A 110,819-nucleotide genomic window follows, 5' to 3' on the forward strand; every position below is an offset into this window, starting at 1 on the left:
TCCCTTCAATAAACGAGACTTGATCAGAACCTCTGTCTTGTCTCCATTCTTCGCATCTCTTCCCCTTTATCCCCACTCTCTCTCTTGCTAGACCCTGACCCGCAGACCGGAGCAGCAGCTTGGGCTGGGACAGTTAGTAATGGGCAACTGATGCCCATTAGGTGGGGCTGGCAGGAAGTCAAGCAGAAGCTCAAGAGTGTTGTGCAGACATTTTGTTGTTTGGGGCAGTGTCACTTTGTAGATCAGGCTAGCCTAGAGCTTACTATATAGCCTAGGATGACTTCAAACTCAGGTCAGTATTCTTGCTTTGACCTGAGACCACCAAAGTGTTGGAATTGCACCCATCTTTATTTTGGTTCTTATGGTAAAAAGACTAGTGAACCATCATCTGACCCTCTACTTGGTCAAAGCTTCGCCTTACCTACTAAAGGCAAAAATTAATATCGTTTATCCCCATTCAAAATTCCCAAGAACTTAAGTCAGAAGCAAATGCTTAATTTCTTAAAACCAACAGCTATTTAATAAAGTTAATAATCTCACTTGGCATGGGGCTGGTGAGGTTATAGCTCAGTGGTAGAATGCACACACAGCATGCTTGAGGCCCTTGGTTCCATCCCCAGTACCATATACAAGTCAGTACTTGAATAAATAAATGCAGCTTCATACTTGAATGAAGTGGAAATTTATTGACAGCATTACAAAACAAGCTAAGACTGAAAGCTGCCACAACAGGAACAGATATTGGTGTATTTTCCTTCCTGGAGAGGATATGCACTCAAATCATCAGACCTAAGATAAAACAAAGACTAGATTGTAAGTAACTAACCAAGAACTACATTTTATCTAGTAATAGGAGAAATGCTAAAGGCAAAAACGAGATGTTTACAAGTATTTTTTGATGCTACATTCACAGAAGTAAAACAAGCTGTAATTACAAAAACTTCAGACACAGGATATAGATGTAACGTGACTATTTAAATCTTTTCCACCAGCCAGAATTTGCTCTATCCTCCACTCTACTTGTGCTACAATTACATGCTCATTGCGCCTACACTACAGAGTCAACAGTCAATACCAACAAGGCAAAATAGATCCCAACAAGACTTAGTGGACATCTGCTCCACTCAAACTAAGATGCTCCAAGCCAGAATTAAGAACACCCGTTGATTTTCAAACCTATTCTTTTTAGCTGTCATACAAAGTTAAGCCCTTATTTGACATTTTTCACTTGCAATGTCCTTGCTACCATCTTTTTCTGAGACATTAAAATTAACTTGTGGAAACTGCAGAAAACAATGAAATTGTCCTTCAATTCTGAGCCTGTAGTCTTATTCTGCTTAGACGCGCTCCTCTGTAGTACATCCCACCAGCACAGCGACCCCTTTTCTTGTTCTCTGTTCCTTTGCCCTGAAGGCACTTCTGGATAGCATAATACGTGCTCTTTGGATGCCTGGACAGTCAGGACACCTATGGCCATTTGGACTTCTCACTCCTCTCCTCCTTCTTTTCTATGGCTAATACCACTTTCCTGCTTTTTGTCCACTAGGGAATCTCCAGTCTTGATGTTGTCATCGGCGGGACAGAGCCGGCTTCGGCTTCGGGCTCCTGGTTGGTAAAGCTGCATTGCTGGACGATCCTGAAACGAGACAAAACATTCATGTTATAACACTGTTATTTCGATTTAACATGGGAGGGGGTCCGCAGCCTTGTGCATGGTAGGCTTGTGCTCCACTGAGCCATATTCCCAGTCCCTTTTCTATTTATCCTGAGACAAGTTATCGCTAAATTGCTGGCCTTGACCTTTCTCCTTACCTCAGCCTTCCTGGGATTACAAGCTGTCACCACCAGCTCTAGATGCTGCCACTTTTGTATTTGAGACAGGATCTCTCAATGTAGTCTAGCAGTCCTGGAACTTCCTATGTAGACCAGGCTGGCCTCGAGCTCACAGAGATCCATCTGTCTCTGCCTCCTGAATGCTGGGATTAAAGGTGTTCAACACTATGCCCAACCTGTAGTCATTTAAGAATTACTTTACATGTCTAGGGTAATGTTTTGAGAAGTCTATTGCCTAATTTTTAAAATAAAATTTTATTAATTCTTTGAGAATTTTGTACATGCATATAATGTATTTGCCTAATTTTGAAACTATTTCAAGACTGCCTAATTATTTAGGTATTAGCTAAATAAAAATTAATTACCTCTAATTTTTTAAACTTAGAAAGTATAAGAACCACAGGCCAAGCTATAGCTCAGTAACAGAGTGTCTAATGCATTCAAAGCCAGGGTTTAGACTACTGGCCCTAAGAGGGGAAAATCACTGGAGAAACCACAATAACTACATGCCTGTGATTCTCTACTAGTAAATTGCCCTTTTTGGAGGGAGAGGGATAACAGGGCTTAAGGTAGCCCAGGCTGACCTTCAATTTGAAATCATCCTTCAGACATGAGCCACCATGTCCCATGCAATAAATCCACTGTAAAAATCCAAAACTACACAAAAATATGTTTAAGTTTGGCTGAGCACTTAGCTCAGTGGTAGAATTCTTGCCTAACTAGGTCTTGGGTTTGATTCCTAGCAAAGCAAAAAATAAAAGATCTGCCTGCCTTACAGAAACCCACCTGCTTCTGCCTCCTTGTATTCTGGGATTACAGGTGTGTACCATACCTAGCCTTAAAAAAAGATTTATTTATCCTTATTATTTTTAACTGTGTATGGGGATGTAAATGTGCATGTGTATATATAAGTACATGCAGTTGCCCACAGTGTCTGGAGTTATATATGTCTGTGAGCTGCCTGACATGGGTACTCGAAATTGAACTCCAGTATTCTGAAAAAATAATATTCACCCTTTAACTGCTAAGCCATCTCTCCAGCCCCAAGTGTTGTTATTGATACAGGGTCTCTCTACATAGCCCTGGCTGTCCTTGGATTCAACCTAATAGACCAGGTTGTCCTCGAACTCACAGATCCTCCTACATCTGCCTTCCAAGTGCTAGGATAAAAGCTGCGTACCACCATGCCCAGCTTATTTTTGTTTAAAAAAGTCTTTGAACCCAGAGCCTTGTGCAAGGTAGGCAAACACTTTTAACTACTGAGAAACACTTTCAACCCAAGGTCATTTTTATATACCACCCATGTCTATTTTCTTACAGAGTTAACTGTTGTGACAAAGACTATATGTCAAGGAAAAAAAGGAAATTGCTTAGATTAAAATAGAATTCAACTCCACACTATGAACATTGTTCATTGCCCTTATTTAAAAGACACTAATGATGCATCTGGAAAACTCTATGAATAATGAGGATATTAAGAAATTACCTTTGAAGCTGGGCATGGTGGGGCATGCCTTTAATCTCAGCACTGAGGAGGCAAAGAAAGGTAGATCTCTGTGAGTTCTAGGCCAGCCTGGTCTACAAAATGAGTTCCAGGACAGCCAGGGGTACAAAGAGAAACCCTGTCTTGAAAAAACAAAAAAACAAAAAAAAAAACAAAAAAAACTCCCAAAAAACAAAAAGAGAAAGAGAGAGAGAACCAAAAAGAAAAACAAAAAAGAAAAGAAGAAAACAAAGCAAGAAATTACCATTGGGCTGATGAGATGGTTCATTGGGTAAGAGGACTTGCTGCCAAGCTTGACAACTTGAGTTCAATCCCTAGAACCCACCTGGTAGGAGAGAATGGCTCCCACAAATTGTCCTCTGACCATCACTCATGCACTTGGACATGTGTGTACTTGTGCACACTCATGTGCACACACACACACAAAACAAATTAATTAGAAAAAAAATGAAAATTCCACAATAGGGACTGGGGATGAAGTTCACTGGAAGAATACCTAGTGGGGGTGGGGAGAGGACACATTCCTTTAAATTTATACTTGTAAGAACAGGGGGCAAAAATCCTCATAAAAACAACCAAGTTTAATAAAAAAAACCAGCAGCACCTTGTTCCTTATGCGGTCTCTCTTAACCACTTCCTCTTTTTTTTCAATTTTTTCTAACGAGCATATTGATTCTGTATTCTCACTCTTCTTTCCTTTATCTCGAAGTGTCTCTTTGTCTCTCTTCATTTCTTCTTCCTTCCGCTTAAAAGCCTTCTCTCTCTCATAGCGCTCCTTCTGCTGCAGCCTCCGGCGCTCCTCTTCTTGCCGCCTCAGCCTCTCTCTTTCTCGGATCATGCGCTCCTGATCTCTTTCATAATCGCGGTCCCTCTCTCTGTAATCTCTGACATACTCATCATCAGGTCTGTATGAAAAAAGCAAAACAAAAACGAGAGGACCACTGGAGACACAATTCAGTTGATAGAGTGCTTTGCCTAATGGTGCATGAAGTAACCAGGGCTCAAGTCCCAGCACTACAGGCTCGAGAGTGTCTGAAAAACAAAACAAGACAAGACAGAACAGAATACAACAAAAGGAGGTGACACGAAACCTTCAAGCATCCTATGACTGCAAATGAAGAAACACTGTGATTCTGAGTTGGCCATTTTATTGAGGATGCACTTTTACAGATGAGGAAAAAGTAGGAGTTATTTTAGAAAAGAAGAAAAACCAGAAGTCAGGGCTGGAGAGCTGGCTCATAAGTTAAGACCCTATTGCTTTTGTGGAAAACCCAAATTTGGTTTCCAGCACCCGCATCACATGGCTCACTGCTACCTATAACTCCAGCAACAGGAGGATCTGACACTGTTGGTCTCCATGAGCACAAGCACTCATGTACATATAGGCACACACCAGACAGACAGACAGACAGACAGACAGACAGACAGACACACACACACACACACACACACACACACACACACAAACCTGAAAATACTAGAAGTAAATCTTTAAAAAGTAAAAACCAAAGGTTGTTCACCTAGCTGGAGATACTAGAATATTTGAAACCTTTGCTCTTCCTCCTTCTACTACATATAAAGCAGTTCATTGGTTTTTTTTGACAAGGTCTTACTATGTAGTCTAGGCTGGTCATGAACCTAGCCATCCTCCTACCTCAGCCTCCTGAGTGTTATTACAGGTCGTGAACGCCACGACAATCAGCAAATAATTTAATTCCATCCAAGTCCAGGAAACGGTGTCTACATTAGTGGATACTGATGAAAGATGGCTAAGAGCCAGCTCTCACTGCTGACTGACCTCTTTGGCTTTTCATCCTTCAGTTCGACAGCACAACGCCTGGACAGAGTGTAACTGTGCCCACTGGTTCTTTCTTCATTCAGATTTTCTTTGTCCAGTCTCTTGGTTTTGTCTCTTCTATCAAGTTCTTTTTCATCTCCTTTTTCTGGTTTCCTGAGCAGCTTTTAAAGAGAAAATGTTTATTTTTTATTCTGGTACACGGGGCACTGCCTTCTGATTCTATCAAAAACTCCACAATATACTAAATATTTTAAATTTAGACTACAGAAGACCCCTTGCCTCTGCCATTAGTCTCAACTTCCAGTGAACACAATAGTGATTTATAAAAGGAAGCTACCAATGTGAAAGTGTCATTCCCCACACAGGAAATAGTTTCATCATCCTGTGGCAATGGCCTCAAGACTCCTTTGGTTTTAAGTCAACCTTTTTGAAGGGGCTTTGAGACAGGCTCTTAATATGTAGCCCAGGCTAGCCAGGAAATTACAGTCTGCCTACATCTGTGTCCCTAGTGCTGGTTAAAAGCATCACCATACCTGGCTACAGGTCAAACTTTTAAGTGACTCAGTGTATTTTTTGTTAGTTTGTTTTTCTTAGGTGTATATTCTTAGAATGTCAAATACCTTAATTACCAAAGGAGAGATCCATTGCAGGAGTGATTCTGCCTTAAGCCTGAGAATAACATATTTATGATGGTATAATCCCATTATCATTAAAGATAAATAGCAAGAATTACTTGGCACTGGATTTTTATAATCCAAAAGCCTTATACAGTAGAATGTTGAAGTTTCATCTCTATTCAGTGCCACATATGATGTTCTTTCTGACATCATTGCTATAAAGAGGAATCATGGATACCTCTGCTAGGTGTTGGATAGGCAGTTTCTTAGGCAAAACAAAATATCATAGTAAATGCATCATAAGAGGTTCATCTCAGGGAGAAGGCACCATGCAAGTCACAAAGCAAAAGGCAAAGGAACCACACTTAAGCATGAGCTACTTCAGCACACATAGCAACTACAAATGGGAATCCAAAAGTGACACAATGAAGGTCCAAAGCAAAATGAGGGCAGATGTGCAGGTTTCATTTGAAGTGTTCTTATTTCTCTAATGAACATCTACCTGTATTAGATGCCAGGATGTTCATTAATAAGAACATTAGAGAAGCTTTCTAGTATGGCTGGCTCTATCTTCTGTCTTGCTCATCATGAGGACTAGCAAGTCAAATCACTTGTGGCATGGCAGACAGAGACTCAGCAGGAGGGAACTGAGGTGGAAGGTTCCCCTGTATCGGCAATGATGAGCCCAAGAGAGACTCAGGAAACCCCAGCCCCTAAAACTGTTGTGTTTCCAGAAAGCAGAAGAAGGCAACCATGCCATTATATCTGTGAGATGCTCTCAGACTTTCTGAAGATCTAGCTGCAAGTACTTCTCTAAGATGTTCGTTGCCTAAGCCATGCCCTTGGGAAGGAAGCAGCAAGGCTGAGCTTTTTCTACAAGATTTTCTCTTCCTATATGCAATAGCAATAAGCATCTGCTGCTCATAGATTTCTAGATGCAAGAAGGTCACTCAGGAATCACGTGAGAGGGGGAAAGCACTTAAGGCAGGGTATCTGTCCATACTCTTCTCCCATAGCAGTCAATAATTAGGAGAGGCATAAAAAAAGATGAGAAAGGGCCATATATCTTGACTTTCCTCTGAACCTATATTGCTGGGATTTCTGGGTACCAGCACAGCATCAGGGGTCCCTCTATTTATTCTATCCTATTTTATTGAGATAGGTTCTGGAACTGCAGGTCTGGCTGGCTTCAAGCTAAACCCTCGTGCTGTGATGAGTCACCATGCCTGGTTTTGGGTTTCCCTTTAAAGAGAGATGTCAAAAAGCTCAGCTTTTACAAAACCCCAAGTCAATCTGTAGGGGCTTTACCATGTAACACTACCACCACCACCAAAAGTTATTAGCTAAGACCTGAGTGTATGACATGATACTAGGTGCTCTGTATCATGTACTTGATCCTTACATTTTTCTGATTCACAGCTTGTAACAGAAACCTGTGTACCTGAAGACAGTGGAAAACAAACAGATGAGGCAACTTCATGTATCATTTATGAAAGAAAAGCTGAATAAACCCCCCCATTCATGCAAGCCACACCTAAGTCCTCATTTACCAAGAACTGAGAGACTAGTGACCCACATACCAAACATTACTAGTGATCTAAGCAAAACAGGTCTGCAATGAAGGATGATAGCATTGGGTAAAGTATTGGATCCTTCTAAGTCATCTTAAGCTTAAAACTTAATGCTATTAGCATGGCAGGAAATCTATTTCCAACCCCCACCCCCCGCAAAGTGCAAAAAAAAAAAAAAAAACCCAAAATTTGCCACAACACAAGGCTCATGCATAAACAGATCCATGCACTTTTCAGAGACATGCAGTCGGCTTCTGTTACTTTCATACCTTAATCTTTGGTTCATCCCTTATTTTGTCCCTTTCTGGTATTCTCTCTATCTTCTTTAGTTTTTCTATATCCTTTCTTTTTCGTTTTTCCTCTTCTTTCCATTTTCTTCTCTCTTCTTCTCTTTGCCTTCTCCTCTCTATTTCCCGTCTCCTCCTTTCTTCTCTCTTTTCTTCTCTCATTCTCTAGAAATAACACAACCTTTCCCGATTATAAACATACCAAAACCCCAGCTAACCCCAAAGGCATTTTGGGTACCTGCTAACCTATCTGATTTCTCTCCTTCTTTCTACAATGTCCTTACTACACATTCCCTTGAGAATCAAGACCAGAATCTGTTCCTACCATTTCCTTTGTACATCCCCTGAGGCTATCAGGGTACTACAAATGTCTCTGGGATGGCAAAGTTCTCTCCAGGTCTGCAGGGTAAACCCCTAGGCCCACAACCTCCATGAATAAGATGGCCAAAGAAGTTTTAAGGGCTAACTTGGGAAGGTAGCTATTTTTCCTGTAGGATTCCAAGACTCTCAAATGTTTATTCAATTTGAACTAATAAAGAGCCAAGACAACTACCAAAATGAACACTTACCTGCTTGTTCTTCAGGAAGCTCAAAAGTGGGGTTGTCCTTTTAGCTATAAAGCATAAGCAGATTATTAATCAACCCTGGAAAGGAGTCCGCTTTTCATCATCCCCTACTCCCCTTACCCACTCAGGATGGGGAAATTACATCCATTACAAAATCTACAACTATTAACTCAAACAAGTTTTATAGTGTTCTACTTCAAAATGCAGGCTTAAAACATTTTTTTAAATGTGGATAAAACTGGGTATGTGGAGACAAGAAGATCAAGAGTTGAGGCCATCCTTGGCTATATGGCTATACAGTTTGTGTCCAGCCTGGGATATATGAGACCCTAAGAAAGAAAGAAAGAAAGAAAGAAAGAAAGAAAGAAAGAAAGAAAGAAAGAGAGAGAGAGAGAGAGAGAGAGAGAGAGAGAGAAAGAGAGAAAGAGAGAAAGAGAGAAAGAGAGAAAGAGAGAAAGAGAGAGAGAGAGAGAGAGAGAGAGAGAGAGAGAGAGAGAGAAAGGAAGGAAGGAAAGAAAGAAAAGGAAAAAAGAGAGAAAAATAGTGAATTACTTCTCATTGAAATAAAAGTTTATATGAGTCATTTCTAACTGGTAAGACATAAGTACATTATTATCATACAGAAGCATATGCTTCTTCAACTGGACAGAACCCAAGGGAATGTGTTACAAACATCTGATCATTCCGATGCCCTAATTCTAACTCTAGGAATTTATTGTAAGGAAGTGATCAGAAATGAGCTTATTCTGCATATTCATTAATAGAAATTAAGTTTTCGAAATGTATCTAAGGAGGTTAAGAGCTCAGTGGTTAAGAGCAAGTACTGCTATTGCAGAGGACCTGAGTTCAATTCTCAGTGTCCATATCAGGTAGCTCACAGCCTCAGAGTTCACAGTAACTCAAGCCCTAAACAATCTGAAGCCTCTGGCCTCCTCAGACATCAGTACTCATGAGCATGTTCCCTCATCCCGCACACGTAAACATCATTAAAACAGTAAAAATGGGTTAATATGGTGGCACACTAGGGAGACAGAGGCAGGCAGATCTCTCCGTGAGTTCGAGGCCAGACTGATCTACATACTGAGTTCCAGGACAGCCAAGGCTGCACAGAAAAACCCTATCTCAAAACAATAAACAAACAAACAGCAAAATAAAAATGGGTTTTTAAAAAAAATTTATTTAAGTTCATTTGATGGCATCTTTTTAAACATAAGTTTTGAAAAACATACTTTCTTTTTGTTTATTTATTTAGATTATTTATTTAGACATAGGGTCTAATATGGCTCAGGCTGGTCTAATCTATGTAACCAAAGATGGTCTTAACCTCTGATCTTTTTGCTTCTATCCCCCAAATGCTGGAATTATAAGGGCATGCCACCATTACAATCTTTTGGTTTGATTTGTTTTTTTACTCAATAATTTGCCCAACTGGCCATGGGCAAACTGTAGCCCAGGCAGGTCTTAATTTTCCATCCTCTTGTGTAGCTAGGATTATGGAACAAATTTATGGGATAAATTCCTAGGGGTGGCAATCCTGGGTCAAGTTCTATGTCAGTAGTTAGAATTGGTTGCTTAGAACAAACATCTGAGGTGAAATGTCTCAGATTTTCAATTTTATAATAATGAACTTCAGCCATTAGATTGCCAGGTCAAGTTTTAGGAATAAGAACCTACTGCTAGGAGACACCAACTGTTCTTCAGACTTACCGTTGGCTAGGAATTCTGTAACAAGTTTTAAACTTGGCATACTTATTACCATAGTGGTATAACACTAAGGAAGCCACTAGAATCTTGTCTCATCTCATGGATACAGTGTCCCATCCTGTGAGGCAGGTGTTTACTATATGCATTAAAGTAAAAGCAGTCTCAGGGAAGGGAATGACTTCAAGATCACATAGCTGCCAAATCATGCAGGAGACAAGACTTAGGTAGTCAGACTTAAAAAGCCATTGGCCAAACTCCTTTTCCTACTTACCTATTAATTCTCGATTTTTGGCTTCAATTTCCTCCAGCAATGTCTCTGGAGTAGATGTCATTTTCTCATTGTCTGTGGCATAACTCTCCAAAAATTTTCTGTACTCTGGATCTAAATAATCATTTAAGGAACCAGAAAATAGAGACTTTAAACAACAAAAAGGAAATGTTAGCTAGGATAGATATTTATCTTAGAAGTATGTCATTTCTTTAACTATATGGAAGATTAAAATACTGAACACATTGACAGGAGGTGGAACACTGCTCCAGCCTGGGTTTGCAGCTCAGGTGGAGAACACTTACTTGGCATGGGTGAGGTATTAGTTTTGAGCCCCCAGAGTCTCAGGAGATAAAAACTAAGGATTCTATGACTCAAGAGCCACACTTAGAGGAGAAATGGGAATTATAATGGAGTATTGATTAACAGCATGTAAGCAATATGTACATGGGCATAACCCACTCTAGGAAAAGTCAACATAGGAAACCGAGGTGTTCCAAAAAAAGAAATTGGAGGGCAAGTCCTAGACATGGCTTTGGAGAGTATGGTGATTCCAGGAGTTCATTCCTAGATACCTCTGTCCTAAGAAAGGGAAATAAATACACCTGTGTTATTATTTTGTTTGGTCTTCCACATTGAAAATCTTAATATCATCAAAAAATATCTGTGCTATTGAGTCCTCACTGTTTTATAAAGTACCTGTTATAGTAACAAATGACAAAAATTCAACAAGGTGATTCTAAAAGTTCAATCTGACATCAAAAATATTGGCTGGTGGCTGGACAGATGCTGGGCAGTTAAGAACAAAGCTGCACTCTCAGAGGCCCCAGGTTCAAGTCCCAGAACTTAATGGTGCCTCACAATATTCTGTCTCTCCAATTCTAAGGGATGAAGCACCCACTTCTAGCCTCTAAGGGCACCACCTATGCATGTGGTGCATAGATGCAGGCAAACATCCACACACATAAGAAATAAAATTAAAAAATACCAAAGCTAAATCCTTATCTAATACAGGAGTCATACAGCATACAGTTATCCAATATAATGTTACCAAAATCACAAAATCTGGAATTAGTTTTGCCTTAGATGGAAATTATTTCAGTTTTCCATTTCTATATTTCTGTTTAGCCTAAGAATTACATGTATCGTTAACTACACATTCAAAGCCTAGGAGATCAGACTGACAATTTTAGTTGTTTTACATGAAGCTACTTTTGGGGATAAGGTTTTTTGTTGGGGGAGGGTGTTTCAAGATGGCTTAGATGATACAGACATTTACTGCCAAACCTGATGACCTGAGTTCGGTCCCCAGGACCCAAACAGTAGAAGGGAAGACCAAGTCCTACATGCTGTCCTCTGAGCACTGCACTTATGCACTCCCTCCCGCCCCACCGTATACATCAACATTTTTAAAGTTTTACGGGGCTAGAGAAATGGCTCATTAGTTAAGAGTACTGACTGCTTTTGGACCTGGGTTTAATACTTAGCCCCTACATAGTAGCTCCTAATTGCCTATAATTCCAGTTCCAAGGGACCTAATGTCCTCTTCTGGTCTCTCCTTTCACCAGGCACACAAGTGGTATGCAGACGTCCATGCAGGCAGATTACTCATATACATAAAACAAAAACAAATCTCAAAAAAGTGTACAAAGTTTTCTACCATAAGTCAAACCTTGTTTTAGAAAGCTGGAAGTCCAATCACGGCAACAGTAGGAGGCTCCAAGGAGCACTTATTAGTCTTTAAAAACTCGGGGTTTTGTTGTTGTTGTTTTTACCATTTTCTTTTTCAAAACATTGTATTTATGTATTTTTTAAATGTAGAAGTGCTGTCTGCATGTACATCTACATGCCAGTAAGAGGGCATCAGATCCCTTTATAGATGGTTGTGAGCCACCACGTGGTTGCTGGGAATTGAACTCAGGACCTTTGCAAGAGCGGCCAGTGAACCACCTCCCCAGCCCTTTCTTACCATTTTCTACTCAGCAGACTCAGAGTGATTTACTGCTCAGTGGTTATGACTAGACTGCTCAGTGGTGGAGGAATGAAATGCCACTAGCCAAAGAGAACAGAAACACTGGAAACCCCACCCCCACTCTAACAATTCAGCACAGCTCCCATAAGCATAAGATTTCTCATTAACTTTATTTGTATGTTTTCTAATTTAACACACTAGAGTCTAACTCATAAGACCATCATGCATAAGAACTAAAACTAAAGTAAACAGCTAAAAGCCAACAACAGTAGCATATAACCAGAGCTATACTGTACCATCCTCGATAGTCCCAACTTTTGTATCTCTTTTCTTAATCTTCTTTTTTGCAGCTTTTTGAAAGGGTGCAAATTCTACTATAGCATGATATTCCTGACCTGTTTAGGAAAAAAAATGCCATTCTTGCTTTAACAATGAAGATGTCAAAAAAGATGTATAAGCAAAATCAACATACTGTTTTTTAGACCTACTTTGATGACAGCCATTTGAATAGTCTCCTAAAGGCCAACACCCTTAGTAATATACTAAGATATAACTATAGAATTAACACTGATAACATAACTAAACATAAGCCAGCAGACTTCAGGGGCAGTATATATACCTACAGTCTCAACTACCGGGAAGACTGAGGCAGGAATATTGCTTAAGCCCAAGAACTTCAGGCCAGCACACAATCAACAACAGCAACAGATAAATAAAAGATATAGCAGAGAAGTCAATTTTCTCTGAAATTCAACTTCTAAAATGTGGTGTTTTGATATGTGAAAAGACAGTCTACTATTTCGTTTTCATTCATTTATATATTAGAACTTAGAAGAGTGGTTTCTTGTTGCTAATACTAGCACTTGTAAGGGGAAAGCAAGAGCGGCATGAGTTCAAGGCTAGCCTAGGCTGCCTAGCAAGCTCCTGTCTCAAAAATCCTAAATGATCTAACAAACATTAGACATCTCTTAAATAAGTAGGACACTTCATGTCCTCAAACTTGCTATGTAGCTAAACTTGCTATGTAGCTAAACTGTCTTAAACCCCTGATCCTCCTGTCCTGATCCTCCTGTCCCTCCAAACCCTGGAATTACAAGTATGTAATTCCCAGCTAGAAGAAGTAAACCTAGAGACAGAAGCTCCATGTAGAGGCACATGTACTAATGAGGAAGACTACCATTAGTGTGAGGCCAACACTGGATAGAGTGAGACCCTGTCTGGGGATCCAGATGGTACTATCAATGCTTTAGAGTTAGGGATGACAACTAATGAGTATGGAATTTCTCACTGGGATGATAATGCAGTCTAAAATTAGATTGTGGTGATGCTTACGCAACTCTGTGAATATATGAAAAACCAATGAACAATATGCTTTAAAGGTGTAGATTTTGCTGGGTGGTGGCGGCGAATTCCTTTGGTCCGAGCACTCAGGAGGCAGAAGCAGGCAGATCTCTGAGTTCAAGGCCAGCCTGGTCCAGAGAGAATTCCAAGACTACCAGGATAACAGAAAGAAACCCTATCTTTTTTTTTTTTTTTTTTTAAAAAAGTGGGTTTTATGATGTGTAAATTATGTCTCCATAAAGCTATTACTGTGAATGAGGTACCAATGTGAGTTTGACAGATGTAATTAAGTTCATTATAGCAATCATTTCACAGTATATGCGTAATCAAGTTATCACATTGCACCACACTCAGAAAACAGAGACAGGAAGATTGACACAAGTTCAAGGCCAGTGTGGTCTACACAGAGAAACTGTCAAAACAAAGAAAAACAAAACCCCCAAAGGACTACATATCACACATATTATATGATTCTGTTGATACCAAATGCCGAGGGTAGGGACATCCATAGATACAAAGTAGATCAGCGTGGTTGCCAGGGCTGAAGCGGGAGGAGGAGAAGACTGCTAACTGAAAAGGGTTTCTCTGGGCATGATGAAACACTCCAGAATTAGTAGTGATGGTTATAGAAGTTTGTGAATATACTAACCCCATTATGTTTGCACTTATAGATGATGAATTCTATGATATACAAATTATATTTCAATGAAAAACTGCTAAAAAAAGATATCCTCTATCACTCCCATCAAACAATGTTATACAAGGTATGAAATCCTATCTTGTCTTCAGTGGCATATGGACATTAACTAGAATAAAGTAAGAACTGGAGTTGGGTTGGGCAGCATACACTTGTTAATCCTTGTACTCAGGAGATGAGGCAAGAGGATGGGAATTCAAAGCTGGCCTAGGCTACAGAGCACAATCCCAAAGAAAACATGGTTATGAAAATCCTGGTGAATGCAGAACCAGATGAGTAACTACTATAAATTTGAGGTAGAATAGATAAACCTAGATGAAAGACTGAAAATGTGGGAGACAGACTGGGGAAACAAAAAGAAAAGCAGAACTGAGGCAAGGCAATGGAGAGCTATGACTACCAGGGTGAGCTTGGAATTTTTGTTTCATAACTATCAATTTAAATCTTTTCAAAAGGGTTAATTTCAAGTTTGGAATATAGCTCACTGGTAGAGACATGGCCCAGTATATGAGAGTCCCCATGTCTAATCCTCAGCATAGTGGGCGTGTGTGAGTGTGTACACACACACACACACACACACACACACACACACACAGATTTCATGGCAATTAAGCTGAAGTATACAGAAATAGAAAAACAAAAACCTCTGCAAAAGACACTGGTTGTCTGAATATTGACTGATGAAGACACAATGTAAAGTATAGACAAGTCTCAAAAAACAACTACAAGTCTTAGGGAAAAAACTACATTTTAGGTACTGGAGTGATTAAGAGTACTTCTTGCTCTCCAATTTGGGTTTAATTCCCAGCACCCACATGGCAGCTCGAAACCATCTGTAACTGTCCGGTCCAAGTGATCTGATGGCCTTGTCCGGCCTCTGAAGGCACCAGGCATGAATGTGGTGCACAGTCATACTTTACAGGCAACATCCATACACATAAAATACTTAAAAAAAAAAAACAAGCACAATAAATGAAACTGTAAAAAAAAAAATCCATAGCAGGCTGGTGAGAGGGTTCACTTTGTAAGGGCACTTGCCACCAAAGTTGATGATCTGAGTTCAATTCCCAAGACCCTCATGGTAGAAGGGAGACCATGTGTTCCACAGCCTAAAGACACACAAAATAAACACATACACGTAAAAAAAATTGATTAAGAAAATAATAAGTCGATAGACTTATCACTTAGATGTAAGGGATAAAGAAGTGAAAATATTACACAACTTGGATCCCTGAGCCTAAATGAGAAATCACTGTTATCTACTAGAATAAAAATGGTGCTCAGGAAAAATAGCCAGTTTGGGAACTTTGTTAATTAGGCATGGGTGACAATGTAGCAAAGAGTGACTTTAGCAAGCAAGAGCCCCTTATTTGATCCTAAGTGTGCACAAGTTGGACAAACACAGTTGTCAAGCCTTCGACTTGTATGGGCATATTCCATAACAAGGATTTGATGTTTGCAAACTTGAAGTCATTGAGGAAATAAAAACAGACAGGAAACCCCACATCACTTGTCCATGACTATAAAACCAAATGAAAGATGGCAAATGGCAACTTGGATACATTCTAGCTAAACATTGCAAACACCAGACAGCAAATAAAAAGTGAGACAGGCGTTCGGTCAGAAATCTGTGCCTTCGGTCAGAAATCTGTAACTGTTACAAATTGTGTAATTTGGATCCCAAGAATTTGTGTGTTCCTGTTTTTTGCTGGTGCTAGGGATTGAACCCAAGGTCTCACACCTAATCAATCATTGCACTGCATTTCCAGCCTTCGAGATCGAATTTGATACTTTAGTTATATGCAACTTTGTGAGAAAGGTAAACAGTATTCTGAGGACTAGCAACATCTTTCTGTATCTTTGAAGCAGAAAGTCAACATTTAAAACAAATTTAAAGTATCACATCAGGAGAAATCATTGGCAATTGTAGTCACTGGATCAAAGTAAAGAAATAATAAGTAGTAAAAATATCTGGGGGGGGGTATAAAAATTCTTTCAATGTTGCACATTTTATCTTAAAGGAGTTTAGGAAAAGTACCTACATAGGCATGGAGAAAGCACTGTGTACTGCTCTCCCTGACCCCTTCTTCCCTCTCCTCAGACCCTCTTTTTTTCTTTTCTCTCTCCAGGGTTATTCTGTGTAGCCCAGACTGGTCTCAAACTTGCAGTCATCCTCCTGCTTTTGCCACCAGGGCTCTGATTACAGGCATGCATCACAAGTGGCTGCACACATTCTCTTAAATATAACCATGGCAAACTCTACTAAACCTTATAAAGACTCACCTTTATTGTCAAGGAATACATAGCCATCAAATCGGTCCCTGAATAAAAGAATGTCTTCTTGGTTTTTAAAGTTGATATACGCTCTGGCATACATATGAGGATAAAGGCTGGAGAGGGCAAAGCAATTATGTGACTATGGTTGCAGGTGTCCGGCTGAATTGCAAACATGTATACATTAAAGATACTAGCTCAAAAAACAAAGAGGATAAAAGGAAAGGAAGGTTGTCCTCCCCCCCCCCCCCGTTGTAATTTTTTTTACCTAGTATCATTAGAAAAAAACTCAAAATAATCATGTTCAGGCATAGGTTGAAGATGTTCCTGAAGCTGCTCCTTGGTCAAAGTGGGAGGTAATCTTCGAATTACCACCTTAGGAAATAAATGAGGAAAGGAAAATCAGTACATATCAACCAACTTTCTGGCATACCAGAATCATGGCTTCTGATAATCGGCTTTAAACTACAGAAGCACCTATAAAAACACGGAAAATATCCTTCTGCAGCCTAATGCTCTGAATTACGAAAAGGTATGGAAAACGCGGGTTTATACAAACTCCTGGAAATGACAACTGTCTGGAGCAAGGACAATCCCAGCTTCTGTTCTTAAATGGAGTTTAAAACCCATTTTGAACGGATCTATTGGTAAAAAGGTAGACGAATCCTGGTCGTTCCTGGGTGTCACAAAATTGTTATCTGTCACACGTCGACCATGCGCTAAATGAACTCCCTTCCCCATTTTGCTTAACACACGTAAAACATTTACTCATCGCCCTGCATCTGTCTGCTCCTCCAGGTCATCAATTCCCGTAACGTGCTCCCCTAACTCGCCTCCATTAACACACCACATTTACTCCCACCCCTAACCTCTGGTGTCGCAAGGTCTATTTGGCAATTCAGCCAATTAAAGTTCCCCTATCTTTACTGCCGCTCCCCTCTCCCATAGCCACCCCAGTCGCAGCTCTGACCTAAGCCCTTCTCATCTGGGAATCCTCCCTTTCCCTCACCCCGCACTTCGGGGGCTTTATCAGAACCTGCTAATCCCATTTCCACCAGTGCGTGAGACAGAGCAAAGCAATTTCCATTCAGTTAGATACAGACGAGCTACCCGGGAGAGGAAGAGAGCAGCCCCATTCCCAGCCATGCTCGCCAATCCGTGTACACGTCCCGCCCTCTGGTGCCACCACACGATAAGCACCTTGCTCAAAGCTTCTTTCTTGTCCCTGTTGCGATCTTGCCTATCGTCCCCTTTGGCGCCTTCGGCAGCAGCTCCAAAGCAGCCGCCTGTAGCGCCCTGAGGCGTTAACAGGGTCACTCGCTTCTCCTTAGGCCTATGATCTTTTTCTTCCTTCATGGCCACGGTTACGCTCTTTAGAGCAGTGGCACAGCTGCTAAGCCGTTACGCCGGGCACCTACGACTCCCGGGTAGAGCCCTCTGGAGCTCCGCCCCTAACAAATAGCCCTAGTGATAAGCAGAGCCCTGCGTTCCATTGGGCTCCCCGAGATCTCGCGAGAGTTCAAGGCACCCGGTTTCACTCAGGGTTAAGGTTTTAACACCTGACCTTTACTTCCCGCCTGCCTAAATCCCAATGCTGCCCAATCCCCTAGCGGCCCAGATTCCCTCGGGGCCCGCCCCTTAGCGCGTCATTAGCAACTTCGCCATCTTGTCTAAAAACGACTCTTTTCCGGACCACAACTCCCAGCATGCAAAGCAGCTACCCGTTTAGGATTAGAAATTTGGAAATCATCCAGATTTCCTAAAGATTTTAAGTATATGTAATCATTTAATCTTAAAAGTTTAGTGATTTTTTTTCAGGTAGAAAATATAAATATTTTAAGGGTATATGATCCCTTAATCTTAAAAGTTTAGTGCTTTTCTTTTTCAGATAAAAAAATACCCACAAGGTTTTGAGCTGCATGAGGTAGATCGAGCTTGTATTTGCAGCGCTGAGAAACCTGAGGAGGATCATGGCAAATTAAAAATCTGGTCTAAATAGCAAATTTCAGGCAAATTAGTACTAGATAGTGGAACCCTGTATCAACCAAACAATCAACAGGTAAATAAAATAGATAATAAAACCTTTTTAAAGTGAAGTACACTTTCAGAGGCATTAGAATTTACAGATACTCAAGAAACACACAAGATACTAATTTCAATGAATTATAACCAAAGTGTATGAGATTTGTTTTCACTACCTTTCTTTCTTTTTCTACTTAAAGAATTCTCTCCTGGCGTTGGTATACAAGAAGGGGAAAGAAAAATAACCAACTTGATTTTGTTCACTTTGAAAACGGTCAAATACCCATTAACAGTTGAGTGGACAAGCAAGATGTGATATATCCACAGAATGAGGTACTATGTCATAGTAGTGACCAATTGGTACATGCCATAAATTTGAGCAATAAAACGAACTATTAACCAGGTGTGGTGGTGTGTTCCTATAGTCCCTGCTTTGGGGAAGCTGAGTCAGGAGAGTCATGAATTCTAGGTTAAATTGAGATATCCAACAAGATGTTTTCTGTAGAAGGAAGGAGGGAGGGAATAAAGAAAGGAAGAGAAGAATAAAGCATTTTGTTGGTGTGTCCATCTGAAGGGGAGGGGAGTCTCTAGTGCAGTTTGCTGGTGCTCAAAGAAGACAAGACACTGACACATCTCAGTGAGGCAGGGTCCTGATACTGGCAGGTGGTTCTCAGCCCCATAATTAAAAAGAACCATGGTGTGTTGCAATTAAAGAAAGAATGAGATCTGAAGAGCAAGCTTCCCTCACCTATATTCTGCACTAACGGGAGAACTAAAATTTTGCTGCTACAAAGAATGATCTTTATCTGAAGTTGGCCAGATCCTGAAACTTTGGTCTTTCTTGTAGCCCTGTATTATTTTGTGGAGGAAAAAAAAAAAAGGCCTGAAACCAGCATCTTTGTGTCAAGTAGACAGAGTTAGCTGAGTGTGATGGCAGATACCTGTTTTTGTGCATGGAGACAAGGTTTCTCTGTGTAGCTTTGACTGTCCTGGAACTTACTCTGGAGAACAGGCTGGCCTCGAACTCCAAGAGATTACCCTGCATCTGCCTCCAGAGTCCTGGAACTAAAGGTGTGTCACTACCACCTGGCATGAGACGACGTTCATTAACATTTATTTTGTTTTATAAATACCTGGCTTGGACTCTGTGGGGGACTCCTAGCAGTGTGTGTGGCGGGGGAATGGATCCTGAAGTGACCACTTCTTGTAGCCAGGCAGGACTTCCAGTGGAGGGATAAGAACAGCAACCCATCCACAAAACCTTCAACCCAAACTGTGTCCCGCCTACAAGATGTGCAGGGATTGAGCAGAGACTCAATGCCTACAAGATGTGCAGGGATTGAGCAGAAACTGTGGGAATGGTCAACCAATGACAGCCCCAAATTGAGATCCATTCCACAGGCAAGAACCAATCCCTGACACTATTAATGCTACTTTATTATGCTTGCAGATGGAGCCTAGCACAAGTGTCCTCTGAGAGGCTCCATCCAGCAGCTGACTAAAATGGATGCAAGGACCCAAGGGCCAAAATTAGATGAATCTAGGTGAGTCTTGTGGAAGAGGTGGGGGGAAAGGATTGGGGGACCCAAAGATGACAGAGACTCCACAGGAGGACCAACAGAGTCAATTAACCTGAACCCTTTGAGGCTTCCAGAGACTGAACCACCAACCAAAGAGCGAACATGGACTGGACAACCCCCCACCATGCAAACACACCTGCACATATGTAGTGGATGTGTAGCTTGATCTTCTTCTTGCAGGTCCCCTAACAACTGGAGTGGGGCTGTCCCTGACTGTGTTGCCTGCCTGTGGATCCCATTCCCCTAACTGGGCTGCTATGTCTGCCTTCAGTTGGAGAGGAAGCTCCTAATCCTGCTGCTCCACTTGATATGCTAAGGGTGGGTGATTGGGGGGGGGCCGGGTCCCTTCTCCTCTGAGAAAGGGAAGGAAGAATGGGGGGAGGATCTGTGTGAGGGGGTACTGGGAGGAAAGGGGGCTGACACTGCAATGTAAAGAAGATACATAAATTAATTTTTAAGTATACCTGGCTTTAAAAACAATCTGGGCAGTGGTGGCACATACTTTTAGTCTCAGCACTTGGGAGGGAGAGGCAGATAGATCTCTGAGTTTGAAGCCAGCCTTATGTACAGTGTAAGTTCCAAGACAATCAGTCAGGGCTACATAGAGAAACCCTGTCTTGAAAAACTATAAAATAAATAAATAAATAAATACATAAATAAATACATAAATACATAAATACCTGATTTTATCATAAAGACCACAATAAGGTATTTTAAAACAAAAAGTTAATATGTTGAAAAAACAATTCAGAAGCAGAGTTCTGAAGCAGGCTAAAATGACAGGAAGTTGGGGGGATATGAAGGGAGAAGGGAGCCCCTTAATTCTGAAATCCAGCTTCTGTAATTCCAGCTCTCAGAGAACTGGAGAAAAGAGTCAGGGAGTCAGGAAATGTCAAGACTAATGACAGGGAAAATTGCATACAGAGACAATGTGTGCCTACCTAAACCCAAAATGACATGTAATCTCAAGTTTTGACACCTCTCTCATCCATTAATTTTGGCAACTCCTTTGTAACTTTAAACCTTTTAACCTTGTTCTAAAACACACTCTGAAAAATGTAAAAAAAAAAAAAAAAAAAAAAAAAAAAACTTGGGAGAGATTGTTCTAAAGGTTTGGAGATGTAACTTGAGAGATGTAATCTGCCTTCAATCCCTGGGACCCATGCTTACACACCACCACCACCACCATAGTCCTATTTGTGCCTATTGTAAAAACACCCAAAGATGACTCCTTTGAGAATCCTATATCCACACTTGGTTATGTCTGATTTTTTCAACTGCCTCTCTTCCCTAAACCTTTGTGGTTAACTTTTTTTCTGAGATTTAAAATCTTAGGTTTCATTTATTTTTATTTAAGTGTATGAGTGTTTATCTGAATGTATATCTGTGTATCACACATGTACAAGATGATGAAGATTATTTGTTTGCTTGCTTAGTGTGTGTGAGTGTGTGTGTGTGTGTGTGTGTGTGTGTGTGTGTGTGTGTGTGTATCCTGATGCCTAGGAGTAAGTTTAGGGGACAAACTGCTATCTACAGACAGCCTTCTTCTGTACTGTAAGTCCTGGGAATTGAACTCAGATTGCCAGACTTAGCAGCAGGTGCTTTTACCACCTGATCCATCTCTCCTGCCACACCCCATTTAAAATAATTTCTGTAAAATGTTATTTGGGGTTTGAGTAGGTTAGAAGACACACTACCAGGGTTGACATTCTCCTTCCATCACCTGGTCTCCAGAGACACGATTCAGATTGCCTGGCATGGCAGAGGGCAAAATTAAAATATTTTTAGAAACATTTAATTTTATGTGTATGAAGGTTTGCATGCATGTAAGTCTGTGTACCATGTCCATGTCTGGTGCCTGGGGAGGCCAGAGGTGAACATGAGAGCCCCAGAAACTAGAGGTAATAATAGTTGTGAGCCACCATGTGGGTTTTTGGAATAAAATTCATGTCTTCTGCAACAGAAGCAAGTACTCAAACTCCCAGAGCCATTTCTTCATCCCCAATGTGTTTTCAAACTTAATTTTTAAAGACTTGGCATGGTGGTGTACACCAATCAGAGGCAGAGGCAAAGGCAGGAGGAGGCAGGAGGAGGCAGGAGGAGGCAGGAGGAGGCAGGAGGCAAAGGGATCTCTGTGAGTTCAAGACCAGTCTGGTCAGCCTGGTCTACACAATGAGTTCTAGTGTAGCCAAGACTATGTAGAGAAATCTTATCTCAAAACAAAACCAAAAAACAGTGAAGTTATTTTTTATGTAGCATGTGGTGTGTGTGTGTATGCCATGTGTGCATGTGTACATGCATATGTATGTATGTATGTATGTATGTATGTATGTATGTTTGAGCCTGTGAGGATAGATGTTGTCTCATCAGACTATGCTTTCTCCTTCCATGATGTGTCCTCCTGGACTGAGCTCAGATCTTTACGCATGCTGGCGAGCATCCTCCACTCTGAGTCATTTCATAACCTCTACCTCATTTTTAATCTTTTTTGAGGGGGGGGCATGAAACATTTCTCTCTGTGTCTCTCAGTCTCTCTCTTTCTCCCTGCCACATCTCTGTATTCCTGGTCCTGAGGGGTACAGGGAGGAGGAGTAAGATGACATTCACCAGAGCTTTCCATCACAGGAATCCTAGGACTTGAACTCTGGTTTTCAGGCTTGTTAGCAAGTACATGGTGAGGCATCTTGCTGCCTCTTTTATTTTTCTTTCTTTCTCTTTTCTCTTTCCTGTTGTTGTTGTTGTTGTTTCTCCTTATTTTGGACAAGGTCTCACTCTCTAGCCCATGTTGGCTTCAGACTCATGGCAGTCCTCCTTCCTCAGATTGTCAAGTGCTGTGATTATAGGTGTGATCTACCAAAGTAAGTTCAATTTTTCCAATGAAAATGCTATTTTAAAATATTCTGGTTGTTGGGACTGGGTTGCATCTATATGAGTCGTTGACCAAAGGGGTCCCAAGTAAATCCTCAAATAAGCCAGGCTGTTGCCAAAACAATAGGTTTCTTTCTTCAAATTGACAAGGCACCATTGCTTAAGGATACTTATTCTGCTACATTGTATTCACAGTGGAGTTCCGTGGTTAGGCAATAGAAAAGGAAGTGGAACTGGGAAAAGAAAAGAAGGGGAAGGGAGAAAAAGAGGAAGGGGAGGGGATAAAGAGAGGAAGGGAGGAGAGAAGGAGGCTATCAGCCATGGAGAACCACGGATGGGTCAAAAGCTGTCCTGGGTAGCAACTTCTATCAAAAGGTTAGATACTGGGTAACAACTCTAATTGTGTGGGCATCTTGTTGATTGAGCATTTCTAAATATATAAATCCTTTACATAATCATAAAGCTTTAAGAGTCTTGTTTCTGGCCAGGCGGTGGTGGCTCACGCCTTTAATCCCAGCACTTGGGAGGCAGAGACAGGTGGATTTCTGAGTTCGAGGCCAGCCTGGTCTACAGAGTGAGTTCCAGGACAGCCAGACAGAGAAACCTTGTCTCGAAAAAAAAAAAAAAAAAAAAAAAAAAAAAGAGAGTCTTGTTTCTACTGGATACTTCGAGGGTGGCAGATATTGTCTGGGGTTCTGTTGAGCTTTGTGGATGCAGCATGGGGAATTGGCACAGCCATCCCCCACACTGGCATCTTTGTGGGTGCCAGGGCCTGCATGTCTAGCTAGCCGAGGGGCAGCAGAAACATGGTGGCTGCCCGGGAACAAGCAGGACCAGGTGTCATTTTCTAAATATCACCCCTACATGAGTTGTTGGCGAAAGGGGTCCCAAGTAAATCCCCAAATAAGCCAGGCTGTTGCCAAGACAATAGGTTTCTTCAAATTGACAACAAGGCCCCATTGCTGAAGACAACACACACACACACACATACACACACAACCCTTATAACATGGAGTGATTGACTTGGTGTCAACATAGAACATCCACCACTACATGGTACCAGAAACTACTCTGCAGGCTACCAAAAAAGGTAAACAGCAACCTTGCCATATTACCTTTGACCTACAATACTGTCATGCCTGAAAAAAATATGCTAGGACAATGGTAGCATAACCAACCAATGTTTGATTTGACTTAAAGACCACCTCACAAGATAGACATCATATCTGATACTACTTGAATGAGCAAGAACCAGAGACTAGATAACCTAGATACCTAGGGTAAAACCAAATACTACTGGTGTTAAAAAAAAAAAAGTAGTAATAACATGATCCCTAACTATATTCTGTAATACTTGTAGATTGGTGCCTTATTCAACCATCATCAGAGAGGTTTCCTCAGACAGAAACAGGTGCAAAGGCTTACAGCCAAATACTGTACAAAGAGGGGGCAGGGGCTGACTTTGTAATGCACCATTCTAAATCAGATGTCTCCATAAATCTCTCCCTTCAGAGCTCAGGGAACCTCCTAGAAGAGGATTCAGAAAGAATGTAAGAGCCATAGGGGTTGGAGGACACCAGGAGAACAAGGCCCTGTAAACCAACATGAGCAAAGCTCATATGAACTCACAGAGACTGAAGCAGCATGTACAGGGCCTGCACAGGTCTTTACTGTTGGCTCCTCTGCGTATATACTACAGCTCCCAGTTTAGTACTCTTATGGGACTCCTGAGTATATGAGTGAATGGGTCTCTAATATTTGTGTTTTCTCTTGAGTTCTTTTCCTTCTATTGGTTTGCCTTGTCCAACTTTAATGTGATTTTTTTTGCTTTTTTTGTGTTTTGTTATCTCTTAATATTTGGTTCTTTTTGGATGAAACCCAGAAAAGGAGTGGATCTGGATGGGTGTGTGTGTGTGTGTGTGTGTGTGTGTGTGTGTGTGTGTGTGTGTGTGTGTGAAGAGGAACTGGGAGGAGTGGAGGGGTTAAAAACTGTAATTAGAATATATTTTATGGAAAAATAAGCTATTTTCAATAAAAAGGTAAATTTCCAGTTGTGTGTAGTTGTTTCTGCCTTTAATTGTAGCACTAGGTAGGCAGAGGCAGTTGGGTATCTTTGAGTTTGAGGTCAGCCTGATCTATATAATCAATCCCAGGCCAATGCTGGCTACATAGTGTTTCCCATCTCAAAAACTAACAGAAAAACAAGAAAATATTTGAGTCCAGGAGTCACCCCACAAAACATACAAACATGGATCTCAGCCATACAGGGATAGTTTATTGAGAATTTGCCCCAGGACTGCAATCAATCAGGGCTGCAAAGCAAACTCAGGAGCTGATTGCAACCTCGAACCAGCATTTCAGACCTTTTTAAGCCTGAAATCTACAAATATCTGTGTTAAGTTATTCCACTGATCAGGATTTAGGGATAGGGGGCTTCCTTAGATCATGTCTTTCTTGTACATTTATCCTGTTCCCACTGGTCAACTGTGGTAGGACTTGCCTTGTCTAACATTCATGTCTTAACTTGCCAACCAGGATGTCAGTTACCCATGTACATGTTTTTATTTTTTGGCAGGTAGGATGTCAATTCCCAGAGAGGTCTTGGAAACTTAAAACCTTTACTTGACCTCTACTCAAAATGGAAGTCTTATTTCAAATGTTTTTATATTGGTGCATGTGTCTCTCTTGTGTTGGGATCCATCCCAGGGGCAGCTTATAAAGGCAAAAACCATAAAAGCTCATACATAGGTACAGAAAGTGCTGCCAGATGGTTGGTTTGGGTTCAAGCTTATTGTGGCTAACTATGCAAAGCAGCTCTAACTGACTTTTATTGTGATTTCCAAGAACACCAGAGGAAAGAACATAACGGGATATGCGATCAAATAGTGCATAAGAAAATTCCCTAGTAAGAGTAGTAACAGCACATGAGAAAGTTTCCTTGTAACATTAGTAACAGCATAGAACGGCTGGCTAGAGAGGCAGTAGTTACTCAGGCCTTAACACAAAAGAAAGAGGATAAAACCTCCCAAAATGTCTCATTCTAAGTACACAGTGTTTAAATGACAGGTTTCCTAGGGAGATGTGAACACCTACTTGCCTTAGATAAGGATCTGACAACAGACAAAAGTAAGGATAGCATCAAAGTCCAACTTGGTGAGCCAGTGAGTTTTATTGGGGTTACTCACAGGATTCTGGGTGAATGATTACTTACAGTACCAGAAATGATTCAAAGACAGCTATATCACCAATACATGTAGGGAGAGAGGAACTTAGTGTGCCTGGTCAGTTTCGGGGACTTTCTACAGCCTTTGCATTGTTTACTTCCTGAGCTTAACTGAGCTGCTCTGCCGGATGCAATGTTTCAATCCCCCTTAGAACAATGTTTCCCAAACTTTCTCAATCTGCAACCCTTTAATACAGTTCCTCATGTTGTGGTGATCCCCAACCACAAAATTATTTTCATTGCTACTTCATAGTTGTAATTTTGTTACTGTTACTATATATGATTTATATAATGTAACTATCTGATATGCAGGATATCTGATATGCAACCCCTGTGAAAAAGACTTTCAATCCCCAAAGGGGTTTTAACCCACAGGTTAAAAACCATTTCTTTAAAACATCCTGTGTCTTAATGAGCTTCCCTCCAATATAGAAAGTTTTAATTTCAGAGGAGTTTGCTACACAACGCATATGTGGCAGTTTGAATATATTTGGCCCATGGGAAGTCACACCTCTAGGAGACATGGTCTGATTGGAGTATGTGTGGCCTTGTTGGAGGAAGTGCTTCATCTGCGGAGGTGGGCTTAAGGTCCTAAGCTTAACCCAAGTCCATCCTGCCACAGGGCACAGCCGCTTGGGAAGGCAGAATGCAGGGAGTTTGACTGTACTTACCCCATAGTGGCCTGTTCAGAATCATGGAAGCACCGCTGTGGGGTTGAGAAAGCACAGTCTGAGATGCGGGAAAGCCAGAGCTGGTTTGGGAATCCCTAGACCTGCGTCAAAGCTGGGGCCTTGGGGTTCTCAGACTCTTAGACATCCAGGTGCTGCTGGGAGTCGTGGAAGAGCAGTGAATGGAATCGAGGGTCCCATGGGCTAGGGACAGTGATTAGCCCAGGGTTGGGGGAAAAGGGGAGCTCCGGCTTGTCTCACAGGTATTGTCCTTGGATTGATGGAGGCAGGCATTGTGGCAGTTGTGGCTCGGGGTGCAGAGAGGCCTTCTGCAGGAGAACTAAGTTGAGGCTCTGTAGGTGAATTCCTTCTTCATGGCTCCCCATGGTGAATCATGATGAAAAAAGATAGCCCATGTTTCTAAACAGTTTATTGTCATGGTGGAAAATGGATGGGTAAAACCATACCCAGGGTGGGCCTGAGATTAAATACCCCTTTCAGGACTGTCTGGGCTAGGAAGCTTATTGGCTAAGCCCTTCAGGCCTCTAGGTACCTCATTAGCATGGAAAACTTTGTTTTGAGCCTATGTGATGGTCGAACACATTTCTTTCTTTCTTTTTTTTTTTTTTTTCCAAGAAGCCTGACACATGTTTCAAGTCAGGAGTCTGGCAGGAAGCTGGGAGTTGCCTAAGCTTCAGGTGTGTGCCCACCAAGTCTCCAAGTCTCTACCTGCTTTACCTTTACTAAACTTCCTGACATGGTTTTACATCCTACACAAAATAAGTAGTCTCTCCTGGTTGGCTTCTGATAAAGATGTAGAACTCTCAGCTCCTTCTCCAGTACCATATTTTCCTGGATGCTGCCATACTTCTGGCCATGATAATGGACTGAACCTCTGGAAATCTAAGCCAGCCCCAATTAAATGTTTGTTTTTATAAGAGTTGCTTTGATTATGATGTCTCTTCACAGCAATGGAAACGTTAAGACAGCATAGTTCCACATAATTTTGGTTTAGGCCATCGATCTCAGACTAATTGTTTTTTTTTTTTTCATAGAATATATTCAACATAAGGTTAACCTTTTCCATTTACCATTTCATCCAACTTTCTCTTACATTTTGAAGGAGATGACTAATGTTCAAATTTATCAGTTTTCAAAGTGTGATAAGTTGCTGCTAGACTTGATATGTAATTTCCACAGCAAGTCTATGTGCCTTCAATTTTCCAAATTAAACCTGGGCTGACAATGCTTCTATGAGAGCCATATACTATATATAACACAACTCCAACATCAGGTCTATTAGCGTTCTTTAGAGTAACAGAACTTATAGAATAAATCACTCTATCTATCTATCTATCTATCTATCTATCTATCTATCTATCAAAGGGGGATTTATTAGAATGGCTACAGTCCCCCTAATCCAACAATGGCTGGCTATGAATGAAAAGTCCAAGAATTCAGTAGTTTCTCGGCCCATGATGTTGGATGTTTCAGCTGGTTGTCAGTATAAGCTGGAATCCTGAAGAAGTATGGTTTAATGCCAGTGAAGGAACGGAATTACTGACAAGATGAGGGCAAGCAATCAAAGAACAAAAGCTTTCTTCTTCCATGTTCCTATGTAGGCTTCCAGTAGAAAGTGTGGCCCATATTAAATGTGTATCTTTCTATCTCAAGACCCAGATTAAAGGTTTGTGTCTTCCTGGATAGATTAGAAGTAGATCTTCCTACTTCAGATTAAGCAAAAATCCATTACTGGTGTTCCCTCCCATTTCTGAATTTTAATTCATTCCAGGTGTAGTCAAGTTGACAACCAAGAAAACCAAGAAGATCCATCACACCAGATAAGAAGTTGCTGAGGTCCAGCCTCAGCATAAGGAGTGTCCTGAGAAAGTGGGGGTAATGGGAACAGTACTGATTCAATGACTTGGAGTCAGTAGTAGATGCAAGCTGTCAGTTCAACTGCTTCCTCTTTGCCCAAGGATTCTCATCATTCTTTCTTCTTTTCATTCCTCACTCCTATTCTTCATTTTGACCTGAGAGCCTGAACCCAGTCTTTTATTTACTAAAGCTATATCATCAAGACTTTGACCATTGTTAACCATGTTTTAGAAGTTCTTAAATTTACATAAATTCTAAAAATACTGGCTTATTAGTTCCAGCCCTTGCTTTCTTAAAACAGAAGCTAAACAGAAAGGAAAAACACATTTCCTTATAATTTTTACACAGCCTGTTCTGCATGGGTAGCTGGGCACAGCAGACAGCAGTCTTTAGTAACTATTTTCATGTAAGAGCAGAAAGGTGACAGACTACTAAGGTTAAAATTATTTCTTACAAAGTTTCAAAACTTAAGCAAGTGAAGCAGCTATCTCTCTCTAATATCTCTCCAGGCACTGTCCTCTCCAATCCTTCAGGTAACTAGGGGAACAAAGCACTAACTTTTCATATGCTTGTACATCACCTTTTAATTCTCTAATCTTCATCATCTTAGCAATTACATGGCTTCATGTACTCTCTGATAATATTTGTTTCTAAATAATATATGAGCCTTCCTCCTATAAGATAAAGCCATCTATTATTTCCTTGCCTTTCTATAGATTTCTCCCTTTTCCCTATCTATGACTTTTCTTCTTGAGACTACATTAACTCTCTATCTTTGATGTCCCCCCAGTTCATCCTGGCTAATTAATCCAGCAGTCATCCAACAGGAGGGTACATGTATTTCCTCACATAATTCCAAGTTCAAGGCCAAGTCTTGCAATAAGTAATTTCTACAAAGGGTCATGTCAGGTTTTATGGCCTCTGTGGTTATATTGTCTAGATTCTTTCTCATGGCCACAAAGACCAAACATAGGCCTATTCCTCATCTGCCAGTCTCATGACCACTTGCATTCCTCATTCCTGAGAACCACATTTGTCTCATTTATTATCTGAGTAATGGGGGAAGTGTATTCTCCAGAAAGAGATATTGAAAGTAAAACACATAGACCAGACAGCAGATAAGTTCCAGGCCAACCGCAATCGATCAGCACATGTGGTGATAAACAGCCTGGCAATGCTTTAGGGGCAGGAACTTCCCCTTATGCAGCCTTGCTGGACCTGGCAAGAACCACTCTGAGTTATTGGTCAGAGGAGTCCAAAAGACTCCCCAAACATTATAGGCTATTGCTGTTGTTCTTGTTGCCTATCAGAAGTTGATGATAAGTCCATATTTTAAAGACACTACAGACTTCACACAAGGACCTAGATGATACACACTAGATCTGACTTGAAAGCCTCCCCCTTGAGGATTAGCAATTGTGGTACCAGAAGTTGCCATACAAACTTCCAGAACAACCAATAGTCATGCCAGCAACAACAACTATGAACTTCAACACCAACCAGCATAGTATGATATCTCTAAGGGTGCAGGAGGGGCATGAATATCCTGGAAGTAACCAACAGCTCTTTAATTGGCTGCATCCTCTCTTAGATGAGTCTGCCTGCCTTTGAGTCTGGCTTGTTATTCATTGCTTCTGTTTGTATTTTGATTCCTGCCTTCCTCACACCTTTCTCATCTCGTTCTTCATTCCACCCCATAACCTTTTTATTCACCCTTTTTTTCCTTACATTTTCATTCATCCCCAAATAAAATAGGGTCTGTTCAACAAGAGGGAAATGATACCTTGTACTAGAAACCCAACCAACTATCCAGGGCTAGTGATGTCATTGATCTTTGCAGAGAATCTACAGCCACCACTTTACTTAACCGGCACAATTCTTTTTTGCGGGGGTGGGATTTTGAGACAGAATTTCTCTGTGTAAGCCTGGCTGTCCTAGAACTCACTCTGTAGACCAGGCTGGCCTCGAACTCAGAAATCCACCTGCCTTTGCCTCCCAAGTGCTGGGATTAAAGGCAACCATCACAATTCTTAACTGCATTCTAAATATGTATCCTACACTCACATATAGAAGTGTAATGATCACCCCTCATTAAAGAAACTTATCTTTGCAAGAGACAGAGACCACCACAGAAAATCAATTTGGCAGTGTTATTCATACGGCTCTTCAATGAAATATGTGCTTCATTCATCACAGAGAACAAGTAATTCTGTGGTGCCCAGCCCAAACTGATCCATATGCTAGCTAACCCTTGCACCTACAGCTCAGGGAACATTGAGGAAGGGAGTGGGCAGAAAGATTGTAAGATCTAGACAAACAAGAAGTCTGCTCTCAGACTGCATCCCCAAGAAATGTCAGGGAAACTATGAAGTCTCAGCACCATGACAACTTAAGCAAGACCTGACAAAGATGACACTAGCAGATAGATTATGGTAAACATGAAAGGGGGAAATCCCCAGAAGCTCTAACCCTAGAGAAAGAACTACAGGCAACTAGGTAATGCTGTGAGCCAGAAGAAATAATCTTCCTACAGTTGATTATCCAATACCAAATAGTCAGTCCTGAAATCATAAACATGCAGGTAATATATGCTCTGAGCAGGTTATTGTGACAGGGCTCCAGACCTTAGCACAACTGACTCCATGATGGAAGTACCATTCAGGCTATAAAACTCAGCATGTAGACAGTATCACCTGCAAAAACAAAAGACATAATCCATCAAAGTATTTAGTTCTGGGAAAGTCTCTAAAGGTACTAACCTTGCCTTTTGGCGTCTGTAGTTTCACTTTTGGCCAACTGTTCTTGTTAACTGAAGTATGTCAACCCAGGACAAGTGTGTGTGTGTGTGTGTGTGTGTGTGTGTGTGTGTGTGTGTGCTTAAAAGCTCATTCTGAAAAAGGCTGGGGCTAAGTTGAGACCCCAAACACCCAGTGTGTTTGCTGGCCAGCTAATAAAGACTTTCTGTTGGCTAAAACCCATGTCCAAGCAGTCTTCTCTGGTGAAAACTTTACAACAGCTATAGTTACAGATACATGTAACAACAAGTAAAGAAAAAGAGGCAATCAATGTAAAAGAGCAAGAGGAAGCACATGGGAATGGTTTGAGGTAGAAAGGGGAAGAGGAAATGACATAATTGTATTTCAATTAAAAAAATTAAAAACAAAATTAATATTTGAATGCACTTTTACCTAAAAATAATACTTGATACATACAACTATGAATCGTCTACCTTATATTTTGCTGGGCTAATGTATGATGGACTAGTTTAAGAGGCTTGATAACTTCGTTTTGTGGGACTTTGGTAGAGATGGGTGGTTCCAACTTAAGTACTAAGATTTTCCTCTGGGTCGCTAAATTAATCGGAGTATAACAGACTGAAGTTATCAGAATGTATGCCTTCTAAGTGAACTGGACAGCAATGATCTTATATTAAAGCTTAACCCTAATCGTGATAAACCCTCTTTTGTTTGTTTGGGATTGGAAAAAAAAGCGAGGGTGGGTTATATAATACATACACAGATTCATACGCGCACACCATACAGGCAAATATAGTCCCACACGAAATAAAGGGAGAATTGGCGGTGTTACTTATTTGGTTACTCAATGAAATATGTGTTGCATTCATCGCAATGTTCTTTCAGTTATTCCATGCAGTTTAGATTTCAGAAACCTCACTAGGAACTGGATGAGAACGTGGCTTCAGTTTCCTGGCCGGCCCCTATTTAGAGATACACACATTCCTTCCTGTTGGCGGCAAGGACTCTGGGTCCAGGGGAAGGGGTTTACCGCTGTACCCGGAACTGTTGCCAAGTTAATTTTTTTTGTTTGTTTGTTTGCTTTTTTTTTTCTGGTTTGATCGCTGCATGCGCTAGGACCTTAGGTATCCGAGACCCTTTGGGGGTTGCGAGAGCGCCTCCTTGTCCCGTCCCGCCCATTGGTGGTTTCAGCTCCCACCACCATGGCTCCTGTGTCGGGCTCTCGTAGCCCTGAACGGGAGGCCTCTGGGGGAAAACGTCGCAGTTCGTCGAGGAGCCCCAAATCCATCAAATCTTCCCGCTCCCCGCGGTGTCGCCGGTCTCGCTCTCGCTCTTGTTCTCGGTTCGGTGACCGGAATGGCCTCAGCCATTCGCTGAGTGGCTTCAGCCAAAGCTCTCGAAACCAATCCTATCGCTCCCGCTCTCGATCGCGTTCTCGAGAACGGCCTTCAGCACAGCGGAGTGCCCCTTTTGCGTCTGCATCCTCGTCCGCCTATTATGGCGGCTACTCCCGTCCCTACGGGGGCGACAAGCCATGGCCTAGCCTGCTGGACAAGGAAAGGGAGGAGAGTCTGCGGCAGAAGTGAGTGAGATCGCCGCACCCTCTCTTGGATGATTCTGCCTGCCTTTGAGTCCAGCTTGTCCATTGTTGATGTTTTATTTCGCTTCCTGTCCGTCTCGCACTTTTTTCATCTCTTTCTCCAGTCCACCCCATTAACTTTTTTTTATTTATCCTTTCTAACTTACATTTCATTCATTCCTAGACTCCTTCATAAAGGGCCCTAGTTTCTCACTATCTACTTCCCCCTCCTGGCTTGCTGACGGGTATCACTGAGAGGCACAGCGCTATTGTATTGTTTGGTGTCATTATCCGTGCACCAGTCTTTATTCCTCACTGAACTGAAATAGAGGTTTGTGATTTTATTGATCACAGAATTAGTAGTGCCTGCCTCTTGGTAGGCATGCAGCCGTTTCTTGTTGCATGAAGAAACAGAAGAAATTTGAGATAAGAGGATATTTCAGGGGAAAAGTTTTGCAGGGAATTGTAAATAAGTATATGTATTGGCTCTGAGAAAAAAAAAAGGATAATTAGATGGGAAAAGTCGTGTAAAGTGGCCTCAGCCGTGTTGACCACGAAAACCAATGTGGGAATGAGATTGGATCTCCTCTAATAGGAGTTTTAGTTTTAAAAGACTCAAACTTTTAGTGGCAACAGCTATGAGGCTCTCGAGGGAAGTCAGAACAGTGTCCTCATCAATGTAGCAAACTTAAGGCCACCTTGGTCTACAGGAGACTGTGTCTTAAGACATATTTAAATTCAAAAGCCGGGCATGATGTCTTACGCCTGTAATCCTAGCATTCAGAAAGCCGAGGTCGGATTGTCACAAGTAATTTGAGGCCAGCCTGTACTACAGAGTAAATTCAAGGTAGGCCTGAGGTAGAGTGATACCCTTGAGAGAGGCTTATATTGCTGCATTGGTCATAGTATCTAATACGTATGAAGTTTATTATGTTTGTTAAAAATTATGTCTTAAGCACTGAACTAGGTAGGCCCTGTACCATGTGTTTGAAAATGCTAAAATTTCAAATATTACAGACATTGAGGAGCAAGTTAAATTTCCACCAGCTGAGAGATGCTTTCGTGTTTTTTTTTTTTTCCCAGCAGGGGAAGACATAAAGTATAACAATAAAAAGGGCAAGTTTCAGAATTGCACTGCCTGAGTGTGAAGGTTTTGTTTGATGTGAAGCAAGTTAGACCTTTCTGAGCTTTACTTCTTCATCATTAAAAATCTGTAGAAGCTGGAACCTGAGGCCCTGAGTTGGAGCAGCAGCCCTGAAGGAGGAGAGGGAAATTTGTAACAAAACTTTTAAGGTTGTAATAACATCCATAAGTGCATGGAAACAGAAACAGTCAAACAGTCCTGAGTTGTTAGAGACCTATGGTATGGTACCCATGGAGTATGTCAGTTGAAAGCAAATACTGAGCCAGGATCTTGTCTCTAATCCCAATGGATGAGATTTGTGTTTGTACTTTTAGATAATATTAAGTTTATTGTGTCTGTTAAAATTATGTCTTAGGCATGGTACTAGGCTTTATACCTTGTGTTTTAAAATGAGAAATTTTAACATATTACAGGAGTAACAGACATGAGACTTCTGTGTTCTTTATGGCTGGGTAGGCATTCTTCCCCATCAGTTGAAAACAGTTGTATTTCTTTTCTAAATTATCTGCTTTAACCAAATACAAAACTCTCCAAGTCTCTCCCTGTGTACTTATCAATACCTTTTCTCATGATCAAAGATGTTAAAAAAAAGAAAAGCCAATTATATGTCTTTTGTAGTAATTTTTAAATGTGAGTCACAAGCTATCAACGTTTAAGGAATTCAGGCTAATTTTTTTCTTCAAAGAATTATTTTTATTTTATTTATTTTTCCGGTCGAGGGAATTTGGACAAGGTCACTATATATAGCTTTGACTGTCCTGGAACTCATTATGTTGACAAAGCTGGCTTCAAACATAAAGAGATCTGCCTGCTTTTGCCTCCCAAGTTCTGGGACTGAAGGTATCTACCACCATACTCAGTGTTATTTTTATTTTATTATATTTTTATTTTTAATATATGTATGTGTGTGTCTGTGTGTGGATATGTACATGTCAGTGTAGATGCCTTGGAATGCCAGAAGCATCATATCTCCTGGACCTGGAATTACAGGCAGCTGAGAGCTAACCAACTTGGATGCTAGGAACCAAATTCCAGTCCTCTGCAAAAACAGTATGTGCTTTTAAACCCTGGGCCATCTTTCCATCCCATAGTTTATATTTTAAGTTTATGTGTCATAGTAAATATTAAAACAGAATTAGTCACATACATAAAATGAAAAAAGTACTCCCGTCCCCTAAGAGTAGAGAATGTACTCCTCCAAAAGGGTCTAAAAGGGCCGGGCAGTGGTGGTGCACGCCTTTAATCCCAGCACTTGGGAGGCAGAGGCAGGTGGATTTCTGAGTTCGAGGCCAGCCTGGTCTACCGAGTGAGTTCCAGGATAGCCAGGACTACACAGAGAAACCCTGTCTCCAAAAAACCAAAAAAAAAAAAAAAAAAAAAGAGTCTAAAAGGAAGACTTGTAATAAACCTTATATAGCATAAGGAGAGTTTTTGTCAAGTAAGATTTTTATTTCTAGAATCCCCTTTCTTTTCATTTCATCTTTATCTTCTTCACTAATTCCTAGGTTCCTGAAAACTAAAAGTTTTCAAGTCAAGATTTCCTTATCTTTATAACATATATAAACAAATTTATTTTTAAATATAAAACTGTCTTTCAAACTTTACAGTGAAATGAGGACATTTAGAACCTGTGCCACACATTCAGCAAAGGGATGCCCTTGACAGTCTGCCCTGTTGCTGAGGCACTATATAGTTGGTACCAGTTCCTATCAAAACATCAAATCCTATCTAATGAGTTTATAGTTAAACTAAGTCTCTCGCCCACCCTCCTGATCTCACACAGGGTTTCTCTGTTATTTCCTGGCTGTCCTGGAACTCTTTCTGTAGACCAGGCTGGTCTCAAATTCACAAAGATCTGCTTGCCTCTGCCTCTGCTCTGCCTCTGCCTCCCAAATGCTGGGGTCAAAAGCATGCATTACTACCACCTGGCTTATACCAAGTTTTTATTAACTTTTTTAAACATGTAGATAAATCCATGTGTTCCTGTAGCTCTAGCTACTTGGAAGGCTAGATCATGAGCCCAGGAGTTCAAAGCCAGCCTAGACAACATGGTAAGATCCTGTCTCAAAAGATATATGAGGAAAATAATACTGGAAGACTTGATTCCTATTGAGTTTATTATTGTATGTTTAGGAAACAGTCCATCCATTGAGTTATAATTTAAATATTTATCTCTTTTAGGAGATTAAGTGAAAGAGAGAGGATTGGAGAATTGGGAGCTCCTGAAGTTTGGGGACTTTCCCCAAAGAATCCTGAACCAGAGTAAGTGGTTTTTTTTTTTTTTTTTTTTAATGCCATTTTAAAATGTTAATAGCATTTGTTTAAATCCTGGTCTGCAGTCAAATACTTTTTAATTATATTTTCTTACACTTTATTTATTTGTACATGTGTGTATATGCACAGGTGTAGGTCAGAGGACAACTTGCAGGAGTCCGTTCTCTTCTTCCACCATGTGGGTCCCAGGGATTGAACTCAGGTCATCAGGCTTAGCAGACTTTACTTACTGAGCCATCTTGCCAGCTCTACTGTCAAAAATTTTAAGTGAAGAGCTTCAAGTACTTATCAGATTTTTTTTGCTTTCTTATGATTTATGCTATTTTACCCTTTATATTTAAAAAAAAACCATGGAACACGAGTAATGATAACAGATACTGCTAGTAGATTTTAGCATATTATGTGTGCGTGTGGAGGTTGTTTTGTTTTGTTTTTGAGACATGGTCTCAGTCTGTAATCCGGACTATCTGGAAGTCTTTGTATAATAGGCAAGGCAGGACTCAAACTCCGAGCAATTTTCCTGCCTTCGCCCCCTGAATGCTGGAATTACTGGCATAGATCACCATGCCTGGCTTAATTGCTCTCTTTAAATGATAACTCACAAAGCACCAGTTTCCTACACAGAAAGATTCATTATTAAAATAATATATTTATTATTTTTTGTTGTTTTTTTCATCGAACCCACTCTCTGACTAGTATGTGTTAACATAACAAAGCGTTTTTGTTTTTTTTAAAGTGATACCAATAGAGGCACTTCCCTAAGAAAAAAGGGGCTCCTGAGGGTGGGAGTGGGTTAGTCAGCTGGGAGAAGCAGACACTCAAAAGCTAGGAAAAAAAATGAGTGTGCCCGAAGGAATGGGTATGTGAGGTCAGAATTTGAAGTCAGATATTTCTGTGATCTCTTCTCTACCTTATCTTTCGATTTATATTTATTTACATTTTATTTCATTTACATGTATTCTGCGTGTGTGTGTGTGTGTGTGTGTGTGTGTATACGTATGCGTGCATGCTCGTGCACATGCACACGATCAAGTTCCATATGTGGAGGTCAGAGGACAACTTGTAGAAGGTTGGTTCTCTTCTTTCACCATGTGGGTTTGAGGAAATGCAATTCAAGTTGCTAGGATTGGCATCAAGTGTCCCTACCTGCTCTAAGGCATCTTGCCAGTCCAGGACTTTATTTCTTGAGACAGAGTTTCTTTTTTGTTTGTTTGAGGTTTGTTTTGTTTTGTTTTTCTGTTTTTGTTTTTTTTAAAGTTTTTTTTATTGGATATTTTATTTATTTACACTTCAGATGTCCTCCCCTTACCCCATTTCTCCTCCCTAGAACCCCCTATCCCATCCCACTCCTCCTTTTTGCTTTTATACCATTTTAATTACATGCATGTATTAAGGTCAGTTCTAGGTTGAGGGACTAGCAATACAATAGATGCAAATAGTCAAGGAACAAGCAAGACAATAAACACAAATGGTCAAAGAACAAGCAAGGCAATAAACAAAGTTTCTTGAACACTCCCATGATCACCGTTTTTCAGGGCTTATCAGAATGACCAAAATAACTGAGCCTACTTCTCTGTCCTAGCCAAGGTCATTTTCATGTATGAAGCCTACTTTCTTGTTCTAGCCTAAGATTTAGATTCCTGCCTGAAATTACTTCTTTGTTCTAGTCTAATATCAGATTCCTTCCTGAAGCCTACTTCTTTGTCCTTGGCTAATGTCAGATTCCTGCCAAGCAACCCATTTCCTTGTCCTCTCTTGCCAAGCAGCCCCAAAAGCTCTCTCCCTCTCCCCACTTTTTTATTTTCATTAACAAGACTGAGCCTGAGACAGAGTTTCTTAATGAACCTGGTGCTGATCTGATGAATTGAATTGGTTGACCTACGGGTCCTCCTGTCTCTGCCTCCCCAGTGCTGGAGTTGCAGGTGAGTGCCACCATGTTCATCATTTTTCTGTGGGTGCTAGGGATATGAACTCAGGTCCTTGTGCTTATGTGACAAAGGTTTGATCAACTGAACTACCTCCCTGGCCCCTAAATTAAAAAAAGTTCATACAGAAATAACATTGTTCATTGACCATAGTCCCCACCCAGTGTGTTCCTTCTGTTCCTTTAAATAGTTTCTTTTCTTCTTTGATTTTATATACACATACTTGACTTTATGTGACTATGCAATGTGGGTACTACAAATGGGGTGAAACATGAAATTCATATTTCTGAGACTTGCCTAACTTGCTCAATATGTTTATTTCCTATATCCATCATTTTTCTCTATGTGATGCAACCCCATTCTTCTTTTGACTGAAATTGTTTCCACTGTGTGCACATACTACATTTTAAAATCTATTCCTCTGTTGTTAGCTACCTAGTTTGATCGGGTAACGGAGCCGCTGTGGATTGTGCTGTAGTTCACATTGCTGTGTGAGTGACTCTGTGATGTGGTGACTTCCAGTCCTTCAGGCAGATGCCCAGGACTGCTATAGCTAGAGTCTGTGGAGAATCTTTTTTTGTTTGTTTTTTGAGAAGCTTCATACTGATTGCCACAGAAGCTGAATTAGTTTATATCCCCACTGAGTATATAAGAGCCCTTGTTCTCTGCATCCTCAACAGCATTTGTTCTTGGTTGCTTTCTTAATGCCTGTGGGGTAAGATGGACTGAGTTTAGTTTTCATTTGCATTTCCCTGATGGATAGTGAGGTTGAACATTTTTGCGTGTTTATCGGCCATTTGTATTTTATCTTTTGAAAACTGTTGTTTATTTCATTAGCCTATTTACTAATTGTATTTTCTTGTTTAGTTTTCTGTGTTTCTTGTATATTCTTAGTATCCTCCTCTGTAAGATATAATAGGTTGCGAGATTTTCTTCCATTCTATATACTGTCTCTTCACTCAGCTGCTTTCCTTTGCTGTACAAGGTCCCATTCATTGATCTGGGGACTTAGTGAATTACTGGCATCCTATTTAGAAACTTCTTGCCTATGCCTATATTTTTTTTTGAAAAAAAAAACAAAACATTTATTTTATAAGTGTTTGGCCTACATTATGTATAAATGTATTACTGCATGCAAGCCCTGGGCCCATAGAGGTTGGAAGAGAACATTAGATTCCCTGAAACTGGACTTACAGATGGTTGTGAGCTGCTCATTTCTTCATCCCATTTGTTTATATCCCTCCTATAATTTCATTAAGGTCACCAAGAGTTTCTAAAATTAATATTCTAGTGTTTAAAAAATATTTCCTGCCGGGTGGTGGTGGCGCACACCTTTAATCCCAGCACTTGAGAGGCAGAGGCAGGCGGATTTCTGAGTTCGAGGCCAGCCTGGTCTACAGAGTGAGTTCCAGGACAGCCAGGACTACACAGAGAAACCCTGTCTCAAAAAAAAAAAAAAAAAAAAAAAAAAACCAAAAAAAAATTTCCCCCTGGGCAATGATGGCACACACCTGTAATCCAAGTCTGCTCTACAGAACACGTTCAGAAAGTTTCTTATATCTAATATTCTGAAGGCCGTGCACTTTTTATCTATTCCATACTTATTTACTTTTTAATTGTTTTTGATATTTTATAGGGAGGGGGGACATGTGTGTACCATAGCACACAGGTGGGAGTTGCTCTCTCCACAGTATGGATCCAAAGGGTCATACTCAGGTCATCTGGCTTCACAGCAAGCGTGTTTAATTTGCTGGTCCCCATATTTATTTTTTCTTCGCTGCTATTCAGAAATTTCTTCTTCCTGTTTCATGTCCCACCCCTACCCTGCTTCAAGAGAGGTTTCTCTGTATAGCCTTGGCTGTCTGTAGACCAGGCTGTCCTCAAACTCAGAGGTCTGCCTGTGGGTGTTAAAGGCGTGTGCTACCATGCCCAGCTCCACTCTTCGATTTTGAAGATGTGTTGCTTAACAAGAAACCTATAATTTGTGTCAGAGCAATCAATCAGTGTTATCTCAAACTTGTTCTTATAGACAGATACTTGAATGCATCAAACAGGAGTTAAAAGGAACCCTAAAAATATTTTGGTAGATAATACTTGTTATTCCATGTGTGATCCTCAAACTTTAAAGGAAAAGATGACACAATATGAGAACACTCCTTTTAAAAAGGGATTTTAATTTTTTAAAGGCTATCCTGAAGAATTTTTTAAAAATATTTATTTACTATTTTGACAAGGTCTCACTCACTATGTGGCCCTGGGCTGGCCTGAAACTCACTTTGAAGATGAGGCTGAATTTAAATTCACAGAGATCCACCTTCATCTGCCTCCTGAGTACTGGGATTAAAGGCATACATCATCATATCTGGCTATTTTTATTATTTTAGTTATGTGTATTATGTGGGTTTCCATGGGTATATGCATCTAGGTGCTGGTGACCCCAGAGGCCAGGGACATCAAATTGACTTGAAGCTGCTAGAGTTATAGGTGATTGTGAGCCACCTAGCATGATGCCAGAAGTCAAACTCAGGTTCTTTGCAAGCGCAGGGTATACTCAGATAAGAGCTAGTAAATCTGGAATGCATAAGACCCTGGTTTGATCTCTAGCACTAAATAAACCAGGCACGATAGTGCATGATTTATAATCCCAGGATTGAAGAGGTAGAGGTAGGAGGGTCATAGTGAAAGGTCATCCTTAGCTACGTAGAGTTCAACCTCGGGGTGGGCTGGAAACTCTGTCTCAAAAGAAAACTATCCAGGCCAGTGATATGCTTCAGCAGGTAAAGGTGCTTGCCAACTCTGACAAATTAACTTCATTTTGATCTATTGGACCCACACGGAGTGGAAGGAGATAACTACATCCTGAAAATTGTTCTCTGACCTCCGAAGTAGTATATATATACACACACATACACACCACACACAAATATATGCATGCATGCTCTAAACAAATGAAATGTAAAAAAATAATATTTCTAAACCCCCAAACAAAAAAACTTACTTTCAGAATTTATTTTACAAATTCTCTAGTTCTGGATAGATGGGAACTATTCTAGCACATATCCTTTGCCTACTTAAAATAAAATTATAGAGCTAAGATACAGCTTGGTGATGAAGCAATTGCCTAGGACTTTTGAGGCCTGGGATTGATTCCTGCAGCCAAAAAATAATAATCACAAACTCTTCCTTTAACCTTCATGTTTGTTTTTTCTTGATCTTATATTTTTTATTTCTCAGTTTTTAACATGTGAATACCTTCTGAAAATATAAATATTACACATTTCTTTTTTTAATGGTACTGTGTAAACTCAAAAGCATTATGTAAATATAGGTCATTTTATTATTATGAAGGTGGTAGACTGTTGAATATACTCTTACAAAAAATGCTTGCCCTTGGGGACTAGAGTGACTGTTCTTCAGGGACCCTGGGTTTGAACCACAGCACCCACATAGAGGCTATTCTGAGATAACTTCAATCCCAGAGGATCTGATGCATTCTCTGGACTCTGCAGGGACTGGGCACAGCTATACGAATAAGCAAAATGCCTATACACATAAGAAAAAATATAATTATGATAATAATAATAAAAGATTTTAATAATAATAATAATTTTTAAAAATGTTTGCCTTTAAAGGTTCCTAGGCAATGAGTACTGTTACTGAAAATTTTAAGTACATATTTTAATGCTCTATGGTTCATATTTCTTACAACCATTTTCTGTAATTCAGCTCTGATGAACATACACCAGTAGAGGATGAAGAACCAAAGAAAAGCACTACTTCAGCATCTAGTTCAGAAGGTAATTTTGTAAATAAGGAACTTGTTAATTTATAAATTTTAAAAGTATGTTTTTTTAATTATGACTTTGCTTGGTATTGTCACTTTCCCCATGGGGCTGCAAGCCCCTTCAACTCCTTCAGTCTTCTCTCTAACTCCTCCATTGGGAACCCCATTGTCAGTTTGATGGTTAGCTGCAAGCATCTGCCTCTGTATATATGTCAGGCTCTGGTAGAGTCTCTCAGGAGACAGGTATATCAGGCTCCTGTCAGCATGTACTTCCCGACATTCACAACAGTGTTTCCATTTGGTGATTGCAACCAGGTGGGGCACTCTCCAGACAGTCCCTCCTTCCAGCCTCTGCTCCACATATTGTCTCAGTATTTGCTCCCATTAGTATTTTGTTACTCCTTCTAAGAAGGACCGAAGCACCCACACTTTGATCTTCCTTCTTCATGAGCTTCATGTGGTCTATAAGTTGTATCTTGGGTATTGGGAGCCTTTGGGCTAATATCCACTTATCAGTGAGTATATACCATGAGTGTTCTTTTATGATTGGTTTACCTGACTCAGGATGATATTTTCTGGTTCCATCCATTCGCCTAAGAATTTCATGAATTCGTTGTTTTTAATAGCTGAGTAGTAAGTAGTCCATTGTGTAAGTGTACTACATTTTCTGTATCCATTCCTCTGTTGAAGGACATATGGGTTCATTCCAGCTTCTGGCTATTATAAAGAAGGCTGCTATGTACATAGTGGAGCATGTGTCCTTGTTATATGTTGGAGCATGTTTTCGGTATATGCCCAGGAGTTGTATAGCTGGATCCTCAGGTAATGCTATCTCCAATTTTCTGAGGAACTGCCAGACTGATTTTCAGAGTGGTTGTACCAGCTTGCAATCCCACCAACAATGGAGGAGTATTCCTCTTTCTCCACATCCTCGCCAGCATCTGCTGTCACCTGGGTTTTTGATCTTAGACATTCTGACTGGTGTGAGGTAGTATCTCAGGGTTGTTTTGATTTGCATTTCCCTGATGACTAAAGATGTTGAACATTTATTTCTTTAGGTATTTCTCACCATTCGATATTCCTCAGTTAAGAATTTGTTGTTTAGTTTTGTACCCCATTTTTAAATAGGGTTATTTGATAGTCTAGAGTCTAATTTCTTTATATATTTTGGATATTAGCCCTCTATCAGATGTAGGATTGGTAAAGATCTTTTCCCAATCTGTAAATTTTGTTTTGTCCTATTGACAGTGTCCTTTGCCTTGCAATTTTATGAGGTCCGATTTGTCAATTCTTGATCTTAGAGCATAAACCATTGGTGTCCTGTTCAGGAACTTTTCCCCTGTGCCCATGTGTTTGAGGCTCTTCCCCACTTTCTCTTTTATTAGTTTCAGTGTATCTGGTTTTAGGTGGAGGTCCTTTATCCACTTGGAATTGAGCTTTGTACAAGAAGATAAGAATGGTTCGGTTTGCATTCTTCTACATGCTGACCTCCAGTTGAACCAGCACCATTTATTGAAAATGCTGTTCTTTTTCCACTGGATGCTTTTAGCTTCTTTGTCAAAGATCAAGTGACCGTAGGTTTTTGTGTGGTTTTATTTCTGGGTCTTCAATTCTATTCCATTGATCTTCCTGCCTGTCTGTGTACTAATACCATGCTGTTTTTATCACTACTGCTCTGTAGTACAGCTGTAGGTCAGGGATGGTGATTCCCCTAGAAGTTCTTTTATTGTTGAGAATAGTTTTCGCTATCCTGGGGTTTTTGTAATTCCAAATGAACTTGAAAATTGCTCTTTCTAACTCTGTGAAGAATTGTGTTTGAATTTTGATGGGGATTGCATTGAATCTGTAGATTGTTTTCAGCAAGATGGTCATTTTTACTATATTAATCCTGCCAATCCATGAGCATGGGAGGTTTTTCCATCTTCTGAGATCCTCTTCCATTTCTTTCTTCAGGGACTTGAAGTTCTTGTCATACAAATCTTTTACTTGTTTGGTTAGATTCACACCAAGGTATTTGATATTATTTGGGACTATTGTAAAGGGTGTGATTTCCCTAATTTCTTTCTCAGCCTGTTTATCATTTAAATAGAGGAAGGCTACTGGTTTGTTTGAGTTAATTTTATATCCAGCCACTTTGCTGAAGTTGTTTATCAGGTTTACGAGTTCTCTGTTAGAATTTTTGAGGTCACTTAAGTATACTATCATATCATCTGCAAATAGTGATATTTTGATTTCTTCCTTTCCAATTTGTATCTCTTTGTTACCTGCACTCACTGTCTCTGACTGGTGCCTGTCTGTCCTGTTATCTTGGTTGTGTCAGAACTCCTCAGAGTCCAGCTGTCTCTGTGATCCTGTGATCCTGAGATCCTGGGTGTGATAGCTCCTGGGAGTCAGGCTGCTTCTGGGATCCTGAAATCCTGGTGTGCCCAAGCTCCCGAGATCCTGTGATCCCATTATCCTATGTTCCTGGGTGTGTTAGAGCTCCTGGGAGTCCAGCCTCCTCTGGGTGTTCTAAAATTGGGTGCAGAGCTGGCACCCTGGGACTGCTCAGGGCCCTGGCACAGACTGCAAGCCAAAAGTATGTTTATAAATAATTGAACATTACACTTTTCTTTTACTCAAACTTCCAAATAGCTATTCGTTTTCAGTATTTTAAATATAGTAAAACAGTTGGAATACTTCTTTAGAAGTTAATTTTCCTTTTGTACTTACAACAGATGACAAGAAAAAGAAAAGGAAATCTAGTCATTCAAAAGAAAGAGTCAAGAAAAAGAGAAAGAAAAAGGCATCTAAAAGAAAACATAAAAAGTATTCTGAAGATAGCGACAGTGACTCTGAATCTGACACAGACTCCAGTGGTAAGAAAGCCATATCATTCTGCAAATTTTAGAATGTATTATAATTGTTAAAAGTGTTATGTGGTTGCATGGCTGCCTGCAAGTATGTCTGTTCTACGTGTAGTCCTGATGCCTGTGGAAACCAGTGGAGGATGTCAGATCTCCTGATATTGATGTTACAAACAATTGCGAGCTACCATGTTGGTGCTGGGAGTCAAACCCAAGTCCTCCAGAAGAGCAACCAGTGCTCTGAACTGTTAAGCCATCTCTCCAGACCCTCAGCTTTTTAAACATTTGTTGAATTATAACCATAATTATGGCTATGTTAGTTTTCTGATTATATTCTAGTTTATTTACTTATTTATTTGTAACTTTTTAAATCCACTTTACATCCTAATCGCTGTCCTCCTCTGGCTCCCTCCTCACACAGTCCCTCCCTCCTCCTTTGAGAGGGTAGAAGTGCTCCTGGGTATCTCCCAACCCTGGCACATCATAGTTTCTGCAGGGCTAGGCACAATCCTTTCCCACTGAATCCAGACAAGGCAGTACTACTGGGGAACAGATTCCACAAACAGGCAACAGCTTTTGGGATAGCGTTCGCTCTGTCTGTTGGGGACCCACATGAAGACCAAGCTGCACATCTGCTACATATGTACAGGGAGGCCTAGGTCCATCTTGTGTATATTCTTTGATTGGTGGTTCAGTCTCTGAGAACTCCAAGGATTCAGGTTAGTTGACTCTGTTGGTCTTCCTGTGGAGTTCCTAACCCCTTTGGGGTCCACAATCCTTCCTCCTATTCTTCCATAAGACCTCCCAAGCTCCATCTACTGTTTGACTGTGGGTATCTGCATCTGTCTGAATCAGCTGTTTGGTGGAACCTCTCAAAGGATAGCTAGGCTCCTGTTCACAAGCATTCCCATCTTCCTGTTCAGGGGCCTCAATTCTTCCTCAACTCTTCCATAAGAGTCCCCAAGTCCATCCACTGTTTGGCTGTGGGTATCTGCATCTGTTTCAGTCAGCTGCTGGGTGGAGCCTCTCAGAGGGCAGTTATGCTAGGCTTCTGTCTGCAAGTATAACAGAGCATCATTAATAGTGTCAGGGATTGATGCTTGCCCATGGGATGAGTCTCAAATTGGGCCAGTCATTGGTTGACCATTCCCTCAGTCTCTGCTCTATCCCCTGTGCCTGCATTTCTTGTAGACTGGATAAATTTGGGGTCACAAGTTTTGTGGGTAGGTTGGTGTCTCTATTGCTCCATTGGGGTTCCTGCGTGGCTATAGGAGATTCCATATCCTCACTGCTGTGAGCCTCAGCTCCGGTCACTCCCATTGATTCCTGGGAGCCTCCCCATCCCAGGTCTCTGGCATGTCCTTGAGATGCCCCCCTTCACACTGCAGATTTTATTTCATTCTCTTGGCTCTCTGGTCCTCTGGCCTGTCTCTCCCCACACCGGATCCTGAACCACACCTCCTCCTCCCCATCCACTCTCCCACCTAGTTCCCCTTTCATCTGCCTCCTCTGACTATTTTATTTCCCCTTCTAATTGAGATTCAAGCATCCTCGCTGGTGCCTTCCTTCTTGTGTAGCTTCTTTGGGTCTGGAGTGTAGCATGGGTATCCTGCACTTTATAGCTAATATCCACTTGTCGGTGAGTACCTCACTTGTCAGTGGGTTACCTCACTCAGGATGATACTCTCAAGTTCCATCCATTTGTCTGTATGTTGCAGTTTTTAATAGTTAGTTAATATGTGTCACGTGGTACAACAGGCCCTCTCCCTTGAGAGCCAGTTCTTCCCTGCATCTACCTTGGCTTACTCAGTGCAGCAGTGGACATGTGGTGCTTTTGTAATCAACTGAGTTAAAAAACAAATAGCTTAAGAGTTACCTCTTCCCTGTCAACCATTCCTCAGTTATCTTCCCAAACCAGTCATGTTTTAAGTTACAGTTTATTCATTAATTTTGTGTATATTTGTGTTTGTATGTCGATGTGCACACCACAGTATATGTATGGACATCAGTGACTAACTTTGAAGAGTTGAAGTTTTTCTCCTTCCACCATGAGGGTCCTGGGGATAGAACTTGTGTCCCCAAGCCCAGAAATAAGCACCCTTGCCTACTGAGCTGTCTTGCTGGTGCACTGGCTCGTTTTTAGACTCCTCCTGCTTTTCTTTGTGAGTCTAGATTACACTCATTTCATTACCATCTCTCATACCATTGAGATTCTAGAGGACATTATTTTTCTCTGCCACACACATCTTTTTGATTTTGTTTTTTCTCATTATGAAACTTTAACAATTTTCAGGAAAATAAAGAGAATAATGTTAATCATCATCACCATTAACTTTCGTTGTTTTGATGCATTGCTTAAAATACTGGGATCAAGGGAGTTGCTGTGTTATTCAAAGTAAATTAAGTCATCATTCCTTGGCTAAACATTTCTATATGTACCTTTTTGAAATGGGACATATTCCTACTTAACCAATGCCATCAATTCAGTGAATAAATGAATACCTAGTGTGGCTTTAATGTTTTACATTTGTTTATTGTATATGTTTGTGTGTGTGCACTCATACGTGCATTAGGCAGTGTGTGGAGAGATGAGAAGACAGGAATCGGTTCTCTCCTTCCATCATAGAGTTCTTATGCTCAAGCTCAAGTCAGGTTTGACAATAAGCTCTTTTAGCCGCTGAGCCATCTTACTACTCCTTGACTTCAGTTTCTTTGACTCCTCCCCTTAGTATAATTCATGGCAAGGTTCAATAAATGCTAGAATGAATTAGTTCCTCTGTAACAAAAATGAGTATTTGTGATAATAGAATATCTGTTAAAATAGAAATTTTTTTAACAATTTTGAACTTCAGATCTTTTTCATTACTAATGTGCTTTAATTTGTAGATGAAGATACAAAAAGAAGAGCAAAGAAAGCTAAGAAAAAGGAAAAGAAGAAGAAACGAAGAGGGTCAGGTTTTCTTTTCTTTTTAAAAAAGATTATGTAAAATAGTATAATGATCGACTATATATGTGTATGTGTATACACACATACACACATACCCTGTCTCAACAGTCACCCTTTCATTGGGTAGTGTCTACCACCCTCTGCTTATTTTGGAACTAATTGGAGTTATCATTCTCTCCATAAATAATTCAACAATTTAGTACCTTCCTCTGAAGGATATTCTTTGAAAAGAAAAAAAAAGAACTTTGATCTTGCATAAGAATTTAACAGTCAGTCCTCTGCAGTTTTTTCCTATAGTTTCTTCAAATCAGAACACAAATAATGTCTCTAAATTATAGTGGTTATACAGAGTGAATTACTATGTTTTTAATGTCATTTCTATTTCCTGGAGAGAAAGGGATCTCATGGTTGGCAAGATTCAAATTGGAATATTGACCAGGAATACTTTCTAGGTGGTGCTGTGAACTACCATCAGTAGGCAGCTAATGTCTCTTTTTGTCATATTAATAAACACTGCTGGTCATTGTCTAGATTTATTATGTCATTGAGATTGCAAAAACAGTGGTAGTTTACTTTGAATGCTGCTATTTAAACATTTGATATATTTTAATTGATTACACTGAACATTTTTATTAATGCTCACATTGGTGAGAACTTGTTTTTCATTTTTGCACATTTTTTTATTTTTATTTTTTCGCATTTTGTTTTTTGTGCTTATTTTGTATTTGGGGTTATTTTATGTATTTTTTAAAGATTTATTTTCATTTAAGTTTATGTATGCATCCATGTATGTGCAATGTACATAAAAGTACCAGGAGAGGCCAGAAGAGGGCCTTAAATCCCTTGGAGCTAGACTTAGGGGTGGTTAAGAGCTATCTGATGTGGGTACTGGGATGCCATTTCTAGTCCTCTGAAAGAGCATCAAGCACTCATGACTGTTGAATCGTTTTTCTAGCCACAATATGTTTGTTTTTGAGATAGAGTCTTGTATACCCCAGGCTGGCCTCAAGCTCACTGGACAGCATAGGATGGCTTAGGACTCTTAATTCTCCTGCCTCTAGCTCCCAAGTACCAAGATTATAGGCTTAAGCTACCACCTCCTGCCTGAGAGTTTGGTTGTGAGCTAATCTATTTCTATTATCTTTCTATATGATAAGTTTATTTCATTGATTCTTCAGTCATTTCCTTTTTAAAAAGATTTATTTATTAATTTTATTGATTTGAGTATACTATAGCTGTCTTCAGACACACCAGAAGAGGTCACCAGATTTCATTACAGAAAACATGTGGTTGCTGGGAATTGAACTGAGGACCTCTGGAAGAACAGTCAGTATTCTTAACCATTGAGCCATCTCTCCAGCCCCTAGTCATTTCTTCTTAATAGCAAAATACTATTTGGTTAAATGAGAAGATTGAATTGAAAAGTTTGAATAAGCTAGGAATTCAGATAATTTTATCAACCTTTTCATTCGCATGAAAACTGAGGATGCCTAGGGCTGTTTTTCCAGGGTACCTGGGTTCAATTCCCCGAAACTACATGGCAGCTCACAACTGTCTGTAATTTCAGTTCCAGGGGATCTGACATGCTCACACAGACATTCATGCAGGCAAAATACCAGTATGCATAACAATAAATAAATCTTAAAAAAATTTTTCATTAAAAATGAAAAGTAAGAATGCCTTTTAATATGAGAATACTTAATTTATATTAAATTATAAACCCCTACAGGAAGAAATACAAGAAAAAGAAGTCTAAGAAAAACAGAAAAGAGTCCAGTGATTCGAGCTCTAAAGAGTCTCAAGAAGAATTTCTAGAGAATCCTTGGAAGGATCGATCAAGTAGGCTTTTGTATTGACTAACTCAAAACAGTTCAAACATTAACTGATTAGTCAAGATGTAAATGTGTTTCTTAATGTATTTCATGCAGAGGCAGAAGAACCATCAGATCTGATCGGCCCAGAGGCTCCCAAAACACTTGCTTCCCAAGATGATAAGCCCTTGAAGTGAGTAGCAGTGTATGCTTGTGGGGTTTTGTGGTTTTCTTTGTTGTAGGTTATTTGTTTGGTTTTCTGCTGAGTGTGCTCACATAGGTTAACAGTCTGCCACTGAATTGTGTCCTCAGCCAGCAGCAGTGGATTTGCAATATCTAAAGCACTTTCTTTAGCTCAGTGTGGTGCTTATGCTTATGTGTGATCCCAGCATTTGGGAGGAGGAGGCAGGGAGCTCAGGAATTCAGGGGTGTTCTAGGCTACTTTGTGATCTTAAGGCCAATCTGGGCTATTTTGTATGGGGGAGGGGAAGGCATGAAGGTTAGAGGACAAAACTTTAAGAGTTGGTTCTCTACTTCCACATATGGGTACCAAGGATTAAACCCAGCTCCACAGACTTGACAGTAAATAAATGCCTATACCCAGTGAGCCTTCTAGGCAGCCCATACAAAATATTGCTTAAGTTTAACTTATAGTGTATATAAGTAGATATGTAAACTTAACAAGTATAGAGATTACTTTTGTGCTATAAACTTCAAGCTTAATAGGAATACAAGAAAATATCACTGAACTGCTATTAAAATCTCTTTTAATTGTCAAAGGCAAAAGATAATTTTTACTGTATGGCATTATTGTTTGACAAGTTATTTTGAGATATATTATTTATTTGGGTGTTTTTAAGTGAATGAGCTGAGGGTAGAAACAATACTGGCTATACTTGATGAATTAATCCACAGTTATAAAGTGTGAATTTATACTTGTGAACATGAGTTCTTTTGTTCTTCCCAATTATTTATACATTTCTCAGTTAGTGATACAGGTCCTTTAATAAAAATTAAGAAATTCATATCAAACACACTACTACTCAGTACTTACTCTTACTACTGTCTGAAGGAAAATATTTTGTGCTGTCATTTTCTATGGAGTTAGTCTGATGAACCTTTTGTGAATTCTGAATTACTTTGTAGCTATGGCCACGCTCTGTTACCTGGTGAAGGTGCAGCTATGGCTGAATATGTAAAAGCTGGCAAGCGCATCCCAAGAAGAGGTGAAATTGGCTTAACTAGTGAAGAGATCGCATCATTTGAATGTTCCGGTTATGTAATGAGCGGCAGCAGGTATTTTCTCGGCACTGAGTCAATTTCCACGATTAACACTTTTCCTTCTTTCTTACTACTAGAATTATATTTTAGTGGTCTGTTTTCACTAAATGAGTATTTCCCAGACACACACGAGATACTGGTTTCATTAGGAGAAACATACCTAAATAAGTTTCAACTATATATAAAACTTAGCCTCAAACTCCATGTATATCCAAACTTAATGAATCAATAGTTTCCAGTTTTAGTTTTTTCCTCTGGTAAATATAATTAGTTTAAGTTCAACCATCTGTCATAGGGGCATATGGGATTCTAGAAGTGAGGAAAACAATTTTATAAGATAATCTTTCTTGATTTTTGAGTTTGCTTCCAGTTCTCAGAGACCCAGAATTTCTAGAATGAATATCAATTAAGGATCATGAAGGAAGTCAGGTTCAGCATGAGGAAATAAAACGATAGAAGAATCACAAAATACTTGACTACTCGGGGAGAGTAAGGGCAGCAGTACTAAAATCACACTGACTTGTGGGCTCTTTAAGCTTACAAACTATTAAAATAGTTAACTCATTTGAATTGGTACTGGAGACAAATATGTGTTGAGCCTCTGAGGTACCTCCAGAATTCTCAATGTCTGAAAACTAACATCACTTTTGAGGATGACACAGTATGACAAGGACAAATCACTAGAGACGTAAGGATCAGTAAGGAGGGTTCAACATAACCATTTTTCTGATTGATGGTTTACATCTAAGACTCTTCAGGAACATAACAAATGGTTGCATATAAAGTCATTACACAACCAGTTGTGTTTCTAAATCTCAGCAACAGGCAACTAGAAAATACAAAATAACACATCATTAATATTTATTAATATTATATTAATTAATTATTATTATATTATTATTATTATATTTATTAATTAACAATATAGAATTATATATGTTAAATATAATTAAATATTTATAATAGTATCAGAGAATATGAGTGATTTAGACATAAATCCTAATAAAAGAATCCCCAGACCTTCACAGGGAAAACTAAAACATGAAAAAATACTAACGGACTGGAGTGAGGACTCAGTGGTTTAGAGCGCTGGCTATTAAATTCCCAGCACCCATATGCCTGTAACTCTAGTCCCAGGGGATCTGAACCCTCTTCTGGCCTCTATAGGCACTATACATATGTGAAGTACAGACATACATTGAGGAAAAACACTCATACACATAAAATAAAAAAATCAATTAAGAAATTAGCTGGGCATGGTGGTGCATATCTTTAATCCCGGCACTCAGGAAGCAGAGGCAGGCAGATCTCTGAGTTTGAGGCCAGCCTGATCCACAGAGCAAGTTCTAGGACAGCCAGGGCTACACAGAGAAACCCTTTCTTGAAAAACAAAACAAAATAATAGTGATAATAAAAATAAACATTAAAGAAGATCTATATCAATGGAGACATGGTATGTTCAATGTTAGAATAGCAATATTGTAAAGTTATGTCTCTCAGATCTATAGAGTCAATAAAATTTCAATCAAAATCATGGCAGTTTATGAAACATAGTAAAGTGGTTCTAAAAGTATTTGTTAGATTAAAAGGCCAAAAGTAGCCATGTTAATTCTGAAAAACAGTAAGAAAATAAGATGGGACGTACACAAGATGAGAACTTTAAGGAACTTGCAGACTTTAGGAAGCATTTGGAATAACCTAAATATTCAGTGGGATAAAATGCAGAGCCCAAAGCTAGTTGTACATGTGTGGAATGTTGGTGTATGAAAGAGATAGCATGTCAGATCTGGGCAGAAACAAGTATTCAGAAAATGGTATAGTGAAAACATCATCCATGTGTTAAAAGAACATAGAATACTGAATCACCTTATATAAAAGGCAGTGCCACTAGGTTAAGTGCTTTTAGATTAAAATGTATTTTCTAAATAAAACAAAATATGTGTTACCCAGAAGTTTGCCTAGGCTAAAAGTAAGAACTTATGTTCATCAAAAGACACATTAAAATGTGAAAATTCTAGGAATTTTCTAGATCCATGGAATACACACAATTGATAAAGTGTTGGTAGTGAGAATATTTAAATACCTATACAAGAAATACGGGGAAATGACAGGGCCGTTTATCAAAAGAATACATATGTTCTATACATAAGTTAAATGATGTTCATTGTCACTGGAAAGGAAGTCAAGACCTGAGTGGAATACTGTTTTACACATTACAAAGGAAAAGATTCAAAGTTCCGATGATGCCAAATATTAGAAAAGATATCGTGCCACAGGACCTCTTAAACACTTCTGGTAGTATACCCATTAATACACTGAAAAAAATGTGACATTATCTTAGAAAGTCGGACTCTTATATGCATTATAAGCAAGCAGCACCACACTATGGTACCCAAGAGAAAATCTTTTCCATGGACTAGAGACATGATGTGGGTGCTCATTATAGCATCACTATGTGTTGCTTTCTGTTCCTTATAACTTCAGGAGTACAGAGCGCTCAGACTACTCGAAGTAGCTTACATCTGTTGCCATCTCCTCAGCTCTCCCATCTTATCCCTTGATACCTCCACAGTAACCTGAAATGATTCTCTCCTCTTTGTACCCAGGCTTTCGTGGTTTCTTTTTTTAAAGATAAGTTTCTTGAACTGATGATGTAGGGTTGGGTATGTATACACAAATAGGGTCACTAATATTTCTCTCTGACTAGCAGACCTTTTGAATCTAACTCCAAAAGTTTTCTGTCCCTATATTTACTGATCTAACTCTTAGACTGATTCCCCCTTTTGTTTTCTGTATGACACTTCTGGATTCTAAGGAAATTAAACTGTCCACAGAGTGCTTTTTCACTTATAGATTTAGACTTGATTCTCTTCTTTGTATCAGTAAAGTTGAATCTTACTGTGATACTTGATTAATTAAGGTAAATCTTTCATCTGTCCTGCACTGGACACCACAAAGACAAAAAAACCTACTATTGTTGGCCACACACCTTTAATTTCAGTGCTCGGGAGGCAGAGCAGGTGGCTATGCTTGAGTTTGAGATCAGCCTGGTTGGCATAGAGCACTTCATGCTAGCTAAAGCTACTTAATGAAACCCTGCCCAAAACAACATGGTCTAAAACATTTAACAAGTTTCCCATTTCAGTTTTTTATAATTAGAAAAAAATTTCTTTAGTATTTGAAATTAACAATATCTCCTATGTTGACAAAACACTGGAGATCATTATTTTAATACTCAAAGTAAGTCAAAGGAAAAGGAAGCATTAACAGGTAAAATACACAGTCACTTAATAACCCATCTCCAGTGTTTACTATCACCCTTTAAATAGAAGATTCTGTATTAAGAAAGGATTAATGACAATATACTATAAGAATTATTAGTATAAAATTAAGTAAAAAATAAAATTTGCCTTCAGACATCGCCGAATGGAAGCGGTTCGACTTCGGAAAGAGAACCAGATCTACAGTGCTGATGAGAAGAGAGCCCTGGCATCCTTTAACCAAGAAGAAAGACGAAAGAGGGAGAACAAGATTCTGGCCAGCTTTCGAGAGATGGTATACAGAAAGACTAAAGGGAAGGATGACAAGTGAGGACTTCCTGACTTTACAAGTGGATATTTTTAACATCAAAAAGGAAATTGTGGGTTCTAGACATAAACATAAAAAACCTTACTGTTTATTTGTGTTTTGAGTTATTTTTTGATGTGTGGTTTCAGTTAGCCCAGGTCAGCCTCAGGCTTTGTAGCCGAGGATGACTCTGAACTCTTGGTCTCCTGCCTCCACCTTCCAAGTGCTGAGATTCCAGTTGTGTGCCACCAGGCCCAGCCAAAAAGGCTATCATGCTATGAAATGGCTTTTCAGGGCTTCTGTGCCTTCTTTTTAATTCTTCAGTCCTTCAATAAAAGATACTTGTTGATATAATTAGTAAGTTATTTGAGGCTTTTAAAGACTGACCCCAATCTTCTGGTTTAAAAGTCCAAATTCTGAATGAAGTCCTGCTGTGTTAGGAAAGTGGCATAAGTGGCAGATTAATGAGAAATTTAAATCTCATGTCATGAGCTGATGCGACTATTATTTGCCCCATACAGTGTCTGCTACTACCCTAGGAAAACTTGGGAATTTTATCTCTTGTCTTGAATGTGTTACAAATGGGCTTGACAGAAACTATTCAGGAGGCTATTTCTGTTAACAAAATGAAGGTGTTGCTGTGCACAGCAACTCTGGAATTTGAAAACTGACTTGTTTCTATCGTCAGCCCTAGAAATGTATATTGGGGCTAACTCTACCTCTGCTCTAAAACCAAGCAAACCAAATGGCTAACTCACAGATGTATGGAATAAAAGATGTGAGCTTTAAGTGTTTCAGGTTCTATTAGATTATTTACCATTGTTCTTTCAGTGGCTAAGATATAGCTCAGAGTTAGAACATGTGCTTATGAGGCCCTGAGCTACAGCCCCAGCCGTACAAAAAAATTTCAAATGCAGTTTTGGGAGTCTATTGTGCCAATATAAGAATACTATTTCTATCTAAGCTAATATTTAATATAGGATAATATCTTAAAAATGAGTATCAAGAGTGCTAATAAGGGAAAATATAATAAGTCAGTATTTTAATTAAGCTGTTTCATGATGATGAAAGTAAAATAGTAAGCATTTTCAATGATGTCCTTTATGTTACCAGATTTCTTGTTTGAGACAGAGTCTCACTATGTAGCCCTGGATGGCCTAGAACTCACAGAGTTCCCCCTGCCTCAGCCTTCCAGGTGCTAGGGTTAGAGCTGTGTGCCACTGCATCTCACTGTAGGATTTTATTTTAAACATTGTTAAGCTTTTCAGCTTTTTATATCTATCATTCCTTTAATCCTTAACTTTTTGGGAGGCAGAGGCAGGTGGATTTCTGAGTTCGAGGCCAGCCTGGTCTACAGAGTGAGGCCAGGACAGCCAGGACTACACAGAGAAACCCTGTCTTGAAACCCCCCCCCCCCAAAAAAAATCCTTAACTTTATAGAAACCCTCTGCACTTCATCACTGTTTGAAAAGTTTAATATATGTTCTGGGAAAATGTGTTTCTAACCCAAAACTGCTGAACTAAGCAGCAGTTAGCATGTAGTAAAATCTGTGATCTTTGAGCTTGAAATTATTTCACTGTATTTATACTGCTCAGTCTGATCAGTCTATAGTTTCCTAAAGTCTAATAGAAACTAGGTTCTAAAGTTGGAAGTCTTATTAATCCACACACTTCCTCAATGTAAAGTTTATAATCTCTATTTTAGAAGTTATTCTGTAGGGGCATTGTGTTTTGTTAATTGGCTCCTAGCAACTGGATGAATATGTTTTTCTTTTTTAATAGGAAATGTGGTTTCAATGCAACAATTTTGTAGTGTATAAGTATTATGGATTTTCTTTTGATTCTTCTCCACAGAGTATATACAGTCAATGAAAAAAATAAGAATTTATTTTAAAACCTGTCATTCTCAGAAATGATTTAGTAGCAGGTCCTTTAAAAAGTAGAGGGCTAAAAGTATTTTATTTTCAGCTTGTTTGAATTATTCCTTCAAACTGTGTTCTGTCATCAGATGTCACAAGAGCTCTAAGGAAGAAAAACACACACACACACACACACACACACACACGCAATCAAACAAAACAGTAAGCCAGGAATTCCCTCTTTGTTACATTCCCAGTGAACAGGATAGTGGTTAGGCTTCTATCTGTATTCTTTTTAGTTCTTTAGGCCCAAGTAAAATCTATGTAGAACTATTGTAATTTACATACTTTGTTTTCTAAAGAGACCTACCTAGAAACCTCTTCACCTGTTGTTCATAGGAATTTTCTCTCCTTTTTTTATTTGTTGTACAAAGATAATAGTAAAAAATAGAGAAATTGCTCAGTCCTACCACGTAAATTATTACAAGTATACTGTGTTCCTTGTATGTCTTTGTCATTTGAAGTGTAGTGTAATTTTGTCTTTGGTGTTTTAAAATTGTGTGAGCAGGCATAGGAGTCCCATTGGGAAGTTAAGAGTACATGATGATCCAGTGTGAAGACAGAAACAAGATCAGAAATAAGTAAGGGTGGTAACCCAGCCCTGCTTCATTGTGAACATGAGCATGATGGGATGTTCTAGATACCAAATACTGTTTCAGAGTTTAGCAGTGAGGCTCAGCTGACAGTAGAAGAGGTCTGTGAGTAGTAGAGCCTTTCAGACTGTTAGTGTCAGATATAGAACTGTGGCCATTTTGTTATCCAGATACCCATAAAAGTGTCTATCAAGCTTGGATGTAGGCATAGAGAAGGACCAAACAGCTAAGGGCCAATGGCTGATCTTTACTACTGTTCAAAACTCAACTCTGTGCTTGCCAGACTCCAAAATCATGATATAGTGTTAAGAAAAATCTTTTCAAAAGCAGAAAACAACTTATTGCAGAATGGATAATAAATAAAAACAAAACTGCAGTTGGGTTGTGTGCCATGACTTTATTATTCAATAATTATTATGTGGTTCGATGTGCTGTTTTACAATTTTAATATAACATAGGAATCAGACAACTTTAAAGGGGATGGACTCCAACAAAATATGTTTGGTCTCAGTGATGTCCCGCAGCCACTGTTCTCGAAATCGAATCTTTCCTGGTCTGTAGAGGAAGGGAAAAAACAATGCACACACACAAAGCTTTTATGATCAAACAAAATGTTGAGGCAGGAATTCCCTCCTTACATTCCCAGTGAGCAAGATTCTGGATGGCTTCTAGCTGTCCCTTAGGCCTACGCAAGAAGTCTTTCAGAGAACTGCTATACAGTAACATGGGTTGTTACACACAGGCTAATTCAGTATGACCTTGGTGTGGTTCTTTATCAGGAGTAGGAATGCTGAAACATGATCTCACTCTATAGCCCAGACAGGTTCCAAACTTACAGCACTCCTCCTGCCTCAGCCTCCCAATTGCTGGGATTATAGACGTGGCTATAACACATAAAAGGGGGTTATATCATTCATAGGAAATTTAGTATAATTCTGAAGTTTCCCTGAAGAGGACTGGGACTGTAGCTCAGTTGTAGAGTACCTGCCTGGTGTGCAAGGCCCTGATATTGATACCCAGCACCGTCCACACATACACACACAAACACTGATACCCAGCACTATACACACACACACACACACACACACATACACACACTGATACCCAACACCATACACATAAACACACACACACACACTGATACCCAGCACCATATACATACTACACACACTGATTCCCAGTACCATATACATACCACACACACACACTGATACCCAGCACCATATACATACCACACACACACACACACACACAGATACCCAGCACCATATATATATACACACACACATAGATACCCAGCACCATATACATACCACACACACACACACACACACACACACACACAGATACCCAGCACCATATATATATATATACACACACACATAGATACCCAGCACCATATACATACACACACACACACACACACACACACACACACTGATACCCAACACCATACACATAAACACACACTGATACATACCCAGCACCACACACACACACTGATACACAGCACCATATACATACCACACACACACACACACACACACACACACACACACACACACACAGATACCCAGCACCATATATATATATACACACACACATAGATACCCAGCACCATATACATACACACACACACACACACACACACACACACTGATACCCAACACCATACACATAAACACACACTGATACATACCCAGCACCACACACACACACTGATACCCAGCACCATATACATACCACACACACAGAGAGATACCCAGCACCACACACACACACTGATACCCAACACCATATACATACCACACACACACAGATAACCAGCACCATACACACACACACACACACACACACACACACACACACACACACACACAGAGATACCCAGCATCATATACATACTATACACACACTGATTCCCAGCACCATATACATACCACACACACACTGATACCCAACACTATACACATAAACACACACACTGATACATACCCAGCAACACATACAAACACACACACACATACACACTGATACCCAGCACCATATACATACTACACACACTGATTCCCAGCACCATATACATACCACACACACACACAGATACACACACACACTGATACCCAACACCATACACATGAACACACACACTGATTCCCAGCACTATATACATACCACACACACACACACACACACACACACACACTGATACTCAGCACCATATGCATACTACACACACACAGAGAGATACCCAGCACCACACATACACACACACACACACACACACACACACACACACACACACACTGATACCCAACACCATATACATACCACATACACACACAGATACCCAGCATCATATACATACTATACACACACTGATTCCCAGCACCATATACATACCACACACACACACTGATTCCCAGCACCATATACATACCACATACACACACACACTGATACCCAGCACCATATACACCCCCCCACACACACACTGATACCTAGCACTACATACACACAAACTGATAGCACGATGCACACACACACACACACTGATACCCAACACCATACACATAAACACACACACACATATACCCAGCACCATATATATACACACACTGATACCCAGCACCATATACATACCACACACACACACACACACACACACACACACACACACACACACTGATACCTAGCACTACATACACACAAACTGATAGCACGATGCACACACACACACTGATACCCAACACCATACACATAAACACACACACACATATACCCAGCACCATATATACACACACACATACACACACACTGATAACCAGCACCATATACATACCCAGCACCACACACACATATACCCAACACCATACACATAAACACACACACTGATACCCAGCACCATATACATAACACACACACACACACACAATGATACCCAATACCACACACATGCATGTGCATACACCCACTTTGAAATTTCTATAGAAATAATAGACGTGACTCACTTTCTCCCACCCTGTTCTTTCAACTAATCCTTAAGTTTCTAATTACTGAAAAACACTAAAAAAATTTTTCTAGAGTAATGCTAGAATCCTACTTTCAGTCCATGCTATAGGATAAGTAGTCCAAAGATGAAGGGGGCCCTGCTCGTGTCTATCTGTGTCTGTGTGCCTGTTGGAGTTCTAGAATGTGACAACCTTTACCTTACCCATTTAGAATAAGTCTCCAAATTTTAATTACCTTTGAAGTAGTGCTGAATTCTCAAAGATGTAAGAGACATCAACAGGCATATCCTAAGAGAGAGGGACAAGCATTTTCAGGGCCTGTCTTTATTAACTGGGAATACATTCATCGGTAGTTCTTTAATATTTCAAACCTATTCGGCAAAAGGTCACAGATACCTTAAGCTACTCCACAAGATCGGAGACAAGTGGCAGTGGCTTAGGTTCCTCGATAAGAGCCTGAGTCAGTCTTTTGTCTCCTTTTTAAATTTTTTGGCAGGGGAGGGGTTGGAAATGTTTTATTTTGAAGCAGGGGTATTACGACGGTATGTATACTGGGATTGAGTACCTAGCTGCAAGTAAACCTCTCACTACAACCTCTCTCCTGAGTGCTAGCATTGTAGGTCTGCTACCACAGTTAACAAATATATTTGGGTTTTAGAGACAGGGTCTCATTGTAGCCCAGGCTGGACTCAGTAGGTACAAGGTGGGCCTTAAACAGATTCTCTTGCCTCCACCTCCCAAGTTCTAAGATTACAGTTGTTTGCTCCAACGAATACATTTTTTTCCAAAGAGGAAAAATTATTTTTGGGCTGGGCAGTAGTGGCGCACCTTTTAACCCCAACACCCAGGAGGCAGATGCAGGTGCATCTCTGTGAGTTCGAGGCCACCCTGGTTTACTGAGAAAGTTCCAGGACAGCCAGGGCTACACAGAGAAACCTTGTCTCCAAAAATTAAAAACAACAACAAAAGAGAGTTATTTTTGGGTCCTGGTTTTAGATTCTTTCAGTTGATGATGGTAACGGAGTCAGTATCAGGAGCAGGCGGTATGATTTGTTTGTATGTACAGACAGGAGATAGAACTGAACCAGGTCCTCTGCAAGAGCAGTAAGTGCTCTTAACTAAGCCAGGTCTCTAGCCCCACAAGAAGGACATTTTTAAGGCAGAAAAAAATAGGTAATAATATTACAGTGGTGTGTGTGTGTGTGTGTATGTATGTATGTATGTATGTATGTATGTATGTATGTATTTCAAGACAGGGTTTCTCTGTGTAGCCCTCTCTGTCCTGGAAGTCACTCAGTAGACCAGGCAGGCCTCGAACTCAGAGACCACCTGCCTCTGCCTCTCTCTGCCTCTCTCTCTGCCTCTCTCTCTGCCTCTCTCTCTCTCTCTCTCTCTCTCTCTCTCTCTCTCTCTCTCTCTCTCTCTCTCTCTCTCTCTCTCTCTCTCTCTCTCTCTCTCTCTGCCCCTCTGCGCCCCTCTCCCTCTGCCTCTCCTGCGCCCCTCTCCCTCTGCCTCTCCTGCGCCCCTCCCTCTCTGCCTCTCCTGCGCCCCTCCCTCTCTGCCTCTCCTGCGCCCCTCCCTCTCTGCCTCTCCTGCGCCCCTCCCTCTCTGCTTCTCCTGCACCTCTCCCTCTCTGCCTCTCCTGCGCCTCTCCTTCTCTGCCTCTCTGCGCCTCTACCTCTGTGGACCTCTGCCTCTGCGCCTCTGCCTCTGCGCACCTCTGCCTCTGCGCGCCTCTGCGCCTCTGCCTCTGCGCGCCTCTGCGTGCCTCTCTGCCTCTGCCTCTGCGCGCCTCTCTCTGCCTCTGCGCGCGCCTCTCTGCCTCTGCGCCTCTGCCTCTGCTCGCCTCTCTGCCTCTGCGCGCGCCTCTCTGCCTCTGCGCGCCCCTCTCTGCCTCTGCGCCTCTGCCTCTGCGCGCCTCTGCGCCCCTCTGCGCGCCTCTGCGCGCCCCTCTCTGCCTCTGCGCGCCTCTGCGCGCCCCTCTCTGCCTCTGCGCGCGCCTCTCTGCCTCTGCGCGCGCCTCTCTGCCTCTGCGTGCGCCTCTCTGCCTCTGCGCGCCCCTCTCTGCCTCTGCCTCTGCCTCTGCGCGCGCCTCTCTGCCTCTGCGCGCGCCTCTCTGCCTCTGCCTCTGCGCGCCCCTCTCTGCCTCTGCGCGCCTCTCTCTGCCTCTGCGCGCCCCTCTCTGCCTCTGCGCGCCCCTCTCTGCCTCTGCGCGCCCCTCTGCCTCTGTCTCTGCGCGCCCCTCTGCCTCTGCGCGCCTCTCTCTGCCTCTGCGCGCCCCTCTCTGCCTCTGCGCGCGCCTCTCTGCCTCTGCGCCTCTGCGCGCCTCTGCGCCTCTACCTCTGCGCCTCTACCTCTGCGCGCCTCTGCCTCTGCCCGCCTCTGCGCCTCTGCGCGCCTCTGCCTCTGCGCGCCTCTGTGCGCCTCTGCCCGCCTCTGCCTCTGCGCGCCTCTGCGCCTCTGCCCGCCTCTGCGCGCCTCTGCGCGCCTCTGCGCCTATGCCTCTGCCCGCCTCTGCGCGCCTCTGCCTCTGCGCGCCTCTGCTTCTGCGCGCCTCTGCCTCAGCGCGCCTCTGCCCGCCTCTGCGCCTCTGCCCGCCTCTGCGCGCCTCTGCCTCTGCGTGCCTCTCTGCCTCTGCACGCGCCTCTCTGCCTCTGCGCGCCCCTCTCTGCCTCTGTCCGCCTCTGCGCGCCTCTGCGCGCCTCTGCGCCTCAGCCTCTGCGCGCCTCTGCGTGCCTCTGCGCCTCTGCCTCTGCCCGCCTCTGCGCCTCTGCCCGCCTCTGCCCGCCTCTGCGCGTCTCTGCGCGCCTCTGCCTCTGCTCGCCTCTGCGCGCTTCTGCGCGCCTCTGCGCGCCTCTGCCTCTGCGCGCCTCTGCGCCTTTGCGCGCCTCTGTGCCTCTGCCTCTGCGCCTCTGCCTCTGCCCGCCTCTGCGCGCCTCTGCCTCTGCGCGCCTCTGCGCCTCTGCCTCTGCGCGCCTCTGCGCGCCTCTGCGCGCCTCTGCCTCTGCGCGCCTCTGCCCGACTCTGCCTCTGCGCGCTTCTGCGCCTCTGCCCGCCTCTGCGCGCCTCTGCGCGCCTCTGCGCCTATGCCTCTGCCCGCCTCTGCGCCTCTGCCTCTGCGCCTCTGCCTCTGCGCGCCTCTGCCTCTGCGCGCCTCTGTGCGCCTCTGCGCGCCTCTGCTTCTGCGCGCCTCTGCCTCAGCGCGCCTCTGCCCGCCTCTGCGCCTCTGCCCGCCTCTGCGCGCCTCTGCCTCTGCGCGCCTCTGCCTCTGCGTGCCTCTCTGCCTCTGCACGCGCCTCTCTGCCTCTGCGCGCCCCTCTCTGCCTCTGCCCGCCTCTGCGCGCCTCTGCGCCTCAGCCTCTGCGCGCCTCTGCGCCTCAGCCTCTGCGCGCCTCTGCGCGCCTCTGCGCCTCTGCCTCTGCCCGCCTCTGCGCCTCTGCCCGCCTCTGCGCCTCTGCCCGCCTCTGCCCGCCTCTGCGCGTCTCTGCGCGCCTCTGCCTCTGCTCGCCTCTGCGCGCTTCTGCGCACCTCTGCGCGCCTCTTGCCTCTGCGCGCCTCTGCGCGCCTCTGCCTCTGCGCGCCTCTGCCTCTGCGCGCCTCTGCCTCTGCGCGCCTCTGCCCGCCTCTGCCTCTGCGCGCCTCTGCCTCTGCGCGCCTCTGCGCCTCTGCCTCTGCGCGCCTCTGTGCCTGTGCGCCTCTGCGCGCCTCTGCCTCTGAGCCTCTGCCTCTGCGCCTCTGCCCGCCTCTGCGCCTCTGCCTCTGCCCGCCTCTGCGCCTCTGCCTCTGCTCCTCTGCCTCTGTGCCTCTGCCTCTGCGCGCCTCTGCCTCTGCGCGCCTCTGCCCGCCTCTGCCTCTGCGCGCCTCTGCGCGCCTCTGCCCGCCTCTGCGCCTCTGCCTCTGCTCCTCTGCCTCTGTGCCTCTGCCTCTGCGTGCCTCTCTGCCTCTGCACGCGCCTCTCTGCCTCTGCGCGCCCCTCTCTGCCTCTGCCCGCCTCTGCGCGCCTCTGCGCCTCAGCCTCTGCGCGCCTCTGCGCCTCAGCCTCTGCGCGCCTCTGCGTGCCTCTGCGCCTCTGCCTCTGCCCGCCTCTGCGCCTCTGCCCGCCTCTGCCCGCCTCTGCGCGTCTCTGCGCGCCTCTGCCTCTGCTCGCCTCTGCGCGCTTCTGCGCGCCTCTGCGCGCCTCTTGCCTCTGCGCGCCTCTGCCTCTGCGCGCCTCTGCGCCTCTGCCTCTGCGCGCCTCTGCGCCTCTGCCTCTGCGCGCCTCTGCGCCTCTGCCTCTGCGCGCCTCTGCCCGACTCTGCCTCTGCACGCCTCTGCCCGACTCTGCCTCTGCGCGCCTCTGCCCGACTCTGCCTCTGCGCGCCTCTGCCCGACTCTGCCTCTGCGCGCCTCTGCCTCTGTGCGCCTCTGCGCCTCTGCCTCTGCCCCTCTGCCTCTGCCTCTGCGCGCCTCTGCCTCTGCGCGCCTCTGAGCCTCTGCGCGCCTCTGCGCCTCTGCCTCTGCGCGCCTCTGCGTCTCTGCGCCTATGCCTCTGCGCGCCTCTGCCTCTGCGCGCCTCTGCCTCTGCGCGCCTCTGCGCGCCTCTGCCCGACTCTGCCTCTGCGTGCCTCTGCGCTTCTGCCTCTGCCTCTGCGCGCCTCTGCCTCTGCCCGCCTCTGCCTCTGCCCGCCTCTGCGCCTCTGCCTCTGCGCCTCTGCCTGCCTCTGCGCCTCTGCCTCTGCGCGCCTCTGCGCGCCTCTGCCCCTCTGCCTCTGCGCGCCTCTGCCTCTGCCTCTGCGCGCCTCTGCCTCTGCGCGCCTCTGCCTCTGCCTCTGCGCGCCTCTGCCTCTGCGCGCCTCTGCCCGCCTCTGCCTCTGTGCGCCTCTGCGCCTCTGCCTCTGCCTCTGCGCGCCTCTGCCCGCCTCTGCGCCTCTGCCTCTGCGCACCTCTGCGCCTCTGCCCGCCTCTGTGCCTCGGCCTCTGCTCCTCTGCCTCTGTGCCTCTGCCTCTGCGCGCCTCTGCCTCTGCGCGCCTCTGCCCGCCTCTGCCTCTGCCTCTGCGCGCCTCTGCGCCTCTGCCTCTGCCTCTGCCTCTGCGCGCCTCTGCGTGCCTCTGCCCGCCTCTGCGCCTCTGCCTCTGCTCCTCTGCCTCTGTGCCTCTGCCTCTGTGCCTCTGCGCGCCTCTGCGCCTCTGCCCGACTCTGCCTCTGCGCGCCTCTGCGCGCCTCTGCGCGCCTCTGCGCGCCTCTGCCTCTGCGCGCCTCTGCCTCTGCGCTCCTCTGCCTCTGCGCCCCTCTGTCTCTGCGCTCCTCTGCCTCTGCGCGCCTCTGCCCGCCTCTGCGCCTCTGCCTCTGCCCGCCTCTGCGCGCCTCTGCCTCTGCGCGCCTCTGCGCCTCTGCCTCTGCGCGCCTCTGCGCGCCTCTGCCCGACTCTGCCTCTGCCTCTGCGCGCCTCTGCCTCTGCCCGCCTCTGCGCCTCTGCCTCTGCCCGCCTCTGCGCCTCTGCCTCTGCCCGCCTCTGCGCCTCTGCCTCTGCTCCTCTGCCTCTGTGCCTCTGCCTCTGCGCGCCTCTGCCCGCCTCTGCCTCTGCCTCTGCGCGCCTCTGCGCCTCTGCCTCTGCCTCTGCGCGCCTCTGCGCGCCTCTGCCCGCCTCTGCGCCTCTGCCTCTGCTCCTCTGCCTCTGTGCCTCTGCCTCTGCGCGCCTCTGCCCGCCTCTGCCTCTGCCTCTGCGCGCCTCTGCGCCTCTGCCTCTGCCTCTGCCTCTGCGCGCCTCTGCGCCTCTGCCTCTGCTCCTCTGCCTCTGTGCCTCTGCCTCTGCGCGCCTCTGCCTCTGCGCGCCTCTGCGCCTCTGCCTCTGCGCGCCTCTGCCTCTGCGCTCCTCTGCCTCTGCGCCCCTCTGTCTCTGCGCTCCTCTGCCTCTGCGCCTCTGCCTCTGCGCGCCTCTGCCTCTGCGCGCCTCTGCCCGACTCTGCCCGACTCTGCCTCTGCGCGCCTCTGCGCCTCTGCCTCTGCGCGCCTCTGCCCGACTCTGCCTCTGCGCGCCTCTGCCTCTGCCTCTGCGCGCCTCTGCCTCTGCCCACCTCTGCCTCTGCCCGCTTCTGCGCCTCTGCCTCTGTGCGCCTCTGCCTCTGCCCGCCTCTGCGCCTCTGCCTCTGCCCGCCTCTGCGCGCCTCTGCCTCTGCGCGCCTCTGCCTCTGCCCGCCTCTGCGCCTCTGCCTCTGCGCGCCTCTGCGCCTCTGCCTCTGCGCGCCTCTGCGCGCCTCTGCCCGCCTCTGCCTCTGCGCGCCTCTGCGCGCCTCTGCCTCTGCCCACCTCTGCCTCTGCCCGCTTCTGCGCCTCTGCCTCTGTGCGCCTCTGCCTCTGCCCGCCTCTGCGCCTCTGCCTCTGCCCGCCTCTGCGCGCCTCTGCCTCTGCGCGCCTCTGCGCCTCTGCCTCTGCGCGCCTCTGCGCGCCTCTGCCCGACTCTGCCTCTGCCTCTGCGCGCCTCTGCCTCTGCCCGCCTCTGCGCCTCTGCCTCTGCGCGCCTCTGCGCCTCTGCCTCTGCGCGCCTCTGCGCGCCTCTGCCCGCCTCTGCCTCTGCGCGCCTCTGCGCGCCTCTGCGCCTCTGCCCGCCTCTGAGCCTCTGCCTCTGCGCGCCTCTGCCTCTGCCTCTGCGCCTCTGCCTCTGCCTCTGCGCGCCTCTGCGCGCCTCTGCCTCTGCCTCTGCCTCTGCGCCTCTGCCTCTGCCTCTGCGCGCCTCTGCGCCTCTGCCTCTGCCTCTGCCTCTGCGCCTCTGCCTCTGCGCGCCTCTGCCTCTGCCCGCCTCTGCGCCTCTGCCTCTGCGCGCTTCTGAGCCTCTGCCCGCCTCTGCGCCTCTGCCTCTGCGCGCCTCTGCCTCTGCCCGCCTCTGCGCCTCTGCCTCTGCGCTTCTGCCTCTGCCTCTGCGCGCCTCTGCCTCTGCGCGCCTCTGCCTTTGCGCGCCTCTGCCCGCCTCTGCCTCTGCCTCTGCGCGCCTCTGCGCCTCTGCCTCTGCGCGCCTCTGCCTCTGCGTGCCTCTGCCCGCCTCTGCGCCTCTGCCTCTGCGCGCCTCTGCGCCTCTGCCCGCCTCTGCCTCTGCGCGCCTCTGCGCTTCTGCCTCTGCCTCTGCCTCTGCGCGCCTCTGCCTCTGCGCGCCTCTGAGCCTCTGCCCGCCTCTGTGCCTCTGCCTCTGCGTGCCTCTGCGCCTCTGCCTCTGCCCGCCTCTGCCTCTGCGCGCCTCTGCGCTTCTGCCTCTGCCTCTGCGCGCCTCTGCGCCTCTGCCCGCCTCTGCCTCTGCTCCTCTGCCTCTGCGCGCCTCTGCGCGCCTCTGCCCGCCTCTGCCTCTGCGCGCCTCTGCGCCTCTGCCTCTGCGCGCCTCTGCCTCTGCGCTCCTCTGCCTCTGCGCCCCTCTGTCTCTGCGCTCCTCTGCCTCTGCGCGCCTCTGCCCGCCTCTGCGCCTCTGCCTCTGCGCGCCTCTGCGCCTCTGCCTCTGCCTCTGCTCCTCTGCCTCTGTGCCTCTGCCTCTGCGCGCCTCTGCGCCTCTGCGCCTCTGCCTCTGCCCGCCTCTGCCTCTGCCCGCCTCTGCCTCTGCGCGCCTCTGCCTCTGCGCGCCTCTGCGCCTCTGCCTCTGCGCGCCTCTGCCCGACTCTGCCCGACTCTGCCTCTGCGCGCCTCTGCGCGCCTCTGCGCTTCTGCCTGCCTCTGCGCGCCTCTGCCTCTGCCCACCTCTGCCTCTGCCCGCTTCTGCGCCTCTGCCTCTGTGCGCCTCTGCCTCTGCCCGCCTCTGCGCCTCTGCCTCTGCGCGCCTCTGCCCGCCTCTGCCTCTGCGCGCCTCTGCCCGCCTCTGCCTCTGCCTCTGCGCGCCTCTGCGCCTCTGCCCGCCTCTGCGCCTCTGCCTCTGCGCGCCTCTGTGCCTCTGCCTCTGCGCCTCTGCCTCTGCGCCTCTGTCTCTGCGCCTCTGCCTCTGCGCGCCTCTCTGCCTCTGCGCGCCTCTCTGCCTCTGCCTCTGCGCGCCTCTGTCTGCCTCTGCGCGCCTCTGTCTGCCTCTGCGCGCCCCTCTCTGCCTCTGCGCGCGCCTCTCTGCCTCTGCGCACCTCTCTGCCTCCCTGCCTCCCTGCCTCCCTGCGCCTCTGCGCCTCTGCCTCTGCCTCTCTCTGCCTCTGCCTCTCTCTGCCTCTCTCTGCCTCTCTCTGCCTCTTTGCCTCTCTCTGCCTCTCTCTCTGCCTCTGCCTCTCTCTGCCTCTCTCTGCCTCTCTCTGCCCCTCTGCCCCTCTGCCCCTCTGCCTCTCTGCCTCTGCCTCTCTGCGCCTCTCTCTGTGCCTCTCTCTGCGTCTCTCTTTTTCTCTCTCTGCCTCTCTCTCTGCCCCTCTCTGCCCCTCTCTCTCTGCCCCCTCTGCCCGCCTCTGCCCGCCTCTGCACCTCTGCGCCTCTCTCTGCGCCTCTGCGCCTCTCTCTGCCTCTCTCTGCCCCTCTCTGCCCCTCTCTCTTTGCCCCTCTCTCTCTGCCCGCCTCTGCGCCTCTGCGCCTCTGCGCCTCTCTGCGCCTCTCTGCGCCTCTGCGCCTCTGCGCCTCTGCGCCTGCGCCTCTGCGCCTCTGCCTCCCGAGTGCTGGGATTAAAGGCATGCGCCACTACTGCTTGATGACACAACCAATTTTCACCTTCAGAATTGTGCTTGGGATTTTGAGCAAGAATTTTTTCCCTAGGGCCTTGTAGCACGATGTCTGGTCTTGCTTAACTTCACCAGTCTTACCACCTCACCTCCCTCACTGAGGAAGAGAATAGCATATATATTAGATAAAGCTATAGCTCATAGGCCCTTGCTACTTAAATATAAGTCTCTATGTGTATGCTACCTAGGGGTTTTGTTAAGAATGCATTATCTCAGCTGGGCACTGGTGGCATAAACCTTTAATCTCAGCACTCAGGAGGCAAAGGCAGGCAGATATCTAGAGGGCAGGCTGAGCTCCAGAGTGACTTCCAGGATGGCCAGAGCTACACACAGAAACCTTGTCTCAAACAAACAATCCAAACTCCCAAACAACAACATAAAGAATGTATCGTCTCTAGCACTACCTAGACTTGCGGCATCAGAATCTTCATTTAACAAGATACTCCAATACTTTTCATGTTCTTTGAAGTTCCAGAACCACTTTGGGGATATTTTAAACAAAGGACTAGAGGCTGGAGAGATGAAGCCAGAGCAGTAAGTGCGTGTAACTGCTGAACCACTTCTCCAATTCTGCCATTATCTCTTAGGTTCAAGTGACACTCAGCCTCCTGAGTGTTGAGCATAGAGTATGCACTACTGTGTCCAGCTTGGGGGTTTTGTTTGGTTTTGTAATGTAGATCTTGCTGTTTCCTGGGCTAGTCTGTGAATTCTAATGATTCTTCCATTTCAACTTTCTGAGTTAGTGGGACTGTGGGCATGCATCTACTTACCCAACTCTGGGTGATATTTAAAGTCACAGGACTAGATAAAATAACCAAGGTAGTTACAGAGAAGGGGACTGGGTGTTGGGACATTCCAACATGAAGGTGTTAGTGTGTGAGCCAGACACACCAGTACACGCTGCCAAGAAATGGCGAGGAAGGCACAAGTCATATCTGGAGAGCATGCTCTAGAAACCAGATGCAAAGTGTTGTGGAGAACAGAGTAATTGTCAAGGTAAGTGCCGGCTCAAGTACGATGAAGGCAGAAACGTGTCTATTAAGAAGTTTCATGTGCTAGAGATACAGCTCAGAGGCAAAGGCTATAATGCAAGGCTCTGGGTTTAACCCTCAACAAATAGCTTGAATTCATTAGAGCCAGCATGGTGGTGCACACCTGTAATCTCAACACTGGGAAAGCTGAAACAAGAGGATCAGGATTTCAGGGCCATCCTTAGCTATCTGGGTAACTAAAGAGCAGAACCTGTCTTCATAAAGCCTGACATTTTGCAATGGGGGTTGGGGGAGGGAGGAAGGAATCAATGATGCCCATGACTAGAAATGTCACCATTGCTGAATCACCATTGCAAAAGGACCAGGAAGCAAAAAGAAGAGCTTACCGGAGGTTTGCTCTTGTTGAACTTGATGGTGAAGTAGGCGTTGGCACTGACTCTTGCCAAGGGTCTCACGGCAGTGGGGGCACTCCAGCGCACCCGATAGATATAGTGGAAGGAGTGGACTAAGTCTTTCTTCTCTATAAAATCTGCATAGTACACCCAGCGGTTTTGAAACTCCCATGTCTGTTTCATAGGGGGGGAAAAAAGGAAGGAGAGAGAAAGCTTACCAAGAAAGAAAATCAGGCTCAGTTCAACAAAGGCACTACATAACACGGTTACAAATTCTGAAATCTTGACATTTTTTTTTTTAAATTTTGATTCAAACTAGAACCCACCTCCTCTTATTCCCACAACAGAGGAATAATTCAGCAATGCAAAACTCAATTGAGATGCGCTTTGGACCGTGGTGGAGGTGGAGGGGTAAGGGTTAAGGTATGTGTGGACATACCACACTTCTCCACATCCTCACTTGGAAGGCAGTGAGCAGCTAAACTGGAGGATAATTCGTGAGGGAATGGGTGTTCTGCTTCCCCTATCCCAGGAGACCTAAGGGATGACTAGAAGGTAATGGACTCAGTTTCAGCCCTCTTTAAGGTTGGTCTTACTTCATTTGTTGTGATATGTGGTTTATAAAACAAGGGCCAAGTGCTGGGGAGATTTCTCAGTGAAGGCACTTGTTATGCAAGCTTGACAACCTGAGTCCAATGGCCAGGATCAATGTAAAAGGTAGAAGGAGATCTGAACTAACTCTGTGAGGTTGTCTTCTGACCTGTCTACATATGCATTGTGGTGCATGCACATGTACATGACACCACTCCACACACACACACACACACAATAATAACGTGTAAAAGTAAAATAAGACCAGAAGAGAAATAAGTCAGCCAATTGGGTTATCCATATGCCCTCAAAAGGGAGTCTGGGGGATTGCAGGATTGCAGCTCAGAAGCAGAGTGTTTGCCTCATGAGTGTAAGGGCCTGCCTGGGTTTGAATCCCAGTAAGAGTCTTTGACTTTTTCAGACAGGGTCTCACTATATAGCAGGCTGCCCTCAAACTCAAGACCTTTCCTGCCAAGCGCTGAGATTGCTGGTATGTCTTATCACACATGGCTGGAAGAGTCAGTGTGCAGATATTAAACTGAAGAACTTGTATCTCTGCTGTCTAAACCTATTTTTGCAGTTGAGATGGGAATAGCCAATTCAAATGAACTATATTATTGACAGAATCAGCAACCATTCAGAGCCAGGTATACTGGTACAGGCCTGTAATCTCAGCTCCTGGAGAGCGCAGGCAGGGGGATTGGGAGTTCAAAGTCATCCTCAACTATCATTCCAGGCCAGTCTCAGAAATCAAGGGAAGGCTGGGGAGATCGGCAGGAATGTGCTCTCTGCATAAGCATGAAGACCTGAGTTCAATTCCTAGCACCCACTTTAAAAGTCATGCATGGTGCTGTGTACTTCTAATCTCAGGCCCTGGGAAGCAGAGACAGGCAAAACCTTGCCCAGAAAAATCTAGCTTAGTTAGCGGCTGAGTGACCAGTGAGAAGCCCTGTGGTGGGGGCTGGAGAGATGGTTCAGTGGTGAAGAGCACTGGCTGTTCTTCCAGAGGTCCCGAGTTCAATTCCCAGCTTCCATATGGTGGCTCACAACTATCTATAATGGGATCTGATGCCATCTTCTGGCAGGCAGGTGTATATGCAGCAGAGTGCTCATAAATTAATGAATTAAATAAGTAGGTAAGTAAATAAATAAATAGAAAATCAAATAAAATAAGCAAATCAAAAAGTGGTGGAAGTTGGACAGATCTAAGGAAGAGCACAAAGGTAACCTTTGACTTCCACCTAGGCATGTACATATATACACAGTCTACACAAACATACTATTCATGCAATTCTTTGGTCCTTCCCAATTCACATACATTGCATTCATCTTCATTCATGTGTGTCCTTTCCTACTGTGGCTCACATCTCCCCCACTCCTCTCTGATCCTGGTAGCACTACTCCACTGTAGCTTTGATTGGTGCTCACCAGACTCTGGGCAGAAGCCTCATATCTGTACCCCATTGTCCTCAACCCCACTTCTCCAGACCACCCTGTATAGTGAAGCCAGGGTTACTTTCCTCAAACCTAGTCTCAAACCTACCAGCACAACTCTGAAGCCTTCAATAGCTCATTGAATGCCAATGAAAGTAATAATGTCTCACTGTGTCATTAAGATTTCCCACGCTCTACATTAAAAAACAGATAGGGTTTTTTTCTTCATGTGTATGTGTGTGTGGTATATGTTGCACACACACACACACACACACACATATGTACAACATATATATATATATATACATTTTTATAGGAACATATGTATGCCTGGGTTGTGTGTTGGAGGCCTGAAGTAAATATCTGGAATCATCCTCAATCACTCTTTCACCTTATTTTTGAGACAGGTTTCTCAAGGATTCAATCCCACAGCTAGCCCTGGCCAGCTGGGTCTTGAGATTCACTGTCTCTGCCTTCTAAAGCTAGAATTACAGGTAGGCATGGCTACCCAGCATTTATGTGGGTTCTGAATAGTCAAACTTCAGGCCATTTGCTTGTGTATATGCGTTAAACACCCATTTCTCCATCCCATTACATTCGTAGGATAGCCTGTAGCCCAGACTGGCCTTGAACTAACTGTATAGCTAAGAATGACTTCAAACTTGTAAACTACCTGCCTCTGCCTCCCAAGAGTTGGTATAACAGGTGTGCTCCAACACATCTTGCTTACACACTGCAGGGGAACAAACTCAAGGCTTTGTATGTGCAAGACAAGCACTCTACCGACTCTGCTACACCCCGGGCCCAACTGAGGTAAGAGCTTTCACCTTTGTGTCATACTTTTCTCACCAAACTATAGCTATTCACTGTCCCCTAACATCTACTTGTTTATCGTAGATCCAAGGTAGAGTGGTTTTGTTTCTTTGTTTTTGAGATGCACCAGGGTAGGGGTGGGGTCTCATTATGTTGATTGACCTGCTCTTGAAATCCTGGACTCAAGCAACTGTCCTGCTTCAGCCTCCTGAGTGTCTGCAACTCTAAGCAATTACAATGTACCACACAAGAGCCTGTCACTTCTTTGGATGGTCTAGTGACAGAGAAATGAGAAATGGGGCAGAGGGGGAATTGGTTCCAAGTTTTTCAGGCCCATGGCTGAAAACAATAAAGCAACCTGGCCTTTTGCCTCAGGTTATTTCAAACTCATATCCAATTGGCCATTTCAGTCAGAAGAGAGAAACAGTGCTCAGTTTGTTGAGATTGGGGATTATGTCTTCTCTCATGGTCTGTATGCCATCGTTCTCTTTTTCTGTTTTAAGATAGGGCCTTATTATATATAGCCCAGACTGAACTCCAATTTGCTATGTGGTCAAAGATGACTTTGACTTTCTAACTCTCCTCAACCTCCAAAGTACTGGAAATAAAGGCATGCCTTGTTTATGCAGTGTGGGGTAAACCCAGGACTTAGTGCGTGCGTGGCAAGCTCCCCACCAACTGAGCTATATCGCCAGTCACTTTGTTTTTGAAATAGAGTGTCATGTAGCTCAGGGTAGCCTTGAACTCCTAATTTTCCTGCCTCTACCACCCAAGTGATGAGAATTCCAGGCATCTACGACTCTGTAAAGAAGCTTGGCAGTCACCTCCTTGTGCCCGGGTTTCCTCGCCCGTTCTCAGTTACTCAAATTTGTGTCCAGTGAGAATGTTTGTCATGAAAGAATTCTGTAGCACTAGGATAGTTCCTAGGGAATTCTAACCAAGACCCTCACTTTTCAGATTAAGATAGTGGGGCCTTAGGCCTGGACTGATAGCCAAGGGCTTCTGGGCTGGAAGCTCAGTGTTGTCAGTTCTCAGAGATGCTTCCTCTCTGCTTGCTTCTGCTGCACTTGTATCTTCTACGTGCACTAAGGGAAGCTTCAGACATTCAATTCTGCTAGTTCCATAACTCAACCTCTCCCCCTTTTATGACGGGCAATGGATTTTTTTTAAAAAAAGACTTATTTATTTATTTTATGTATGTGAGTACACTGTCACTGTCTTCAGACACACCAGAAGAGGGCATTGGATATCATTACAGATGGTTGTGAGCCACCATGGGGTTGCTGGGAATTGAACTCAGGACCTCTGGAAGAGCAGTCAGTGCTCTTAACCACTGAGCCATCTCTCCAGCCCCGGACAATGGATTTTTATGTCACTCCAGTGAGTGGATATTTTCCTTATGTTTTGTATTTTCTTTATATATAGCACACCTTCACATACTCACTGATATGGTACTAGTCTGCCGTGGATGGCTGAGCTCATTCCAATAAGTTATTGGACACTCAAAACCAGCAGGCACCCAGAAGTACATGCACAAAACTGTTAGCCATGGCAGGTGACCTTTAGAAGAATAAAACTGTCTTGTGACCTAGCTGGAGCAGTGGCCCAAGCCTGTCATCCTAGCACATGGGAGGCTGAGTCAAGAAATAGGAATTCAAGTCACCCTCAACTACACAGAAAGTTCAAGGCCAGCCTGTTTCAAAACCCCAAAAGAAAATAGGTGGGAGAGGGGGATAAAAGGAGAGAATGAGATGTGGGGAAAGAGTATAGAGAGAAGAGAGAGAATAAATCTATGCATGTGCCCAACAAGGGCTTACTGACGGTCTACTATGCTAGAGGCCTAGGGCAGAACTGACCAGAATGCTCAGGGTATAAATAACTACTTTGTAGTGTCTTAGGTAGCGCTCCTGACTGAGACTCCTAAGAGAGGAGGGAATAAAGGGGAAAAGGCTGCGAGTCTAGATGATGTGGTGAGGAAAGGCCTTAAAGAGTAGGTGGCATTTCACAAAGACCTAAAGAGAGGTAAAGCAGTGAGGTGTTCACATAGGACTCGGGGTACAGGGAGGGGCAAACACCAAGGTCCTGGTGCTGGGGCATGCCTGACAGCTGAGGGACAGCAAAGAAGCAGCCATGGCTGTGGGTGAAAGGTGAGAGGGCAGAAGTTCTGTGATGGAAACGGCAGGCCACTCATCACCTTGGGCCGTACAGGCCTCTGGCAGGGCTCCCTCTGCCATTTACTCAAAACAGCTGTCCCTTTGTCAAGAGAAACATTTGCCCCTTCCCCTGGCCCATTCTGGTTTGAGTCAAGAGCCCTGAATGAAGTGAGCAGGTGTTTGCTCAGCCTAAAAAGAAAGTCACACTAGAGCAGGATGTTCAATAGTCACCCACTTGGCTCATTCCCAGGCTGCTCTAGAAGCCTTTCCTACCAGAGACACTGTGTGGTACCTAGTGCTGTACAGAGAGTGAGTGACTCTTCCCTGCTTTTCCCAGGGCCACCCCACCATGGTGGCCAGGGCCTAGGAAATTGTCCTTGGGACTGTAGGCTTGGACTGGCCTGGGTGACTTCACTTTCACTTTCAACTTCAGAGAAAGTATAGTGAGAAGGGATTTCAAGCCATTCTTCTTCATCTACCCATAATGCAAAGCAACCATGGTTTTATTGCCCAGAAGCCACCTAAAGGGGTCAGAGCCAGACACAGGTCACAGGTGGGGGAGGATTGATGGGCTTGCATATCATTATCATTACCCTCTGGGCAATATATTCCAAAGTTACAGCAAAAAGACTATTGATCTCAGGGGTGGTGTGGCGAAAGAGGATCAGTAATAGGAAACATGTAAACATGCTTAGTGCAAGTAATGCTGTCTGTTCAGTCTCCAACTGGGAGTCAAATGGTGCGACTGGTGCGACATTTGACCCCCACACAGCCCCTGTTAGCCTGAACATACTCATGTTGGAGGAAAGCTGTTTTTGAGATGCTTCTTTCGCCTTAAGCCAGCAGGCTCCTATTGAATGAATCAGCACAGACAAAGGCTTTCGTGGAAATAGCAATTTCCTTGGGCAGTGTACGATTAAGATGATACAAATGCATGGCAATATGGCCGCAGTTTACTCTTTCAAAGATTTTCCCACCTTGGGGTTAGAGAGACGGTTCAGTGGTTAAGAATGCTTACTGGCTGGGGAGGGGGTACACTCTTTTAACCCTAGCATTCAAGAGGCAGGGACAGATGAATTTCTGTGTGTCTGAGGCCAGCCTAATCTACATAGCAAATTCCAAGCTACCTTGAGTTACATAGGAGACCCTGTCTCTCAAAAAATTAAAATAGGGCTGGAGAAATGGCTTAGCAAGAACACTGGCTATCCAGATTTAATTCCCAGCATCTGCTTGGCAACTCACAGTCACCTCTAACTTTCAGGGCATCTGACATCCTCTTCCAGCACCCACAGGCACCCCCCCCACACACACACACAAGAAAAATACTCATACATATAAAATAGTTTTGTTTAAAGAAAAGAATATTACCTTAAGGGTGTATAATGCTTAAAAAAAATAAAACAAGTAAGCAAAACTTTTCCATCTTGATTTTGGAATTTACAAGAAAACTATGTTTACTTATTTTAATTGTCTATGACACCACCCCTTTGGTTTTCATGACCTTAAACTTATGATCAGTGGAGGACCTTTTATATTGTTGCTCACACCCTTGGGTATCAAACTGGAGTGACCAAAGTTACTTACTGAAACAAACTTTTCAATTTGTTTTCGACCCTTTTCTGCCGTGAATTCCCCGTGAGTGAGCCACTTGATGTTCTTGATTGGGTTTCTGGCTTCTGGAAACAAGGCATGAGTTTATTAGTTGCCTGGCAGTGTGGTGTTAAGGTAATGAGACAATGGTTTTAGTTGTACAAACCTGAAGCCTACCTTCCACAAACTGAACAGCAGCAGCCAGGACGCCCTCAACTATAGTCCGAGCTATTTCACTTGTCTCGTCATCTTTTTTCTCTACAACTACAGGCTTTTTCTCTTTTACCTCTGGCACAATTTTCTTCTCTTTTACAGCTGTCGCGCGCGCCTTCTCTTTGATTTCGGACACAGCCTTCTTTACTTTTGTCTCTGTCGACGCCTTGGTTTCCTTTAACTCGGGCACACGTGGTGGCACTTGCTTCTTTCCCTTCAACTCTGGCGGCACCAGGGTCTTCTGTTTTACTTCTGGCGCAACTGGCACGACTGGCGCTGGCGCGACTGGCGCGACTGGCGCGACTGGTGCGACTGTCGCTACAACTGGCGTGACTGTCGCTATAACTGGCGCGACTGGCGCTACAACTGGCGCGACTGGCGCGACTGGCGCGACTGGTGCGACAACTGGCCCGACTGGCGCAACTGGAGCGACTGGAGCGACTTGAGCGACTGGAGCGACTGGCGCAACTGGCGCGACTGGCGCGACTGGCGCAACTGGCACGACTGGCGCAGCAGGCACAATTGGCACGACTGGCGCAGCAGGCACAAAATGCGAAGCAGGCACAAAATGCGAAGGAGGCACAAAATGCGAAGCAGGCACAAAATGCGAAGCAGGCACAAAATGTGCACCAGGCACAAAATGCGCACCAGGCATAACATGCGCAGTAGGCACAACATGCGCAGCAGGCATAACATGCGCACCAGGCACAATATGCGCAACTGAGGCAACATGCGCAGCAGGAGCAACATACGCAACTGGCGCAACATGCGCAACTGGCGCAACATGCGCAGCATGCGTAGCATGCGCAACATGCGCAGGATACGCAACATGTGCAGCAGGAGCAATATGCGCAGGATGCGCAACATGCGCAGTAGGTGCAACATGCGCAACATGTGCAGCAGGCGCAACATGCGCAGCAGGCGCAGCATGCGCAACATGCGCAGCAGGCGCAGCATGCGCAACATGCGCAGCATGCGCAGCAGGTGCAGCATGCGCAGCAGGTGCAGCATGCGCAGCAGGTGCAGCATGCGCAGCAGGTGCAGCATGTGCAGCAGGCGCAACAACCACCTTCTCTTTTGGGTCTATCAACTGCACTCTCTTCTCTTTTACTTCAGGCACTACTGGCACCTTTTCTTTTGTGTCTATTGATGCAATCCTGTTTTCTTTTGTGTCGGTCACAATCCTCTTGTCTTTTACCTCTGTCACAAATGTCACCGTCCTCTTGTCTTTCTCTATCGCAGGTTTCTTGTCTTTGGGATCTGAGATTGTCACAGTCTTCTTTTCTTTTGGCTCCGTCACACTCTTTTTGTCCTTTGGCTCTGCAATGATGGTCACCGTTTTCTTCTCTTTCTGATCTGTCACAGGCTTCTTCGGGTCCTCCACGGACTTACTGTCTTTTGGCTCTGTAACATTCTTGGGCTCTGGAGCCTCCTGTTTCTTTGTCTTGGCTGTGCTAGTGTTCTCCACAGTCTTCACCCTCTGGTTTGGGAGCTTTTTTTTGTTATTCATTTTTATTTCTCCTGGATTGAAACAAAAACAACTCAAGAATTTACTCTATGTGTGCAGGGTTACAGACCACAAATATACTCACATTAAGTACACACTCTCCTTTTTAAAAGAATGCTTTTAGTTTTTTATGTGTAAGTATATGCCTGGTGCCTGCAGAGGTTAGGAGAAAGCAGTGGATCCCTGTAACGGGAGTTACTGATTGTTTTGTGCCACCTCATGGATGCTGGAAATCCAACTGGGGTTTTCTACAAGAGCAACAGCCCCCCCACCCCCCGCAAAAAAAAAACCCACTGAGTCATCGCTCCAATCTCTATACATTGTCTCCTGGAAGATCAAAACCCTCAGGCAATACTTGCTGCTTTTTGAGAAGAGACTGGGGAGGAAGGATGGGAGGAAGACCTTACTGCTGACCCATTTTATCTGCTTGCCGAGATGGATATTTCCTGAAAACCAAGACTTTTCTATTTTTCAAACTAAGAATTTAAATCAAAATATAAAAGAGCAATTCCTAGCTTCTTTGAACAGTAACTCCAAATATGGACTTGAAAAGAACCTCAGCCCGTGCTTTGAGCAACTAAGTGCATGTGACTATTTGGGAGATTCTATTTTTAAATTATATGTATGTGGGTTTGTTTGTGCATGTGGATGCAGGTGCCTGGAGATGTCAAAAAAAAGGCTTCAGATTTCCCTGGAGTTTGTGGTTATGGATAGTTTATAAGCCACTTGATGTGGGTGCTAGGAACCAAACTTAGGTCTTCTGGAAGAGCATTACATGACTTTTTTTTTCTTTTGAGAAAGGGTTTCTCTGTGTAGCCCTGGCTGTCCTAGAACTTGCTCTGTAGACCAGGCTGGCCTTGAACTCAGAGCTCTACCTGCTTCTGCCTCCTGAGTGCTCTTTGGTACATGAGTTTTTTTTTTTTAAATAGTAAATTGAGGGAATAAAAGCATATTCCAGTAGTAGAACACTTACCTAGCCTTGGGAAGCTTTGGATTCCATCTCTAGCAATGCACATGCACACACACATGAACAAGAGGCATGGCAACAGATTGGTGTTGCCATTTTGACTTTTCCAGGTAAATAATTGTATTATTTCAAAGAAACTATTACTCTTACCATCTCTTTTCCTGAACACATGTATCTCTTATGTTTATTAGCTTTGGTTAACGCTTTAAAAAATGTCACATGGAAGTCAAGGTGATGAGTATTCTCCTATGTATCCAATCCAGTGGGCATTGCTTTCTGCTTTTGCACCATTTATGATGATGCTTGCTCATGATCTGATACTTAAAGCTGGGAATAGTGGCAAACACCTGTGATTTTAGCATTTGGGAGGCTGAGATAATAGGATTGCTACAAGTTCAAGGCCAGTTTGGGCTACACTGTGTATGTTAGTCTGTCTAAGGGCTATATACCAAGACAGTGCCTCCCTAAGCAAAACAAACACCCCAAAACCAACCAACCAAAAAAAAAAAACCCAAACCAAAACCCCCAAATATATGGATAAGCCAGGTGTGGAACTTCAGGCACATCTGTAATTCTTCCTGAGAGCAAAAGACAAGGAATCAAAAGTTCAACATCATCCTGAGCTATACAAGACCCTGTTGAGAGAGAGAGAAAGAGAGAGAGGGAGAGGGAGAGGGAGAGGGAGAGGGAGAGGGAGAGGGAGAGGGAGAGGGAGAGGGAGAGGGAGAGGGAGAGGGAGAGGGAGAGGGAGAGGGAGAGGGAGACACAGACACAGACACAGACACAGACACAGACACAGACACAGACACAGACACAGACAGACACAGACAAACACAGAGAGAGGGAGAACATTTGAGCTAAGCATGGTGATATGGAATATGCCTGTCCCAGTATTTGAAAGGCCAGGGCAAGAGAATTGAATTGTGAGTTGGAGGCCATCTTGAGCTACACAGTGACACCTTGTTTTTTTTTTTTTTTTTTTTTTTTTTGTTTTGTTTTGTTTTTTTTTTTTTTTAAAGTGAATGGGCCAGGTGGTGGTGGCACACACCTTTAATCTCAGCACTTGAGAGATAGAGGCAAGTGGATCTCTGCAAGTTCCAGGTCAGCCAGGGCTGCACAGAGAAACCTGGTTTCGGGGGAAAAATGCAGCTGGCAAGATGGATTAGTGGTTAAGAGTACAGACTGCTCTTCCAGAGAACCAGGGTTTGATTCCCATCTGGAAGCTCACTGGAACTGTCTGTAAGTGTAGTTCCAAGGGATCTGACACCTTTTCTGACCTCTGCAGGCACACATGTGCTGCACAAACATACACGCAGGCAAAACACTCATACACATAAAATAAGAATAAACAAATCTTTTGTTTAAGAAGGAAACATTTCTTTCCCGTTTGAAGACTTTTTAAAAAAGTCATAAATGAAGCTCAAGTTTTCCAAATAGCTGCAGCATCTATTGATAACGTGAACGTCGGCTTTCTCGAGATTCCGGACAGGGGCCTCTCCCATAACAGGGATGTATCCACTGGGGAGTTTTTCCCACTTTATGCATCTTTCCCTCTTTGCATTTTGAACTCACTTTCCTTGCTTTGCTTCCCTTCCATTCACTCAGAACTGTTCACTTCTGAGAAATCATTTCTAGCAGGCAAATCTTTCTTTCTTTCTTTCTTTCTTTCTTTCTTTCTTTCTTTCTTTCTTTCTTCCTTCTCTCTCTCTCTCTCTCTCTCTCTCTCTCTCTCTCTCTCTCTCTCTCTCTCTCTCTCTTTCTGCCAGGTCTCATTGTGTAGCCTTGGCTGGCCTGGAGCTCCCTGTGTAGACCAGGATGGCCTTGATCTCACAAAAAAATCCATCTGTCTGCAGGATTAAAGGTGTACAACACCATACCCAGCCTTCTTGCTAGCAAATCTTTAAATGGAGCGAGTGAATGGTGGTAGATGTTTTTTCCAAACTGAATGAGTTTTTATTCATTCATTCATTTATTACAAACAAAGCTCCAAATTTGGGACTATTTAATGTGCCATGTTTCCTTTAACTACCACAGCCCTGTGAATGAGATGCACACTGGCTATTTTCCACACCCACCCTCTTCTATCTCCTGCTTCACTGGATAGCTGACAGAAGTCCATATGAAATGACCCTCTAGTGCCCTCTAGTGTCCTTGAGAGGCCATACACTAGGAAGTGCATGCTGACAAACCTGTGAGAGGGAAACTGTATCCCAGGATGGCCCTCCTTTATGGGGCACCAGTGACTGGAAGCCTGAAGAAGTTTCCAGCTTCTCAGGGTTGCTGTCTTCCACAACTTTCCAGTCTGTTTTCCCTCAACTCCCACTAGCCCAAACGACTACAACTCTCAGCAAGCTGAAGTTTCATTTGTCTCTCTACTGTGGCCACATCTTTGTATTTCGCTGACCAACTATCCTAATTTTAGTATGATAACTTGAAAAAAAATGTTTATTTCATTTTATGTATGTGTGTATGTGCCTTGCATGAGTGTCTGTAAGCATAGGTAAGTGTACTGTGCTGGCACAGGAGCCTGTAGGAACTGCAAGAGAGCACTGGATCCCCTAGAACTGGAGTTACAGGCAGTTGTGAGCCAGCTGATATAAGTTCTAGGAAAAGATGTAAATGCAAAAATATATATATATATATAAATTAAGTAGGAGACTTCCAGCCTGGCATGGTGGCATACACCTTTAATCTCAGTATTCAGGTTGCAGAGGTAAGCAGCTCTCTGTGAGTTCAGGTATGGCTGCCTGGTCTACAGAGCTAGTTGCTGCACAGAGAAATCCTGTCTTGAAAAACAAACAAAAAACAACCAAAAAAAAAAAAAAAAACCCAACCAAAAAACATGCTTCACCTTTGTACAGTTCAGAGTGCGCTCCTTTCTGCAAGCCTCATCTTAAATTCATAGTTTTTGCATTTATCTCTTTAACTGGGATGGCACTAAGGGTGACTCAGGATGTATGTGTGTGTGTGTGTGGGGGTGTCAAAGGGTGACTTGCAGAAGTTGTTTCTCTCTTTTCACTATGTGAGTCCCGGGGACCACCACCTTTATCCACTGAGCCATCTCATTCTCTCTGTAAGCCCCTTTCACGAAAGGCAACCCTATTTCCTTTCCCAACATCTTTGGTCCCAAGGGTATGGTAGACACTGCACAAGGCAACCAAGTTCTGGTGACCATCAGTCAAAAGAAAATCTGCATACCCTTTAGACATTCCTGTAATAATTACAGACTAAATGCTCATTTAGGCCTTAATGTTTTCATTGTCCACTCAGTTCCCCTCCACCTCAGCTGCAGCTGGTGGAAAACAGGATTATCTGCTGAAAGAAACAGGGTTTTTCCAAAGCCATTTTTGGCTACATAGCAAGCTTGAAACCAGCAAATTTGGCTTACATAGACCCCTCTCTCCAAAGCAACAAGAACAAACAGCAACAACAAACCAGAAAGGGAGGAGGAACTGAGGAAGAAAGGAAGGAAGGAAGGAAGGAAGGAAGGAAGGAAGGAAGGAAGGAAGGAAGGAAGGAAGGAACTTAACCCATCAATGGATGCATATCATTCGTAGGTGTCTCTCCCATTATCTTCTTTGGGGTCTGGATGATTAACAGAACCACTCCAAGTCCCTTTTCAGCCCCCCTCCCCCCCGTTAGCAAAGAAACGCCAGTACCTAAATGAGGAGATTCTTCTTTGAAGCAGTAGCAGAGGAAGCCTTAGCAATCTCTCAGCAGCTCTGCCCCAAAGTTCCTAGAGAGAATGTTTACAAGTGCTGCCACAGCAACGATGGCAGTTTCAACAATGGGAAGCCATGAGCCTCTGTCAATAAAAGAAAGGAATTTGAGAGGAGAGAGAATGCCAGTCCTACATGTTATTTGACCTCAGTGTCAGAGCTAAGCTGTACAAACCAAGACTAGCTTCTTCCCAGGAGGAGATGCATGCCCGGGGGACTGGTGAGGTGACCTTCTTCAGCCAAAAAGCACTGGGCATTTGCATGCTGGGAAAGTCACTGCATCAAGCTGTCTCCATCTTGCAACAGCATCCGAAGGTATTACTGTTTCATATTATATTTGCATGAAGCGAGGCACAGAGGGTGCCATGGGAATTGCCCAGAGCTGAAATCCAGAACTATCGGCCATCACTGACTACAATTTGACCTTTTCATGCCATCATTCTAAGGTCAGGACTTTATGTGCTTGACTATTTTGTGCATTGAGGATGAGAGAGTGGAGCAATGAGTATCTGTGCAGACTCAGAGACAGTTGACTTAGCACTTTTCTTTCTCCATTTCTTGTCTACAGAATAAAGATGAGCATGGCCTAGAATAGAGGGTTTGGTTCATTTTTAGACAAAGTCTTTCTTTAGAGCTGGACTCAAATGTGAGATACTCATGCCTCAGCTTCCTGAGTACACCACCAGGCCCAACTTTGAACAGGTTTTCTTCCTTGCTTGCTTGCTTGCTTGCTTGCTTGCTTGCTTCCTTCCTTCCTTCCACTCTCTCTCTCCCTCTTCCCACTCCCTCTTAAAAACAGAGTATGTACTCTAGGCTGAACCTGAACTTGATATGTAGTGCAGGTTGGCCTTGAACTTCTGATCCTCCTGATGTTATGGAATTACCTATATGCATTATCACACCAGGGCTTCATGCACACTAGGCAAGAATGCTGCCAACCGAGTTGTATCCTTAGGCCTGAATACGTTGTTGTTTCAGGGAGGTTTGTTGTTGTTGTTGGATTTTGTTTTGCCTGTTTGTTTTTGAGACAGGTTCTCACTATGTTAGCTGTGCCTAGCCTGGAACATGCTACATAGGCCAGGATAGCCTCAAACTCACAGATATCTGCCTGCCTTTGCCTACAAAGAGTTGGGGGTGTGTGTGTGTGTGTTTAAATGGGAATTAAGCCCAATTATTCATATGAGAATTAAGAGTAGTAGTGCCAAATACATCATAAACTTTCTATATAACAGTTAATAATATTCCTGCTATTGTTATCAATAGAGGTATGTTTAAAGAGTTTATTTGATTATTTTATGTGTATAAGTGTTTTGCCTGAATGTATGTATGTATACCACATATATGCTTCACATCAATGAATGCCAGAAGAATATGTTGGAGCCTCTGAATCTGGAGTTGCAGACCATTGTGAGTTACCATGTGGGTGCTAGGAACTGAACCTGGGTCTTCTGCAAGAGCAATTAACATTCTTATCTGTTGAGCCATCTCTCCAACCCTGACAGTGAGATAGTTTTAAAAATTTCTAGTTACGTATGTATTTTTAAATGTATGAGTGCTCTGTTTGCATGTATGCCCACATGCCAGAAGAAGGCATTGGATCCCATTACAGATGGTTGTGAACCAACCTTATGGTTGCTAGGAATTAAACTCAGGACCTCTGGAAGATCAGCCAGTGCTCTTAACCACTGAACCATCTCTCCAGCCCCAGGAGTGATATTTTTAATGGTATGTATTTAAATGGCTAGTGAAATGAAAATCAGATGACTCTATAGCAGGACCTAGTCATTTTAGTCCAGAAAACTTCCCAGGTTCCGAATCCCTGCCCTGAACCATGCTATGGTGTGGAGTGGCTGTTCCTTATGACACAGATCTACATCAGAGCAAAGAAGAAAATTGATCTCTTAGGTGTCATTCTTTTACCCTCAGGAGAGATGCTGAGCTCACTGTCTGGACTGCACCACACACATCAAGGTTCCATACACTGAAATCCCGCTGCTGAGATGAAGTTCCAGATAGGTAAGCTGCTGGGGTTGGGGGAGTGTGGAGGTAGTATGGAAAGGCAGGAATAGCCCATCACATGGCGGGTCCGATCCCAGCACCAGAATAAAAGAGGAAAGAGTAATTACCTATTTACATATATAGCAAATATAATGTATTTACTATATTGTTATATTTATGATTTTAATGCTCTAGTAACTTTAGGGCTGGGTGGGATGATGACGCACACCTAGAATCCCAGCCCCTGGAAGCAGGCAGAAGGATCACCACAAATTAAAGGAACTGCAGGCCCTAGGACAGTGGGTGAGAGACACATGAGGAGGACCTGATGTAAGAAATTGGAAGGAGGGCCGGGCAGTGGTGGCGCACGCCTTCAATCCCAGCACTTGGGAGGCAGAGGCAGGCGGATTTCTGAGTTCGAGGCCAGCCTGGTCTACAGAGTGAGTTCCAGGACAGCCAGGCTTACACAGAGGAAACCCTGTCTCGAAAAACAAAAAAGAAATTGGAAGGAGGACTATTCTTTTAAAGGCTTATGTAGTGGTTTGAATGAGATATCTCCCATATACCATATTCTTGGCCATTTGATTACTTGGTCCCCAGTTGGTTATACTGTTTGAGTGTTACTGATTAGGAGGTGTATCTGAAGTATAAACTTAAGGATTCTTTGGGAAGTCAGTAGTGTTGGGCGGTGTTTTGCAGGGGCAAACACATGAAGGAACACTTCACTGAAGCAGATACAAGTGAAAGGATGTTCTGTTAAAGCAAGCACGTGAAAGGACACATGACGAATTCTTTGCTAACAACACACATGTTTTGGTCCACCTTACATTGAGTAGTTGAGCTGCATTTGTCGGGACTCCATAGAAAGAAATGCACCAAAAAACTTCTGGTGGTATGCTGCCGTTTCTTGACACTTCCTCAGATTCGGGCTCATTGGCAAAGCGATGTCAACTGTAACAAGACATGTGCTGAGGCAAGACCCGTGGAGGACACATGATGTTTGGAGGGAGTATAAATAGAACTCAATGGACAGTGATGGAGGCTGATCTAGGCTTGCTTACACTGCTAACTGTGCAGTGTTTGTTCTCACATCTTTGCTAATCTTCACTTCGCTGAGAGGCACCACCAAGAACTTTCCCTGACATTCCAGTTGGCCCTGATCCCTCTTGCTGACTCTTGCTGATTCGGCTGAGGCCTGGCTGTCTCTGCTGGGTAATGCCACCGCTGCTGCTATCCTGATACTACTGAACTGGACTGCTCATATATCCCTGAAGTGTTTGTGAGTGGATCAAGTTGCCACTGCTAACCTGTGAATGAAACTGGCAATTTTCAGATAACATGGATGGGAGTTGCTCCAAAGAACCTTTCTAAACAGGTCCACTTCCCCTGTATCCTTTCTGGATGGCCGGATAGAAGGAAGGTTAAAGCATGTATGAACCATCATTAAAAATAGGCTTTGAAAAGTTAAAGTTACAGCAAGCCAGCGGTGGAGCAGCAGCTAAGGTAGCCGCCTGCAGAGGGCAAGCCCGTGCTGTCTGCTCTCTCTCTCCCCTGGTTCGAATCCCAGTTTCCCTGTGTGACTCTGCCCGAGTTTCATGGAAAAAAAAAAAAGAAAAAGAAAAATTAAAGTTACATGGTTACATGTGTCCTTGCTAGAGGAAGTATGGGGGGGGGGCGGATTTGAGAGTTCAAAGACTCTTGCCATTTCTAGTTTGCTCCCTGTAGCTTGCTTGTGATTTGAGATGTCCTCAGCTCTTCCCCCTGCCGTGCTTTGTGTTGGCTGCCACACTTCCCTGCCTCGACGACAATGGACTCTTATCCAGTTAGAACCATAAACCCCAAATAGACCTTTCTTTCTGTAAGTAGCCTTGCTTATGGTGTTTTATTGCAGCAATAGAAAAGTAATTAATATGGTTTGCTTTTATTATCTTTATGTATGTATCTGTATATATGCTACATGTGTGCAGGTGCTCTTAAAGGCTAGAAGAGGGTGTTGGACCACCTGGAGCTGGAGTTATAGGCAGTTGTGAGATGCCATAAAGATGCTGGGACTGGGGCTGGAGAGATGGTTAGAGTTCTCCTCCAGAGGCCTTGAGTTTAATTCCCAGCAACCACATGGTGGTTCATAACCATTTATGATGAGATCTGGTGTTGTCTTCTGGCCTGCAGGCATACATGCAGGCAGAATGCTGTATACATAATAAATAAATAAATATTAAAAAAAAGAGTTTGGGACCCAAACTCGTTCCTTTGCAAGTGCAGTGAGCTCTCTTACTGTTGAGCCATCTTTCCAGCCTCCAGGAAATAGATTCATGATTGTTAGAGAAAGACATGCAGGGAACTGATAGGTAATCCTTTCTTGACAAAATATGCCTTTGTGAGCAGAACAACAAGAGATTCCCCAGCAGGACAAACAGGCCTTTTCTCTGTAGCAGGAGGGTTCATCTGGCCTCCAGGGTTCAGCAGATTTAGTGACCTCTTGTGCCTCATCACTGAGCACACATTTTTCCCAGCTGTGCCAACTCTGGTGCCAATTCAGGTAAGTGTGAAGGAGTGTAGGAGAGCAGAATGGGGGGGGATCAGCAGAGCAGAATGGGGGCAGCAGTTAAAGGAGCAAGAAGCAGAGAGGAGGAGTTCTACACTGGAAGCTCATCCATCTTTCCTTGTCTGGGATACCTCAAAGACCCACTCAGCCACCTCTCTCTGCTCCCCCTGTCCCTCCCCCTCCACAATGCAATCAGGGTGTCCAGCCTCCTTGGAATGTTGAGCCTCCATTCCTGGCCTTGACCATACAGGGAGCAGGACCCCCCACTGGCTCCTGGTTCAGTGTTGCAGTCATGTACCGGCATTTACCTGTGAGACATTTGGGATGATATCCTCAAATTCCAAGGGATTCTTCCTCCCTATTCTAAGGGAAGCTGCCTTTGACTTATGGCAGGCCAGGCTAAGGTAAGTCTGTGTCCCATTGAATCCCAAGGAAAGTTGCACATGCCCCGTGCTGGTCATCTGGACTGCTCAATGCTGGACAGAACTCCAGTGAAGAGAGGAAGCCAGCACCTTACTTGGTCCAAATGTGGGAAGTAGAGCGGCTGTCTATCGAGGATACTGCGTTCACCAGGAGGCATTGCTTTGGAGACACTTTCAGGTCCTACTCTGTTAGTTTCTTGAGAAAAACCCAGAGACTGGCCTGTGTTAGTTTTTCTATCTATCAGTATGATAAAAACAGTAACAAAAACTTTGGGGGGAAAAGGGTTTGTTTAAGTCCCAATTACAGTCCTTTACAGAGCAAAGTCAGAGCAGGAGCAGTCAAAGGCCAGCTTCGACATCCAGGGTAAATAGAGGCGAGCTGTAGAGTTGGCGATTCATTCAGCAGGTTTCTTCTGAGGGAACAAAGCTTGATTCTCTGGGGCTGGTGAGAAATTCTCTGGAGCTGTGCTGTCTGGGGCTGGTGAAAAGGGCGAGGGAATACACAACATACACATACACACACTTGGTGGATGAATGTTGGGCCCCTCTTCTCTCCTCCCCATCCATGCTGGCAGGTGCATGGAAGTCAGGGGCACGGCCACTTGGCCGAACACTAACCAGTGCGCACCTCCCGCAGTGGCCATGGGGTCCCTGCCCCGGACATGTCACATGGTCTGCCACCCCCACGCGGCTCACTCTGTTCCTGATTTCCACTCAACTCTCTTCCCCAAGCTGGAGAGGGTGGCTGGTTCATTGCTGTGCAGTGCATGCCCTTCCCGTCCAGTGTGTGCACGCTGTTGGACCCCATTTTAGCCCTGATTTGTGCCTTGAGGACAAACCTGAACCTGGCTTGAGTTTGAAACCTATTTTAGTCACTTCCGTACAGGGGTGACTCAACAGGACCTGTTTGTCTCTGCCTCTGCTCAGCTGTTGCTGATGTAGAGCTTTGCCATTGGTCCTGTCAGTCACCCCATACCCTCACCCTTCCCCACCCCCTATGTCATCTCACCCCACCGAAACCCCTCCTCCCTATGCTCCAAGTTTATATAAACAAAAGGTTGTTACATTAAAGTTGAGTTCCTGCTTCGACAAGACTCCCGGAGGCCGGGTGTGTTTCTTTGGGCCACAGACACTCACCATCCCACTGAGAGGCCCAGCAAGACTGGGACTTCTCTTTCCTCTAGCCTGGATCTGCCAGCTTTAAGGAGCCAACAGATGAAGCAAGTTTCAACAAGCTCCACCACTTTACATATATATGTACATACCCATACAGACATTTCATGAATGAAGCAAAGCTCCAACTAACTTTATTTTTTCTCTTAGCCTATTTATACCACCCAAGACAAAATAGTCTATGTTAGAAAAAAGATTACCTAATAGCCACAAGTTACATATTCCATAAAAACAATCACCATAAAAACATAGTCTTCGGGAGCTGGTGAGATGGCTCAGTGGTTAAGAGCACTGACTGCTCTTCCAGAGGTCCTGAGTTCAATTCCCAGCAACCACATGGTGGCTCACAACCATCTGTAATGGGGTCTGATGCCCTCTTCTGGTGTGTCTAAAGAGTGGACAGTGTACTCACATACATAAAATAAAAAAATAAATTAAAAAAAGAACATAGTCTTCAAGAACAGACTAAAATCATTACACAAAAGGAAATCATAACAGGATTATTGCTTATGTATTCTCCTTTTGAAACTCATACCAAACTAAACATCTCCCATCTATCTTTCTCTCCTTGTAATCCCCAAACAATAATTCTTTGGTCATTGATTAACAAAGTTTAAGCAAGCCAGTCTATAGTAGCAAGTTTTTTCTATGCTTAGCTGATAACAATTGATATTTATGAAGAAACAGATCATCATTTATCTTATGTCTTATTTTTAAGTCTTGTTCAGTTAAACCAGTTAATCATCTGTTCTCTGTTCTTCTACTCAGAATTATTTGCTCTTTATTCATAACCCTGCCTTTTCATGGTGCACACTGAGACCTACGGCCACATCCCTAGATTACAAGACTCAGGAACTCAGACCCAACCTAGAATGAATGTTTTCTTTATTAACTTGTCCCAAGCCTACTTTTCTCTTCCAAGTACAATTACATGCTTCTAATGCATGAAAGCTCACTGGACTCCGTTTCTAACCTATACAGCTGTAACTTTGATTTTTTAAAACCCTACTTTACAAAAAAGGCTGAAGAAAATACAAGTGAAAGTATGTTCTGTTAAAGTAAGCACGTGAATGGATGAAGGATTCTTTGCTAACAACAGGAATGTATTGGTCCACTTTACATTGCATAGTTGAGCTTCATTTGTCAGGACTCTATAGAGAGAAACATGCCAAAAAACTTCTGGTGGTGTGTTGCAGTTTCTTGCCACTTCCATAGACTTGGGCTGATTTGCAGAGGAATTAGCTGAGACAGACCCACGTGGAGTTTTGCTAAGTCAGACTCATGTGCTAAGGCAAGAAGTGGAGGACATGTGATGTTTAGAGGGAGTATAAATAGGACTTGATGGGCAGTAATGGAGACTGACCCTGGCTTGCTTATAGAGCTAACTGTACAACACTTGTTCTTTTTGCATCTTCGAATCTTCACCGGTCTTCGTTTCCCTGAGACAGGCACAGCCAAGGACTTTTCCTGGTGTTCTCATTGGCCCTGGTCCCTCTTGTTGACTCCTGCCAATTCAGCTGAGGCTTGGCTGTTACTGCTAGGCTGTGCTACCACTGCTGCCATCCTGACACTACTGAACTGGACTGCTGGTATATCCCTGAAGTTACACTATCTCACACCAGACTATAGGCAGTGAGGGTCTCCCCGAACCCAATCACAGCATGCTAGATACAGGAGGAAAGGAGCGATGCCCAAACTTAAGAAGGCACAGCAGCAGCAAGAGGCAATCCAGACACTAGCCACGCCTATCACCAACCCCACTACCCAGGCAGTGCCTCTCCATCACAGCTGTGCAAAATGGTGGCTTATCTCCAGAAAGCTTACTTGCCCACTCAAGTTCCTCCTTCTTGGTGTCCAATAAAGAACCATAGAAGAAAGCTGCTTACTGGCTTGTTCTCATCACTTACTCAGCCTGCTTTCTTACACAATCCAGGACCATGTGCTTTGGGTTGGCACCATGCACAGTGGACTGGGTGGGCACTCTCATTCCAACTGTTAGTCAAGAAAATGTACCACAGATTTGCTTATCACAGGCAGTGATAGGGGAACCCCTCAATTGAGGTTCTCTCTTCCCAGATGATTCTAGCTCTGTCAAGTAGACAACAAAACAACAACAAATAAATGCAAAGCTAGCCAGCATGAGCTTCTAAGCAGGAGTGGACTAAATCAGAGCACAAGGAAGAGGGAACAGAGAGAACACTGTGAGGCCCCTCTTCAGGACTTTACATATCGGGCCTTGCATTTTCCTTTCCACTCATGCCCCTTCATTCATTTGCACCCCTTGCCCTCACCCTTTCTGTACACCAGCAGTTCTCAACCTGTGGGCTGCAGCCTCCACAGGGATATCAGATCTCCTGCATATCAGATATTTACATTATGGTCAATAACAGTAGCGAAACTACAGTTACTAAGTAATAACAAAAATAATGTTATGGTTTGGGAGTCAGCACATGAGGAACTGTATTAAAGGGTCTCTACATTAGGAAGGTTGAGAGCCACTGGCTTCTACTGTAAGGTCACATCCCTTCTTTATCTTCTTCCCTCCTTTCCTCTCCAGGTTCCTTCATTCTCTCCTGCCTCTCTCTGCCTTGCAAAGCTGATGGTTCTCAGCAGTGAGGTTCAGGCTGGATGATGAGATTCTCTTGTTAAGTGGATCCAGTCAGTCTGTCCATACACTGGGTATCTGCAGCATGTGCACACAGCAGGAACTGTGCTGAAAAGGCAAGTCAGATTCCTCCCACGGTGACTCACAGTCTAGTTGGGAAGGTAAAGCACCACCATGACAAGAAAGCTAGCAGTTGACTGTGGTGGTACACGCTTGCAATCCCATCACATGGGAGGTAGAGCATCTTTCTACCAAGGACTATATGATACAAAAATGGGAGCCAGGGCCTTGTAAATGCTAGGCAAGCCCTCTACCACTGAACTATACTACCAGGATGCTAACTAGAGTTTTGAACTCTGCAGGATCCACTCAGTTCAGAAAAAGAACTGGGGAAAAATATCAATTCCAAAGGTCATTGCAATGCTATTCATGAAGTATTAGATGCTCATGCAGAGATGGCTGCTTGATACTCACCATTGTCAGTAATTTTACACACCTTGTCTTCTTTTAAAAAATTATATATGTATGGATGTTTTGACTGAATGTGTGTCTGTACACCATGTGTATGCAATACTTAGAGAAGGCAGAAAATGGCATCAAATCCTCTGGAACTGGGCTACAGACATTTTTGAGCAGCCTAGCATTGGCCCTGGGTATGAAACCCAGATTCTGTGCAAGAGCTCCTTGTTTTCAGCTGTAAAAATGACATTGCTTGTTCTTGACTATTTTTATTTATGTGGATTTGTATGTGGGTGCCCACAGAGGAGTCGGATCCTCTGGAGAAGGAGCTACACACAACACAGGCAGTTGTGAACCACTTGGCGTGTGCTGGGAACTGAACTTGGGTCCTCTGAAGGAACAGCAAGCACTCTTTGTGCCTTAGCCCAACGGCTCGAGCTTATACAGTTTGGGTTTGGTTGCTCTTTTGTTTGTTTGTTCCAAGTTTTATTTCAGATAATTTCCCATGAATTGTGCTCTTTATTACCGAAGTTTTTTAAAAAAATGCCTTTACCAAAAGTGTGCTTTTTTTATATCTGCATGAGTGCTTTGTGTATGTCTGTGGGCCACTTGAGTGTCCTGTGCTTCTGCAGGCCAGAAGAGGATGTCAGATCCCCTAGAACTGGAGTAAGAGGTTGTGAGCTGCCATGTGGTTGTCTACAAGAGCAGCCAGTGCTGTTAACCACTTGGCAACCCCTCCAGCCTCTACCTTAGGTTTTGGTAATTTACCAACATCATGCTTATCAGATATCAATAATAATAAAAAGGCTCATTACTGCACTTGTTGCTGCCTTGGTCACTCTGTGTTTTTTTTCTTTTGCCTTGTATGAATATCCTTGGGTGGGTTTCTATTTTCTTTTATTATTAATATAAAATATAATAAAAACAAAAATATAATAATACAAAATATTTTTTGTATTATCCTTAATCATAGTAATAGTTATATTTGATGTCTTTATTGATGATCAAGTGAAAGAGTTAAAAATTTTTAAACTTTCCACAGATGGAGTCAAAACTGCAGATCAGCTTGTTCTGCACTCTGGGCTCCAGGAAATTAGCTATCCACAAGACAAAATAGATAAGATAGGAGTTCAGAGCTGGGAGTTCAGGTCAGTGTGCCTGTGCATCCTGGATACCAGGAACAGAACTGACCACAAGATAAATTGGATAGGATTTGATTCTTTTTTTTTTTTTTTTTAACTAAAACAGCTGACCATTTTATTTTCACGGTTCATAATGTAAGTGAAAACGGCCCCTTTTGTCTCACTTCTCCCTCCAAAAGTATTCTCTGTTAGAAAGGAAGTTCCTTGCCATGCATCTAGTAAACACTCAGGCTCAGCGCCAAGATCTCCTGGTGGAACATAACAAGAAATACAAAAAAACGATAAAGAGCACTTCTGCTCTCATCTGTCTGGCCGGGTCATGCCAGGCCGTGTGGGCATCATCATAGGGCAGGTGGGAGGTCTCATCATTGGAGGCCCGGGCATCATGGGCATGTGGCCTCCCATGCGTGGTCTCATCCCAGGAGCTGGTCCCACAGGCATCATCCCAGGAGGAGGGGGGCCCATCATTGGCATCATGGGAGGGCCTCCCATGTGGGGTGCAGGCATCATGCCAGGCCGAGGAGGACCCGGGAGACTGGGGGGAGGTGGGATCATGGCCTCTGCAGGCGGAGGAGCAGAGAACGGAGCGGGGGGGGGGGGGGGGGGGGGGGAGGGATCTTTCCTTGTTGAAATGCAGCCGTTGTTTTGTCAATCAGGCTCTGGGCCTGCTCTTCCATCCATTTCTGGTAATAGTCTTTCACATTCTCTTTGTGTTTCCGACCACTGTAGTGTGTCTTCCTCACAGACGGAGAATCGTGGGTAAGATATGTATCACAGTAGTCACAGTAAAACTTAGGCATGATGCTCACAGGCCGTTGGCTACCTGGGTCCCCGCCGCCAGGAACTCAGGGTTTGATTCTTAAAAGAAGAAAGGCTTGTATATGAGATATTTCCCCATGACCGTTTCTTGAACCTGTCACGGAAGCTGAACACTGGACAGGTGCTTTCTATAGCTACTTAATCATGATTTCCCCCCTCGTCTCCCCTGGATTGCCGTTTTTCCCTTTAAAAGCTCTACCTCTTCTCTGAGTGGAGGTTGTACTTCATTGCTTGCCTCTGCGTAGGACAGGCTAGAAGTGCAACCTCAACACACTGAATCAAATATACTTCTTGCTATTGCATCAAGTTCGGTGTCTTGTGATTTCTGGGGTGGCCATGAATTCCCGAGAAAAGGGAGGGAGTTTCTTCCTTTCTGGCAGGCCTTACCCAAGCATCCACATTACCTTCAAATAATGACACTTCAACCTTTAAGTTCATACCTGTTCATGTACTCTGTCAAGTCAGGCTGAGACTTACAAAAAGCTATTGTGTGGATGAGCAAGTAATGTAACTGTTTGAGTGTGGTTATGCATGTGGAAGGCAGCTTTTGGGAGTCAGTTTTCTCCTCCTACGTTGTTGGGTCTCCTGGCAGCAGCCATGCAGCAGAAGGAGCTGCCATTAGTATGGGAGCATGTAGAAAATAGCGCACCTGTCGGCAAAGCCACCGTGAGTATACCTCTGAAAGGCAAGCCCTGAGGTTCCTGGTTCCTGAAGACTCTGCATTATCACTAACCCTTACTGCACTTGCTGCTGCCTTGGTCACTCTGTTTTGTTTTCTTTTGCCTTGTATGAATATCCTTGGGTGGGTTTCTAATTCCTACTGGCAATGGGCAATGCAATCACAATGCATAACAACAGTAATGATTTTCCAAAAAAAGCAATGCCAGTCAGATAGATTAATGATTTAGCATAATATTTCTGAGAAAAAAATTGAAATATGTGTGGTTAAAAACATTAGATCAAGGTGCTTTTTTATGTACAATTAATTAAATTAGGCCAGGTGTCTTGTCAGCTGCTTTGTAGCAGAAAACCTAGGGCAACATACAACATTCTTAGTTATTGAATGAAAGGCGTGCTAAGATCAGGAAGCAAAAATAAGGCAAGCCCAGTTGCTAAGAGCTCGGGAGTTTCACTTACAAAGCACAGGCTACTGTTTAGATTGAGCTTCTGTGTCCATTTGTAAAATCTGATTGTCCTGGTTTTATAACTGTAAGTTTGCTGGTGAGCTTTGGTGTGCATCTTGAGGACTTAGTGCTATGCAGCATGTAGACTGGATAGATTCTTCTTTTTCTGTTGTCTCAAGAGATGTAAAAGATCTCTGGCCTGAAGTTTGCTAGTTACCTATACATTCACTTTGCTCTGAAAACAATATAAGAACAGGTAGAAGGTTAACTGTCAGATGAACAAGAATTGTGGTAAGTTAGAATAACATGATGTCCACCTCCTTAACTGCAAACTGCTATCTTCCAGTACAAGATAAACTGGCTGTTAAAAAGATCTGGCTTGCTCAAATTCTGTTAATCTATAATAGGAAAACTATTACTTTAGGACATTGATGTATTATGGGGAGAAATCACATGAGAAGCTGTGGGGCTGTAGTGCCTGCGATGGGTGTGGGTCCTGTTGGGCTGAGTTGTGGACCCCACGTGTCTGCCACCCCAGGTGGCTGAAACTGCGGCTTGGGGAGCAGAAGAGCAGGCTTGGGGAGCAGAAGAGCAGGAATTTGACTGAGCTCCCTCTACATGGTGCCGGGTGGGCACTGGGTTATGAGAAGCCGCAGGGCTCTGCGCGGGCGTGGAGAGATCTCAGCCTGAAGTCCTGCAGGGGCAGAGCTTCTGGTTTGGGGGTCTCTGGGCCGAAGCGGCTAGATGGGGAGACCGGTGGTCCCTATCCTTGGGCTCCCAGACGCTGCTGGGAGCCACGGAAGAACTGAGACACAAAGTCATATGGGCTGGACGGGCGGAATCCAAGAGGGAAGAGAAGGAGAGAAGCTCTGGCAGTGCCCCATGGGGTAGTGAAGTGACTTCCTTGGCTGGGCCAAGGCTGGCTCAGCTAGCTTGCTTGAGTTGGCAGGCTTTCGCCCCAAAGACACAAGCAAGTCCATGGTTTTAAAAGGTTTACTGTCATGGCGGAAAGTGGATCTAGTTGTACCCCATACCCTCCCCCCCCCCCCCCAGAGTGGGCCTGAGTTTAAATCATGTTTGCAAGGAGGAGGGTCTGGGAAGGAATGCTTAATTAGCTACTCCCTCTGGCCTTTAGGTATCTCATTAATATGGAGATCTCTTGAGGCTCTGAGGCCTATAGTCATGCCCTCTACCTGTGCTAGGTGATACAAACCTCTCTTTGGGAGGGGCTGTAGGGGCATAGCCCCATGTGACTGAAAGGTGTGGATCAGTGGAGGTCTTTGGCCTCGTGTCAGGAGCCTGGAGTCTGGGAGCAAGGCCAAACACTTACAGTCCCATTAGGGTCCGGGGTTCTAGGCCTATGCTCAACCAGGAACCAAGCTATCCTTTCATGGTCTCACAAGAAGCTGAGTGATCATGTAAAAAATTTTTTTAATTAGTGAATATCTCAGAATAACATGGGACCATGAACTTGTGAACTCCCAGGGGAGGGCCCCAAGGCTGGGACATCCTGACTCCTCAATTTCCCAGCTGTGTGCCGATAAGAAATACAATCAAGAGCTTCCTGCCTAGGAAGCCCCCATTCCCCAGCCCCCTTCCCAGCCTGTGGCTCTTGTCTTTATAAACCTGTGTATTTTCATATTCGGGGCTCTCTCTCCTTCCCTCTTTCAGGGGAGTGAGACAGAGTCCCAGTGCTGGTTCCTAGTAAAAGCCTCTTGCTTTGATTGCATCAAGTACTGACTTGACTTCTGTGGTCATTTGGGGCGAGTGCTGGTTCCTGGGACTTGAGCAGAGGTCTCAGCCTTTTCTGGGCCCTTACAATAAGATGTGGGGTTTAGAATAACTTGTTTTTTAAAAAATATAAAACCTGGGGCTGGAGAGATGGCTCTGTGGTTGAGAGGTTCTAAGTTCAATTCCTAGCAATCACATGATGGCTCATAATCATCTGTAATGGGATCTGATGCCCTCTTCTGTCACACAGGTGTACATGCAGATAGAACACTCATATACATAAAATAAATAAATCTTTAAAACTGTAAGGCCCCCATGAAGGGAAGACCTCACCCAAGCCTCAGGAATTCGTGGCCACCCAATAACTCACAAGACACCAAACTTGATGCAATCAGCAAGAGGTATATTTTGATCAACATGTTGAGGTCAAGACCCGTAGCCCACACAGGGGCAATGGGGTCTGATCCCTGGGCTTTGGAAACAGAGGGAATTTAAAGCCAAAAACCACAACTCAGGGGGGTAAACCATAACCCAGGGGGAGTGAAGGAGAGTTATTGGAGAGTACTGTGGAAAGTCCCAGCCCATTATTCAGTTTGTGACGGGGTCCAAGGAACAGTCATGGGGAACATTTTGTATAGGCTATTCTCAAAGAGCCTGTACATAATCAACCATCTATCTTGTGGTCAGCCAAGTTCCTGAAACACAGAGCTCACAACAAAGCTGACCTGTACTCTTGGTTCTGCTCAGCCTGTTAGGAGTTTTTGAAAATTTTTAACCCTTTCAAAACAAGAATGTTTATCAAAAAGGAAAAAAATAATTTAAAAAATATGAAACTTGTAATCATTATTGTGTAATTGAAACTCATGGTTAAGAAATGATTATAGGGGCTAGAGAGACAGCTCAGCAGTTAAGAGCACTGACTGCTCTTCCAGAGGTCCTGAGTTCAATTCCCAGCAACTACATGGTGGCTCATAACCATCTGTAATGGCATCTTCTGGTGTGTCTGAAGACAGCTATATGAATAGTTATAATGTAATGGCATCTTCTGGTGTGTCTGAAGACAGCTATATGAATACAGTATATTCATCTAACTAAAATAAATAAATCTTAAACAAACAAAAAAACTATTAAAGGGGGTGGGGTGGCTGGAGAGATGGCTCACTGGTTAAGAGCACTGACTACTTTTCCAGAGGTCCTGAGTTCAATTCACAGCAACCACATGGTAGCTCATGACCATCTGTAATGGGATCCAATACCCTCTTCTGATGTATCTGAAGACAGCAACAGTGTACTCACATACATAAAATAAATAAATCTTTTAAAAAAGAGAAATTATTATAATGTGATTTTTTTTCCTGCACAGGGGATTTAATAGGCATGTAAAGACTAAGAGAAAAAGCTGTTGGAGCCTTGATTTATCTACCAAGTGTGTGTGTGTGTGTGTGTGTGTGTGTGTGTGTGTGTATGTCTGTGTATGTGTGTGTGTATGTGTGTGTGTGTGCCTGCCTTACTCACCAACCCCACATCTCCCCCTTGGATCACTAAACACACTGCTGGAGCAGGCTTCTGGCAGTCTCCTCTTCTTGTTTCTGCCATGTTTCATAGCCCAGGTTAGCTGGTCTCAAGGTTTCACGTGATTCTCCTGTTTCTGCCTCTCATCTTGCAATAAGAATGCTGGGATTACAGATGCATGCTACCACATTCAGCTTTTTAAAAGATTTAGTTGAAATTTTGCGTGTCTCTCCATGTGTATGTGTGTGCATAAGTGAATACTGGTGCTCCTGAAGTCCACAAGATGTTGGATCCTCTGGGCCTGTTGTTATAGATGGTTGTAATCATCTAACATGGATGCTGGGAACTGAACTCGGGTCCTCTACAAGAGCAGTAAGAACACTTAAGCACAGAGCCAACTCTTCAGCCCTAAGTTCTTATGTAAAATGTGGGTTTTGGGGATTGAACTCAGGTCATCAGGCTTGCAAGGCTAGTATTTTTACCAGCCAAGACATCTTGCCTTTTGATTCCTGAAAAGGTAAGGTCTAATTCCCTGCTCAACACAGAAGCCTCAGGAGAGTTTTCAGCCCTTTGCAACCCTTAAGAGATCAACAACATCTCAGAGGAGGAACCTGAGGCATGATAGAAAGGGACAATTATGGGGACATAGGAAAGGAGCCCCTCACCCTGGAGTCTGACTGAAACCTCTCCCCAGTTGAGAAGAATTGCAGCATAATTATTAACATTTGCTGTAAAGCTTGTCAACATTAAGAATAATATTCCTTTATATCTAGATATGTTAAAATAGCAACAAACCAGGCTTAAGGCCTGAATGTGTAGGACCTTGAGTGGAGACTGAACATTTTCTAGAAATCTCAAACAAGGCAATTAACATTCAGAGTGAAAATAACCTACCTAGAATTTTACCTTACCACTGTAATCTGGATGACAATTCCCCCAGAACCAATTTATGATATCATTTATGTTTCTTAGCAAACTTCAAAACTTACTGTACTGGCTAGCTTTATGCTGAGTTTATACAAGCTGGAGTCATCAGAGAGCCTCATTTGAGAAAAATGTCTCTATAAGACTGAACTGTAGGGAAGCCTATAGGGCATTTTATTAGTGATTCATGGAGGGGGCAGGCCCAGCCCATTATGAATGGTGCCACATTGGGCTGATAGTCTTGTGTTCAATAAGGGAACAGGCTGAGCAAGCCATGGAGAGTAACCCAGTAAGCAGCACCCCACTAATGGAGTTGCATCAAGCCCCTGCTTCCAGGTTCCTGCCCTCATTGCTTGTGATGAACTATTATATGGAACTGAGTGAAATAAAACCTATTCTCTTAAAGTTACCTTTGGTCATGGTGTCTCATTACACCAACAGTAACCCCAAGATGCCCACTAAAATCCCATATATGACTATTGTAACAGGAAAAAAAAAAAGACTCTTTGAGAAGCCCATACCCACACTCTCAGATGTGTCTTAGTTTCTTCAGAGTGCTTCTATTTCTTTCTTAATACTCATGCCTATATCAAATAATCTTTATTAAACCTTTACTTTGCGTTATAAAAAAGAAAAATGACTTTAGATTTTTTTAAATTTTTATTATGCATTTCATAACATGCGCATAGTATGTAATACGCTGCATAGCCTTCTAACTGGAACAGATGACCATAGCTGAGCAATTTTTTTCATCAGCCAGGAAATTGCTTCCTTAGTCAATGTTCTCCAGGCCCTGTAAAACAGTATGAAAAGGAGAACATGAGGAGTCTGTTCCCATAAAAATGTCGCATGTTGTTTAATTTCCAGTGTCACAGACTGGCATTCTGATATTAAAACAAGTGACTTCACATCCCACATTTCTCTAACTGCAACAATGGAAGCTAAATTGACTTCATAATCAATACAGAATGGCCACTATATGATGCCCCCCCCACCCCAAGACAGGTTCTCACTCCATAGGTCTGGTTGGCCTCAAACTCAAAGAGATTCACTTGTCTCTGCCCCTAGAGTGTTGGGATTAAAGGTGTGTGACACTACACCATGTCTGGTTTTATTTTTGACAAGGTCTCATGTATTCGAAGTTGGTCTTAAACTCTCCATGTAACCAAAGGTGAACTCCTGATCCTCCTGCCTCTACCTCCCAAATGCTAGGATTGTGGGATGCATCACTCTACCTGGTTTACTTCATTTTCTGACAGCAGCAAACATATCACTATGTATGAGAAGACCTTTTCTTCACCCTAACTGGAGCTACAGTCAAGTAATTATTCACCTCCTGGATCCTCATACACAGTCCCCATCATGAATCTGAGGGCCAAACAGTAAATTGTCTCACACAATAGCCCTGAACACAAGGTAAATACTGCATCATTTAACATCTTCTTAGGTGATGAGATAGAGACCCAAAGAAGTTAAAAACCACCTGATTCTGTCTCAAGAAAACAAAAATCACTTCCTTAAGTCAGTTAAGCAGTATAAGAGTCAAGGTACCCTAACTCCAATGCCTTTGCCCCATAAACATCCAAAGATCTAAAGTGGACATAGTATTGCACATCTATAATCCTAACTCTAGTATTCAGGAGGCAAGTTTGCTGTAAGTTTGAGGCTACTAGAGGCAAGGGCAGGAAGTTTGCTCCGAGTTCATCGAGGTTACTGTAGCAAGCTCCAGACCAGCCAGGCCTATGTAACAAGTGCCTTCCTCCAAACAAAAGCAATAGGGCCCCTCCAAAAAACTCATTCACAGCCAAATGCTTAAGACTTTACTAGAGATAATGTAGTGGCATTCCTTGCAGGTATGAAAATACCATAGGGTAAATGAAAGCATGCAACACCAAGACACAAGGTTTTCACAAGGCAGTTACTTAATCTCCCCTCGTGTACATGAGATTTATTTTCACACAGCACTGCACTGAGCCCCTGTGTAGTATTTTGTACCCATTCTACCCATGTTTTCTTATCTATAAAATGAGCACAAAATTTACCTAGGTTCACCATGAGAGATCCATGAGGTAGGAGCAGCTATTAAGTAATTTACGAAACTTAAATTATGAGGGTGAGAGGCAGAGAAATGGCTTTGCATGCAGACTTGTCAACCTGAGTTCGATTCCCAGATCCCACAAGATTATAGGACAGAACTATACCTTCAGATTGTCCTCTGACCTCCACACATAACCTGCACTCACCAACTCAAACCACACACAAACACATTAAACTATATTAATTTTTTATGTTTTGTTTTGAGATAGTATCTTACTATGTGGCCCAAGTTTGCCTCAAACTCAGATTCCCCTGTCTTAGGATCCCAGGGGCTAGGATTACAAAGCACATACCACCATGACAGCTCTATCAATTCTTTAAATAAGGCCCTAGGGCTAGCACGATGATACCATGAGGAAAAGTGCCTGCCACCAAGACTGACAGCCTGAATTTGATCCCTGGGACCCACAAGCTGTCCTCTGACCTCCACATTTGTATCATAGTGCATGTATATAAATAAAGACAAATTTTAAAATAAATACCCAGGCCTGCTAGTACACACATTTTTATCCCAGCACTCAGGAGTCAGCCAATTTACAACTTCAAGGCCAGCTTAGTCTACATAGCAGATTCCAGGCAAGCAAAGGCTAAATATTAAGACCCTGTCTCAACTTCAAATAAACCAACCAACCAACCAAATAAATAAATGGGCGTGCTCTCCATATGCATGAGCAAGTGTACCCACACATGTATGAATGCACACCACATACACCAAAGATTATTACATATGTAAAAGACTGTATACCACACTAGTAAAAACTATTCAAATTAAATAAGCACTGTATGACCTTAGGTAAGGAATTACCAGACCTCACCACAATCTTTTAGTCATCTTACCTTGGATACATAGTAGCGATTGACTCCAGAGATACGTCTATCGCGTTCCATCAAATACCACTGGTATTGAACTCGAGCAACTCTTTTTTCCTTTAAATAAAGGACAATGCAGCTTATACATATAAGTGATCCAGTAAAAAGATATATCCCACAATTTTTCTCAAATGACACAGTAGAGGCTGAAGAGATAGTTCAGTGGTTAAGAGCATGTGCCTGCTATTCCTGGGTGTTCAACTGGCTTCCCAGCACCAATTTGGGTTTTTTGGGGGTATGTGTGTGTATGTGTGTGTGTGGTCATAACTGCAAGTCCAGGAGAGATTCAATACCCTCTTCTACTCTTCATGGGTGCACAGAGACAGCAGCAGACACACATAGATAAATAATAAATCTTTACAAAAAGAAATGATTCAGTTCGAGGCCAGCCTGGTCTACCGAGTGAGTTCCAGGACAGCCAAGGCTATACAGAGAAACCCTGTCTCGAAAAAACCAAAAAAAAAAAAAAAAAAAAAAAAAAAAAAAAAAAAAAAAAAAAAAAAAAAAGAAATGATTCACTAGAAACACAGAATAATTGTTAAAACAAAAGCTAAGTGACTAACACAAAGCCAAAATCTTCTAAATAAAACCAGACCATGGTAACTGACTTCTCAGACTTCCTCTCCCCTTTTTTTTTGGGGGGGGGTTGGGGGAGGGAACCAACACCACTGCTTTTTTTTCTTCTTCCCCTTCCCTCTCAATCAACTTTTTTTTTTTTTTTTTTTTTTTTTTTGAGACAGGGCCTCACTGTAGTTCAGGCTTTCCTGGACTTGACTGCTCTTTGCTCCTGAAGAGGACTTGATTCCTTTAGATACAGTTCCAAGAGACCCGGGGACCTCTCTTGATTTCCGCGGGCACCTGCACTCAAGTGCACAAATACACCCACTAAATCAATTAAACAGTGTCCCACCAGGAGACGAATGATGGGAAGGAGCGGGGGACACGATTAACACCTTTCTCCTCTGCCTAGGAATTAGGGCCCAACTTTTGTAATCTACCTTGCTAACTGCCGAATAGATATTTTTGCCTTTTGGGCCACTCCTCCTCAGCCCCAAACTAGCTACGTTTTACTAAAGTAAAAGCCCAAGTCTCCGCTTTCAGGCAACATTAAGAGGACGGCCCCCTTAGATGGTTTCTCCTTCACAGAGCGAAGGCGCATCCAAACGGCCACCGTAGCCCACCGTAAATGGCCACTGTCCCCCACCATCCCTGGAGGAACTGCAAAGCCCACCCGCGGCCGACTCGGCCGCCTTACCTTGCCCCCGTTGGTGAAATTCTGGATGTACGCAGTGGACACCCCGGGGATGATCAAGCACACCCCCATAATGGCGAGGCCAGGGAGAATCTCGAACCACATCTCCGCACTGTTAATCACACGCCAACTCCCGTCACCGGCTCCTCAGAGGTGACCCGGCTTTACCTCTCTTCCGGCAGCACGCGGGAGGGGCGGTGCTCTGTATGGCTCAGGAGGAAGCGACGGCGGCTGCGGGGGCCCAAAAGTGACTGGCGTTCGCGGTCTGTCAAGTGTTTCGGGGCAGCGTTCTTGCTGTCCTTTCCTTTCCTCCTGTTCGGATTCACTGCAGCAAAGACCACCACGAAGTGTGACGACGTGAAGCGATCCCGTACGTCGCAGCGGTTTCAGAATTTGAGGATCTTCAATGGCGGAGCAACTTTCTCCAGGGAATTCTACCCGTCAGGTGTGCACTTTCCTCTTCAAAAAGCCTGGGCGGAAAGGAGCGGCGGGTCGCCGAAAGCGCCGGCTCTGCGACGCGGGGTCCGGGGACAGCGACAGTAGCAGTGACGAAGGCAGCTCTGTGGTCCGTCCCGAGAAGAAGCAGGCGATCCACAATCCGATGATCCAGAAGACGCGTGGCAGCGCTAAACAGAAGGTAAACTACGGCGGTTTGAGTAGCGAGGACGAGAATGAACCGGGTGGTCTCGGTGTGGTCTACAAGTCTACCCGCTCGGCAAAACCCGTGGGGCCCGAGGATATGGGGGCGACCGCTGTCTACGAACTGGACACTGAGAAGGAGCGAGATGCACAGTCCATCTTTGAGCGGAGTCAGAAGATCCAGGAGGAGCTGAGGGGCAAGGAAGATGACAAGATCTATCGGGGAATCAATAATTATCAGAAGTACGTGAAGCCCAAGGATACATCCATGGGCAATGCTTCCTCCGGGATGGTGAGGAAAGGCCCCATCCGAGCTCCTGAGCATCTACGTGCCACAGTGCGCTGGGATTACCAGCCCGACATCTGCAAGGACTACAAGGAGACTGGATTCTGCGGCTTCGGGGACAGCTGCAAATTCCTCCATGACCGTTCAGATTACAAGCACGGGTGGCAGATCGAACGTGAGCTTGATGAGGGTCGCTATGGTGTCTATGAGGACGAAAACTACGAAGTGGGAAGCGATGATGAGGAAATACCATTCAAGTGTTTCATCTGTCGCCAGACCTTCCAAAATCCAGTTGTCACCAAGTGTAGGCATTATTTCTGTGAGAGCTGTGCATTGCAGCATTTCCGTACCACCTCGCGCTGCTATGTCTGTGACCAGCAGACCAATGGCGTCTTCAATCCAGCCAAAGAATTGATTGCTAAACTGGGAAAGCATCGAGCTGAAGCAGAAGGTGATGCTTCTGATTTCCTCGAAGACCTAGAAGAGAGTCCAGTTTCCATTATTTAGATTTTCCATAATTCCCAGTCTCAAAATAAATATTTTGTTGTTTCTTAAAATCTTTTGGAGTCTTTCTTTCTTTCTTTCTTTCTTTCTTTCTTTCTTTCTTTCTTTCTTTCCTTGTTTTTAAAAGGGAAGTGGCAGAGAAGGTAGGCGATGGAGTAGGGCTCCAGAAGAAAAGCTTCAAGATAGTTACTCTCTGGAATTTTAGCCCTGAAATAAATATTCCACTGGTAAGTATATTTAGAACCCTATAGCATACGTTATGTGGATGGGGGAAGTTCATGAAAAAAGCTAGGATTTATGTGAGCGAACAAAAGTTGTAATGACATCAAGAACTGAACCTATTTATTATATCTCATTTTGATAGTTTAGAAATGAATGCTTTATCTGTTGGCACAAGTGCTGTTTTAAAATGCACATTTGGAGGGCTTGAGTTGGTCCTTGACCTCTTTGAGAGTGTTTCTTGCAACCTTTGGAAAATTGTTTGTCTGTGCTCTCTTTGAAGCACCTATAGGTAACAGCCGTTTCCACAAATGATGGAAATGTTCTCTGTTGAGCTGTCCAGTATGCTAGATATTATTCTCATGTGGCTGTCAAGTGCTTGAAATGTGCAGATGGCCAGTGAATTGCATGTTATACTTAACTGAATTTGTGAACTTGGAGATGGCAAAAAGCCTAATGTTTTCTAATCTATAATCTGAAACCATCCCTGTCCTCATAGGCTCCAATAGGACTAATCACGCCTTGTTAAAATTAGTGTACCTGTATTCACCATTGTTTGGGAACTAGCTCAGTGCTTGGTATATGATAAAAAAACTGATAAGAGGAAAAGGTTTTAAGTCAAATCCTACACTGAAGAAATTCTAAGTTGTATTCTGTAGGTAATGGGGGATGAAAATGACAAATGCATTTGGGTGACATTACTGAGATGCAGGGAGGACAGGCCAGATGACCAGTCAATAATTTTTACGATAAAACTTGGATTGGGTTAATATAAGAATACAGATGAAAGTATAAGTTGAGTTAAAGGGGGCTTTAGTCATATTTATTAATCCGTTTAAAGGTATTCTTTGAACAGACTTTCTTAACCACTGTGTTTAGGATAGGGCCTAATATCAATGAATAAAATAGACACAGGCCCCAACTTCCTAGAGCTGTCTAGAGAGTAGCAAATGGAGTGAGGGTGGGAAAAGCGTATACTGGGCTGATCTCAGAATTAACCAAATCTCTTGAGTGGCGATAGGGCTCGGTGGGTGGAAGTACCTGCTGTCAAACCTGACCACTGAGTTGGACCCACATAGGGCAGGGACAGAGTTGACACTCAGAGGTTGTCCTCTGATCTTCAAGCATACACAGAGAATAAAGTAAATAGAATGTAAAGGGGAAAATAAGAATGAACCCAATCCTAGGGCCATTGTATGTGTGTGTTTTGGGGGTGGTGGTCCAGTGCAAGAGCAACTGCCTGGAATGCCCAAGGTGAGGATAGGGGTGGGGGTAGGGGTAGGGGTAGGGGTTGGGGGTAAGAATTGAAACCCTGCCGAGGAGTTCACCATCCTGAATCACCTTTTCGTAAGATTTGTTTTGTGTGTGTGTATATGTGTGTGTTTGTGTGTGTGTTTGTGTTTAAGCATATATGAGCATCATGTGTGTATGCTGCCTTTGAAAGCCAGAAAAGGGCATTAGATCTCCTGAAACTGGAATCAGGGGGCAATAATGAGTTCATACATGGATCCTCTGTGTGACCAGCAAGGACTTTTATCTGCTGAATCATCTCAAGAGCCCCACAACCTCACATGATAAACTAGGACAGATTCTGTTTAGAGTACATGTAACTGAAGTATATGAGCAGTTTACTAGAAAGGGGGCTTGAAAACGCATAGAAAAGTAACATTTAAGAGATGAGCAGGAGACATAGTTAAATAGGAAAGAAAAGAGGATATTGTAGAGAAAAGAAACCCACTCATGCAAGCCAAAGGAGGAAGAAATAAAACAGCATGGCCAAGGAGATAATTCAGTGGGTAAGGGTGCTTGGTGTTAAAGCTTGGGGACCTGAGTTCAAATCCCGAGAACCTAGCTATAAAAGCTGGCCATGACTGCACATTCCTCAGCTTTGTGGGAACAGAAACAGAAAACCTAGCAAGAATAAAGCACTGGGAGATGGCCTGGTGGTCAGGAGTGTCTGCAGTTCAAGTCCAATGACCTGAGTTTGGATCATTGGAACTCATACAAAAAACAAACAAACAAACAAACAAACAAACAAAAAACCCAAAACCAAAAACCCGCTACAGCAGCATCTGAATTCCAACAGTCCTATAATGAAATGGGAGGTGGAGACAGAAGAATCCTCCTGAAACTCAGGGGCCAGCTAAACTGAAGTATACAGAGCAACAAACAAGAGATACCCTGCCTCAAAAGCAAGCTAAGAAGGCTGAAGAGATAGTTTAGCAGTTAAGAATGCTTACTATTCCAGAGGACCTACACTGGGCAGTTCACAACTGCTTGTAACTCCACCTCCAGGGTATCAGTGCCCTCTTCTGGCATGCTGGTGTATAGGCTCTCTTGAGAATAGTTTTGGGGGGTAGCCATCATAACAGACGGAGGGCAGAGGCCCATTTTTTGTCAGGATAATGGTTGACAATTTGTTCTGGGAATCTTATTAAGCTGATAGTGAAGTGGGAATGATTTTTGATTAGCCACTGAACGTCGGAGAGGGAGAAGGGGGTGACAAGAACGCCAGGATCTTTTCCTAGGGTTTGTAGGGCCCTATCCCTGCCATTTTTAATCATGTTGGCAAGTGCATCTACTTCATTTAAAATTCGGGGTATACCACCTATTGGGGTATGGAGCCATTCTAGCACCCCCTGTGGTTGGTAAAGGGTTCCTACAAGCATAGGTGAGGAATTAAAGATAAGGAGATGTACAGGTATGGTTGGGTCATACCTAGCAAGAGCCATATCTTTTAGGGCTGAATTGACAGAATTTAAGGCTTGGACTGCTTCTGGGGACTATGTTCTTAGGGAGGAGGGACTTTTATCTCCTTTCAGGAAGTTGAAGAGGGGTTGAAGGGCACTTGCGGGAAGGTGGAGCCAGGGTTGAAGCCAATTGAGGTTGCCCAAAAAGCTCTGGAGGGAGGCAAGAGTTAATTTTTGAGCGACAGAAAGGGTGGATTTGAGGGGGCATATTGAAGTAAGGGAGATCTCTGTTCCTAAAAATGCAATGGGAAGAATAAGTTGGATTTTTTGAGGGGCTATTTTGAATCCTAGGGTAGATAGGGAAGGTATTAGCTGGTCCTTAAGTTGGGAGGGGGAGGTAGAAGCATCTCCCCAACAAGGATGCCATCCATGTAATGATAGACGTTGAGTCCTTTGTCTAAATAGGGTTTTAATGCAGTGGCTACAGACTCCTGACAAATGGTAGGACTGTTAGCTATCCCTGGGGAAGAACAGTCCATTCATATCGTGAGGCTGGGCCAGACTTGTTAATGGGGGGCACTGAGAATGCCTTATGGTTGAAGGATGGAACTCAGGTCCTCAATATTTGCCTGTGGAGACATCTTACTATCCCTTAAAAATTATGAGTGAGTGTCCACGTGTGTAAGTCAGACGACATCCCATTAGAGTCACCTATCTCCTTCCATCAAGTAGGTTCCAATGGTTAAACCAAGAGCATCAGGTTTGACTGAAGGTCCTTTACACATTAAAACATCTCAGCAGCCCTAGTTTAAAAACTTAACAAAGCAAAGTAAAGCATTCACAGTCCTGGGAGTGGAGAGGGATGGAAGAAAAGCAGTCTTTTATGTCTATTGCTAATAGGGAAACATTGGCAGGAATGGCTGAGATGTGGGGTAGTCCTCTTTGCAGGGGAGCCCCAGATTCTCATGGTTTTGTTAATTGCCCTCAAATCTTTCAATAGTCTCCACTCCCTGAGCTCTCTTTTATAGCAAATACAGGGGTGTTCCAGGGACTGTGGGAGGGGCGGATGTGTTGTAGAGACAGCTGTTCCTCTACCAGTTCTCTGAGGGTTCTAAGCTTCTCCCTTGATAGAGGCCACTGTGTGACCCAGATGGCTTCGTCAGAGAGCCAATCAAGGCAGGGAGTATTAAATCTAACAGTGGCCCCTAGAATTGGGGGTGATTTGGAGGAGGGTTTTTTTTGGGTCTCCTTGGGTACTATTTTCTTCATAAGTAATATCTTTTATCTTAATGTGGTCTCTTTCTGGTTGGATGGTAAGAACCACATCTAAAGGCTTGTAAGATATCTTTCCCTAAAAGGTTGGTGGCTATTTGAGCCACCAGGGGATTTATGAGGCTGGTAGCTCCATTCAGGTCTTCCCACCTCTAGGTCTGTTTGGTGATGAATGTGTGAGAGGTACCCCCTATGTCTAGGAGCTGGGGCCCAGGGATCAGTTGCCAGTCTTGTGGGACCTCTTGCGGTCTTAAAATTGTCCTATCCATCCCAGTATCATTAAGACACTTGAATGGTTTATCATCTATTTTAATGGTTAACTTTGGGTGGGAGCCTTCTGAGATGTTGGTCACCCATAAGGCTTCCATGGGTGTAGTTGTTTCTCTTACTGTTGGGGCTGAGAGTTGCCCTGTTTGAAGGCTCCAGTGGCTTATCATCCTTATGCAGAACAGTACAGTGCTTCCTCCAATGGAAACCTTTTCTCTAGCAGGGACAGAGGGCCTTAGGGGGATTAGAATCTGTTATAGAAGGGGAGTTTTGTGGGCCTTCATCCCTCCAATGTCCTGCCTCTCCACATTTGAAGCAGATTCCTTCTGTTTTTACTGCTGCCACAAATGCCTGAGCTATGGATGCGGCCTGGTGCGATGCAGTTCCTATTTCTTGGGTTGCCACAATCCACCTATCGTGATGCTCTTCCCGGAGACCCTGGCAAGCTAGCCTAGACTCAGAAGTCATGCCTTCCCAAACAATGGTTTTAAGAAGAAGGTCCCTGGCTGTGGGATTGGAGATTTTTCTTTCTAAGCTCATTTTAGTTCTGAGAATAAAATCGGATAGGGATTCTCTGGGCTTCTGATGGAGAGAGAGTAGGGAGTAGGTGGGGTCTTGTGATGCCCAGGGTGGGGTGAGCCTATCCCAAGCTTGAATTGCACAGAGATGAACCTGCTCATAGTATCCTGCTGGCTGAGTTGTCTGCTGTGCTCCAGTAGAGAAATCTTCCTGGCCAAAGAGTTCTTTAAAACCCCATGGGGTTAATTTCAGTTAACTCAGTCATTCTGGATTTCTGATGGGGTTGAAGACTTATAGGCTCATAGCCAATTCCGGCTATTTACTTTGAGAGAAAAGATTTGAGAGGATGGTTTTCGGCTGACATTCATTCTAAAGCCAAGAAAAAAAGCCACGTTCAGAACTAAGTGTTTTAGTTAGGAGAGATGACAGAGGTTTGGGTTAGTCAACAAAAGGATGGACTGGGTATTATTAGGTCTATTTTATACCTTACTGGTACAAATTGGTATAATTATGCTCTAATTGTATTTTGAGAGAAAAGTTTTATTTTAACAGGAAGGGTGATATGTAGGAGGAGCTAAGGTGGGAGGAGTAAGGAGAAGAAGAGGAAGAGTAAACAGAGGAGGAGGAGGAG

At 43.9% G+C, this 110,819-nt stretch overlaps 5 protein-coding genes and 1 pseudogene across 8 annotated transcripts; 2 read left to right on the forward strand and 4 right to left on the reverse strand.

Annotated features, from left to right (window-relative positions):
• Window positions 1–666: 666 nt before the first annotated feature.
• Upf3b (UPF3B regulator of nonsense mediated mRNA decay) lies at window positions 667–17,903 on the reverse strand. Of its 4 annotated transcripts, none has more exons than XM_034485794.2 (11): window positions 17,633–17,889; window positions 16,701–16,807; window positions 16,442–16,548; window positions 12,417–12,515; window positions 10,152–10,262; window positions 8,180–8,223; window positions 7,593–7,775; window positions 7,155–7,193; window positions 5,136–5,296; window positions 4,025–4,242; window positions 667–1,636 (listed from the first exon to the last, which is right to left on the reverse strand). In XM_034485794.2, the coding sequence occupies exons 1-11, from the start codon at window positions 17,786–17,788 to the stop codon at window positions 1,569–1,571; spliced, it is 1,293 nt and encodes a 430-aa protein (XP_034341685.1). In that variant the 5' UTR covers window positions 17,789–17,889; the 3' UTR covers window positions 667–1,568. The 4 variants fall into 4 exon arrangements, with proteins under 4 accessions (XP_034341685.1, XP_034341683.1, XP_034341684.1 ...); XM_034485792.2 differs by having other exon boundaries at window positions 3,942–4,242; window positions 17,633–17,887; XM_034485793.2 differs by lacking the exon at window positions 7,155–7,193 and having other exon boundaries at window positions 3,942–4,242; window positions 17,633–17,903.
• Window positions 17,904–32,441: 14,538 nt separating this feature from the next.
• On the forward strand, window positions 32,442–57,478 carry Nkap (NFKB activating protein). The gene is made up of 9 exons (XM_034486057.2): window positions 32,442–33,009; window positions 36,332–36,412; window positions 42,076–42,146; window positions 44,851–44,991; window positions 47,866–47,929; window positions 49,656–49,765; window positions 49,855–49,930; window positions 50,884–51,033; window positions 54,435–57,478. The coding sequence occupies exons 1-9, from the start codon at window positions 32,630–32,632 to the stop codon at window positions 54,607–54,609; spliced, it is 1,248 nt and encodes a 415-aa protein (XP_034341948.1). The 5' UTR covers window positions 32,442–32,629; the 3' UTR covers window positions 54,610–57,478.
• Window position 57,479: 1 nt separating this feature from the next.
• Window positions 57,480–83,147, reverse strand: Akap14 (A-kinase anchoring protein 14). The gene is made up of 6 exons (XM_076918928.1): window positions 83,060–83,147; window positions 76,891–78,447; window positions 76,708–76,799; window positions 70,127–70,306; window positions 60,344–60,396; window positions 57,480–57,652 (listed from the first exon to the last, which is right to left on the reverse strand). The coding sequence occupies exons 2-6, from the start codon at window positions 78,434–78,436 to the stop codon at window positions 57,559–57,561; spliced, it is 1,965 nt and encodes a 654-aa protein (XP_076775043.1). The 5' UTR covers window positions 78,437–78,447; window positions 83,060–83,147; the 3' UTR covers window positions 57,480–57,558.
• A 10,601-nt stretch (window positions 83,148–93,748) lies between these two features.
• On the reverse strand, window positions 93,749–94,287 carry LOC117695258 (U1 small nuclear ribonucleoprotein C pseudogene; annotated as a pseudogene).
• Window positions 94,288–100,214: 5,927 nt separating this feature from the next.
• On the reverse strand, window positions 100,215–103,985 carry Ndufa1 (NADH:ubiquinone oxidoreductase subunit A1). Its single transcript, XM_034486426.2, has 3 exons — window positions 103,796–103,985; window positions 102,508–102,597; window positions 100,215–100,366 (listed from the first exon to the last, which is right to left on the reverse strand). The coding sequence occupies exons 1-3, from the start codon at window positions 103,895–103,897 to the stop codon at window positions 100,346–100,348; spliced, it is 213 nt and encodes a 70-aa protein (XP_034342317.1). The 5' UTR covers window positions 103,898–103,985; the 3' UTR covers window positions 100,215–100,345.
• Window positions 103,986–104,003: 18 nt separating this feature from the next.
• Rnf113a (ring finger protein 113A) lies at window positions 104,004–105,274 on the forward strand. The gene has a single exon (XM_034486425.2). The coding sequence runs from the start codon at window positions 104,199–104,201 to the stop codon at window positions 105,222–105,224; it is 1,026 nt and encodes a 341-aa protein (XP_034342316.1). The 5' UTR covers window positions 104,004–104,198; the 3' UTR covers window positions 105,225–105,274.
• The last annotated feature ends 5,545 nt before the right edge of the window (window positions 105,275–110,819 follow it).

This window comes from Arvicanthis niloticus, chromosome X (genome assembly GCF_011762505.2).
Source record: "Arvicanthis niloticus isolate mArvNil1 chromosome X, mArvNil1.pat.X, whole genome shotgun sequence".
NCBI lineage: Eukaryota > Metazoa > Chordata > Mammalia > Rodentia > Muridae > Arvicanthis > Arvicanthis niloticus.

What these genes read in the sequence shown, in the direction of transcription:
- Upf3b (XM_034485792.2), bottom strand. Translation starts at nt 17,788, where the DNA reads ATGAAGGAAGAAAAAGATCATAGGCCTAAGGAGAAGCGAGTGACCCTG. An exon ending in GGGATGAACCAAAGATTAAG is followed by an intron (nt 7,194 to 7,592) that starts GTATGAAAGTAA and finishes CACTGTCTTCAG; the next exon opens with GTACACAGGTTTCTGTTACA. An exon ending in GAGACCGCATAAGGAACAAG is followed by an intron (nt 1,637 to 3,941) that starts GTGCTGCTGGTT and finishes GTCTCGTTTCAG; the next exon opens with GATCGTCCAGCAATGCAGCT.
- Ndufa1 (XM_034486426.2), bottom strand. Translation starts at nt 103,897, where the DNA reads ATGTGGTTCGAGATTCTCCCTGGCCTCGCCATTATGGGGGTGTGCTTG. An exon ending in ATTTCACCAACGGGGGCAAG is followed by an intron (nt 102,598 to 103,795) that starts GTAAGGCGGCCG and finishes CTTTATTTAAAG; the next exon opens with GAAAAAAGAGTTGCTCGAGT. An exon ending in ATCGCTACTATGTATCCAAG is followed by an intron (nt 100,367 to 102,507) that starts GTAAGATGACTA and finishes ACTGTTTTACAG; the next exon opens with GGCCTGGAGAACATTGACTA.
- Rnf113a (XM_034486425.2), top strand. Translation starts at nt 104,199, where the DNA reads ATGGCGGAGCAACTTTCTCCAGGGAATTCTACCCGTCAGGTGTGCACT.
- Nkap (XM_034486057.2), top strand. Translation starts at nt 32,630, where the DNA reads ATGGCTCCTGTGTCGGGCTCTCGTAGCCCTGAACGGGAGGCCTCTGGG. An exon ending in TCCTTGGAAGGATCGATCAA is followed by an intron (nt 49,766 to 49,854) that starts GTAGGCTTTTGT and finishes TATTTCATGCAG; the next exon opens with AGGCAGAAGAACCATCAGAT. An exon ending in TATGTAATGAGCGGCAGCAG is followed by an intron (nt 51,034 to 54,434) that starts GTATTTTCTCGG and finishes ATTTGCCTTCAG; the next exon opens with ACATCGCCGAATGGAAGCGG.
- Akap14 (XM_076918928.1), bottom strand. Translation starts at nt 78,436, where the DNA reads ATGAATAACAAAAAAAAGCTCCCAAACCAGAGGGTGAAGACTGTGGAG. An exon ending in TGCTGTTCAGTTTGTGGAAG is followed by an intron (nt 76,800 to 76,890) that starts GTAGGCTTCAGG and finishes CCTTGTTTCCAG; the next exon opens with AAGCCAGAAACCCAATCAAG. An exon ending in TCAACAAGAGCAAACCTCCG is followed by an intron (nt 60,397 to 70,126) that starts GTAAGCTCTTCT and finishes CCTCTCTCTTAG; the next exon opens with GATATGCCTGTTGATGTCTC.